We start from the raw sequence: 144179 nt of genomic DNA on the forward strand, positions 1-144179 counted from the left end.
AGCCCTTTTTAGGTTTTTCTGTTTCTGTGCTTCTCTAATCATATGTTTTGAATTGTAGGTTTTCTGCAGTTCTCTTAGATTCCTTATAAGAAAACAACCACGAATGACTGATTTCACATTGTTTCAAAATTGTGGGAAACTGCATTGTTTTGGCATAAGGTTGAGAAGGTATTTTCTACTTTGTAGCTTTCCTTTTTACTTCTATCTTCTTAGAATTAAATTGCTCTTTAATCTTTAGTTTTCCGAAGTAAAAGATTAAAGTTATTTATTTTAGATCATGTACCTATTCTAATACATACATTTAATGCTGTATATTTATCTCTAAGCAGGGTTGAAATGAAACTAATAAAATGCAATATTTGTTTTTATTTTCAATTTTTTGAAAATATAGTTTTAAATTGCTTTTGAGTCTTCTCTGAATCATGTACCATTTACATGCATATTATTCAAACTCCAAATATTTGCAAATTTTTCAGTTATCTTTCTGTAATTGATTTATATTTTAATTTCATTTTGATCTCAGAACAAACCTTACATGATTTACATTCTTTGAAATGACATAAGGTGTGCTTTGTGTCCTAAGATGTGGCCTATCTTGAGTGAATGCTCCATGAGAAGTTGAGAAAAATGCTCATCCTACTGTTGTGGATGAAATATCTTATCCTTGGATACAGTGATTTGATAATGGCATTCAGATTTTATACCTGCTTATCCTATCAATTACTGGAAGATGTACTCAAGCTTTAAATAATGGTAATAGATTTGTCAGTTTATTCTTCTAGCCTTATCACATTTGATGCTATGTATTTTGGTATTTTGTTTCATATATAATTAAGATGTTATGTATGCTTAGAAATTGACCCTTAAATCACAGTGTCATGCCTTTTATCACTGATCATTTTTTCTTCTCTAGAATCTGCTTTATCTTAAATTAATACAGAAACTGCAGCTTTCTTTTAATTAAGTTCTACTTATATTAAGTTACACTTATATTTTTTATTTTTAGATTATCAACGATTGGTGTGTGTGTGCATGTGTGTGTGCTTAACTTTTCTTTATTCATTTCTCTGGTACTTTATAGTGTGTATTTCTGGACACCTCAAACACTAGAAAGTTTATTTTCTCTTTCTTCTTTATTTCTGGTATTCCAATTCAGTTTATTTTACAGTCTATTCTCTGTAGACTTTCCCATTGTGGGTCCTGATATCTTGGAAAAATGTTTTTGTTGTATTTTTTTAGGTTTTTGCCACATCTCACCCCTAGTACTCTCTAAAGTTTCCAGTTATTTTGGCATAATTTACACATTGCAACCTGTGCAGTCTTTTTTCTGCTTTTGATTAACTTCTAAAAACCAACTTGCTAAGACGTCCACTTCCAACATTTTCAGGGGAATGGTAAGTACCTGTGGACAATTTCTTGATTTTTCTGCCCTTGGCTAAGGATCATCAGAGCAGATTTCGCATTACCTTTACAGTTTCCTGCACAGCTGTTTATCTTGAACAACTATGTCTAGTATTCACATCTGATCCATCTATTTATATTCTAGACAAACATATGTGAAGGTAACCTTTAATTTTATTCATAATATTTTCATATTTTCCTTCTTTTTATTGAATGGTTTCTACATTGTCTATCCTTTACTCTGTCAAAGTCCATGAACAAACTTGGATGAAGGAGGTTTAAAATCAGTTTTGTAATGTTGTCATAACTAAATCTGACAACTAATTGGTTTTGTTACTTTATGTTATATTTCTGAAAATATCACTTGTAATAGTCTGGGTAGATGGTGTATACTAGATTAGTTAACACATTTTTTAATTCTTCTAAAATTTTTGTTTTGAATTAATTTCACAATTACTTTCATCACTTGGTCTTCTAGGTTTATCTACTATCAATGGTCTTCCTTTTGTAATTGATAAATATCATTGTGGTATACTTTGAGATTAAACAAATATTTTTTCTTCCTAAACTTTATCTAAGTAAATTTAACATCCACTAAAAGTGCTTGCCTGTAGTGATTATTACAGCGACCACTGCTTCCAAAGATGGTAAGTATAGTTTTTTTAGCTCTATTTGGGATTTCTTATTATTGTCATCATCATTATAATTAGACATAAAGTTTTAAATAAAAAGCTATTATATCTGCTCTAGATCTTTAGAATTTCTTCTTCTTAATTTCCTTATTTTCTTTTATACTTTTACCAAAATGACCTCCTTAAAAATTGCTGTTTCATTAAAAATATATTTACCACATGATTCCTCAACCAACCCCACTACTGTGTATACAGCCAAAGGAAAATGAAATAAGTATGTCAAGAGACACTTGCACTTCTATGCTCATTGCATCACTACTATGATACTCAAGAAGCGGAAAACAAAACAAAACAAAACAGTATCTGATCAATTGAAGGCTGGATAAAGATAATGTGCACATAGGCACAATGGAATGCTATTCGACCATAAAAAGGATGAAATCCTGTCATTTGCCACAACACAGATGAAACTGGAAATCTTTTTATTAAGTGAAAGATGCCAGGCTCAGGAAGACAAATACTTCATGATCACTCATTGCATATTCTGAACGACTTAATCTCATGTAAGTTGAGAGAAGAATGATGGTCACCACAGACTCTGAAGAGAAGAATGGGAGAGGTGGACCCAGGGGTACTAAGCTAGAGTTAGGAGTAGGAAGGTTTGGCTTGCTGCTGCACAGTACGATGACCACCAATAATAAAAATGTACAATATATTTCAAAACTCTAGAAGAAAGGAATTTGAATATTTTCACTGAAAAGAAATGATAAGTGTTTGAGGAAATAGATATATGTATGAACTAATTTAAACATTGCACAATGTATAATGTATGCATGTATCAAATTCTCACACAGTGACCCCAAAATATGTATAATTTGAAAGTTTTTATGTCAGTTTATAAAAATAAATTTTAAAAGTTTAAATACTGTTCTTTAACACTATTCACATGAATTAATATCAAATAATCTATTACTAAGGAATAATCAGTAATATGAAGGAATTTGACATCACAGAAAAATGAAATTACAGAAACCTGGTAGTCACAAAAGTAACAGGAAACAACAACAACAACAAAAAACAAGTTCTATATAACAATATTGAAAAAATATAAACAAAAAATGAAATATTTTAGGAGACACGACAGTTTAATGTTTTAATTTTGATATGAAAATAGAGTAAAATTGTTCTTCCTAATTTGTAAGTGAAAAGTCATTGGGATAAATAAGTTTTTATTCTCTCAGCTATCTCGCAGACACACATGACAATTTCATATACTAGTTGTATTCTACTGATTCCACTTGTACTAGTCACCCCCAAAAACACATATTTAAGAACACAATGCTTAAAATGTTTACCTGTACATCCTAAAATGTGCTCAGTAATCTGGGAAGAAACATCATGCTTATCATAAAGCTTTGAACAATACTGCTATATTCCTACATAGCATAAGATGTTTGGGAAATATCCATATTCAAAAATGTTCTGAGTAAATATTTTCAGAGTATAGAAATTAAGTGTTTTAAACTGATCAATACTTTTTGAGAAAAAAAGACTTCAATGTTATTCCTTTTTAGATAGTAGCATCTCTTCTTCTGGTAATTAAATTATCAATATTTTATGGCTTCTAAAACCTTCCACCTTATATACACTGATATCCTGTGATTTCTGTCATTAAAAACAATTTTACTCTCAGCAATATAGATACCTATAACCTGATAATTCATGAATGCTTGTTCTAAACTCTGAGTCTTAAAGTTATAATAATTTTAACCTTTTTTAAAAAGGTTGAGAAAATTGAAATAATTTTGAATATGGAGGACATTTCATAAACAGTATACAGCAGTGTCATGTATCCGTCACCCAGTTTCCCCCAATTGTAATATCTCACACAGCTATGATGTAACATCAAAACCAGGGAATTGATATTGGTACAATCCATAGAATATATTTGTATCTTAAGTGTTAAATACAATACATGTTACTAACACAATGAAGATATAAAACTTTTCAGTCATCAAAATGATCTTCTCTCTACTTCCTTTTATAATTATATCTGCTTCTCTTTCCTGAAATCTGGAAACTATTCATCTGCCTCTTTTTGAATTTTTATCCATATTTCCCATATCTTCATGAGAGATACTCCTCTGTAGTTCCCAGGTTTTGCACAGCAGTTGTTGAATTTTTGTATCAATGTGATACTGGATTCATAAAGTGATATGAAAAGTACTTTTTCATATTTTCTGGAATGGATTGGGTTAAGTAAGTGTTAAATATCTCCTTAATTTTGAGTAGAATTCCTGGATACAAGCATCTGTACCTGAGCATTTCTTCCAGGGAAAAGTTTTTATCTCAAAAATTTTTTTTTTTAAATATATGAGAGAAATTTTAAATGATCCACTATTTGACGACTTGTGGTTCATATTTTGTCAGAAATTAAGCATTTTCTTCTGAGTGGAAGACTTTGTGACTGCCATATTGTTCATAGTGATCCCTGTCACTTTACTATGTTGGGGACTCTACTGGTATTCCCAGTTCTGTTCCTTATAAAGGTAGTTAATTTTTTTCTTCATTTTTTGTCTTGGGAAAAGGTTGCCAACTTGTTGATCTTTTTAAAGAAACAGCTTCCTGTTTCATTGATTTTCTCTACTGATTTTCTTCTTTAATTTCATTCATTTCTGCTCCTTATTATTGTCTTCATTATTCCTTCAATGGACTTCTTTTGTTCTTCTTTTCCTAATCTCTTAAAGTAAAAGCTTAGAGTATTGACATAAAGACAACTCTACATTTATAATGTAAGCATTTAATGCTATAAATGTCCTTTTCAGCCCTGCTTTAGCTGTTTCCCAAACATTTTGATGTATTATCTTTTTAATTTCATTCACCTCAACACATATTAGATATTCTTTAATATTTATTTTTTCATCAACATATTGTTTGAAAATATGTTGATTAATTCCTGAGCGTTTGGAGTTTTTCCTTGTGATTTTCCTGTTATTTGACTCTAATATCATTCCATCAAGGTCAAAGAACAGATTTATATGATATCAATATTTTTAAACTTGTTACATTTTTGTTTTATAGCTCAGAAATGGTTTATAGATGTAAGAGGGTTTTGTAGAAAAGGAATCCTAAACACAAAAGGGACCATCTCAAACCCAAAGACGGAGAAAGCAACTGAAGAAATTTCAATGTTGAAACTTCATGGGCATGGTTGTTTATTACCTATATTTAATGTGTCGCCTGCTCTACTGCATGTTATTCCCAATTTTTATTAGCACTTAAATAGAACTTTTTGTTATTCCAAATAGCTTGACACTTAGAGTATTGAAGAATAAGATCATCTTTCTACACTTGGGGACAGGAACAGAGAAGGGACAATCACCACTTGATCCTAGGTAAGTATTGGTTGGTTGCTTAGGATTGGTACTTACATATGGTAAATGACAAGAAACTATAACCCCATACTATTGCATCAAATTCTACAGAGAGCTATTGTTATGGTGAGATTGCAATAAATCACTAAGTGAATCTTAAAGCAAGAGACAGAACCATCTTTATTATTCAGCTTGTGGCCCCCCCTGCTGGCAGGACAAGAGCAGGCTGCAAATCTACACTCCTCGACCCCCTCCTGGGGTTAGAGTTCACTTTTATAGTACCAAACTACATTAACCATAAATGGCTGTTGCTATGATACAAAACCACAAACATCTTGAGATCTAAAATTATAAGCAGAAGGGGAAATGGGTCAAAATAACCCCACTAGAGTACAAGTTGTAGAATGGTTACTAACATCTAGACAATCATTTTCTGACAGGGTACATTGCCCAAGAAATATGGAAACCAAAAAGAGAAAAATTTTACATTGTATGAGAAGAAAAGAAACATTTATGCTTCTAAGCAAGGTGTGTTAAGCATGAGGAGTATGGCAGAGGTGAGGTTTTCCCGTGGGAGAAGCATTCTTACATGACATGGAGTCTCAGGGGTAAAATGGTTCTGTTGGTCATTGCCCACATAGCCTGACCCATAACACACTATGATGCTTGTTAACACTTCATACGGCATAGACTGGGTGGAACATGAACTCCCTAAAATAATACAGGGCTTAGCAGTATCTGTGTGACATATTAATTATAAAACAAATATATTAAATTTAGTTTTGAGTTTTTATTACAACATGAAAAGTATTAATCAGGTAAACAATTTGAACACTTGGTCAGGTTTACGTTTAATTTAAAACTTGCCTTCTCTTTTATGCAGCTTCACAATATAATAAAATAAACTTCCATGCTAAAAAAGTATTTTTGGATATATGCTGTATGTTTGCATTTTAAAGCATAATGATAAATAACTTGATGTTTTAATGTGCGGACACATAGACTACACATATACAACCTGCTATCCCCCTACGAAAGAAAAAGAAAACTTATTTTAGCTATTATGTTATCAGAAAGTTATATTTCATACTGATGTGTCCTAACAGAAACCCGCTTCTAAAATGATTTTAAGAAAAACCCTAAGGCATGTTTGTTGTGATTAAAAGAAAAGGGAATACAAAAATGTGACAAGAGCTATAAAAGACTGTTGATATATTTTTGAAGTTGAAATTTCACTATTGTATTTATTCCATTTTCTACACAGTAACTTGAAAATCAGAAATATTTTACTATCAAGTAAAACTACAAAGTCATTAGAATAAAACAGAAAAAGCTTTGCTTTCTTTGTAATTCTTTTCTGCTTAAAAATAGTTTAAACTCTTCAATATGTTCATTTAAAAACTTTTACTGTTACATATTTATTACATATTTTTCAATGTTTCTTAAAAATTTTTAATTGAAATTTAAATTTGGGCAAAATATCTTTAATACATAGTATTTTCAATACTATGTGCAGTACCAAGTCATTAAATTTGAAAGAAAATGGGACATCAAAGATAAATTCAAAATAAACTCCAAAAATTATAATGCTGAGATAATAATTAATCTACATGAAAGTGAAGATTCTAACGACAGAGCATTTGCTTATAAGATGACAAGCTGAACAATGGCTTGATACAAAGTGTAAATAAAAAAGATTCTTGATGAAATACTTTAAAAAGATTAAAGTCAGCAAAAAGGCCAAATTATCTGATAGCAAACCACATTTGTTTTTTAAAAAAATAAATGTTGTCATTTTTTGTCATATTCTTTAAAGTCCTTAAACAAGCTTAAGAATGTGAAAATAAAAAATAAATGTTTATTATTCATCTTAATTTTTTTTTCATTTTCACTGAGTATAATATCTTGCTGAACTAGGATTTTCTGTGACCCAATATTTGCTACTAAACCTTACGTTAGCCACAAAAATATTGCATATATTGTTATCCTAAAAGCCACTACTTAGAACAGTAATCATCTATTCTTGTAGATTTTCAGATCAATGGAGGATCAGTTAATATAGATTGGGTTCAGCTTGGTGACTATGTCGAGCTGCTTTGCCCTCTCACATGAGCCTGGGGTCTTAGCGGGGATTAGCTAGGGTCCCACCCATCAAATGTGGGTTTGGATAGAGTACTATGATTGTGTTTGGTAAGTTTTTCTTCCTCTCCTGAGAAAAACAGAGCAGATTAGCCCCCCTTCTTTTTTTAATTTCAGATATTTTAAAATAGGTGCAATAAAACAAGTATTTTCCAACTCTGGACTTTTCCTCTGAAATGACCATTCCCTAAAATAATTGCACAGGTGAACTTTGAGTCCAGAGTGTGAAATTATGTCCTGTCCACATTGCAAGGCAGAGGATGTGAATATGTCATTCTGTTACTAAAGGAAGGTAGAACGTTAAACAATAACTCATTATACTACACCCTTCGAAACCAGAACACAAGCAGATGGTGGGCATGTTTACTTAATGTTTTAAACAGACCTACCTAGATGTTGTCATAGTCATATCTGTAGCATCTTCATTATAACACATAAAAGAAGACCTCCAAGAAGATTCCTAATGGAGATGGGAAATAATTACATAAAGGGAAGACTAGGTTGGTTCTTTGATTTACATAATGACATGGATGATTCACTTTTATTTATGTATTTATTTTTGATGATTATTTGAACAGAGATAAAGCAAATAGAAGAAGATGGCAGGAGAGGAAGAAGAGATTGTTAATCAGTCTTTATGCTGCTATTTCATAAGAATGTAATAATCACTGTAAAAGTCAAGGTAAATTATTACAAGAATCAACTACTATATGAAACGTATAGTTTCAGTAAACACATCACCTCAAATGGAAGTGGAGAAGAGATAAAGAGGTTAAGTCAGAGGAATCAGGACCTATGAAATAGGGAATCCCTTTCATGCATTTTCAATAATTAATGTAAATGTGTAACAAGAAAGCAAACATCCAAACACAAGTTGAGTGAGTTGTTATCAAGTGAGAAACATCAAATATTTTTCATATGTGTGGTTACTGAAGTCAACAAAGTTTAAGCAAATTATCCATCCTTAGACAAGTAGAAGAAAAAGTTTCAAACCCAATTCTCTCTCTCTCTCTCTCTCTCTCTCTCTCTCTCTCTCTCTCTCTCTATCTCTCTTTCCCTCTCCCTATCATATTGTTCAGAGCACCTTAGAATTTATGAGTCATTTAAATAAGGGATATACCACATACCATTCCCTATATAATGAACCCTAACTTTCTGAGAATAGTTGTACAAGACATAGGTAAAACTGAATGCCTACTACATTTGTAAAAATTTAACATTATTGCATTAAAATGATAACAATATTAAAGGTAATTCATTAATGTAACTTTTAACCCTGAATTTTAACCATAAAATTTTAACATAACAGATGAAATAGTTTTATCCTTGGTTAGCCTGAAAATAAACAGATGACCTTTTTAGCAAATAGAATTTAAAAGGCATGCTTTTGATTCCAGCCATGTGAATAATGAGGTCAATAGTATAAGACCCTCATGGTAGATTTAATGACAGCAGAACAGATACAATGTAACTGAAGGGAATCATAAATAGGAACATTTAGTCTTTATGTACTAGGTGATGCTCATTTTAATACAGAGTTATTAAGGGTGCATTACTTTCTATGGCTGAGAGAATTGTGTCTATAGAACAGCACAGGTAAATTCTAAGAGTATTTACATGGAAGATAAAAAGAAAGTCTAAATTACTTCACATTTTGGAAATATGCAAATGTTAAGCAAAATAAATTTATAAATAAAAAAACTCATCAGAATTAAAAACTAAGCAAAAATGGATTCAAGAAGATATATACAATAAGACATTCTAGACATAACTCTTTTTCAAGAGATCATAAATCAAATGCTCAGAGGATGATCAGACTGTTAGCAGAAGTACATGGCAGACTGGCTATAAATTTGGAATACATGTCAAATAAGAAATAAAAGAAAGACAATTTTACACATAGTTAGCTGTATGAAAAGGTCTGCTCCTGAGACACTATTAACTCTACACTGATGCTTATCACACTGTAAATGGATCATCCAGAAAGCAAAGGGTTTCTTTTAGACTATTGCTGGTTCTAAACTTCCAAGTAAGAAGCAGAAATTGCATTTGCAGTATTCCCCAGAGTATTTCTGACTTCTCTCACTTTGGTCTTGGCTGCACTGACAGTGCAGCTTTGCACAGTCCTTTGCTTTACAAAAAACTCAAAGAGGGTAATTGAGTACAAGGAAAGAAGAGAATCCACTTCAAAGTTATGTTCAAACTATTTAACATTAAATTCCACCAATAAGAAATCTGTTGGTCTGAAGCAAAGTTGAGCTAAGCAAAATAAATAAGCTCTTTGAAGTAAGTAGTAGAACTCTAAATTGGCATTGGAATTTCATGAAAGAATAATTGATACATATAGGCAAGTAATGGAAACTGTTCTATTTAGTCTAAACAACATTCAGTAAAAGAACTATAGCCAGAATAAGAACTCAAGGAAAGCATAGTCAAATTGACAATATGTTAGGTATAGGGGAGTGAAAGGAGGGAAAGGAGTATGGGGAAGGAATGGTAGTAAAGTGAAACATATATTATTACCTCATGTACATGTATGACTGCATGACTGATGTGATCCTGAAATATGTATAATCAGAAAAATGAGAGATTACACTCCATTTATGTCTGACCTATCAAAATGTATAAAAGCATCCTACTGTCATGTAAAACTAATTAGAAGAAATAAAATTTAAAAATTAAAAAAAAATTCAATGAACATATATATTCATAACTACCTTACCTACTAGGGTCAACTTTTGGAGTCTATTAATCATAGCTTTTAGCTAGTAAATAGAAATAAAATGGAGTAAATAGTAATCCTTATTTTAGATAATTATTGCCCTACAAGGAATGGACTACTTTTGTCAACACATGTGCCAAACTAAGAAAGAAGAAAAAAAATGATACTTAAAAGAAATTAATAAATTTTATTGCTAAAAATGTTTGAGGGCAAATGCTATACAGTTTTTCTAAACTAATCCTAGATTTTCTAAACTAATACTTAGACTTTCATAGAAATAATTTTTATACAAACTAAAGTCAATTTCCTGACAAAGTAAAAGATTTAATAACATATTCTCCTATCCTTTTTGTTTATTAAAATAATTCTGTTTTTGAAGAATCTCACTTTGTCTTAAAATCCAAATGATGACAACGTTTCAATTCATATGACCCACGATGCAAAATGTTATGTTTCTAGAGCACGAATAAACATAAATAAACCAGCCCTTAAAGGAAAAGGCAACTATCCAAATGGAACTCAACAGAATTTCACTTTTGGAGGAATGAAAAATTGACTAACAGCACAGACTGTGGAATCCTGCCAAGTAATAGATCAGGAGCAATTGTTATAAGACCTCATCAATGGGTACAAATAAAGGCAGGAAAACCTCTTAAGTACTGGAACCAAACTTAGCATATTAAAACAGTAGACCTAAAAGGATTGCTTGCTTTTTTTTTTTTTACTGAATTCCTTACAGTTGAGGCTAAAATGAGTCTGATATCTTGATTTAATAGCAACATTAAAGGGAGTGAACAAAACTAAATGAACCAACATATTAACAGCACAAATGGTCACCTGGATTCATAGTTTTGGTAGCCATGTTTTCTGATCTTGAAACATTCACATAGATCAGTGCCACATCTATGTGTTCAGCCTTTAGTGCATTCAGTGTGTTGTGTGTTGTGCAGCTTGGTCAGTCTACACCATTAATAAACTTTTAATGGCCACAGTTTGAGGCTTTTAACTATTTTTATGTAAAAATGTTAAATTCTTGAGATGAAGGCTTTATTTTCCAAATTTATTTATTTTTATTAACTCATACATTCTACATAGAATTGGTGACAATTAGTGTGATATTTCCATACATACATACAGCATGCAATAACCAAACCAAACCTTTATTTTCTACCCACCCTTTTCAATCTCTGATAATAACAATGCTACATTTGGGCTGTCTTTTATTGGTGCATTATAAGGGTACATAATGATGGGATTTGTTGTTACTTATTATACATGCACACAATGCTACAATAATTTGGTCACTTCCCAACACTTTCCCCTTCCCTTCCCATCTTCTGCACCTTGGTCCCTTTTCTCTACTGTTCTCTCTTTGATTTTCATGAGACCCCCATTCCCTCCACCCAACCCCACACCTTTCTTTTCCTTTTTCCTCTCTAGTTCCCTCATGTGAGAGAAAGCATACAACCCTTGAACTTAAGAGTTTGGCTTATTTCACTTAATATGATTTCTACTTCCACCCATTTTCCTGCAAAGGAATACTTTTACATTGTTAGTGGTATTATATGTTAGTACAACCACTATGGAAATTAATATAGAGGTTACTCAAAAGAGTAGGTGTGGCTCAACCAAATGACCCGGCTTTATTCTTGGGTATTTATTCTAAAGAATTAAAGTCACCAAACTATTGTGATCCATGCATATCCATATTTATAGCAGCACAATTCTCAAGAGTCCAATTATGGAACCAGTCTCGATGTCTAACAATGGATGAATGAATAAGGAAAATGTGGTATATATACACAATGGAGTTTTACTCAATGATAAATAAAAATGACATTATGCCATTTTCAAGAAAATGGCGATTTTTTATCTTAATTTAATTCAGCATACTTTATTGGAGTGTAAGGTGATAGTAGAAGACTAAAACAGGTTATTATAGTATCAAACTTTCAACTAGAGGATATGCTAATTTTCATACCTATAGACATTTAAAAAACATAAGAATATGATTTCAATGATTCAACTATAAGAATATAATTTTCAATTATTATTTAGTTTGCAGGGACAGGGTTTATTTTATATTAATCTAAGATGATATTCAAACTGTGAGCACAATTTGATCATGGTAGTAAGGAACTCAAAAGTAATTAAAGACTCATTAGATAGTCACTAGAGCTTTCATCTGTCCCATTTCATTTCCGTAAGAAATATAGGCTCAGTGATAGATTTATAGAAACATTATTTTAAGGTTTCTTAAAGTTTTAAGAAACTTTAAAGGTTTAAGTTTTTATAGAAACATTATTTTCATCTATATTCTTTTTAAAATTAATTTTAAAATTAATTTAATAATTTAAAATTAATAAATTTAATAATTTAATAATTTAAAATTAATTTTAAAGAGAATATAAATGAAAAAAAGAACCTTCATTTTTTTCTGTATTATTCATGAACTGATTGCTCCATTAATTATGAACCTGCACTGTTGTTTACCTCCAACAAAAAAGGGTTTGCATATACATCTTTAAAATGTAAATATATATATATGTATAATATGTGTATTTAATTTTTCTTGTACTTGGGATTGAACCCAAGGGAGTTTTACCACTGAGCCACAGTCCTAGCCCTTTTTATTTATTATTTCTTTATTCTGAGACAGGGTCTTGCTAAATTACTTAGGGCATCACTAAGTTGCTGAGCCTGGCTTTGAACTTGAAATCCTCCTGCCTCAGCCTCCTTGGGTAGCTGGGATGACAGGCCTACATCACCACACCTGGCTATGTTTCATGTTCTTAAGAAGCAAAATACAGAAAGCTCCAGAACAGTTTCAAATATCCCTGTCAGTGTTATTACTGTGTAACTGAGAAGATCTGAGGGACAAAATGAGCAAAGTAAAAAAATGACCATTGTTTATTCTCCTTTTATTCTTCCAACCATGTGGACACAACTCATCTCAGTGGCATCAGAGCTTTGTGAGAGAGTTTTTCTGATGGTCACTGAAATGAATTTTTACTACTTTTGTGATTTCTATCAAGAACGACATAGGTGGTAGTACAACTGTGAGTTCATGATAATAGCTCTGAAATTCTAGAAATAAGTACTACATGCAATTGTTAAGTAATTTAATGTAACATTTAACACTTCCTACCATCAGTCAAATGTGTTTGAAAGTCTGTAAGTGCAGTACACTGAAATATTGAATAGAATAAGAATGTATGCCATAGTGTTCCTAGATTTGCCATAAATCATGTAGGAATTGCCTGGGTTGAAAGTCCCCCTGCCAATACTTAAAGAAATGGGATACAGCAAATCTTGTTCCCAAATACCTGTGTATTCTGAGGTTATCTACCACTGTTTTCACTTCAAAAAAGTCCACAGATATCTTTCTTTTCAGAACAAAGGAAATCTAGCAAAATATTTTTTCCAACTGTTTCCAACTCAGTCAAAAAAATCCAAAATATATTATTTACTTGCAATGATTTCTCAGATATGAAGTCAAAATACCAGCTTCCGTAGAGCTCTATTCCAGTTATCCTACAATATTAAAACATAACGAAATATTTGGAACCCCATGTCATCATGTGCTAAGTGGCTATTTCTATTAGATGTGTTTGACATGCATTTTAATATTAAAACTCTTTTTTCCAAAAAGGAGTTTCATCACTTTTATGGAGGAGCAACATGGGAAAGCAATTGAATTGTGGAAGACCCAACTTCCATTGATGAGAATCTCAAAATATTGAAAGTGCCAGCTTTACATTCATAGACTGAGCATACAATCCCTAAAATAAAGCTTCCTAGTAATAAAGCAATAAAATTTTGTAATTGAAATCATGAAATAAATTCATTGTTTTCATCTCTTCTATTCTAAATGTTCTCCTTTAGCTTTTTCTTAAAGTAAGTGATTAATATCTAGAAATCTGGTTTGTTTTTTCACAAAGGATTGACATGAGGATTAACACAAAAATAAGTCTTAAAAACACAGAGTTTGTTGTTTTTATGCATTCTTTTGGGAGGGCTAAGACAAGGAAATCAACATCAAAAGTAGGAGTTTGAGTATGCCAAAGAGGAGTGAGTTCAAGTCATTAGTTAAGAACACAAAGTAAAATCTTAGTCTAATCTATAGTATTACAACAGGCATAATAAGATAGGGGTATTGAATAAATGAAGCATTACTTCATTACTATGAGAAACCTTGCTGTTGAATACAAAAATATTGAATCAATACCATAAAGCTTATACTCTTACCTTTCTTCCAACCCATAAAAATGTAAGTTTGTTTATCCTATAATATTAAAAATACAAGCTTAGCTTTCATTTCATGGAGTATTACATTCATAACATAATGTTCATGTTTCACTTTCAGTAAGGGCACATTGTGTCAAGTGCTATAAATAGACTGTTATTAAAAGAAGCAAAGGATACTGTGTCACCTTAGCAAGTGCATGTTTGTGGAAGGGTTTAGTGTTATGTGCAAGAGAGGTAAGTTGTGTTTAGACTAAATAGCATTGCAAAATTTATTATGAATCCTGGTGAATACTCACAATTTATTATGCAACAGTAAACATTTTTGTAAAGGTGGTTATTCCTTTATACATTGATTTTACAAAAGCAAAAAAAAAATTCATCTATCCTCTATGACAATCAATAAATTATTAGAAAATCCTTCCTCAGAATGTGGAGAAGCCTAAAGGGTATTATAATTGCTGTTGAGGTTCTATAAATGGTTTCTTGGGTGTTGCTGTGTTTCTAATTATACCATATCTTATTACATGCTACAGAGATTCTGAATAATTAAATGTAATCAGATATTAGACTTTAATAATTGGCATCAGAAGCTAAAATGTGTTCCACACAGAACAAAAACTGCTCAGCCATTGGAAGATGTATTAACAAAAATGGACTTTCTAATTTTACTATTGAAATTAAAACATATTTTGTCATGTAGATTTGAACATTTAACAAAGAATTTACATTTATTCTCTACTTTAAAAATGCTTATTTCCATCAATCTATAAATGTATGATGTCACAAATCACATTCAGGCAGGATGTGAAGTCTCATATTCTAATCCTAGTGTCTGGGAAAGTGAAAACAGAATTTCAAATTCAAGGCCAGCCTTGGCAACTTAGTGAGACCTTGTATCAAAATAAAAATTTGAAAGGGCCAGAAATGTAGTTCAGTGGTAAACACTTGTGGGTTCAAACCCTAGCATTTCAAATTATATATATATATATATATATATATATATATACACATATATATATAATTATATATATATTTGAAATTATATATATATATATATATATATATCACGCTCATGTCCTCAAAAGTATTATGTAAGTTGGTAGTCAGTCATTGCTCTTGATGAAATTTTCAGTGTGCCTATGCAATAGGAATTTGAAATTACCTAGTTAGAATCAAGAGATAAATCACCAACCAATTTAAATGTGATATTTTATGGGATTTTTAAAAATAACTAAACTTGTATATCACACTGTTTTCTAAGTATCAATGTTAGTGGAAATACAAACTATTGTATCATGACCCAGTAGAGGCAGAGTCACACACATTTTTTATTTTGATCTGTTTTTTACTAGCCAATAAATAATATGAGGGCTAAGGATGAAGCTCAATGGCAGATGCTTGCCATATATATACAAGGCCCTGGGTTCAGTCCCCAGTCATTCAAAAAATAAAAGTAAAAATTAATCAATAATATGGTGTACATTTCTAAATTCACAAGGGTATGATTGTTGATGTTATTTTATTATAAACAGTTTTGGAGTGCAAGGGGATTTCTGAATTAAGTATATTATCATGCTGTAATATAAAATTTATAGAACAAGATTTTGTTGAAATGCAAATCTAATTATTAATTACATAGCTAGGTGTTTTTGTGATGGAAATATTCAATGAAATTGTTTGGAACTGGGCAGATTACATAGCAATTTACTTAGATTTTCTTATATTGTATACTATAATATTAAGAATCTTAATATAACATTAGATTCTCTTTGTATCTCCAAAACTCATGTCTAACTTAGGGTTTTTCATGTTATTGCTTGCCACTATCTTTACTCTTGAGTACAGCTGGAGCTACTGTCTGCCATTCTAGATCCTTTATCTACCACACTGGTTAAAACATTATTAATTTCATTCATACCATCAGGTGGCATCTGGATTATATCTTAACAATTGTATAACAAACATTTGGCCAGATCTTGTACTCATGTCCTCTAATCTACAACCCCTGGTGAAACTAGATCTAGTTTTTGAAGTTTTCTTGACTATATAAAAGCCAAAGAATGATTAGGCATCTACTTTCCTTGCTAGGCACTGGGGCACTGGAGCTGTATCCCAGGCCTACATTTGCTGACATGAATTCTTCCGTAGAACCTGGACCAAGACCAACATATCCAACTACTGTCTGGCAGTCAGTTCCACAGAGCATGGTGTTGGAAAAAATACAACTTTCTTTCTGCCTTAGAATACAATTTGTTGCAAGCTAATGTTCTTCGGTACAAAAATTAGGCACTTAATTCTGCTGAGGTGCGAATGGTTGTATAATAGACAAGGTTGTCTTACTGTTTCATCTGTTTCCACAGTCTCCAATGAACTATTTTCTGATTTTTCCTCATTTCTTATTTATTTAAAGCAGAAGTTTAAGCAAGCAAGTCTCATGAAGATTGGCCATATACAGCATGAAATGCTTCACCTTTTCAAAAAGATTCTAATTCTTCTCTATACTACAAAATACATATTCATTTATCGGCCACACTTAGAGTACATAGGCCCTTTTTTTTGTTCTTCTAAAGATACTGGTAATAAAATATTTGTTAAATTACTGTGTGCATGAATAATAACTAGAGACAGACAGCATCTGTTATTGATTTAAACCAAATTAATTAGTTAATTTTCATTATAATTTAATACATTATATTGAAACCAGACTCTTTAGGCTAAAAAAAATAAAGATAGTCTTAAAAATGATTCATTTTGCTGGGCACTGTGGTGCATGCCTATAATCCCAGCAGCTCCAGAAGCTGAGGCAAGAGAACTGCAAGTTCAAATCCAACCTCAGCAACTTAGTGAGGCACTTAACAAGCCCTGTCTCAAATAAAATATTTTAAAAAGGGAGGGTGGTGCTGTGAATGTAGCTCAGTGGTTAAACTCCACTTGGTTCAATCCCTGGTACCAAAAAAAGAAAAAAAAATAAAATATATATATATATAAATTTATATATATATTTATATATATATTTATATATATATAATTTATATATATATATAAATTACGCACTTAATTCTGCTGAATATATATACTATATATATATTATAAAGTAAATTTGGCAATTTTAATTTGATCTTTCATGGAAATCTACTGTCAATTCTATTTCACATGTCAAGCATTTGTAATATGAATTTTTTTTATTTCTTCAGACAACTAATACACTTCTATCAATATAAAAACTGAATTTTTGACTCCTGTAAGCTGAATTTTTGATGGCATATTAGCACTATGAAAGTAGAATTTTCCTTTATATCTTAATTGTGCCTTGTCTTTCAGGACACAAATTGAACAAATCAAATCAACATAATAATCACCTAATCGTATGCTTAATTCAACTAGAAGCATATGCACACTTCTATGACTGTTATTTAAATGGGCATGTATATCTTAGCAGCTCCTCCTTCCATTCTTTTTAATTGATTCATAAATTTGCTATGTTTAATTATGTTGGAGTTTGTACTTTATGACCTCTCTACTGATGCTGTCTAAGCATCAATTTACATCTTAAGTTATGTCTTCAGATATAATTGTGTGCCTTTTGGAAGGGAAACCCTCTTTTGCCTTCCTTGTTACTAAATTAATCTCAATCACCAGGAAATCACTTAACTTTTTTCAGAACTTACAATTATCACCATATACTTATTAAGTATTATTAATGTCAAAGAGAATGATACAGAAACACTAGGGTGATATCAAAAGTGAGCTATAGATTTATGACTTTAGTTTCAGCATGTAAAAAATTTAGAAGTCATCACTCCTGTCCTTACCCCCCTCCCCCCCCACACACACAACATAAAAACTAAAAAAAAGGAAAATAACCTTTTGTACCCTTCAGAGAACTAAGGTCGCAGGACAAGCCACACCCTGAAGTATGAGGAGAAAGATGAGCCCAGAATGTCAGACTTAAAATTTGCTTAACTCAAACTAAAGATGTGAGCACTCTACTGGTAGAAACAATGAGATGGTAACTTTGGGAAATTTCTGGAGATGAAATATGGACTAACATGACAGGGCAAAATTGACTTGCCTTGGAAAGGGTACTTCTCCTACTCTAGTCCCCTTAGATAGTCTATTATTTATCCTAACAACAACCACCTCAAACCACCAAGAAATATTTAAAATGTCATTAAAATGCAGAGATTTACTAAGATTATAGCATTTCCCCTTCCTGTACAATTTACTACCACACTTACAGGACTCCAGTCTAATAAAAGGAGTTATTGCTGAATGTGCTAGAAGACAAAATCTTTAATTAATACTTAGGGAGTTACAGTTTCCATAAGGAAACAAAAAGAATATTGGAGAAATATGAAATCTCTGTCACCTACAGCAGTAGTAAGTTTTAATATAATCTAACTCAGCTAGATTAGTGTAAAAACTAAGATACTGTACCCCTTCTTTTCCAAGATCCCCAATGGATGCTTGAAACCACAGGTAATACCAAATCTTGTAAATACTATTATGTTGTATAATGTTTTTCCTATATGTATGATAAACTTTAATTTATAAATGGAACACAATAAGTGATTAATAACAATAACTAAAAATGAAATAAAATAATTATAAAAATACTGTCTTGTAATTAGATTATCAGGATCATTCTTGCTTTGGGGACTTTATTCAGATAAGGGTTATTTGAATACAAGCACTGTGACATGACAGTTGATCTGATAACAGATACTGAATAACTAAAGGGCGGGTAGCTTATACTGTGTGAATATGATTGAGAAAGAGTTGATTCAGGTCCTAAGTGGGATGGAGTGGGATGGGGCAAAATTTGATCACAATACTCAAAGTGACATGCAACTTAAAACTTATGATTTATTTATTTACGGAATTTTCCATTTAATATTTTCAGACCATGGTTGACAACAGGTAATTGAAACCCCTGATAGAGAAACTGAATAAGGGGTACTACACATAAAGATCTATCAATCTAGTTTCCTATTACTGATATGTCATCATGGGTATGAAATGGAAGCAGGTGCAATGATCAATCAAAACCAGATAAGGAAAAAATGGGGAGAACAAATGCAACAAGTTGAAAAGGTTGTAGCAAGGTAGATGATTCAAACACTTTAACAACCACTTAAATGTGAATGATTAAAATATACTAATCAAATTATACCACTTTGCACAGCAGGATAAATAAAATTCTTGTATATGTGGTCAATTTACCTTAAATATAAAAAAGCAGGTTTTCTTTTAAATGAGATGATGGAGAAAGGTATAGAATGTTAACAGTAATCAAACAAGATATTTGGAAAATCTCATATCAGGGGCATGCAGGTTAAAAATCCAATACTAATAAAAGCAAGCATACTGGACTTGTACAATTAAGCAGAGAATGGTCACTGAAAGAATTCAAAATTTTAAATTCTGGAAAGGAGGTTTATAGATCACCAAGTAGAGGAGGCTAGAATAACCCACATCATAATGGATTATAATTAGAGTTATCATTATTAAAGATTTTAAAGATACATGTGATTACCCATACACATATTTATGGATGTCCTAGTATATGTGCTTTTATTTCTTTTTGTCTGCTTTCTTTTTGCCTACTAACATGGGCTGCAAGCACTACATTTCAGTAGCAACAGGTACAGTGAAGTCAAAGTCTTAGTTTCTAACATATTTTCCAATAATAGCGTCAAAAAAATTAACATGAGCTGGAAGCATTTTATAGTGACATGAAGTAATAATAACAATGATAACAACAATAATAATAAAAGCAATAACTGGCAAACCTGTCTCAGCCAGCTGATGAAAAATATATTCAAATATATCAAATACAGGATAATGCCATGCTACTCATAGGTACCTTGGTATAATGTGATGGAAAGTTTCACAACTTTCACTTCATCTCCCAAACCTATAATCTCCATCTAATCATGAGAAAAACATCAGGCAAATCCCCCTTGCAGAAGATTCTACACAACACCTGGCAAGTACTTTTTAAAGCCATCAAGGTCATCAACTCAAGAAAAATCTGAGAAACTGTTACAACAAATATGTCCTAAGGAGTTATGACAATTAAATGCAATGTTCTATCTCAGATATTATTCCGGAGAAGAAAAAGGACATCAGGTAGAAAGTAAAAAATTTAATACCGTATGGATTAGCTTAACAATTTATCAACATTTGTTCATTACTTGTAAAAAATATATTAATATAATATATAAATATTAGAGAAAACTAAAGAATATAGGCATTTGGAAGCTTCATAATTTTTACAATTTTTTTGTAAAACTAAACTGATCTAAAATAAAAGATGTTTTTTAATTTTTTTATTTGTTGTATTTAGTTATACATGAGAGTAGAGTGCATTTATGCATTTTGATAAATCATACAAAAATGGAGTATAATTTTTCATTTTTCTGATTGTACACATTGTAGGATTATAGCAGTCTTGCAGTCATATATGTACATGAGGTAATAATGTCTGTTTCACTCTACTATCCTTCCTACCCCCATGGCCCTTCCCCTCCCTTCACCCCCCCTACCTAATCTAAAGTAACTCTATTCTTCCCTAGCCCCCACCCCCTCTTATTGTGAATTAGCATCTGCATATCAGAGAAAACATTCAGCATTTGGGTTTTTGGGTTTGGCTTATTTCACTTAGCATGATATTCTTCAACGCTATGCATTTACCAGAAAATGCCATAATTTTTAAAATGCAAACTTACACACATATACACAAAATGAAAAACAACAAAAGTGGGGGAAGAACAGAACACCAGTGCTTTTTTGATTTTGGATAGAATGCTATTCTCATCATTACACCATGACCACCAGATGAGATTTTGATGACTGAGAAGGTGAGAGTTCCTAATCTTCTGCGTTTCATGCATATGGAAAAGGACAGGTATTACACAAAAAGTATTGGTTTCTTATAGGCTACGTGAGAACCAGTGCTTTCTTCTAACATCACCAAATAACTCCCAATAGTCTTGATCTTCTAAGCTCATGACCACAAAAGAACCCTGGAATCTACAAATCACCAAAACAGAACTGCTCAATCTGAGGTATCAGCAATTTAGAACTATTTTCTTCCTAACAGAAAGCACAAAAGTTGAAGAAATCTGTAATTTTTCAGTAGTTATTTTAGCATTCCTAAAATCATTTTCATATATGTATTTAATGAATATTAAAACATAATCTACTATGTGCCAGGTTTCTTCTTTCTGGGTTTGTTCACTTTCAGTTTATTATTCAGTTTTACTGAACTTGATTAATGTACTTGACTAATTAAATGAAACAAATAAATTAAGGTGAATAAACAAGAATTTGTTCAGTTTATGTTCAGTGGGAAACAGATCACAATGGTCAATGAATTATAGTTCCCCTGAATGATAAGTACCATTAAAAATTAACAAAAGTAATAAGCCACAGTTACTTGTGGTGAGCATAGAATTTACTTGTGGCATGGAAGTGCCTTATTAAGGAAGAATATTTGAACTGAAAACGGTAATGAGTTCCACCATGTAAACATCTTGACTAAGCTATTCCAGGAAAAGAAAACTACAGGTATAAATGAATAGAGGCTGGAAGGAAAAAAAAAAAAAAAAATCAGTGTGTATGTAAAACAGAGAACTTCGGTCACATTTAGTAGCAACTATGAAACCTATGAGCAGGCATTACCAATACCTAATGGAAATATTTTATGGGTGTTAGGATGAAAAATATAAAAGAGGAAAAAATAAAAAGTTTTGACCTAGTGTAAAATAGGAAAGAATAGATGATAAATATATTATTTAATATTATAGTACGGCTTTCTTTAAAAGGTATACCATATGGCTCAGATTTTATTTTTTAATATTAGTTTTAATCATGTACAGACACAAAAGTCATACATATTTATGGGGCACCATGAGTTGTTTATATACATAGATACAATTTGTAATATTTAAATTAAAGTGCACATCTCTCCTGAAATAGCTCTCATTTCCTTTGGTAAAAACATTTAAAATTCTTTCTTCCATTTTTTTGAAATACACAGTATTATGATATTATCATTATCTATAGTTTTCATTTATATTTGTGTGCAAGTGACCATTTCAAATTAAACAATGGGAAATAATAAAAATGATGATGAAATTATAAAGTATACCAACTTCAGTTAATGGACATTTTGACCACATAAAGTTGAAAAAGTCCTAAGAAGTCTGGTTAATGGAACTCTGAGAGAGAGCACAGACCTTGGAACTATGAAGATAGCAGGCAGACCCTGAAGGGCAGAAAATTAAGTTGGAGTTCCACTGGTGGAATGCAAGCTGTTTCTCTCATGTTTCTCTGCAATCAGAGGGGTGGCCCAAAGGAAACTTCCATGGCTAATTGCCATGAACTATGTTTAATTTAATAAAGTCACAGCTGCAATGCTCGCCAATAGGGAAATCTCCTGAGTCTGCATTGCTGGAGGGGATTCATATCCATAAAACCACAGCATTCTTCTGCCTGAACACTAACTTAAAAGATAAAACATCTTGAAAAATGGAAGATTTCATGAATCTAAGTACCACATGCAGTGAGTTTGATTTTGGATTAACATTTAATGGCTATATAAGTTATGTTATTTCCTTGACTCAAGGTAAGCATATTTTAAATTTTGAAAAGAATAAAATTTCAGCATTATGGAGATAATAATGTTTATAGTATTTCAAATATTGCTACTGGAATATATGATCCACAATTTACATACTTCTGTCTCCTATTAGGGCAAAAACCATTAGTATTTCTTCGGCACCTGAAACAATGGCTATAATAGGGTAATCATGAAATTAATTAAATTTATATTAATTAAATTAATAGATTCAAGAACTAGGAAGAGATTAAATAAATGCCTGTAAAGAAATTTGTATTCATTCACAATTATGCAGTACATGTTTATTCACAGTTCACTATTAGATCACTGAGAAAGTTACTTAACCATATGCTTATATGCAACAAAAACTAAATTTTGAAAAAAACTGCAGAATAATAAAAATATTTTGGTAAATTTGCAGCATAGTGAGCAGAGGGGTTGTGAAAGAGTGGAAGGCTTAGTGTGCTGTGCTTATGTGTTTTGGATTCTTTACCTAAGTGAGATTACATTCTTTTCCTTTTAACTTTGGTAAAATTGGTCAAGAAAATATGAATAGTAGATAATTTACAAAACAGACTTCATTGGAAAAAAGAAATTTGGTAGAGATTTCTATTCATTTTAAACATCACATTCTCATTAGCTGTAGTAAAAAGTGTTGTTTTCCAGAATCACATAAGATTCCAAATCAGTTATTGTCCTTTTAATCATTGGTTCCATTAGACAGAAAAGAAGCATGTGACATTTTAGTATGGAACTACTAAAAGCTAAAAGCTTGGAAGTAGAAAAATACTGTTAAGTGCACAGGAAAAAATACTAATTTAAATGACTTGCAGTTATCCATATGAAGGGTAACTGCGGGAAGACTTTATGTATGAGACAGGATAAACACTAAGGGAGTAGGTAGAGAGGATTATGGGTAATTTGTTAGTGAGTTAAAGTTTACAAGAAGAGGCCAGTCATGGCCAGTTCTGTGTTTCATCCTATGAGAAGGAGGAACAGGCACAACTAAGTTTGTATTAGTCTTTTCAGTGAGCTAACAAATCTCTAGAATATAATTTTTACCTACAAATAATGCAATCTTATTCAAGAGCTTACTTGCAATTTTTTTTTTGCAAAGAATCAAAATCATTACTAAAAACATCACCAGTGAAAAACTAAGTAGTTAAGTATGATGTAACTTTATTGTCTTTTCACCTGGTTTGGGCACACCTTGTGCAGTATTACATACTATTGACAGTGTAGCCAATGTAGAACTGTAAAAACTTAAGCAGATACCTTTTGTTTCCGGGGTTTTTTTTTTTTTTTTTCTTTGTCTTTTTGTTTTTTTTTTAAGCAGATACCTTTTAGAACACGTTTCAATTATGTCTTTTGGCCTCAGTTTGAGAAGGCATCTATTTCTTTCATAAAGGTAAGTTGCTGACAATTTTCAGTGTTGAGTAAGTCAAGGGTGCCAAGGTATCTTATTGAATGTTATTTCTGGGTGTGTCTCTGAAGCTGTTTCCAGAACAGATCAGCATTTCAATTGGTGAGCAGTAGTCCTGGCTCTCCCCAGGGTGGGTAGACATCCTCCAGTCCACTAAGGGCCTGAACAGAACTAAAAGGTAGACAAAGGTTCAATTCTTTTCGTGGTGCACTGATTGAACTGCACAAGTTCTTCTGTGCTAGTGAATCTACGCCATTGGCTCTCTGACTCTCAGGACTTTGAACTATACAACTAAGTTTTTGGGTCTCTAGCTTGAAGATGGCAAATAATCACATAAGTCATTATATTATATTATATTATATTATATTATATTATATTATATTATATTATTAGTTTTATTGGTTCTGTTTCTCTGGAGAACCCTTACTAATAATCTCAAAGAATAACAATTATTACCAGAGCTTTCTAAAATACTAATATTAATAGTAAAAATTTGTCATCCATTTTATGTTTGCTCAATGTTTTGTTCATTTTGTGTAGAATTTCAATTACTTTATCAATGAGTTCATATTAGTAGTAATTTTTCTGTATTAATAAATAGTTACTACTCCCCAAGTATCTAGAAATAAGGAAGGCAGAGGACTTGGCAAAAATCATGTTTACATATTTCCATGGTTTGGTTTTAGTTTTTGATTTCTGTAATCCTTGTGTCTCTAATTGAACTTCTGAGGCCATAGTTTATTATTATTATTGTTGTTATCTTTCTCAAGATGCTGGGGATTGAACACAGGGCCTTTCACAAGATAGATAAGCTCAATTATTTTTTTCTACCAATAAAAACAAGAACAATTACAAGTCAGTTGTCAAAATACAATAAATATCTAAAATTTTGTGGCTCAATGAACGACCTTACAGAACAAAGTGTGAAAAAAAAAATATCTGCAATGATATTAAAGTAAAAGAAAAAAAACTATAGGAATTTTTCGGAACTTAAGAAGAAAGTAGAAATTTGTTCAGAATAATCACACATTTCTAGTAATGACTTTTGTATGTGGGGGAGGGAAGTGGTTTAGAAATTTAACTATGATTCAGGTTTTTCTTAAGTTTATCCATACTGCTTTAGCATTTCACAGCAAAAATTTGTATAGAATAAATATTCATATTATAAGCTTTTCTTCCTCTTCTATATCTTTAGAATGTTTTCAGAACCCAAAGCCCAGGCAAATATAATCTATATACATCATTCTGACTTTATCTATCTGTGATAGTACTATATGAGCGTATGTGAAAAAATTCCATTGTATTAACAGGTAAAGTCATATATTTTCATTGCTATAATTCTTCTGAAACATTTAATATCATTTTTAGTCATAAAATATCTCAACAAAGATTTCCTTTATTATTATTAAAATGTATGAGCTAAAAAATTATAATTTATTGAAACATTAATACTCATTAACATATAAATGGATAAACTGAATCTTTTTGAAAAATATCATTGTATATTTCAAAAATTAATCTTTAAAATATTTAAATGATAATCACTTGGTGAGTTTTATCAATTCTATTACCATAAGTATAAGGGAATGTTTATACGTGCAAATGACACACACTTTTTGTCTTACTTTTTATGAATAAATTTTATTTGGATTGCTTTTACCTCTTAAGTACAGAAATCATAAGTATATAATGTGTATCTTTATAAATATATCCAGTTTACTTTCCAATGTTAACCCATATATTTATACATCCTTAGATATCTCAGACATGAATAAATAGGATTTTTTTTAAACATTTTAAATCCTTTAATGTCTCTCTAGCTATAATCATCAAGCATTTGTATATCAAATAAAGTTATAGCAATAGAAATCATATAAATACATTGCAATTTTAATATAGATAATGCCCTTTAAAAGCACTCATCGAAAATTTAAATATTTTCAAATTTAATCAACAGTGCCACCAGGTGGTTACATTAATGCAGAAAAATAGCATTGTTCAGTGATTTAATACTTTGAAAAGGTTGTTGGGGCTCATATTTTAAAAAAATTATATGATTGACTGTGAGTATTTGTATTTAATGGAAAGAATTTTAAAACTTACTTTATCTGACTGCTCTTTCTTTATTTGAAGTTATTATTAACTACCTATGTTCTGAAGATGTGGTAAACCATGTTAAATTAATTTGTTGCATACAATCCCTTTCCATTGGTAAGCACAAATATTTTCCCCAATTCTGACAGTTTAATTAATTCATAGAAGACAACAATTCAAAAAAAAGCAAAATAAGAAGTGCACAGAACATGTCAATAATGATATAATTTGTCCTTTCTCCTGAGATTTTTCCAAAAGAATTTAATACTCATGATCCTTTCATTTAGATAGTGTTCCTGTTTCTTCAAAATCAGTAGCTACTTTATTATAGTTTTACCAGTTCTCGTAGTCGTTTATTAGCCATGTTGATGGTGACCTTTGTCTTATATTTCCTCTCTGGTGCTGCTACAGCCTTAAGCTGGTAACTCTCCATTATCCCACCAACCACTGGCCCAGCTAATCACTGAGCTTGGAAGGAATAAAAAACTGAACTGCATATGTATTTCTTTTCTGACTGTGTCTGTCTTAGTTGAGGAGATTCTGTCTCTTTAACTTCTTTCAGCCATGAGAATTCTTGTATATATTAGTTTATAATTTTATAGAACTGCTGGTGACTAGATCATCAAGATTTCCCATTTCTAGAAAAACATGAAACACACCAGACAAAAACACAAGCTACACTGCTAGAATATATGGTGTTCATATTTTCAGTAGCAATGAGGATATTTTTATGTATCTCTCTTTACAGTTTCACTTATTTTTAATGGGCTCGTTCCTTAAGTGAGAAAGATACACTTGTATTTAATGAATGTAAATGAGTAAACTAGAGTGCTGCCTTAAAAATGATACCAGATGTAACTGGAGAATATCATGCTAAGTGAAATAAGCCAGTCCCCCAAAACCAAAAGTTGAATGTTCTCTCTGATATGTGGATACTAACCCATAAAGAGGGAGGGTGGAGAGGGGTATAGAAGTTCATTGGATTAGACAAAGGGAAATGAAGGGAAGAAAAGAGGAATGGGGATAGGAAAGATGGTAGAATGAATCATGAATTAAACATACCTTTCCTATGCTCATATATGAATACATGACCGGTGTAACTCTCCATCATGTTCAACCAGAGGATGGGATCAAAATTGTAATGGGTTGCACCCCATGAATATATAATATATCAAAATACACCCTACTGTCATGTATATCTAAAAAAAAAAAGGAATAGTCTAAGTAGTCTAAGTCAACAAGTGGGTTATCCCTCCCCAGAAACTGAAGTAAATATTTGTTAAATCACTAAGTTTTCTGATACTTTATGACCAATAACAAATGCACTGTGTATACTGTGTACTGATGACTGACCATGACAGTCCTTCATGTCTACAGACATTCCTGATGAACTGATTAAGTTTCTGCCTTCTTCCTCTTGCAGTGACTTGGAGGGTCCAGCAACCACAAGTCAGAATCCCCCAGGTGATAATGATGATGTGGCCAGCTCTAAGCAGTGAGAGGAAGGAGAAAAGGAGGATCAGTATGTAAGTATTCCACAGTTTGTTCTAATTCTCCTGCATTCAAAAGGGAGATTCCAAGAAGTGACAGCTGGACAAGAATTATCTCCAGAAGTCCCCAAGGCAGAGCAGTAAGTTTTGTTTTTGAGAACTGTGTCCAGCTTAGTTATGCACCTTCTGGGATTTTCTCTCTTCTTACAGCTTTTCTCTGTTTCTCCATACCAGCTTCCCTGACATTACACTCACTCAAAACGTGTAACCCAGCTTTTGCCTCAGTGGCTCTTTCACAATAAACCTTTCTGTAAGGAATATATTCCTCGTGTGCTTTAATAAAAGTTAATATGGAAATCCACCAAAACCTAATTTTAATTACCTTCAGGCTTGCTGCAAAATTATATTTCACTCATATGTATTTAATTTATTTTAATCACACACATAAAAAATAAGAAATATGACAATTTAGATTCCTCTCATACAATATTTGGGTAGATAGTTCTGGAAACTTACTTTTATTACACTCTTGGTATGCAGATATCATGAATTTTATCATAATAATTTTTGAAGTAGAAGCAATATAGTATAAATATTGATGTTCAATGTTTAAAAATATCACATACCAGATGGATACCTATATTTATGTAATGGGTTAAGTTATGTACTGAGATTTTTGAGAATGAGGTATTTAAGACATAATGTGCCAGGTTCTAGATTTAAGGTTGAAAATGAGTAAGAGTTGGAAGTACCTCTGATAAATAACATGTTATAATGACAAGGATGTATATCATTGCTTTGCCTTTATTTCCATACATACACTTTATAGGATGCACTTACCTTAAAAAAAAGTTGCTATATAATGTAAAAATTTATATCAAAAAAGAATTTCAGTAACAAAAACCACTGAAATATTAACTTTCAGATGAAAGATATTTAATTTCTCCTTGGCAGCCTCTGAATCATGAAAATACATTGGCTATATACAAACTAGAAAAGAGTCAAAGGACAAGAGAAAGGACAGCCTGAAAATGTAAAATTGTTTCAGATCCAGCACAGAGCATGTGAAATATCTATGGTCTTGATCTTAAGGTGACTGGAAGATTTGGCAAGTAATAAATTGTACCTAACAGGAACTATTTGTAAGAAAACTCAGAAAAATGAATTCAAGTAAATTAACATTGGGAATATGTGAATGATTCATAGGAGGCAGTGATAAAGAGATTATTATACTAAAATGCATCTTGATTTTAACAACAGAAGGCAGCATTATATCCACATATTAATGTAAATAATAACCTTTGAGAACATATTCTCAAATTGATCTTCAAAGTGTCTAATCAAATATTGTTGATGAATGTAAAAAAATCCTGAGTATTTAAGAACAAATATTACAATCTACAATTTACCATTGATAATCATTCCTAGAACAATGGTTTACAAACTTTTATCAGTGCAGCTGTATAAGCAATATTAGATATTTATGAAAATCTAAATATACAAATTTATTGTTTTAGAATATGTTTTTAAAATTTTCTTCTTACATAGAATCTCCTACTTTGTATAACATAACTGTTCTTTCATTGATTCTTTGATGTATATAATTCTTCAATTTAAAGTCTTATCAAGAATATTATCTACTGATTTAAATAATAATTGAATTTATTTTTGAAACTTTGTTAACCAACTTCAAATTAGAGTTGTATCACATCAATGTTCTATTAAATAGTTTAATTCATAGGCTCTTTATTCATGTAATGTGAGCCATTGGTAAAAATAATAACCCCGCTGACTTCATAAAATTAAAGGGTTCCAAATCATTAACATACAAAATTAATAATAAACCATTTAACATAGGCCCTTGAGGGAGTCCAGATGTTCCTGCCTAATTAGAGAAGACCTGACCCTAGATGACAGTAAATTTCAATCACTTTTTTAAATAAGCATAGAGCCAACTTACAGAGCTTTACACAGTCCATAGTGACACAGAATTGAGGAAGCCTCAATGTAATGTTGAAAAACTGAAAAGGGGAAAAACGTTCCCATAAACATAGAAACTCATCTCTCTTTTTGTCCTTAAGGAAATATCATGTTTAGTTTTTATGTTGCAGTTATTGTTGAGTGGCAAAACACTTGAGCAAAGGAACTAGGGATGCAATGTGGAAGAGGACCATGAGAAGAGATGAAAGTGGACAGGGGGAGGGAGGAGAGGAGGACAGACAGGCACTGGAAAATTAAATCGATCATATTATTGTTTATGTGTGTAAAAATGCACATCAATGAAATCTATTTTCTTGTGTAATTAATAAAAAAGTTAAAATATTATCTAATATTAAATGTGTATTTTTGAATATTAAAATCTAACAATAAAAATAAAATAACAATTTTTAAAATTACATGTTGAAAACATTAATTAGGAATGTTATCAAACCAAATGCTAATCTTGTTAAAAAATGATTAACCTAGAAAAATTTCTGTGAAGCTTAATTACAAAAATTGGGGAAGATACCTACTCAAGTATAGATAAAAGAAAGAGAGTCAGAGATGAAAGAGATGTAATAGTAGTTTGAAAAGTCTAGCAGGAATTTGGCAAACTATGACCCAATGTTCAATCCAGCTCTCCATCTATTTATTGTTTTTATTATTAATAGTATTACAGTTTCTTAGAGCCAGGTCATGGTTTACAACTTGTCTAAGATATAGAGCTAGAAAGACAGAGTTAACTAACTGTGACTCCCTTACAGAACAAAAATTGCTAAACTCTGAAATTTACAATTTTTCAAAGAAAAAATAATAGAAAATGTACTGAGTATACTAGCTGCTATAAAAGAAATTTAATAATCATAAATAAGTAGAATTTTGGACAGTTTAACATTTTTTGTGAAAAAGTCAAGAAAAACAGCATATTGTAAAAAAATTTGAGATAATTGGAAAAGAAAGAACTTACTTAATCCCTTGTTTAAAATTATATACATTATGTTAATATATTATACATATAAAGGGTGTTCGAATATATATATTTAAATATATTTTATATATATTAATTTATATATTTTTAATAAATTTATATATATATATATATATATATAGTGTTGGAAAGCTAAACTGCCAAGTCACCTTACTTTTAATCACAAACAACAACTACATGAAACTCCATAAACTAAATCTGATTATATCTAAAACATTGGTTATGAACAAATAAAGCATATCACAAGAAAAAAATCATTTAATATTAATTCATCATCATAAAAGAGTCTAGCAAAAACAAAGTCCTATGCATCAGGGATCATCAAGTAATTATATTGTACACTTGGGTAGTAGTAACTATTTTTAGTTATGTAGCCAGTAGTTGTTTTATTTTTTTCAAATGACAGGATCTACAATTTCATCCCAAATGTCATAATATTCACAAAGGGGTGACCAAAACACATTTCTTGACTGAATAGATATCAAATATTTTATATACTTACTTCTTGGGATAGTAGGTAAAGAAGATTATCATTTTTATTATCATATTTTCGCAAAGCTAATATGTAAGAATATTTTTCATATAAAAAAGGAAATGCTATGAAAAAAGGGATTATAAACATAATTTGCTGGGAAAATGTGATGATTTTTTGTATATCATAAAAATGAGAGAAATAGAGTTAAGGTATATGAAATTATACAAATAAGTTAATAATCCAGACAAAAATATATTAATTAAAAGTGAGAGGAAAAAATCCCAGCACATAGAAAAGTACTACCTTTTCTTAATATTTCAAAAGTTTCCTTCAGATATTATAACATCCACGTTTAACTTTCCAAGTAATACTACCTTCCTTTGGTCTTCTGAAAAATAGTTGGATAATATTCTTGAGAAAAGGATTGATACATATGAACATTAGCCTGTTCGTATTTACTGTTTCAGCTTATACTATATGTTTCCATGTTGGGTTTTTATGCCACTTTTCTCAGAATTATTTAAGTGATGAAATAATGCAACAAAATTCTGTCCTTGGATAGATAGCTAGAAGACCATATGTTTTCTTCAAATACTGAAAGTTTTATTAACTATTCTGAAAAGCATTGCTATCATCAGACTCAATTTTACAAATAATACGGTAATCTGCAACAAGATTGTAAAAGTCTCTAAGGTAATTCAAATTGCAATAAAATCATAGAAATGAAAAGTCTATTCTAAACCAGAAGCACAAATCAGTACAGAAGCAACAAATGTAAAGGCATTACAGTCTATTTTAGTGTCAAGAGTTTGTAGACAACAAATGTTTCATAGCTTCGACTCACAACAAAAACAATGGTTCTAAAGAAGAAACAATAATTGAGGGCAGTGCAAAATTACAGTTAGATAATTGAGTAGAAATCTATTTTTTTTTTTTTTTTTTTACTTCTTTAACCAAAGAAAACAAATTTTATCCCTATATGGTTAGGTCAAATTTAATAAAGTCATTTTCTGTGGGATTTTTACAATTGATAATACGGTGAGTGAGGTGATAAAGGCAGGCATACTGCATTTGACTGATTAGACGACAGGTTTGCTTTAATACAAACAACTACATCTATAAGACAAAATTTACTTTTAAATTGAAAAGCATTTTCCTAAAGCTGAATGAATAGTAATTCTCCCAAAGATGTCAAAACAGGAAGAGTAGGTGTATATATATCAATCCTGCTATGAGCATGTATATTAGATTTGTGATCTATTTTAATGCAATATTAATAATTTTATTTTAAAATTATATTTGATGATCGTATGCTAGTTATCTGTTGTCTCCTTAATTTGAAACAGGTCTACAGTAATTTGAAACTCTCTTGAGGCTGTAATCTCTGCTTCTGAGGTGGCTCAGTGACATGGCTTTTGGATGAAGGTCTCAGGCCCTTGCCATGCAGTCCTCCATGATAAGTGTCTTTATGACATGGCAGCTGAATTCCTCTAGAATGAGTTACACCAGGAAGTGAGGAAGAGTAAAACCCCCTGATGTCTTCTATGACCTATGCTATGGTTTGAACATGAGTGTCCTCCCCAAACTCCTTTGTTAATGCAGGAAGAGTCTGAGGTAAAATGATTGGATTTTGAGCATTGTAATCCTGGATGCCAGAGATGGAGTAGTGCTCCTCTGCCACATGGCTCCACAGTGATGTGCTGCCTCATTTTGGGTCCAGAGCAATGGAGTTCATGGACAAAGGACTGAACCTCTGAAACCATGATTGAGAATAATATTTTCCTCCTCCAAGTTGTTCCTGTCAGGTATTTTGATCACAGGAACCAAATCCTAACACAACCTCTCTTGGATCATACCATTATGACCTGTTTTATCATGTGTCAATATTTCTGGCTTAGTGTTACAAATAAGTGAATGGATAAGTATAGATCACAATGAAAGGGAAATTAGGTTATAGGTTTTAAGGAAGAAGTGTTGAAGAATGAGTGACATACTTTAAGATTCGGACAGAGAACATAGTGAAATGTAATGTACATACAAATGCATACAGAGCCTAAGCATGGCATTGAGAAGCAGAAGAGATTTTCTTGAGTGATCATAAATGATTGCTTCTAAGAGAAATGTGGTAGGCCATGATAACTGGTAGTCTCTTGTTTAGCTGAATAATAGTATTTAAATAAAGATCAAAGTTGAACTGTTGTGAAAAATAAAAGAGATTGTACAAGGGATAGGGAAAATATTTGTCTTTAGATGTCAGGAACCAAGGCAGAATTTTGTGATAAAAATCAAGATGTCTAAAAGTGGAGGTTTGCTGATTAATGAATAATAGAAACCCATTAAACTATTTTGCTTTATGACATTTTACATAATGCATACATAGATTTATACACATATATACACATATATACATATTTATTAATTCAATAAAAATATATGGTAAGGGATTTTTTTTGTGCCTGTATGATTAGCTATATGTGGGTTATTGATAGATTCAGGGGGTATCTACCCATGTCAGTCCTTTGCATTCAAGTTATATTAAACTAATTTATTGAGGTTATAAAATTTAGTGTAATTAAATCATATAAAATTTAGTGTACTTAGGAAAAGAAGCTATCAGTCAAAATCCATGATTGCTAGTCAAATATACATTGTTCTTTGTGTAATTCATGATGTGCTCCTGTTAGTAAAATATCAATGAAACAATAGATTTTCTAAAATGCTAATAACTAAACAAAATATAGACTAATTTTTGGACAAGAAATTGTTGAACCTGTACTCTAATACTAAGGTACAATCAAATTAATAAGGTAATATAAATTGTGCACATTCTAGGATGAGCACTAGGCTGTATTAGACCTTCAATACAAAGTGGTTACATGAGATGAAAATTCATTCCATATCACAGAACAACATAGCTGATCCACGCTACTAGCGGGGAAGCTCTGTTTCATAGACTCTTTAGAGAACTCAAGTTCTTATTATTTTACTGTACCCAAAGATTTGTTCATATATGAATGTGGAAACAGTAGTCAATGCCTCTTCTGTATTCCAACATGAGGCGTGGGAGAAAAAGGCAAGAAATTTTGGGCAAATGTTTGAGGATGACTTGAAATTTGCTCACTTTCACTTCAATTCACAAGTGTTAGCATGAACTTAGCAACACAGTCTTTTTCTCATTTCTGTGACCAAAATACCTGACGAAAACAACGTGAAGGAGTAAAGTATATTTTGTCCCTGGGTTTCAGAGGTTTCCTTCCATGGCAGGCCACTCAGAACTTTGGGCACAAGGTGAGGCAGAATAACATGGTGGAAGAGCATAGCAGATGAAGCAGCTCAGGACGCTGTAAACAGGTAACACAGAGAAAGATCAGGTAACCAGGAATAAAATACAAACTCCTAAGGTAGGCCCCCAGTGATCTACCTCTTTCAGTCATATCCTACCTGCCTACAGTCACCCAGTTAATCTGTATCAGTGGATTAATCCACTGATGAAATTATAACTTTCATAATCTAAACATTTCACCTCTGAAAATTTTTCCATTGGGCTTTTACCTCATAGCTAAACCATAGCACTATCACACCCAGCCGGGAGAATGGCTGGCAACATAAATAGAGCGAGGTGTCTCGTTCAAACGCAGGAGATTTCCACTACTACTTGGAAAACGAAGGTAATAGATGATGGAAAGCTTAGAATCTTAGTATCTACAATAGTAACAAAATGGAAGAGCTGGTCTTTGAAAATAAAGACCTGAGATGATTTAGCCAGAAATAGCCATGATTGGGCATTTTGATATTTAAAACAATAAATATCATAAACAAACAAAATAAATTTTTTTCTTCTTAAAAATCCCTCCTTTCCAAATCATGATGAGCTCTGGCCTCTGAAATGGAACAAAGTTCAATTTCTCACTCAATGCCTTACTCCTGGGCATTAACCCCGTCTCTATAGACATGTGTCAGCCTTTACTAAACTCTCTCTATTTATGCTGCTCTGTCTTGGTAAATTTTCACAGTCCTCCTACAGTAAAAGAAATAACAGAATTGAGTTTATTAAGTCATTACTTTGAAGCTTAGAGCTTAAGAAGAACTTAATAATTTAAGAATTTAGAACTTAAGAATTTATATCCAAACTTTAATAGTCCAGGATGTGAATGTGAGTGTGCACACACTTACATATATATGTACGTGTACACATGCATATGCATGTATCCATACATACATTATACCTCAATGTACCTAAACAAATGTAGTTGTACTTATAGCAAATTCATAAAGGAAATATTATGTTCTCTAATAAGGGGCTAAAACAAATAATGGGTGCATATAAATTTTCAGCAAAGTTTTGTTGATAATTTGAGCTGTCAACAATACTTATGAAGAAAAATGTGTCTCAGATACAAAATACTCAGTATTGAATATTCAATATTGAGTATTGAATGATCAATACTGGTTGCGTATGTTTTCCTTCCTGGTACTATAACTAAGACATCTGTAAGTCATTCTATGAAAGACCACTATCCTCTGTAGGATAAACAATATTTTGACAGTAAGGATGAACTGTGTCTTGATCAGAAACAATGCTACGTGAATACTGTGGAAATCTAAACAGCATTAAGGAAGACCATGCACTAATGTGATGAAGTCTGAAAACCAGTTTTTTAAAAACCCAAATTCAAAAAAAAAAAAAAAAAAAACCCAAATTCAAATTACATTTACCCAGTGAAAACAACTTGATTCCATTTCTACAGGGAAAATTTTCTATACAACAAAGCTCCTTTTCTCACTAGTTTCTACTGATGGAACATTATACTTGCATCAATATGGCAGTAATGAATAAAACATTCATGTAGTGCCACTCAATGCCTTTGTTAACTAGCCTACTGATTAACCATGGAAGTGAAGAGGTAGGGTGGATGGATGGCAAAGAGAATGTTTAAATGGATATGACATATCATTTTGAGCATTTCACTATTAAGAGACCAGCAGTAGTTTCTGGTGAGCATTCATACGAGAGAAAACAGTCTCATGCTCTAGGACTAGAACTCTTCAGAAGAAATTATCCACACAACTCTTCTCCAAACCTCCCTGTAATGAAATCCCTGGTTATGCTCTTTAATTTGAGTAATTGATTGTTCAGTCATGCTGTTAGCTATTGCTGCAAATAAGTATAAATCAATATCAGTCTATTTATTTTTCTGAACAACATAGTAAAATGCTTAAATTCTATGCTTTGTATTTTCTTTTCTCCATTTTGGAAGAAATTAAATAAAATCAGTTAATTGAATTATTAAAACAATATCTTCTTTAATGAATAAGAAAAATACAATGTTATGTAGATACATTTTTTTTTTCTCAGACTCAGACTATGACTTGCATCCTGGTGTACCACAGTTTATAAGTCCTACCATTTTTGTAGCTGATTTTCTTTTTACCCACAGATCAACAGCATGACCTGCTTCAGCATAATGTCCTTAGGGCAGCAATTAAAGCTTTTTCAAAGAAACTGCTCTTTCCCAGTACCCACCCTTATGTGCAAAGACTAATTCCACAAACAGCACACTGTGGAAGCATATCCTTTCCCTGGGAACTCAAATTCATCAGTACCAAGGTTCTTTATGTGCATAATGTAGTTATTACCTTGTAGTAACAGGTGTAATTGCTACATCTCTTGGATTTTCTATATACTTATCATTTCTGAATAAATTTTTGTCTTTTCAAATTGACAAATTTTTTATTTAGCATTTTAATGCTAAGGCCAAAAGACCTGACAAGAGCAATTTTAGAGGACTAAAAGTTTTTTTGATGCTCATGGTTTCAGGAGTCTCAGTCTTTAGACAACTGACGCCATTGCTCTGGACCAGCAGTGAGGAAAATCATCATGGCAGAAGGGAATGGCAGAGGAAAACAGTTCAGGACACTGCTTCAGGAAGCTGAAACTGAGAGTTCCCCTCACCCCTGACAAAATATAAAACCCAAAAGCACACCTTCAGTGACCCACCTCCTCCAACCACACCTACCTATACATAGTTACTGCACAGATAATGGGGGTATTAAAGCACTGTTTAGGTTAAGTCTTTCATAACTCAATCATTTCACCTATGCACTCTCTTATCTCAACACATGAGCTTTTTGGGGATACCTCATATCTAAAACATAACAATAAGTAATAATAAGTATGTATCATTGTTCAAATTTTAAAAATTCCTTTTGCTTTTGAGAATTAGAAGTATTGTATGGTATATAAACACTGGTTTCTCACATCAAACCTCTAGAACATTTTGGGAATGAGAGTTTCATTTATGGCATGATTCTGATTGTCATTTTCTTATATTATTATGGAGTTCCTATTTTTAATGCAATCTGATGTAGACTGCAATGAGAAAATGTAAAACTAACAATATTCTATAAGGTATGATGCTTATTTAGCCCTCTTTCACAACAAAAATGTTGAAACCATGACTGAAGAGCCACTACACTCTGACAAATATGTGGAGGGATACATATATATTTTTCCCCCTAAACTCTATGAATATACATGGACATATGGGATGGTTCCGTATGTCAATTTACACATTAAGGTTGCCAAATATCTGGTAAAATATTATGTCTGGTGTGTCTGTGAGATATTTATTGAAGAGATTAATGTCTAAGTTAATAGTTTTAAGCAAAGAAGATATAGCTTCATCAGGGTAGATGAACATCCTGAATATGTTTTAGGTCTGAATAAAAGAAAAAGGTAGAGGAAGAGAAAATTTGTTTCCTTGCTGGATTGTTTTAGCTGAGACAATGATCTCTTGTCTTCAGAGTAGGCTTTACACAATCATATCTCCTCATTCTCAGGTCTTTGAAATAGTAAAGAAACTACATCACTGACTTTCCTGGGTCTTCAGCTTGAGATATCAGTTCATGAGTTTTCTCTGTTACCATAATTGCATGAGCCAATTCTTCATAGTAAATTTTATTCATTTATCATTCGATTGGTTTAGATGATAGAGATATGTTTATCCTATATGTTTGACTCATTTAGATGATAGAGATATATTTCTGTAGAGAGTCCTAATTAGTACCAAAATGTAAAAATTAATTCACAAAGATTCTACTTGAATTTTCAATTATTTTTGCTTGTTTATGTTTGTGTGTATTATGGCTTATGCGATTCATTTTGTCTAATGCATATATATATATATATATATATATATATACCTACTTTGAAGTTCATTGTAATTATGTATAACACATTGTAAAAGCATATAATTAATAAATGATCAGGTTGTTTAAGTCTTAATGCAATTGTTGGAAATGCTATAATATATTTTACTATGCATATATATTAAATGATTCATATGTCAATTTAAGTTTTTTCATCTAAAAATGTGAATATCATCTGATCATTGAAATAGTTGGGTAAGTGTTCGTGATGGCATAAAACAATATTTTTAAAAAAATTAATAACTTGTAAAATATTAACAATATAGTACTGAAGATAAGAAAGGACACAAAAAATAAACCAGTATAGAAATTCACACAAAAGACACATTCTGACATATTAATATTGTTTTTTCCCAACTGGAAAATGGGATATGGGAGCTGTAACTTGTGACCATTAGAATGAATTAATTAGGAAAAAAATACATCAGCTTCCATTTTTAACACTATGTATGTATATAAAGTAGTTTGAGTCTCTGTCATAAACAATATAATAATTTCAGACTTATCATTTTCTTTAAAATCACCTATCATTCCACTTGTGTGAGCAAGAAAAAGTAGCATTATAAAACACCATGACTCCAAAACATCCTAAACAATACAGGAACAAAAAGTAAATACAAGCACAACATTATGGAGGATCAAATTCTTTATAAGAGTTGTGTAATCAGACAGTTGGAAGGTGGTAGAACTTTCCAAATTTCATCTTTCCCTCTCTCATCTTTTCTTTTTTTTAATTATTATTTTTAAAATTTTTTACAGACTGCGTTTTGATTCATTAGGGAGTTAGGAAAAAAGTATTTTGATTATTTTACAAAATATCCTAAGAGAAGATAACTTTTCTTGGAATTTAAGTTTAAAGGGAATATATTTATTGGCCTTAGATTTGAAGATATATTTGTTTTCCTTTTTTTATAGATGGGCTAGGAGATCTATTTATCCCTATGGACACTGGGGTGTGGATGTGACTAACACTTCACCTGGGGCCAGTTAAATAATAAATGCAGAAGAAAAGCAACTCCCTGCCTCCTCCCTTTCCATTTTCCTCTTGGATGTTCAAATCTCCAGTCTGAATTTTTTGCTCAGCTACTTTTTCTTTGATTCATGGCAAATTCAATACTGGAAACTTTATCATAGCAAAATCATCAGCCAAATGACATTATTCACTAAATAGTGCCTTCACAGAGGTATTGTGAATGAAAGAGCTGAAACATTCAGAAAAAGAAAAAGAACGAACTAATGAAAAAGTCTTATGAATACTGGGCTAATCATTGAGTAAAATCCTAAAAACATGACCTCTACTAATTCCAAAATGTGCAAGTTAAAAATGTCTTCTTTTAATATTTAAAGAATATTCTTTCTTGAATTTTTAGTTTAGAATTTTAAGGTTTGGGGAAGGGAGAAGTAGTGCTGATAATTAGGTAAATGGTCATAGTATTTTAGCATTTGTTGAAAGTATTCCGAGAAGGAAGTTGAGTTTGCTGAGAATACAAATTTTCATCAAACACTAAGAGGTGATTAATTCACTAATTCAGCACATAATTATTGAATACATGATTATTTTAAGAGGTTGAGAGTGTAACAGGGAAGGGAATAAAGTATTCCAGCACTCATGAAATTAACACCTTATGGATGGACTTGGGTGCTAGTGTTATGGGGCACAACATAAGAACAGACTGATCACCACTGAGAAGTCCAAATTCGAGAGTGTTTATTAGCTGGTCAGCTGACTGTCTCACACAACGTTCCAAAAATGGTATTGGGAGAACAGGCCCGACCAACAATTGTAGGGTTTTTATACCATAAGTCAGTCCATCAATCATGTATGTCTGTTGCTATGATTTAAAATTACAAATTAACATCATGAGTTCTAAAATTATTAGCAGAATGGAAGTGAGTCAAAATGACCTCACTTAGGTACAAATTGACAATCACTGTTGACATGGTACATTGTTTAGGAAAATAGGAATGAAAAAGGGAACAATTTTTCATTATACAAGAATTGCCATTTTGTGTTTCCAAACATGTCATGCTAAGCAACTGATGATGGGTACAGAGGCCAGGTGTTCCCAGGGGAGAAGCATTTCCTACATAACATGGAGTCTCAGCATAAAATGGGGTCTGTTTTGTCATTGCCTATATAGCCTGGCCTATAACATTTCCATGGAGTCAAATATGTCAAACTGTCCCACTAGTTGTATCATTGAGATGATTGCGGGTTTAAAGTCACTGTCTTCTCTTAACATTTACTGAGGGCTCTCACATTATGTGATATAGAATTGTCCTTGTCATTTTATTATTGTATTTTTGCTGATTCACACATACATACAATATATGAGTGACACCCAATGTACCAAATAGTATTATGTTTTATCCTTATTTTTGAAGGCAATGTAATGGTTAGTACATCATCAGTACTTAAGTTTTTTTGTTGAGAATTGATAGAGGAAAAAAAAAAAGCAGGGGTCCATTAATCACAATTACTTAAGATTATTTTGCATAGTATTTCCTCTACATTTTTGTTTAAGATTTATTCTGGTTCAGGCTTAAAAGAGCAGATGAGTGTGTCAGCACTGTTCAATTCCAAGGAAATCACGGCCAGAGCACCAAGTGAGCTGAGACAGATGTAATGGGTCGTGGCCTTGAGAAAGCAGATGCATGCGGAAGAGTTCAATGTGATGAGAATCTGCAGACCGAAAAGTTAGCAAGTTAGCGACAGGCATTGGATACAAGCTGTGAGAAATGAGGAGCCGGTAACGACGCCGAAAGAATACCATCTTCAAAGTACTTTTGTGACAGCTTCTATATTGATTTAAATTAAACCTTGAATGGTGTGTCCTTTAAAGGGGCTGATTACGAGCAATTTTGTCTGTTGACCTTTATTCTTAAGAATCACTTCTCCCTGAAATTCTTACGGATGTGTTCTTTCCATGGAAGTTATAAAACTACTGTTGTGATTTGTCTTTTATTTCCAGCTAGCCTCCAGAATTTATTCTGTAAATATTAAATGATAGAAGAACTTAGACAATTATTCATTAAGTATACATATTTCAACAGTTTCCATAGGACAAAAGGAAAATAACTTATTTTCAGAATGATTCACATTTCCTCTCCTTTTTATTGAAACTGTTATAATTCTTATTGTGGCTTATACTGTGAATAGAATTTAAAATTTTCTTTCATAAAATTAAGTCTTTAAAAATTATTAATTTGGAATTATTTCTCTCTTAGATCAACTTTCTAAATACTAGCCACAAAACAATCCATAATTATGTAAAATAATGTATTAGAGTTTTTCTTTGTGCATAATGTTAAACACAACTTATTTTTAAGAACCTGGAATCAAAAATGCTATTGAATTCTTACAACAAAGAAAAAAAATTGGTTTTCATTTTATTTCTTCAAACTGTAAAGAATAAAGGGTAAAGTAGATACGTGGAGATGGAAGGCTAGTTAATGAAAGTATACGGGAAACCAAAAAAGCAAACTGAACACTTGAACAGAAATAAAGATTAATGTAAACACACACACACACACACACACACACACACACACACACACACACACATGAATTTAAACAATGAAAAAAGGTAAGAGAAGGAAAATCCTTTCTACAATTTTTTGGGGGGTCAGTACTGAGAATTGAGCTCACGGGCACTAGACTTCTGAGCCACATTGCCAGCCCCTTTTTAAATTTTATTTAACTTTGTTAAGTTGTGTTTAACATTATGCACAAAGAAAAACTCTAATACATTATCTTACATAATTATGGATTGTTTTTGTGGCTAGTATTCTGGGTTTCACTGAGTTCCTTAGCACCTTGCTTTTGCTAAGACTGGCCTTAAGGTCTCCATCCTCCTGCCTCAGCTTCCTGAGCTGCTAGATTACAGCATGAGCCACTCCGCCCACTTTATAATTTTTACTGGGATCTGTCATATTTGGTATTAATGACTTGAAACTGCTATTTAGTTATGGATAATTCCATTAAAACTTTAGATTTGCTTGTCTAACACAAAAATAGACATGAATTACTGAAAAAAAAAAACATTTCTCTCTCTTTGTCAATTCCTATTCATCCCTTGGCCCCATCAAGTTAGTTTTCCTCAATTATCTTTTTCTTTTGTAGCCTGCATATCTTCTGGGTATTATCATCCTGGCCTTTCATTACAAGTCAGTTCAGTGGCAATTTCTAAATTCAGGTCTGCAGCTCTGACATAACAAAAACAGTTCTTAGTGGACATTATTTAAATAGCATGCATACATCCAGTTTAAACCCAGGACACATATTTCCATAGCTGCCATTTCAGTTCACATGCTGTTATTCTTGTTTAGAATCCATTCATGTGACTCACCTGATTCTAATATTTTTCCAACTAAATATTACTTTTAAATCGTTTAAATCCATCTTCCAAACTCTTTTAACCTTTTTCTATATCTCCATTTTTTCCAAAATCAACTGAAATTTTCTTAACATTGTATATAAAAGTTCCAAGAACTCTTTGACTTCTTAGCTAACTTTACTCTTCTAATTTCTCATATCATTCTCCTTTTTTCACCCTTAATACTTTTCAAATCAGTTACAGGTCTCTGAGAAAAAAAAAAATCCTGATGCTCATTGACAAGTAGGATGTTCACTTCTTTTTAAGTTCCACATGGTAGTTTATGTACCCATCAATGTTCAACAATTTGTCATTTTAAGAACTAAATTAATTAAATCTTATGTTTTGGACCTACTTAATGATTCAGACACTAATTAAAAAGTACACTTAGAAAGCAATCATGTGTACCAGAGGAATTAAGTAAATTTGTATGACTCTGTTAACATGTCAGTGATAAAATTTATTTCCTTTTATCGGGGACTGTAGAGGACACAAATCATAATTTTTCTTTCAAGATTTATTCTGGTTCTGTCATTAATATTTTAAAACACAAATTAAAAATGAAAACTGCTTATTTAACTAAAAAGAACCCTCACAGTGCTATATGCAAAATTTTAATCTCAAAATATTCTATATTTTATAATTGTTTAAGTACGGAATAATATTTACAATAGTTGTTCCGTGCTAAAGAGATTACTGTTTATCCACTACTTTACTAATAAGAATATCCATTAAAATGTATATGAAAACTGGTATATGAAAACTTGCTTTAGTTTTTAATTGACTGTATATCCAAGATTTGATGATGAAATTGAATTACTCAGAAGAGTTTGTGAAAAAATGTATTTTTATCTCTCAAATGCATTCATTGCTCTTTTGCACGAAAATGAAAATATCATGAACTGCTTAAATAAACTATGGTAGAGGATAATTATATAGAAATATGGCTTACCTCACACAGAGACTAACTTGCTGAAAAGTTTTGCTTTTAATAATCCAGTGTTTGTGCTACTTATTTCTTTCTATATTGAGTGTTTTAAAATGTTTTATATTCTTAAATGATTTTTGCAATTAACTTGTCATTTACTAAGCTTAAATGCCCTGGTCTTCTCTTCTTTGCATTTATATACATGTGGAATGAGATCCATTTTCTAATATCCCTGGATAAAGTAAAATAGAAGGAACTTGTATCACTTATAAAATCCAAATGATCCATGATTTCTAGCAAATGTAATTTTTCCTTTTGTCCTTCTTTCTTTTCTTTTTTTCTAATGCCAACTCCTAGGAAATCTGCAGAAAACAATATTTATGACATATAAAAAACTTTCAAGAATTGCCTTTCAGAACACAGAGAATGCTAACTATTTTAAGGACAGACCCGTAACAGCCATAATCTTGGGCATATTTGAAGAGTTCTTCACTTTCAAATGTAAAATGTGCATTAATTTGAAACACAAGAATATGATTGGAAGTTCAATGTGGCATTCATCTTCCATTTGAAGATATCTCTGACCTATTAAATTCTGCAGACTGATTATGTTTATACTCAAACTAGTAATTTTTTTTGAACAAAGCACTATTTGTCTTCCTAGCTAAAAAGAATCCTGAAAAGAATTTGATTTTTAAAAATAATTGTAAATGTGGAACTATGCTATTATTGAATATCTTGTAATCAAAATAATAGAAACCTAATGTTCTAAGAGGATAAATTAATATAACCATATGGATGAGTGACATATAAGTAAGGACTTAAATTTATCACTACATATAGTGTTTGAATTCCATAGAAAAGCTGCAAGTCATAATAAAGATATGCAGTAATGAGAATTTTCTGTAAAAAAGACTTCTAAATTTTAATTTTCATTTAACAAATTATAGAAGAAAAAACTATAAAATCAAGTATTTTTAATAATAAAAATATTTAAATACATTTGGAATATTTGATGTATATTTGAAATTAATATTATTTATTTATTTTTATATTATAATATAGGGTTGTTAGTAATCACTAGAGATTTATTTATTTATGTTTGAGACTGTATTATTTATTTTAGTTTGTTTTTAATGATACAATAAATATAAACAAGCATTGAGTTGTTACTAAGTTTCTTGAAAAATAGCTTTCTGAAAATATTTTTCATGCTTTAAAATAGTTTTGTAAAGAATAAAAGTGTTAGATTATAGATAAAAAGAGGATATTTTAGAATTATAGTATTATGAATAATGAAAAATTTGTAATGCTAAAATTTTGAAGTTATTTATTTGTTTAACTATTATGTTTATTAATTCAGATGTTGATTCTTTAATTTTTCCAGATTTGGCAAGTGCATACTTCTTTCAGCTGGTTCTTGTGTTTTTATAATACAAACATTTCTTGTAGTTGAAAACTTTCTTCTTGAAACAAGAAGTTCCAAGCTCAGTATATAATGTCCAGGTCCCAGAATAGGAACCAGCTCTGTCTCCAAGAAGCCCTCCTTTATTTTACAATGGAAAAATAAATAAAAACCATATTCTGTCCATTATGTGCACTTGCTCATTGTTCATTCAGAGGACAAGCAAGTGGTAAAATTACACAGGTATATATGCAGGTACACGTACATTTGTCAACAAAGGTTTGGAATAAGAAAGTAAGGTGATACATGAAACTTCAGAAATGAAGATTTTTATCAGCATTTTCCAGTGTATGCACTACTTAAAATTTTACAAGGTAAACACATATTTTGCATCCTCATTTAAACGTAAGTAAGCCCAAGGAAGAGCTGTAATTCATTTTTTCAGGTATGCTGTACTTCATAAACAACTCACAATCGCCTTTAAATATTATGTGACTCCAGTTCAAAAGTGAAATAAAGTGGAACCCATATGTATCCTAAAACATTTTATAAGAGTCTGATTCATAGCTAACCTTGAATTCATAGTTTAACATTTATTGCTTATGATTGAATTAGTTAAGTCTCTGATACTAGACCCCAAATTAATAATATATGATAAAGTTAAAATTTCTAAGGAAACTTATGAAGATAGGAGAAATACTCAAGCACATACATGTACCAAATTGTCCTAAGTACTTGCATATATCACCTCATTTGTGATTGTAAGCATTTCAGCTACTAAGTGTTTTCCCATTTTATAAATGAAGAAATAGAAGTGTTCAGCAGATTAAACTAATTGAAAATCTGACACTAGATTGAAGGAATTAGAGGTCACATAAATTTTTAGTAAGCTCCATGTTATTTCTCAATATGTACCAAATTTTAAGAACAAATGATTTTGAAAGTCATGCTGCTCCTAAGTTATATATGATGAAAATTTTTGCAGTTAAATGTTCCAATGCATTACAAGAATAAATAAGCTTTTTGTGAAATTAAATTTTTCACATTATAATTTATATGAAATACACAATAGCTTTTGTTTATTTTCATGGTAAATATTACACTCAGTGTAAATAACAATATTGAAATTATAATTTATTTATCAAAATCTTTTTATAAGTTTATTTCTGACAAACAACAGCAAGCTAGGTACCAGTAAAGCAGATATCAGAGCCCAGTTCAGCTCTCTGATTATGATGTATATTTTCATGGATCTATCTAAGTTCACAAAATGAGCTAGACATAGATGTGTGCATGGGGAAAAGAGCAACATAAAGATGGATGCTGTCCTAGATTTAAGAAATATACATTTTAGTTGGAAAAAATGGTAAATCACAAATAAATGTATTAGCAAGACAATTTTGAAGTGCAATGAATTATATCTATGAAGGAAGTTAATATGATGATTCAATTAAATGAGTGTTAGATATTTAGTTTTACAAAATGTCAGTGGAGATGGAGAAAGACTAACTGATTAGAATTAGGTATTAAATATTATGTATTTGATGTGGAGGAAGGAAGTCTCATATAGTTTTTTGATTTGTGAGTTTGCAGGAATGTGGTGTCATTTTATATTCTGCAACAGAGAAGATGGGGAGGAGTTCTGATTGAGTAGTTTTAACATGAAAATGCCCATTAAAATTCAAATGAAGTTATCATGAAGGAAGTTGGCAGTAAGTCTAGTTCAGATGCACTGAATATAAACATTTAAGTCTTCAGCCAACATATAAATATGTATACTCGATTCATGAACTTCCTGTCATACATCCTTTTCTCCAAACAGCACTAATGCATAAACAAAAAGAAAGAAAATAAATAAAGAATCATGGGAAGCCTTTAAACAACACACAGCCACACACACGCGTGCACACACACACACACACACACACACACACACATATACACATATATATTATGTTCTAAAAGTTTTATAGAAACATACAGTTGTGGTGGTTATGATCAAGGAAGGTTAGCTGGTGCTAGATCACACTCCCTAAAGCAAGGAACTAATAAAGGAAAACAAATGATATCCAGAGGAACAAATTGTCTAAACCCATATTATGAACTGAAGATTTTCTTATCTTGAAAAGTGGCTGAAGAAGAGTTGTTGCCAAACTCCCTAAGGATCAAGGGATGGGCTATTTATGCACAAGCTTAAAAAGAGGAATTTAGTCAAAGCATCTGCTGGATGTAAGCTTAGATATACAAAAATAAATAAACAAATAAATAAAATCTTGCACACACAAAATGGAATGGCAAAACAGAAGCAAGCCAATATAATTCATAACTGGGATATGAATATATTTCAAATAAAATTTACTCTAAGTTCTAGTAAAGACTTTTTAAAAATTTTTAGTTATTTTGAATCTTGCAGACTGCATTTGATTCGTAGTATACAAATGGGGTACAGCTTCTCATTTCTATTGTTGTACACAATCTGATAAAGACTTCAAATAAGTGATTGCAATGCGTTTGAATGATAAATGAGGAGCCTCAGAAGCTGCACTGGGAAGGGAAAATGTACCAGACAAGAAGGGAAAAGAGTAGACAAGTGGGTGAAAGGTTATAGCTGAAAGAAATATTCATAATAATTTTCCAGAATTCTTAAAATGAACTGTCATATTAAAAAATACTATTTATAAATTGAATACAGGAATAGAAAACTGCAGTGCAGCAAATTCTGTCAAATAAAAACTATATTGAATGAATTAAATAAGCTAGGAGAAGACTTTATTCAAGACTCTTGCAATAGGGTCAAAATTATTGCAATACAAGAGAAAGACTGACTTTAACTTGGGAGAAACAAAAGTCAGGATGTAAGACCCCCAAAAAGGAGACCCTAACTCTGTCCCACGGATCGACGGCAACCCCAATCAACCACAGGAGGCGTCACTTGATGCAAACCGCAAGAGGCTTTTATTCCAGCGCGCTGGGACCCAACTCGTGACTCACACAGGAGTTGAGGAGTCGAGTCCCTAGCAGAAAATCTTACAATTTTATAAAGGCAGAAACCACACATCGGGAGGGGTCGCACACGGAAGGGGAAAAGGGAAACAAAGCCGCCAGGAAATTCCAAAGGGGGTCTGGGTTTGCTGATAACATACAACATGTTTCGCAATGTTTTACAACAGGGCGTAGATTCTGGTCAACAGTTTCTGGTAATCTTATATCCTATATATCTTAACTGTCTGAGCACTATCTTGCTCAATTTACCCTTTTACTCTCTGTTTGGGGCTGTTTCCTGGAACAGCTTTAAGGGCTTTATTCCCATCACTGGGAGGGAGACCTTAGGGAGTTCAGATAAAACAGCTTAAAAAAATGTCCATTCTTTCACAATCATTGTAAACCAATGATTAATTAATTTATTAAACAACATCAAATAGACTATAGAAGTGAACAAGATTTCAGTATTATAATGTTATTTTTTTTTTCCTGTGGAAAAATAATGTGAAAAAATACATATTTTAAAAGAAGGATGCATATTATCATCTTATAGATTATAAATAAATATATTTCACATAAGAAAAAAAAGTATAATAACAAAAACTTAATAATCTTAATAGTTTTTTAATGAAAGTGCAGCAAAATAAAAGAATAAGTAGAAAAACATGTAGTTTAAAACATTTTGGATACAGTTTATTCCTTGAACATTCTCAAGTATACCCCCACTATACTCTCAGAGGAATAATAGAACTCCAGCCCAAACCTCTTCCTCTTTCTCTTTTACTCCTGCCCATGTGAAACTTGCCTCTTTATTGATATTTTGTTATAGTAGTATAAAGCCAACTAACATGTGGCTAACATCTGCCTTATTCAAAAGTGAAGTTCTAAAGCATATCAATGTAATAAAGACAGTTATCTAAAAAAAAAAAATAAGAGAAAGATTAACTAATTAAAAATGCAAAGTCCTTGAGAAATCAAGTATGATAGAATGTTGTCAAGGGAAAAAGACTGCATTTCAAAGGACGTTCTGATTTATCTGTAACAACAATAAGGGCAGAGAAATTATAAAAAAATGAGCAAATTATTAATAAGCACCTACAGGCAGACATCTCAGTGATCAGCTATCCACATGTAGTATACATTAGACAATAAACCAGTGAATTCATCAGAGAGAAATCTTTTGAAGAGATCAGTTCTAGGGAAATCATGATTATCACCTCTGAGGAATAGATGAGAACAAAAGTTTTGAATGACACAAAGAACTGACGGAGCTACTATATGAGTGAAGGTCACCAAAGTGGGGAATAGATGGAACTGAAAATCAAGGAAATGAAGCCATGAAAGTCATCCGCCTCTGGAAGTTGGAGACTGCCACTGGAAGAATGGAATGTCAAAGATCTCCCCCATTGATTACCAAATTTACCTGCCTTTATCAAGGACTGAAAGCATGGAGCTGCTAATTAATGCCCCTGGGCCCTTATCTGCCTGAATCACCTTGGCCCTCCCCCTGCCCACGGCTTCTCACTTTATGCAAAACCAGGCCTAGTCAGTAGGAGGGAAGGAGAGATAAGGGGGGAGAGAACTGGAGATCAAAAGAGACTTTAACCTATAAAAGACGTAAAGACGTAGGGTGCGCTCACTTCTTGGGACTTTAGAACATCAGCCATGGCCCCCTTCTTCCTGCTGGGAGAAGTCTGTATTACCTTTAAATAAAATCTGCTTAATATGCTTGCCTTGGCGTGCTTCTCTAGTGTTCAATCTTCAACATTAGAAGGAGCAGAACTTGTCACCGGTAAAAGGCGGTATCAATAGAACACATATTAGCAAGTTTGAGACAGGAAAGATTGTGTGGGCTTTAGCAAGTGGACAATGAACAAACTGATGAGCTTGGAATGGTGGACTGAAGGGAGAAACCTTCTAGAGCATTCTTGGGCTTGCAGGCCCTGCAGCAATAAGCCAAGCAAGATTTTCACTTTAAAAGTCACATGATCTTTTTACATTTTTTGTTGTTAAATATTTAAGGAACCAATACTGTGTGTCATGATTCAAGATATATTTCAAAAATAGTTCTGTAACTTGTTGATTAGTGGGTTTTAGAAAGGCAATACTAGAAACAGGCAAAAGGGTTCATTCAAACGTTTGTTGTGCAATTGCTATGAGCTACCCTGATCAAGACATCAGGAATGCATCAGACACAAACCCCAATAGTCCAACACCTGCTTCCTGTTTTTATTGTATCCCTAAGAGCAGTAAAACACATGGATAAAATTAATGTCAAGAAGCAATTAACAGTGAAAATTAATTCAAATGACATGTAAATATAAACAGAAGGAGGAGGAGAAGAACAACCGAAGCACAAGAGAAGGATGGGAAGGAGACGGACATGGAAGAAGGAAGCAGGAAAATGGGAGAGAACAAGTCTAGGATGAAAAGGATTTCAAAAACCAGGTAAGAAAAACATGGGTACTGCTTTTCATTTGGTGTGGATGTTGCCAAAACTTCCTCCCAGACCTCTTCTGCTATTCTCCTTATTTGTTTTAGCTGTTCACTCACCTTAACTTAGCCCTTGGTAACATTCTTGTCTTCACTCTCCCAAGAAGGTATTCTATTTTTGCCTACCCACAATCTTGGGAGTGTCTATGAATAGCTAGGAGGACCATGGCATTTGACTGAAAAAGTTGCATAATTTTGTCCCTTTTTAAATAGGAAAATATCATAAAACTAAAGAAATCCCCAAAATGACTAATTAATAGAAATATGCACATTAATAGAAATGTTTTAACAGTAATATGTAATTAAGTGTGAATTCAAGTGTTATTCCCTCACATTGAAATCTCATTTATTTATGTGAGTGTTACGTGAAGATCTTTTCTGTACACATTTCTTATTTGCAGGTTTTGTCTTTGTATTATTGAGAAGGCTTTTCATCATCCCTTACTAAGTATGAACATTTCTGTTCTTGGATTACTATGTCTGCAAAGTTGAGGTGGACAGTACATGATTCTAGAATTAGTTTCCATTCTGTAAAATTCTGTTGTTATGATAAAAGTTGTATATACCTTCTGAAATATTAATATCGAATTGTAAGAGAGTTCTGTTTGATAAGAAGGAAAAAAGATGCAGAAGATGACATGTAACTCATTAAAATGGATATTATTTAAGGTGATACAGTGGATGTTTGTCACACAGATTTTGAAATGTTAACACTGGTTTTACAATTAAGATTAATGTTTTGAAACATTTGCTTCTTCATTTTCCTTTTCTAGTTACAAAAACATAGAATATCTATACTCATTTCAAAATTGGTTATTTTCTAGGTTAGTATCTCATCAGCTGCATGTATCATCTCCGTTCTTTTTAAATAAATAACTCTTTTAAGTGAATGATTCAATAGTATAAAGCAGGGATAAATGCACAAATGATCTTGATTAGAATTGTGCTTATTATAACCATTTTCTAAGGGCATGTTAAGGCACTGTTGATATAAAATCTACTCTTCATTAAAATTGGTCTTTGAAATATTATTGCATTGGATCCAGTTTGATAGTCACAAATGAAAGAATTGTTCCTTTTTAAAAGTGAGTCAATGGTATATTAGAATTAGATATTTCTCAAATGTACTCTAGTGACCTTAAATGCTCACTGAAAAATATGAGCAATTTAATCATTTGTAAGAGAATGTCCATTACAAAACCAGTATAGAAGCCACAAAGAACTTTATGTGAGGATAATGCATGTCTTAAATTGAACATGAACATCCTGAAAGTAAGTACAGTCAATGGAGCGATTATGTAATGTTCTCAGTTGGAATGATAATCAGGTTTCCATTTACAATCTCTAACAGCCAGCATAAAATATGCACAGTATTTACCAGTGTCCTTAATTGGTCCTAAGAACTCTCTTGGTAGTCTTCCTCCAACTGGGATGACTCGTTTTTAAGCAGATACCTTCCTTAGTTTATTGCAATATTATCATTTAATATATCTATAAATAGGAGAAAAATCTTTCATTGATAATTCTATGGTGTGTTTTTCTAAATATATAAGTGTTTAATCCTGTTATTCTCTCCAAGGAATAGAAATTATCTAAGATTACTTACATCAATTTTTTAGACATCTTATGCACTTTTAAATAAAATGTAACCTCATTTTTATAATGTAAATAATGTGGATATTATCCTAACAATCACCAAGGAAGCAATCTCTTCTTTCTAGCTGGAAATCTCCTTTTCAACAATTGAAAAGAATGAGGACTTTTGTCTCTTTATTCACATGTTTACATCAGTGTCTGAAAGCTGGCTTGGACATACCAATCAATAAGTATTTAAGCAATGAATAATAAACTTTTATTTAGATGGAAAGACCCAATTCAACTTAGATTGTGAACAAATTTCGGCATATAATAATATATTGTCAAGTAAAAAATAAGTATTTCTCATTCACCATACACATACACAAACTTATAGGCTATAGGAATTAATAGTCTATCTAAAAATCAGTATTTTCAGAAAGAGGGCCCTATTCTTCAAATGATAGGTCTTATATTTTTCATTTTGTGGTAGACTTTTCTGATAAGATATGAAAATATAATAGAAAAGTAACTTATATAAATTATTTTTAGCTATATTGAATGTACTTTCCAAAATGAACAAAAACGCAGAATTATAGCATTTTGTCCTTCAGCATTATTTAAAGACAACTATCTCAATTCTTAATATTAACATTGCTTAAACATGTAAACAATCACAACTAAGATTTGTATTGCTTCTCATTCTCAATTTCCATTTACTACCTCCTTCATAGGACTATTTTATATCTTTTCCTCTGAACAATAGTCATTTTCATACTCTCAGAGAACATTTACCTCCTAATTTGTAAGAAAGATCAAGACCAGTTAATCTTAGGACTCTCAACTGCATTATTCTCTGATAAATTCTTAGAGAAAAGATCTTCTTTAAGACTCAATTGGAAATACAACTTTCCTGTTTAAGAAAATAAGGGAAACCATATATCTGCACCATAGCTTCTTATAAAGATTAAATGACATAATAAACACACAAGCTCTTAATCGAATTATTCTTTTAGACAAAGAAGTTTTTCAAACTTTTCACTCTTATTATCACATTTTCCCACAAAAATCTAATCTTGGTTTCAACCTATTGTTATGGAAGTAAAATAAGCAGAATCTATCATTCTCAAAAGGGCTCCTGTTGGCATGATAAATGAACAAATAAATATAAACTTCAAGCTAACGGGAATTATTTATTTTTTTCCCAACATCTAGTTTTTTTCTCATTAAACAATTCCACATCTGTTTTATATTCCATTTTTGTATATCCCTACTTCTCTCTAGACCATATATTCTATTTAATAGGTTCACTGTTCATTTTGCATCAATATTTCACTGTTGATAATAAGAAGCTTATCATATATCTGCAATCAAATATTCTCAAAATATTCTTGGCTATTACTCTCTTTGTTTTTCCAAATGAATTTTCAAATTAACTTTGCAAGCTTCACCTGTGACATTTTGACCAAAATTTCAAATTTTATTAAATTAAATTTCAGAAAAAGTACATCTTCTCTCCATGAATATATTATTTAGAATTATAATGGTATTTAAGAATCTATAACTAAATTTTTATGATTTCTCAAAATTGTTCTTCTACAATTTAGTTAGATGGACTGCTGGATATATTATAGTTTCCATTTATCCTATGAAAGCTACTCTGTAAAATTTTTATTTTCTAATTGCTTCTGGCATATGAAAATGAAATTGCCTTTTGCCTATTGATGTTACATGCAGTCAAATTAATAATCTCCCTTATTGATTCCAACACTTAAATTGTAGATTACATTGAATTATCTAAGTAGAGATTCACATTATCTATGAATAATGAGTTTTGCTTTATCTTTTGAATTATCAATACTTTATTGCTTTTGAACTTTTGAATAAGGACACCACAGTGGAATAGAAGTGGTGATTTTTTCCCAGTATTTTGAAGAGAATTTTATTGTTTGAACACTCAGAATCAGAATGGTGTAGGATTTGGTGACAGCATTTATCCATTGCAGAAGTTAACCTTCATTTATAGTTTTGTAAGAGATTTTATTATGCATTATAATTTTTTCAAATATACTTTCTCTGCATCTAATACTTTTTAATCTAGTATACTTTTGCAATATTAAAAACATTTCTTAGGACATGCTGACTTTTTAATAATTTTTCATAATTTGACCAACATTCTTATCATGAAACTGAAGCTTTCAGACAGAAACTGAAAATAATCTAAGATATTACTCATCTTGCAATATGTATAACCTTTAAGGTAGATCATATCTTCAAGCTCTCAGCAATAACTGCATCCACAGAAATATTCTAATGATGTTTTCTCATACCCAGTAGAGCACATAGTGACACCTACCAATCCAGTGGAATAACACCACAAGGATTGAAAATCTGAAATTATGAACCTAAGAATTTATGCAGACATTTAAACATCTGCTCTTCTCATCATCTGAAACAAAAGAGAACTTGTGTTTTACTCTGGAAGGTAAGAAAATTCATTTTGGGTGAAGGGAAAGTTGTCCCTACCCCCAAACATGAGAATTTGGCATTTGGAAAGATGTGAGAGTTGCATAACCTTTAAATGAGATAATATAAAAATGATATTTTTGTAACATTAAAATCTTTTCATAGGGTACAGAGAGTTTGAATAGGTTACTGATACTCTGTAGGAACACCAAAATAAATTGAAGAAGAAACACCTTCTATCAGAAATCTGCCTCTTAGAGGCAGAAACCAGATCCTATAGTTGAGGCACAGGAGTGTGACATAAGCTCAGCCAATCAGAGTCATCTGTGGTGGGCGAAACCGGGGCCCAGGGTTACCCCACGGTGCATCCAAAGATGGCAACTGGCAGAGAGCAAATGGCTTCTGAATATGCATGGAGAAAGGCAGAACCTGTTTACAATTGGCTGTATGATAATCAATTCAGCCGCCTAGCACGTGGACAGATATACTTTACATGTATGCTCGAGCTCGTGATCTCTTGACCTTTAACAGGATTGGATAGACATATCTGGTTACAATTGCTTATGCATGAGACTGCTTATATATTGAGGGTGTTATTTGAATAAATGGGAAGCTGCTTGATGAACTTCTGAAGAGTACGTGTCTTTTGTCATGCTGGTCCAGCCAAAAGTGCGGGAAGCGCTTTCCATAAGCAGAGCCACTTAGAGCCATGGGGCAAAGAAGCGGCCTTTCATAAGAGCCGCAGAGCCGCTTGAAGCAGCCGGTAGGCAAACAATAGCGGTTTCCCACAGTCATCTTCATGATATTTTATTTGGAAGAAAAACATGAAAAATTAGATGCTACGTATAATCAATTCTTGGCATAGCTGTTGGAGCATCCAACTTTTGGAGGCTAACTCTAGGTGCAAACTTCTTACTGTTATAGGCCCATGATCAGTATACATGGGAGCAGGTGGGTTTATTCTCCAGATAAATTTTCTTGCTTTCGCTTTCAGATTCGGTGGCCTACTCACTGCACTTTGGAAAGGTAACTAGATGTAAAATTTTACCTATGTGCAAAAGTTAACTGAGTACAAGTTGTAAATTTTAAATCCTAAATAATCCCTATTCTTACTATTTTTTTTCTTCATATATTCCTGACTAAGCAAATGTGTTGAAATATCTAAGAGAAATAGTGAATTTTTCATTCTAAAGTGCAAATTGGTATTTTTCCTTATATTTTAAAATTATCTTTGGGATTTCATTATTAGATTCAAAATTGTTTAAACTATGCATTTTTAATAAATTGGTCTTCTATAGTAATCTTTATTTTTATAAAATTTTTGAAGTGTGTCCACTGTCTGATATTTATTGTTAGTTTTAACAGATTTACATTAACTTGCTTGCCCTTTTTTATTATTTTCCAATAAAACTTGCTGTGGCTCTGTATGATTTTTATTTCTTGATCATCAACTTTTGTTCTTATGAACTGGCTCTTCAACTTATTTATTGCTGTTTTATGGATAATGCCTTTTTATCTCTGATGACTTTTGAGAACCTTTTTCTCATTAGGGTCTTAAAAGGTTACTAATAAATATCTAGATGTTGTTTTTTTTTTTTTATTGTAAACAAATGGGATACATGTTGTTTCTCTGTTTGTACATGGCGTAAAGGCATACCATTTGTGTAATCATAAATTTACATAGAGCAATGTTGTTTGATTCATTCTGTTATTTTTTCCCTTCCCCCCACCCCTCCCACCCCTCTTTACCCTCTATACAGTAGTTCCTTCCTCCATACTTGCCCCCCTCCCTAATCCTAACTCTAACCCTTCCCTCCCCCCCATTATGTGTCATCCTCCACTTATCAGCGATATCATTCGTCCTTTGGCTTTTTGAGATCGGCCTATCTCACTTAGCATGATATTCTCCAATTTCATCCATTTGCCTGCAAATGCCATAATTTTATCATTCTTTATGGCTGAGTAATATTCCATTGTATATATATACCACAGTTTCTTTATCCACTCATCAATTGAAGGGCATCTAGGTTGGTTCCACAGTCTGGCTATTGTGAATTGAGCAGCTATGAACATTGATGTGGCTGTATCTCTGTAGTATGCTGATTTTAAGTCCTTTGGGTATAGGCCAAGGAGTGGGATAGCTGGGTCAAATGGTGGTTCCATTCCAAGTTTTCTAAGGAATCTCCACACTGCTTTCCAGAGTGGCTGCACTAATTTGCAGCCCCACCAGCAGTGTATGAGTGTACCTTTCTCCCCACATCCTCGCCAACACCTGTTGTTGCTCGTATTCTTGATAATCGCCATTCTAATTGGGGTGAGATGGAATCTTAGGGTGGTTTTGATTTGCATTTCTCTTATTACTAGAGATGTTGAACATTTTTCCATATGTTTGTTGATTGCTTGTAGATCTTCTTCTGTGAAGTGTCTATTCATTTCCTTAGCCCATTTGTTGACTGGACTATTTGAATTCTTGGAGTAGAGTTTTTTGAGTTCTTTATAGATTCTGGAAATTAGCACTCTATCTGAAGTATGAGTGGCAAAGATATTCTCCCACTCTGTAGGCTCTTTCTTCGCATTGCTGATAGTTTCCTTTGCTGAGAGAAAGCTTTTTAGTTTGAATCTATCCCAGTGGTTGATTCTAGCTTTTATTTCTTGTGCTATGGGAGTCCTGTTAAGGAAGTCTAGTCCTAGACCAACAAGGTGAAGATTTGGACCTACTTTTTCTTCTATAATCTGCAGGGTCTCTGGTCTGATTCCGAGGTCCTTAATCCATTTTGAGTTTAGTTTCGTGCATGGTGAGAGATATGGGTTTAGTTTCATTCTGTTGCATATAGATTTCCAATTCTCCCAGCACCATTTGTTGAAGAGGCTATCTTTTCTCCATTGCATATTTTTGGCACCTTTGTCTAGTATGAGAAAATTGTATTTATTTGGGTTTGTGTCCGTGTCCTCTATTCTGTACCATTGATCTACCTTTCTATTTTGGTACCAATACCATGCCGTTTTTGTTACTATTGCTTTGTAGTAGAGTTGAAGATCTGGTATTGCAATACCCCCTGTTTCACTCTTCCTGCTAAGGATTGCTTTAGCTATTCTGGGTTTCTTATTCTTCCAGATGAATTTCATAATTGCTTGCTCTATTTCTGTAAGGTACACAATTGGGATTTTAATTGGAATTGCATTGAATTTGTATAGCACTTTAGGTAGTATGGCCATTTTGACAATATTAATTCTTCCTATCCAAGAACATGGAAGATCTTTCCATCTTCTAAGGTGTTCTTTAATTTCTTTCTTTAGTGTTGTATAGTTCTCATTGTAGAGGTCTTTCACCTCTTTTGTGAGATTGATTTCCAAGTATTTTATTTTTTTCGAGGCTATTGTGAATGGGGTAGTTTTCCTAATTTCTCTTTCTGAAGATTCATCACTTATGTATAAAAATGCATTGGATTTATGGGCATTGATCTTGTAACCTGCTACTTTACTGAAATCACTTATGAGTTCTAAGAGTTTTCTGGTGGAATTTCCTGGTTCCTCTAAATATATAATCATGTCATCAGCGAACAGGGATAGTTTGAGTTCTTCTTTTCCAATTTGTATCCCTTTAATTTCTTTGGTTTGTCTAATTGCTCTGGCCAGAGTCACAAGAACGATGTTGAATAGAAGTGGTGAAAGAGGGCATCCCTGCCTTGTTCCAGTTTTTAGGGGGAATGCTTTCAGTTTTTCACCATTTAGAATGCTATTAGCCATGGGCTTAGCATAAATGGCCTTTACAATGTTAAGGAATGTTCCCACTATCCCTATTTTTTCTAGTGTTTTGAGCATGAAGGGGTGCTGTATTTTATCAAATGCTTTTTCTGCATCGATTGAAATAATCATGTGATTCTTGACTTTAAGTCTATTAATATGGTGAATTACGTTTATTGATTTCCTGATGTTGAACCAACCTTGCATCCCTGGGATGAAACCCACTTGATCATGGTGCACTATCTTTTTAATATGTTTTTGTATGCGATTTGCTAAAATTTTGTTGAGAATTTTTGCGTCGATGTTCATTAAGGATATTGGTCTGAAATTTTCTTTCCTTGATGAGTCTCTGTCTGGTTTAGGTATCAGTGTGATATTGGCTTCATAGAATGAGTTTGGGAGGGTTCCCTCCTCTTCTATTTTATGGAATACTTTGAGAAGTATTGGAATGAGCTCTTCCTTAAAGGTTTTGTAGAACTCGGCTGAGAACCCATCTGGTCCCGGACTTTTCTTTGTTGGTAGGCTTTTGATGACTTCTTCTATTTCAGTACTTGAAATTGGTCTATTTAAATTGTTTATGTCCTCCTCCTTCAGTTTAGGCAATTCATATGTCTCTAGAAACCTGTTGATGTCTTCGAAATTTTCTATTTTGTTGGAGTATAGATTTTCAAAATAGCTTCTAATTATGTTTTGTATTTCCATCCTGTCTGTTGTGATATTTCCTTGTTCATTCCGAATTTTAGTGATTTGGGTTTTCTCTCGTCTTCTCTTTATTAGTGTGGCTAAAGGTTTATCAATTTTGTTTATTTTTTCGAAGAACCAACTATTTATTTTGTCAATTTTTTGTATTGTTTCTTTTGTTTCAATTTCATTGATTTCAGCTCTGAGTTTAACTATTTCCTGTCTTCTACTACTTTTGGTGCTGTTCTGTTCTTCTTTTTCTAGGGCTTTGAGCTGTAGTGTTAGGTTGTTTATTTGTTGAGTTTTACTTCTTTTATTAAATGCGCTCCATGAAATAAATTTCCCTCTAAGTACTGCTTTCATAGTGTCCCAGAGATTTTGATATGATGTTTCTTTGTTCTCATTTACCTCTAAGAATTTTTAAATTTCCTTAATAATATCTTCTGTTATCCATTCATCATATAATAGCATATTGTTTAATCTCCAGATGTTGGAATAGTTTCTGTGTTTTACTCTTTCATTTATTTCTAACTTCAATCCATTATGATCTGATAGAATACATGCTAGTGTCTCTATCTTCTTGTATTTGCTAACATTAGCTTTGTGGCATAATATATGGTCTATTTTAGAGAAGGATCCATGTGATGCTGAGAAGAAAGTGTATTCACTCTTGGTTGGATGGTATATTCTATAAATGTCCGTTAAGTCTAAATTATTGATTGTGTTATTCAGATCTATGGTTTCTTTGTTCAATTTTTGTCTGTAAGATCTGTCCAGTGGTGAGAGCGGCGTGTTAAAATCACCTAGTATTATTGTGTTGTGGTCTATTTGGTTTCTGAAATTGAGAAGGATTTGTTTGACATACATAGATGAGCCACTGTTTGGGGCATAGATGTTTATGATTGTTATATCTTGCTGATTTATGCTTCCCTTCAGCAGTATGAAATGACCTTCTTTATCCCTTCTGACTAACTTTGGCTTGAAGTCCACATTATCGGAAATGAGGATGGATACTCCAGCTTTTTTGCTGAGTCCATGTGCATGGTATGTTTTTCCCCATCCTTTCACCTTTAATCTATGGGTATCTTTTTCTATGAGGTGAGTCTCTCGCAGGCTTCATATTGTTGGATCTTTCTTTTTAATCCAGTCTGCCAGTCTATGTCTTTTGATTGATGAATGCAGGCCATTAACATTCAGGGTTATTATAGAGAAATGATTTGGTTTCCCGGTCATTTGGTTCATTTTTAAAATTTTGTTTATTTATTTGTTTGACACAACTTGTTTCCTCCTTTATTTGACAATTCCTTTAGGATAATTCCTCCCTTTGCTGGTTTGCTTCTTTGTTTTTCATCTCTTCCTCATGGAATATTTTGTTGAGAATGTTCTGTAATGCTGGCTTTCTTTTTGTAAATTCTTTTAGCTTTTGTTTATCATGGAAGGATTTTATTTCATCGTCAAATTTGAAGGTAAGTTTTGCTGGGTATAAGATTCTTGGTTGGCATCCATTTTCTTTCAGGGCTTGAAAAATGTTGTTCCAGGCCCTTCTAGCTTTTAGGGTCTGGATTGAAAAGTCTGCTGATATCCGTACTGGTTTCCACCTGAATGTAATTTGGTTCTTTTCTCTCACAGCCTTTAAAATTCTGTCTTTATTTTGTATGTTCGGTATTTTCATTATAATGTGCCTTGGTGTGGGTCTGTTGTAATTCTGTATATTTGGAGTCCTATAAGCCTCTTGAACTTGATTTTCCATTTCATTCTTCAGATTTGGGAAATTTTCTGATATTATTTCATTGAATAAATTGTTCATTCCTTTGGCTTGTTTCTCTAGGCCTTCCTCAATCCCAATAATTCTTAAATTTGGCCTTTTCATGATATCCCATAGTTCTTGTAGATTCTGTTCATGATTTCTTACCATCTTCTCTGTTTGTTCAACTTTGTTTTCAAGGTTAAATATTTTGTCTTCAATGTCTGAGGTTCTGTCTTCCAGGTGTTCTATCCTATTGGATATGCTTTCTATGGAGTTCTTAATTTGGTTTATTGTTTCCTTCATGTCAAGGATTTCTGTTTGGTTTTTTTTCAATATCTCTAACTCTTTATTGAAATGATCTTTTGCTTCCTGTATTTGCTCTTTTAACTGTCGATTGGTGCGATCATTCAATGCTTGCATTTGCTCTTTCATCTCATCGTTTGCTTCTCTGATCATTTTAATTATGTACATTCTGAACTCCTTTTCTGTCATTTCTTCTGCCATGCTGTCATTGGGTTTTATTGATGTAACATCTAGATTTGTTTGCAGCATTTTCTTTCCTTGTTTTCTCATATTGTTCAGGTATCAGTGGACCGCTGAGATATTGCAGATTTCCTCTGTTGATTTACAATGTCTCTGAAGATTTCTATATATATCCCCTCTTAGCCTTCAGTAGGCTGAAGTCTTGGAGGAAGTTGATAATGCGGTGCTTCACAAGGAAGCTGCCTCTCTAGGAGTGGTGGCCTTCAGGTGGGGTATATTCCCTGCTAGTGGGCAGAGGTGCCTCCACTTGTTGACCAATGGTCATCCAAAGGGGACCTAGGCTGTGGGCTGAGGCAAGGCCTGTTTGGGCCTGTGTCTCTGGTTTTACCGTCCTTGTGGGGAAACCTCACCAGGCAGGGAAGACTCACCCAGTGGGGAGGTCTCGCTGGTCAGTTTCCTCCTTGAGGTTCCCCTCAATTTACAGCTACTGCCTGGGCTGGGCTGCCTTCCTCTGCAAAGTTCTCAGGGGCCCGGCCCTACCTCCTGGGCCTGGGAGCCTCACCCTTCGCAGATGAATCTCCTTAGGCTACCCCTCCTCAGAGAATTTGCCCACAGGCCTGGAACCTTCGCTCCGCCCTAAGCCTGTCTCTGTGCGGCTCTTCCACCCAGAAGCCTCCTAGATCCTGGGACCCTGCTCTGCACCTAATCGCCTGGCTGCGTGGCCCCTCCTCTGAGCAGCCACCTGTGGCCCCGAACAATCTCTCTGAGTCCCAGAGACCCGCCACAGGCCTCTTCCTCCAGACAGCCGCCCAGTATGCCGGTGCGGTCACTAGGAGTCCAAGAAACTCACTTCGTGCCTCCTCCTCCCACCAACCACCTGTAGCCCGGGGCAATCAATCACTCCGAGTCGAAGTGACCCTCCCCGTTCCTCCTCCTTCTCCAGATAACCCCCCGGGTGTTCAGGAGCAGTCCCTCTGAGTGGCTCTGAATCCACGTGACCCGCTGCACGGGTCCTCTGGGCACCGCCCGGAGCTCAGGTGCGGCCACTCAAGACCAAGCGACCCACCACGCTTCTCCTCCAGGCAGCCCCTCTGTGTTCAGGAGCTGTCACTTTAAGACCAAACAACTCACCACTCGCCTTCTCCTCTGAGCAGCCGCCTGGAGCGCTAATGCAGTCACTGCGAGTCCAAAGGACCCGCCGCGCTCCTCCTCCTCCTTCTCCTACTCCTCCGGGCAGGCCCCGGGGTTCAGAAGTGGTCTGAGTCCAAACAGCTCGCCACGCAGCCCCTTCTCTGGCAACCGCCTGTAGCTCTGGTGTAGTCACCCGAATCCAAGCGGCCGCGCTCCTCTTCCTCCTCCTCGTCCTCAGGGCAGGCCCCGGTGTTCAGAAGCGTCGTTCTGATTCCAAACAGCTCGCCGCGCAGCTTCTCCTCTGGCAACCGCCTGTAGCTCTGGTGCAGTCTCTCCAAATCCAAGTGGCCACGCTCCTCTCCTCCTCCTCAGGGCAGGCCCCGGTGTCCTGAGTCCACACAGTTCTCCTCGCCACTCTTCCCCTGGGCAGCCGCCGGAGCCCCAGTGGCTGCTCCGAGTCCCAGCGCTGTGCCGAGCGGCCTCCTTTACGGCGCTCCCAGCTGTCCGAGTTCACTGCTCCAGCGGGGGTAGGGGCGTCTCGCCGGCAGCTCTACTTCACAAAGTTTCCTGCATTCCGGGACCCCCGTCCCATCCGGGATGCCCCCCCAGGGGGTGAGAGTCACCCGGCTGCTTTGAGTTGGTCCCAAGCGTCTCAATATCTCCTCTTTTGAATCCTGAGTCCTGGAGCAACATGAAATGCAGCCACCCTCTAGGCCGCCATCTTGAAAACCTCTAGATGTTGTTTTAATGTGGAGAGGTCTGATTGTTTTAATTATTCTTCAATTTTTGTGCTTAAAATATAAGAATCCATGACTTTTACACATATAATAATATTCTAAGGGATTATAGTTTGAAATATTGCCTCTAATATGGTTTGTTTTTCCTCTTTTTAATGTTGTATTTGGACAAATGATAGAACACATGTTTCTAGCCTTCATGTTTCTCAGCTTGTTTTCCATTTGTATTTTCTTTAACTACTTTGAAATTCAAAAACAATTTTTCAATGATATTTAATTTTTCTGGAATTCTGAGTATTTACTAATACCACATTTTCAATTTCAGTCCTATTTTTATTTGTTCTAATTAGTTACAATTGGCAATAGAATGCATTTTGACACATCATACAGAAATGTAGTTTAACTTCTCATTCTTCCGGTTGTACGTGATATAGAATCACATTGATCTTGTAATTATACATGTACATAGGGTAATAAATTCCAAAACATTCTTCTTCCTTCCCCCATTCTCCCCTCCCTTGACTCTCTTCTGTGTAAATCAAAGTACCTCTATTTTCCCTAGTGCCCCCTCTTAGTGTGAATTAGCATCCCCATATCAAAGAAAACATTCGGCCTTTGTGATTTTGGGATTGACTTATTTTGCTTAGCACGATATTCTCCAACTCCATCCATTCGCCTGCAAATGCCATAATTTCATTTTTCTTTAAGGCTGAGTAATAGTTCATTGTGTATATACATCATAGTTTTTTATCCATTCATCTGTAAAGGTCATTTAGATTGGTTCCATAGTTTAGATATTATGAATTGAGCTGCTATAAACATTGATGTGGCTGAGTCACTGAACTATACTAATTTTAAGTCCTTTGGATATAAACCAAGGAGTGGGATAGCTGGGTTAAATGGGGGTTCCAATCCAAGTTTTCTGTGGAATCTCCCTACTGCTTTTCATAATGGTTGTACCAATTTGCAATACCACCAGCAATGAATGAGTGTACCTTTTTTCCCTAATCCTTGCCGACAGTTATCGTTGCTTGTATTCTTGATAATTGCCATTCTGACTATAGTGAGATGAAATCTTAGAGTAGTTTTGATTTGTGTTTCTCTAAATTCTAGAGATGTTGAACATTTTTTCATAGATTTGTTAATCAACTGTATTTCTTCTGCTGTGAAGTGTCTGTTTACTTCCTGAGCCAATTTATTGATTGGGTTACTTGTTTTTTTGGTGTTAAGTTGTTCGAGTTCTTTATATATCCTGGAGATTAATGCTCTATCTGAGGTGTGTGTGGTAATGATTTTCCCCCATTGTGCAGGTGTTCCCTTAGTATTATTGTTTCCTTTGCTGAGAAAAAAACTTTAATTTGAATCAATACCATTTATTGATTCTTGATTTCATCTCTTGTGCTTTAGGAGTCTTGCTAAGGAAGTAAGTTCCTAAACTGACATGGTGAAGATTTGGGCCTACTTTCTCTTCTGAAATGCAGAAGATAATTAGAAGCTATTCTGAAAATTTATGCTCCAATAATAGAAAATCTTGAAGATATCAAAAGATTTCCAGAGACATATGATCTACCCAAACTGAAGCAGAAGGACATACACAATTTAAACATATCAATTTCAAGCAATAAAGTGAGAGACACTATCAAAAGCCTACCAACCAAGAAAAGCCCAGGACCAGAAAGATTCTCACCTGAGTTCTACAAGACTTCAAGACCTTCAAAGAAGAATTAACACCAATACATCTCAAGCTATTCCATTATGTAGAAAAGTAGGGAACCCTTTCAAATTTATTCTATGAGGCTAGTATCACCCTGATAACAAAAGCAGACAAAGACACATCAAGGAAAAGAAATCTTTAGACCAATATCCCTGATGAACATAGTAGCAAAAATTCTCAATAAAATTCTGACAAATCACATACAAAAACATATTAAAAAGATAGTGAACCATAATCAAATGGGGTCGATTTCAGGGATGCAAGGTTGGTTCAACATAAATAAATGTAATTCATCACATTAATAGACTTAAAGACAAGAATCAAATGACCATCTCAATAGATGTAGCAAAAGCATTTGACAAAACACAGCACAGCTTCCTGTGCAAAATACTAGAAAAGCGAGAGATAGTAGGAATATATCTCAACATTGTAAAAGCTATCTATGATAAATCCAAGGCCAAAGTCATGAGGAAAATTGAAAGCATTCCCTCTAAAAACTGGAACAACACAGGGACGCCCTCTATTACCACTTCTATTCAGCATAGTTCGAGAAACTCTAGCCAGAGCAATTAGACAGATGAAAGACAATAAGGAAAAGAAGAACTCAAACTATCAGATTTGCTGAGGACATGATTCTATATTTAGAAGATCCAAAAATAATTCCACCAGAAAAAGTAGAGAACTAATAAATGAATTCAGAAAACTAGTAATTCATACCCATAAATCAAACACATTCTTATACATCAATAATAAGAATCCACTGAAAGAGAAATTAGGAAAAATACCCCATTAAAATAGCCTCAAAAAATAAAATAAAATACTTGGGAATCAATTGAACAAAAGAGATGAAAGACCTCTACAGTGAAAACTACAGAACAAGAAGGAAATTGAAGAAGAACTTAGAAGATAGAAAGATCACCCATAATCCTGGGTAGGCAAAATTAAATAAAATTCTGATAAATCACATACAAAAACATATTAAAAAGATAGTGTACCACAATCAAATGGGGTTCATTCCAGGGATGCAAGGCTGACAAAATGGTGTTAATACCAAAAATGTTATGCAGATTTAATGCAATTCCTATTAAAATCCCAGTGACATTCTGAAAAGAACTAGAAAAAGGCAATTATGAAAATCATTTGGAAAAATAAGAGGTCCATAAGAGCCAAAGCAATCCTTAGCAAGAAAAGTGAAACAGGAGATATCACAATACCAGACCTTAAATTATACTACAGAGCCATAGTAACAAGAACAGCATGGTGTTGGCACTAAAACAGACACATATAACAATGGTACAGAATAGAAGACACAGAAAAACTCACAAAAATACAGTTATCTCATACTAGACAAAGGCTCCAATAACATTCAGTGGAGAAAAGATAGCCTTTTCAATAAATGGTACTGAGAAAACTGGAAATCCATATGTAACATAATGAAATTAAACCCCTCTCTCTCACCCTGCAAGAATTTCATCTCAAAGTGGATTATAGACTTAGGCACTAGAACAGAGACCCTGTGCCTAATAGAGGAAAAAACAGTTGTATTTTTTTTTTTTTTTTTAAGAATTCTGCTTTTCTTTTTTAAACTGTACTCATACTTGGTCATATTCTTATTTTTTCTGTAATAACTATGCTTATTTAAGATATATGTTATTTTTCTTACTAAAGTCTTTGTTTACATTTCTATTGCTCATGGTTTTCTTCTTATTGTTAGTTATAGTGAGTTGTTTCATGTTTCATTGTGTTTAAAATTAAAGTTTGTGTAACTGCACTTGTGAGAATGTTTGACCTTTTATTATGAGTGTGTCTTTAAAAAAATGTTCTGCTTTTACTGATTCCAGATAATGCAGGAGACTTGCTGTATTAATATAAAGAACTAAGCTTGATTGTTTTCATCTATAAAGACATGAAAATTTGAAATCCATTCCTGGCTTATGGTGAGCAAAGTTAATGGATTACATAGGGTCTATTGTTATTTTTGTTGTAGAATTTTTTGTTTTCCTTTGGTAAAGTTTAGTCAAGTTTGAAAGAGTGATGCTTATGAATTCTCTATACTCACTAGTGGGTGGAATTCTTCTTGCCACTGTTTCCTTCATAACATTTAGTCCTGCTTTTATCCAGGAGTATTGATTTTTGCCCTTCATTTTGGAGAACCTAAGGTGTCATGTCACACATAATTGAAACACAAGCCTCTTGTTCTGAATATATTTATAGTGGGTAAAGCTTACCATTCTGTGTTTCAAGTTTCTTTTCCCTGTAAGTCCCTGAATAATATATTTCTTTTCTTGTTTTTAAAGATTCCTAAGTGGAATAATATAGTCAACATTCATTATTTGCAATAACTATGTTCTATAAAGTTTTCTGAAACACTGAATTCACAATTATAAACCATTGCTCCTAAGTTAAATAAGTAATGATGTTGTTATAATGTTCTTGTCAGCTCTAGAAATCTTCTTGTGAAGTTTTTTTCTTTGGGTGGTGTCTATATATATATATAATCATGTCATCAGCCCAAAGAGATAATTTGACTTCTTTTCCTGTTTATAGCTCTATGATTTCCTTTTCTTGCTTGATTGCTCTGGCTACAGTTTCAATAACTATATTGAATAGGAGTGTCAAAAGTGATTTATTTCTGACTTTGGAGGAAATGCTTTTAGTTTTTCTCTGTTCTGTATAATGTTGACCTAATTTGTTGTTTATAACCTTTACAATGTTGAAGTAACTTCTTTCTATGCCTAGTTTCTCTAGTATTTTTAACATGATTAGATGCTGGGTTTTGTCTAAGGTTTTTTTTGCATCTACTTAGATGATCATGTGATACTTATTATTAATTCTACTTATGTGGTGAATTATATTTATCGATTTGCATATGTGTTGAACCTACCTTGTATCTCTGGGATGAAACACAACTGATCACTGTGGGTTTCATACCATATATTTAAAAAAATATATTTTATTTACATCTATGTTCATAGGAGATATGGATCAAGAGTTTTTTCCTAGATCTGTCTTTACTTTTGGTATCAAGGTTAATGTGGGCTTCATAAAATGAATTTGGCTTTTATGTCACTTTCTATTTTGTGGGAAATATTTGAAGAGGATTGTCATTATCACTGAGCTACATCCCCAGCTTTTTAAAAATTTTCTTTGATTCATTGTACCCAAATGGGGCACAACTTTTCATTTCTCTGATTGTACACAAAGTAGAGTCATACTGTTTCTGTAATCATGTATGTACATAGGATAATAATGTTTGTCTTATTTCATTAGCTTTCTTCTCTATGCACCCTCCTCACTCTGCAAATTCCTTTACACAAGCCATTCTTCCTCCATTCTTCCCTTACCCCCTCCCCCTTCCCTTTATGTGTCAGCATCCACTCATCAGAGAAATCATTTGACCTTAGCTTTTTGGGATTGTCTTATCTCACTTAGCATGACATGCTCCATCCATTTACCTGCAAATGCCATAATTTTATTCTTTATGACTGAATAATATTCCATTGTGTATATATATCACAGTTTCTTTATCCATTCATCTACTGAAGGGCATCTAGCTTGGTTCCACAATCTAGCTATTTACTATAAACATTGATGTGGCTAAGTCACTGTAGTATGCTGATTTTAAGTGCTTTGGGAATAGGCTAAGAAGTGGGATGGCTGGTTCAAATGATGGCTGCATTCCAAGTTTTCTAAGAAATTTCCATACTGCTTTCCAGAGTGGCTGCACCAATTTGCAATCCCACCAGCAACATATGAGTGTACCATTTTTCCCACGTCTTTGCCAACACATATTGTTGCTTGTTTTCTTGATAATAATCGTTCTTATTGGGGTGAGATTTAATCTTATTTGAGTCAGGGTATCACCGTTACTTATAGTCTCATTAAACTGCTGAGGCTGGCCTTAAACTTGCTATCCTCCTATCTCAGCTGCCCAAGCAGTCGGGATTATAGGCATGTGTCACAATATCTGGTGACATTAGTTCTTATTTAAAGATCAGGCAGAACTCAGCTGAGAATACATTTGGCTCTGGGTTTTCTTTGTTGGATGGTTTTTAATTGCTTCTTCTCCTCATTGCTTTATATTGATCTGTTTAGGTTTCTTCAATGTGGGTAGATCAGATTTGTCTAGAAATTTATGAATATCTTCTAGATTCTTCAGTTTATTGGAATATATATTTACGAGATATTTTCTGATGATCCTCTGAATTTAAGATGTGTCTGTGGTGATATCTCCTTATTAATCTCTAATAATCTTGATTTGGATGTCTCTCACTTTTGATTAGTTTGTCTAAGGGTATATCAATCATATTTATCTCTTCAAAGAATCAACTCTTTGTTGCATTGATCCTGTGTATTTTTTTATTCTCAATTTCATTACTTTTAGTTCTGATCTTAGTTATTTCCTATCTTCTACTGATTTTGGAATTAGTTTAGATTATTTTTATGTATAACTTTAAAATTTTTTCTTTGTTTTATTTTTATTTAAAATAGTGGTAAAATTATTTCCTGAAGAATACAGAATCATAAGTCAAAACATTAAACTCATTTCAACATACCAGTAATTAAAATTAGTTTATGGAAATGACAATTTTGCACATTAATTTATTAAGACTGCTAACTTTAGTAAAATAATAATTTGTGAAATATCCACACACACTTGATTACTAGAGTGGGTGAATGCTTCCCTGTCATTGTATTTTCTTATTTTTTTTAATAAATTCTAATATGAAATGCTTTGAGAATTTGCAGGTCAGCCTTGCAGAGGGGCCATGATAATCTCAGCATTATTTCAAAATTAGTGTATATACTGCCAAAGTGATCACTTCCCTGCATTTTAATCAATCACATATTTTATGTAAAAAAGATATTACTGGTATTTGTGACACCTAACTCAAAATGGTTTATTCATTTTTGTCATATTTAAAAAAATTTTTGTTTATTAAAATTTTTTTATTTTTACAGACTGCATTTTGATTCATTGTACACAAATGGGGTAGAACTTTTCATTTCTATGGTTGTACACATGTAGATTCACACCATTCATGTAATCATACACGTACATAGGGTAATACTGTTTTATTCTACTATCTTTCCGTCCCCCACCCCCTCCCACCCCATTTTTCTCTGTACTATCTGTTGGCATCAGATCTGCTATTTTGCTGCTGCCATTATTCTGTTCCCCGACACCACCTTACAAACCAGATTGTTATCCCACAAACTTCCTAGCCAGTAATTGGTCCAGATTGTTAGCCCACGAACCTCCTGGCCAACCATTGGTCTGTTGTTTTTAGCCCATGAAATTCCACTGCTTAAGAATGACTCCCCTGCCATTTTCTCTCTCTCTCTCCTCCCCCCTTTAGTGCTCTCTCCTCCTGGCTTTCTCTCTCTTTGTGCACTCTCTCTCTCACCCTGCAGGGAGACACTCTGTCTGCTTAATAAACTCTCTTGCGTGAGTTCCCACCTCAGGAGTGATTTCTGGGTGTTTTCAATATCCAAAGTTCCTTCATTCTTCTCTTCTCCCTAGTCAATTCCCCCTCATTATATATCATCATCCACTTATCAGAGAAAACACTCAGCCTTTGGTTTTTTGGGCTTGGCCTATTTCACTTAGCATATTATCCAACTTCATCCATTTACCAGTAAATGCCATAATTTTATTCTTCTTTATGACTTTATGGCTGAGTAAAGAAATGACAGTTTCTTTATCCATTCATCAGTTGAAGGGAATCTGGGTTGGTTCCATAATCTAGCTATTGTGAATTGAGCTGTTATGAATATTGATGTGGCTGCATCACTGCAGTATGCTGATTTTAAGTCCTTTGGGTATAAACCAAGGAGTAGAATAACTAAGTCAAATTGTGGGTAAATTCCAAGTTTTCTGAGGAATCTCTATACTGCTTTCCAGAGTGACTACACCAAGTTGCAACTCCTCTAGCAATGTATGAATGTGCCTTTCCCCCACATCCACGCCAACACTTATTATTGCTTGTCATTTTTGTCATTTTTTTAGTAAAATAGTGTCTTGTAGTAAAATGCCTCAATCCCAGATCTTCATATCTACTTCTTGAGCTTATTATTTGATCTGTTTTTAAGCTTAGGCTATTTCTTTCTTGAATTTTTTTTTTTTTTAAATTAAGTGACTTTTAGGTAGGAACACTACTAATTTATAATTACGATTTTATGGATATACTACTGTTTTACCAATCTATCTGTAACTTGGAATATTGCCACTTATATCTTGGCTGGAAAGCACTACAGTTGAAAAAATGTCATAAATAGAAAATGTTTATTCATTCTATATTCTATGTACAAAGCATTATGACTTGAGCTGTCTGAGTCTTTCTTACCATTTCTTCAGCTGTCAATTAAAATATGTTTTATTATAAATTATATTTAAGATATAATAAGATATTAAAGAATTAACATAATATTTTCCATGAAATGTTTTCTTTGTCTTGCCATATCAATTATGCTATGGCACAAATTTTATGTCATCAGCTACCCTAAAGTTTCCACATGATTTTCCAATCTCTCCTGGGGTTATGAAAACTGTAAGCTGGGTTAACTTTTTATGGCATTGTTGATCATATGAGGAATTTCAGATGAATCTTGCTGTGCATAACACTGTACAGTCATTTAGCTTTGCCAAAGACTAACTGTTGTATAGGAACATGGAGGTCAGGTGACTGATACAATGGTTTCCAGAAAGCACTTGATGCCGCCTTAACCTTATTCATCTTGACCTTGCATGAAAACTTAAGGAGTTTGAAGGAATCAGTTATAGAGATAAGGAAGTTAAGTGTGTGTTTGTTTTTAAAGAAATTATTTAACAATACTTTATTTTTATGTGGTACTGAGGATCAAACTCAGTACCTCCAATGTGCTATGCAAGCACTCTATCACTAAGCAATAGCCCCAGTGTGCTAAGTGTTTTGTGGAGAGGTACATCACTGTTAAATTACCTGATATTGAACTGTTTTGAGATAGAGCCACCTGGAGAAGAAAATAAATCTGTTGCATTTTCTATTCACGCATTTGACTACAAAGAAATAGAACATGTGGATTCTGAAATTTTATGCAATTAAAAGTAGTAATATTAACAGACCCTAGAATCCTACAAATACCTACTGATAACTTGATTTGTTAAGTAAATCAAAGGAGAGAGCTATTTTGAGCTCTATAACTTATGGCAAGTGAAAAAGAAATGTGTGGCAATTGCAAAAGAAATGTCTTGTTGAACCTTCATGAACAAAAGCTATTAAAACCTTGTATTCCTACTTCAGCTCTAACATTCTAGCTACAAATGTAATTGGCTTTTCAGTGATTCTTTTTACCTTGTAAATAAAAGGTAGATTCTTATATAGAAATGTCAGAATTCAAAGGATCGATGAAATACACAAAGTAGAACTAATATCAGGGATTCTTCACAATGCAATGTTTATCATCACCACCAGCCTTTTCCCTTGAGGAAAATATTTCCTATTTCTGATAAAGTTTTGCTGATTTTTAACACTGTTCCTAATTGATCTATCTTTACATCTCATATCAACTGTTGTCAGACTCTTCTAGTTATTGGGAGATTTGTCTTTCCAAATCGTTGAGCATTTTGTTTATGACTTATGCTTCCACCATTCTATAACCTTGTTCCTGTTTCCTACAACATGCATCCAGACAATAATGGCGTTTGAGTGGTTTTCTTGTCAGTACAGTAATGTCTTCTGAAAGTGCCTATTGAATTTCTGATGGAGTTAATATGAAAGCTTTCCCTTATTATGTAATATGAGAACAACACGAAGTTGAATACTATCTGAAATAGTTTTTCATTCCATAAAAGTCTTTTACTATTGCCACTTCCCGTGGCGTGCTATTAAATATTATTTCTAACGCTTGCATTCTATTGTTAAATCTGACCACTTGTAGTTTCTTCAGTGACGTGCTGCCTTTCCCTTTACAAACGTTGATCACTGAAGCTTAGTGACTGGAAATGTTTTGGCAAGTCATGGGGCATTTGCTTGGAAAGGCCTCCACCAAGCTCAGAACACCGTACCTGCCATTCCTGGGCACTCTATATGTTATTCAATCTAACTGGTTTATGTGTTGCTCAGCCAGATGATGAAAAATCACTTTCAAGAGATTTTTAAAGGGAAAATTGTAGAATATAAAATCATGTCCTATGTTCCCACTTTAATGAAACAGTAGTTGTGTTTCTTTAACATTGAATGGTTACAAGACAATTGTAGGTTTAGTTCATAATAACCAAAAGGAAAAAAAAAAAAAAAGAGTGAGATCAGTACAAAATTTGCCTTACAGTAACTTGAACATGCTTTTTCCCATTAATTTCACCAAATTCTGGATTTATTCACACATGACTAAAAAGTCACATTCTAGATTATTCTGCAATCTTTATAATTTTTTTTTTTAATTCAAGTAAACTTATTCTGTGTCCATTATGTAATTCTGAAAAGCTGCTCTTGGGTATTTGTTCTCTGTTGCAGAATTTTAGGTCTATTTGTTAAGATTTCTTAGTCTTTAAGTTTGTACATTCCCAGATTCCAATGTGCAGAAGTTATCATGTGTTCCCTAAAAAATATTTGCACTTGTTGGAGTCACAGTTAGAATTGTGCTTTCCAACTTACTAACCAACAGGGTTATCTACAAAGTTCTTCACCCTGTTTCTGAATTGATGTAAATCTGGGTGCCTAAGAATGTATTGGATCAAAATAGCAAAACCCGGATCTCTAAATTATTGATCCAAAACTCTCATTTGGACTTGATGTGAATGAGCCACTGTGACATTTTATAATTTACATTTTCAGCTATGAAAGTTATATACCTAGCAGGGAAATTTGATCCAAGACTGTATCTATGCTGAAAAATTTTTCCTAAACTATGGAACTTTTTCATTATAACAGAGAAAAAATGATAATGAATTTTTAGTTCCATGGTAAGTTATTTGGTATAGAGAAACTGCATTATTTTTAAATCTGTTCCTTTTTAGGAAGATGTTATATGGGAGAAATAATTTGAAGACACAAAGTCTAGTTTCTTGGAAGAAATGAGATGGGTATAAAAAACCCCCACACATTTTTAGCAATGAATTCTTGCAAAGAAGGAACACTTTCAAATATCAAACTATAAGAGAGGAACTCTGAAAGAGAACTTGAGAAAGAAAAGTACCATTAAAACATATTAATCTGATTAAGATCAGATTAATCCAGTACCTCTGCATACTTCTAAGTTGATATCATTGGTGGCCTTAGGTTAGCTGTCATTAAAATGAAAGACTATGAGGTAAGTTTAAGAAATAGATCAGACTTGATAAACTTGTGTATGACAAATTGTAAATATATAACTAAAATCTGGAACTAATTGGAAGAAAAGAAAAACAGAATCATAAAGAAAAGTACATGTTCAAAATTTATAAGCAAATTGAAACTGCAAATGCTTTTATCTGTCTTACGAGAATTCTTATGCCCTCGAATACCCACTAAAGATGCATCAAGAATGAATTTAAAAAAAAAAAAAAAAAAAAAAAGCGCATAATCTACTAGTGAAAAGCCATCACTAGGATTTTATTAAAACAACAGTGAGAGGAAAGTCCAAGAAGTTTACACTGCAGGGAGCAAGGTATGTAAAGAATCTATAAATTAGATTGGAAAGGTTAGATATAACCAGTTTTGTTTCAAGAATTTCTCACTATTCATTCTTGGCAGATGTGAGGTATTTAAGTTGCATTAGACCTGGAGTAGGACAGGAACGGCAAGACTGGGATTATAGAGAGTTATAGCAGATATTAGTTAATTTTAATGTAACCAGAATAATGGGAAAGAACCATTGTGAGGGTCAGTAGAAAAATTTCAGTCCTTCAGCCTATTCAAAAGCATATTTGGTTATCAGAATTGTAGATTGTGCTCAGGTGCAATGTGTTCATATCCAATCCTATTACTTCTTCTTTATAGAAACAGACCTATACCAGAGTTCTAACTTCTCTCACTTATGTAAAGATATGGAGCAGCCTCAAGCGCTGAGCTCCTTCTCAAGGTCTAGCACATGAAAAGCTCCCCTAGCAAGACTCCTTACTACTTCCCTCCCAGCTTGCTGCAGGTAAGCAGGGAGTATTAAAATCCATAGTTAAAGACAGTGGAACAAAATGGTGAGAAAAGGTGGGAGGACCTAATTTACTGCTTAAAGAAGTATTTCCTGCCCATCAAGTATACCTACTTTTTAAAAGTCCTCTTGCTGTATAGAGAGGAGCAGGATAACTGGGTCTAAAGGACTTAAAAAGAGCATGCTTCAGTGACATAGCCACAACAATGTTTGTGGCCGCTCAATTCACAATAGCTAAACTATGGAACCAACCTAGATGTCCTTTGACAGATGAATGGATAAAGAAAATGTGGAATATGTACCCGATGGAATATTACTCATCCATACAGAAGAATGAAATTATGGCATTTGTTGGTAAATGGATGGAACTGGATGCACTCAGGCTAAGTGAAATATAATATAAGCCAATCCCAAAAAAACAAAGGTTGAATATTCTCCCTGATTCACAGATGCTAACCCAAATCAAGGGAGGGTGGAAAGGAGCATAATAGAAATCTATTGAACTAGACAAAGGGAAGCTAAGGGAAGGGAGCAGGAGGGGAATAGGAAAGACAGAATTCATCAGTCATAACTTTCCTAGCCTTGTATTTGTATAAACAACCAGGGTAATTCCACATCATGTGCAACCACAAGAGTGGGACCCTAAATAAGTTATACTCTACGTATGTATATTCTGCCAAAATACATTCTAATATTATGTATAACTAAAAATAACAAATCAATTTTTTTTTTAAAGAGATACTTTTATTTCATGTGCAAAAACAATCTAAACCTGTGTTGGTTAAACCACTGAGATTTTGTAGATTATGTCCTTCAACTGACAGCTACTGAAAGATGCCTAACATCTGTGCTTTGTTCTATCTAAGTAATCTGATTGGTCCCCTATCCCTGCTTCTGGTATTCTAAACTTCTGTTCTGCACCTGTTGCCTGATCGACTGTAGCTTATGAAATTGTTGAATCACATTGTTTGGGGAAGAAAAGGAACTTCACAAGTGAAAGATTTGGGACAAAGCATTTACTTACCCTCATCCCAAAGAATCTTGATACTACTTTACCTGAATTCTTATCCTCCCTCCAACATACTTATATGTTGAAATGGGATAATTAGTATGATGGTATTAGGAGGTGGGGCCTTTGGAAAGGTATTAGTTTATCAGGGTAAAGCACTCATGAATAGAGTTAGCACCCTTTATAAAAGACCAAGAGGTCACTTTATTAGTCCAAGTACAATCATCACACTTGGAAGGAGTCCCAATAAAATTTCCTTGTGTCTCAATGACTCTACTTGGATCATTTGGGCAGCCCTAAACTAATCTCTGAAGCAAGGAAATGCAATGTAGTGCTAGCTTTTTATGAGAACACATCCATTCAATAGCTATAATCTTGGAGGGAGTGGCAGGTTCCAAAGCAAATCATGGTACTATTATTTAAAATAAAGCAATGATTTACAAACATTCAAATCCTTATTTGTAGGGATTACCTCTCTCTGAAAGAAAGAAGTATATTTTGTGAAAATATGAAAAACAAAGTAATTCATGCGTATCCCTCCCTCATCTTGAAATAGGATGTGTTATATTTTTATAAGTTAGACGATCTGGGTAGGATTAGTTCCCATTAACATGTCTGCGTTCTGTGTTAAGAGTGCGGAGAATGCTATGATTTCAATGTGGCTAGAGTTTCCCAAATGTCCATATGTAAAAGTTTGGTTCCCAGGGCCAATGTAGGAGGTGTTGTGAACTTTCAAGAGGTGGGGACAATGGGGATGTCCTTAGATCACTGTAGTTCTGCCCTCCAAGGCAATTGTAAGACTTCTTGGTCTGCTGTTGTCTCTCTGTTTCCAGGCTCCAGATAATGAGCTTTCACCTCTACTCCGTGTTTCTACCATAATGTGCTGCCCTCACCAGAAGCTTCAATGCATGGGGTTGCCCAATTATAGACTTGAAGTATAAGTAAATAAACTTCTTTGCTTCTTGAGTAGCCTATGTTAGCTATTTTATTGCAGTAATGTGAGACAGACCAATGCAGAGGATCATATTGTAGAGATTAAAATATTGAAAATTAATCAAACTGTTAAAACACATGTCATACTATCTTAAATATTATGTAAAATATAAAATAATATTTGCATGAATGAGTTTTAGATGACTGAAACAGATGATGTACTTACTTTTAATATAAATATCAGGCCAATCAGTTTATTAGCCATCAGTGTTAAAAAAAAGACATGCAGGATCATAGTATATTTAATCAATTAAATTTCTTTTAACTGCTTTTGATTGTAAAAAGCAATGGTTAGGTTGTATTAGCCAATTTTTCCACATTTTATCTTTCATTGAATAATAAATTAAAATTGTAAAATAAACTGAATTCTATACATTATGCAAAATTCACATGATTTCTCAAAATATAATGTCATAAATATAAAGGCTCAAAATCTTTTAAATAACATCATTTTTCTTGCAAAATATACATAATTAAAATGAAAGGTAAAATCCCAGTTATGACACATGAATATTAAAATATAAAATAAAATAAATCTATATTTTTACAAATAAAATTATCGCAGAACATAGAACATTTATTTCTAGATACTTATGGAAAAAAATGTATCAGGCTGTAGAAGCTATTTATAGACCTATATATACAACTTTGAGTAATATGCATTTTAATGTATTGAAAATGTCCCTCACTGGCAGCATATATAAGAAGACAGTTCTTTTTGCTATCTCCAACTGAAGTATTCATCAGTGTTTTTTTTTTAAATGAAACATGCAAAATATTACAAATTCAAAAAGTAGTACCATTTTAGTGATGTCAAAATTTCTTTACATATTTTATACACTCTTGTGTTGAAAATGTTTAGAAAAGTGACATCCCTAAGTCGCCTTTAACAGGAACATGCTGGTACTCTGGCTTTACCTCAGCTTCAGTGCTTGCTGAACTTGCCAAGGTAATCGCTTTAAACTCTCATTCGGTATTGCTTACATTAAACTCTGTGGTTCGTGTTTTACTCGGATCAGTGTTTATAACAGATGCTTTTTAAAATGCCAATGCAGCTTTCAGCCGCAATCACTGAGTCAGAGTTTAAATCCAACATCTGGCACTATATGTCACCACCTGAGGTAAATAACACTCTCAGTGATGTACTTGTCTGGCCCAATAAACGTGTTCATTTGAAACTGTCATTGGTGGATGCCATGATTTATTACAACTTGCACTTTTTCAAAATACCCTACCAGTCACTGTTCAATAGAATATTTAATTCAGGAACAATGCTGGCTTTTCCAACATTGTCTTTGTTATCCAGCTACTAAAAAGACAGTCTAGAAAATAAGGAATTGAGTAATGAAGTACAGAATGTTGATAGAATGGTAGTCATTTAGTGTCAAAAAAAAAAAAATGGCAATCAAATAAGACAGCCAGTGACTACTGCCACTGCTCTTAAAACTCCTGTTAGTTTTAATGCAGACCACATCAGGGGGGTTACCTCGCTGACAGGCGTAGCAAACCAGTTTTAACACTAATACTCTGGTGAAACATACATATTTGCATTCTTACAAAAATTAATTTCCAGAAAAAAACAATTGAAATAAGAAAATAACTAGTTTTTAGTAACATGATTGATATAACGGAATGCATGTTAGTAAAAATAAAATGAAACTCACCTTCAGGAACCAAATAGAATTGCCTAATCATTAACAACATATACATATACTTCTTGATTTTGAAAGGGAAAGCACATGATATTCAAATCAATGATAAGTGATTTGCAATATTTCATTGTGTCATAATGAATAAAATGCAAAAAGATATTTTACTCAGTGTTAATGAACATTTACTCAGTGGTATAAATTTTTAAGTTCACGTACCTCAGAGGTTATTTTGTTAATAACAATACTTTTACTGCAATTAAAAATAAAACACTTGTTTGTTTTCATTTGATTGCTTCATGATTTGTATCTATAAAAATAAAATTTTTGGAAACAACTTTTTTCTTTGTTATTTCCTGTGCAATATATCTTAGAAATAACAATCTGTCTCTAGTACTATTATAACTCTGCTTCTAATTTTTAAAATGCAGGAAATTTGGCAAATATGCGGAAAAAATAGTTTCTTATATTAATTATATCCTTGTTACAAGGAGTAATGGACAGAAATATCACCTGTGATCCTTACATTGCCAGAAATTATACTAATAATTTTGTAAAATTGCTAATATGTACTTTGTGTCCTGTTAAGTGAACTAAAATGTTTTTTTTTTTTTTTTTTTTTACTTCTACATTAAATTATATGATACATGCCAAATAAGCAAAATGTTGATATGATTTCAGGAAAATACTAGGGAGTCCACATACATGTAGGCTTACATTATGTTATCAATGGAAAGCCAAGTATTGCTCTTTTATTGGCAGTATGAGTACCCAGAAAGCAAAAGATAGGCTTTTTCAGCAATAAGCTGCTTCTAACTTACTGATTTAACTACATACACTTAACTATGACTGCTTGACTTCATTTTACACATAGCTGTCATCTGATGTGAGTGTCATATGAATGTATGTGTACACGTGTGTGTTGGAAGTATGAGTGAGGGTCAGTAATTGTAAACTCAAATCTACTTTAAGAGGTATACATATAACAGGAGGAAAGGATTTTGACGGTGCTTGTTTTGATAGTAAACTAATATTTTACTACTCCCTGTTCTCAATTCCTTAAATTTAAATCATTTTATGGTCTTAAAAAGCATTTTAGGGAAGACATTTCGTTAATCACTGATTGTTCATTAAAAGCCATGAAAGTGTATTGTCAGCTCTATTTTCTTGGAGAAGGATCACTAATGTTTTGAATATAGAAAGCTGTTATAGGGTTATGGGAAGTGCCAGAGAGTCTCTTAAAGATATTGAGTAAATTTAATTCCAGAAGTCTGTAAAAAAAAAAAAAAAACCACGAGGAGTTGTTAAAGTCTTTAGTTACTCCATGATCTGATATAACTCCATCTCTGTGCAAAACAAAAACTTCCACAGGGAAAAAGGAATTTGAAATACACCTTTGGTATTGAAAACTGCCTGTTATTAACTGTGCAGTTATAAACACCAAAAAGTTAAATTTAAATTCCTTAGATTAATGCTGTCTTGTATAAACAAATTTATGAACAATAGATCATGATCGATTATTTATTATTTAAAAAAATCAATGAAAGTATTTCTGGGTCACACAGCTAAAATCAAATTGCCAACAACATTGAAAGCATAAACAATTTCTAGAGCTATTTAAAGTAAGCCTATCAAAAGTTATAAGGAGGATGCTTTTTTAAAAAAGTAACAAAATTATGGAAATGATATTTAAGGTGTTACAGTGTTTTTATTCTTTTAGCTCAGTTTTCTGTAGTAGAACTGCTGAGAAACAATTTGAAGTTAGAAACATAATATGTAGTAACTTTAGAGAACTTTAGAATCTATGTGCATGTTAAAGAATGTTCTACAAAGGAATTTGGAACATACAGTAATACCTACAAGAGATAAATTCCAAATTCCTAGTGGGTATCTGAAACTGCAGCTAGTAAGAAAGTTCATATTTGCTGTTATTTCCTATATCCCCTGAAGTATTTCACACAACACCAGAATAAATCTCTTCTTCCATTGTTTATGTCTTGGCACCTTCTTTACATGACTTCTCTTATAGTTTGGTACTTTTAATAATAAAGTAAGGTTAGAAAACAAATACTGCAATACCACAACAGTCAATATGATAACTGCGAAGGGTGTTAAGTGACTCATAGTCAGGTACTTATATAGTGTGCATGCAGTGGACAAAGAATGAACATGTTCCAGCGGGAAGGAGTGGGATGGGGACTCAAAATTTTATCATGCTACTCAGAAAATCATGCAATTTAAAATCTCTGAAATTTATTTCTGGAACTTTCCATTTAATATTTTTTGAAGGTTGTTTATGACAGGATTCTAAAATACAGAAAATAAATCTAGGGATAAGAAAGTCCTTCTGTTTGGGCACACAGACGGCCCATGGTTGTGAGAGTTCACTGATGCTGAAGTTACATGTTCAAGAGGGGGTAATGCAGATAATCAAATTACCTAAAATATTATATTACCTGAAAGATTACCAATTATAAACTACTATTTAGAGTCTATAGAAGATGTTCTACTAAAACAGCCAATGATTATTTTACATATTTTCTGTTCAAATTTTTTATTTTCACTCTTTTGCAGTACTGGGAATTTAATCCAGTAATGTTCTACCGCTGAACTACATCCTAGCTCTTTTTATTTTTATTTATTTATATATTTATGTATCTATGTATTTGTTTATTTATTTAATTATTTTTGTTTTAAAACAGTCTTACAAAGTTCTCCAGGCTCTCCTCAAACTTGTGATCCTCTTGCCTCAACCTCCCGAGTACCTGGAATTACAGGTGTGTGTTATTGCACCCATTTCTGTTCATTTTTGTCAGTTTAATAATTGGATAATTTCCCCAACATCCCCAGGGTAATTTTGTTTCTTATGTAATTTTATGTCAATTCTTCCTTCCAAATAACTGTCTTTTGGAAACCGTACAGAACTGGGTGGCAGGTAATAAAACCACTCGTGGCCTTTGGCAAGAACTGTACGACAAAGTCTAAGAGTTTGAAGCACTAGACACATTTGCAGAAGTAAAGTTAGAAACTACATCAAATGCTAACCATATCTGACAAAAAGAGAGCTGAGCAGTAATGAAGCAGTAACCAAAAAGAATGGTGGGTGGAAGGAGGGCACAGCTAGTGATGCATGTTCAAACACATGGAGAGGGGACATTTGTGGAAACCCACTGTGTTTGGAATGCCACTCCCATACATAAACCCATGTCCCTACATTGTATTCTCATTTACTCAAATAGAAGTCGGGGTTAAAAATGGCAGTTTTCTATGCACTTAGGTTGTGGATCTATGATTCAGATGCACTCACTAAAAATTCCAGTTCAGACAAGAAAAATCTGAAAGGTCATTGCTGTTTGTAATCTAGTCCTTATATGGAAAAATGTGGAGACCCAGAAGTGATAGTGATAGAAACGCTGGACACAATTTTATTTTTAGTACCACAGTGACATAGAGAGAAAAGCCCTAGAGGCAATTCTGCAAGGCCAGAAGTTTGTGTCTCCTAGAAATTCTAAAAGCTATCCAAAATTATTTAACAAATTACTTTTTGGATTATAGTAAGTTAATAAAATTGAGGTTCTCTGGTAAAAAATATTCCTCACCAAAAAAGATATACGGAAAACAATAAGTATATGAAAAGATGTTCCATGTTGAATGTCATCAGGGAAATGCTTAATGAAACAAAAAGGAGATACCACTACCTACTTATTAGAATGGCTAATATCCAAAACACTTGCTGCACCAAATGCTGATGAGCATGTGGAGCAGAAGAAACACTCATTATTTGCTGGTAGGAATGTACAATACTGTGGACACTTTGAAGAACAATTTGGCAGTTTCTTACAAAATTAAATATATTCTTACTATACAGTCCAGCAATTTCACTCCTTGGTATTCTTCCAAAAGAGTTGGAAATGACAGTTTAGAGTTGCTTTCTTCATAACTGCCAAAACGTGAAAGCAACCAAGATGTCCTTCAGTAAGTGAACAGATAATTAAACTATGGTAGAATGAACAGATAATGAAATACTATTCAGTACTAAACAATACATGTGAGACAAAACATGAAGAGATGTAGAGGGATCTTAAGTGTATATTACCAGTGAAAGAAGAAAATCTGAAAAGACTCCAAATTATTTGTTCAAACTGTATGATTATTCTAGGAAAGGTAAAACTATGTTAAATGATCAATGGTTACAAGGGACATATGGGAGAAAGGGTAATGACAGAGTAAAGATGATATTTGGGGCAGTGAAAAGAATTCTTTATAATGTTTTATTAGCAGAACATGTTACTATACATTTGTCCAAATCCATAAAATGCAAAGCACTTAGAGTGAACCCTAATATAATAATGATAATAATGATATTGACAGAGACAGAATAATGCCATTTCAATTTACCTGCATTTGTAGAAAATATTTTTACCTCTGCCTTCAGAGAGGACAGATGAAGAAGTGTTTGAATGGGAATAGATTGAGAAGATCAGAATGAACCTAATAATAATACTGACTAAATTCTGAGCATTTGAGATTTGGGTTCTTCATATTTTTCCTGACTTACCAAATATAAGAACTCAGATTTTGAAAGTGAAAAATAATGAATTTACTGGTGCCCCACTTCAGCTATGAAAGGACCAGCACCTCAAATGAAGCAGAGTGGATCATTCCTCAGTTTCCTGTTAGGATAGGGCTGAGGTGGTAGCTCAGCAGAACAATGCTTGCCTAGAACACTTATAACCCTAGGTTCAATCCTCAGCACTCCAAAAAGAAAAACAAATTGTATTAAAGTCATTCCTTTAATACAATTGTGTTCATCTGCTTCATATTTTTATAGTTTATTTGTTATTGTCTTTTAGTGGGAATTTCACTGGAGAAAATAAAAGCAAACTAAATCAAAATACATGTTATTACAGGTTCCAAGGTGAGAGAAATAGTTCACACATACATTTTCTTAGAAGTTTTTCTCAAGTTTTCCCTACTTGATTCTTCTAAATCTTTAATAAAAATTTAATCTCTAGGAAAAGATAGTTTATCTTTTCTTATTACCAAAGTTTCTTATTATGCATGTTTTTCACATTTCAATGTTTTTGAATCAGTGTGTTTTAAATCAGTAACTGTGAATAATACAGTTTGTATACTTAATATACCCATGAGTCTAGTTTCTATCTTCAGAGAAGAAAAGAAAAATTTTGGTAATATTCCATTCTCTTAATATTGATGAAAAATGATAGAATACATAAATAGTATTTATTTTTACATTATAAATTAGAAGCTTTAATTGTTAATAGTGACATTCCCATGGACTTAAATCCCCAAGTGTGCCTTCTAGCATTTTCCATGTCACAGCAAATTAAAGATGCTGCCTGCTCTTAAAACTGTAATATACTAATTGAACTTGTGGTTTTTCACTATTTGTGAAATGATTACTTTCTTAAAAATTTATTAGAAGTAGTCAATGGCCAGGGATGTGGTTCAGTGGTAAAGTGCTTGCCTAGCCCTGCATTTAATCTTTAGCAGAAAAAATAAAATAAAATAAAAAAGAAACAAAGGAAAAAAGAAAGAGGAGGAGGAAAGAGAAAAAAATGAAACAAAGGTACAACAAATAGTAAAGCTTTTTCAATACTTTCTAGCTATTTTGGGGTGGGGGTTCACACACTAAAAAGAGATTGCATGAAAAAGCTTTATATTCACTTAAAATCAATTAAAACCCATCAGTATAGTTTTCAATGTATTTGGGATGTCAGAATATATAAACAATTTTATCAGGAAAGAGTTTATTTTAGGGTGAGGAATCTAGCCAAATTTGCAATAAAAATAAAATTTCTATTAATTTTATTGCTATTTTATTGTCATTGTCATTATATGTTTAAAGTTAAATACAAAGAAACCCTCTGGCTCCTACTGTAATTTTAAGCCTCAAATGTTCATGTACTCTGTTTTATTTATGCACTATTTATTTTTCCTTTAAATAGATCCACTCATTTAATCTTTCTTAAGTACCTATTTATAATCTGGATAGGCTTTTAGTACCAATTATTTTCACATTGTTTGAATAGCATACATTTGATAAGGAATATTGATTTAGTTTTACTAGATATCACTCAGTTTTCTTGTCTGTAGGTCACTGTTTATGAGTGGTACAGAGGTGTTCCAGTCTCAGTGACATCTAAAGGGAAACACTGCTGTCCATACCGGTAGAGGAAAGTGAATAATAATCACACAACCTGCATTAGTTTCCTAAGGCTGCTGGAATAAAGAACCACACAATCTACAAGTATATGGAGAGGTCTCCAAGCTGCCTAGATCACCAGGGAGAAATTCTAGTGATCTCTGTACTGCGTTCTGGTCATTTGCTTGCAATCTTTGCCATTTGGGGCTAACATAGATATCACCTCAAAATCTGCTTTGGGATTCATTTGACATTCTTCCTTTATATATTATGTTTTATATACACACTGTTCATATTGGATTAAATCTCACGATAATGGCCTTATGAGGTCCTAACTAGTTACATCTGCAAGGGCCCTATTTCCAAAAATGCTCACATTCTGAGGTACTTGAGGTTAAAACTTTCAATTTATAAAGGACACAATTCAACCCAAAATACACCTCCAGAAAGTAATTTGAGGGGCTCTGATTCATTTTATAGATTCAAAACCATAATACTTCCAAGCATCCTTGTAAATTTTATCTGTTTAAATAATGTACAAGCTTCAATAAATTTCTAACAAGGATTTGATTTTTTTCTCTGATATGATTAACAAAATAAAAACTTGAAAATAAAAATTATTCCTAATAATATTAATTCTTTAAAGTCCTTCTTAGGCATGTTTCTTGTGCTCAAAGATAATATTAGGGACCAATATAAAAACTGTGGTTCGGGAAAAACATACATAATTGATGATGGAGTTTGAAAGTTACCTACATATGTAAAAGTACTCTCACTACTTTCATTGAAAATAAAGTTTCATTAACGAAATCTTTGTTATTGTTTAAATTTTTAGGTGTTTCTGATTATATCCTATTTTTTGTCCAACATACCTTTCTACATCTTCAAATATTTAAAACATGACTATATTTTCCATTAAAAAGAAAAAGATCCTATAATAAAAATATTGCACCCTGTAAATTTTGTTCTTTTCTCTTCCTAATTCAGACTTTATGCATTTAGAATTTATGTTATTTTTAAGTTCAAATAGGAGAACATTTTCAGCGCTCATCCAGAATGGTATTTACAATGAACTTCTACATTGCTCTCATAAAATGCAAAAATAACTGTTTAGTCATATCATACAGTATACTTTTTCTTCTGAAGGTATTTTGCCTGGAAATCCTTCTATGGGGCATTTAAATGACTACTGTTCATGTTATAGAGATTGAAAGGGTCATGCACAAGCATCTCTTTCATTACACAGCCCATTAATCAGGGAATTGCTGCCTACTTCTACTTGCAGCCTTGTGATGTTAGATCCTTTTCCCCCCCCCCTTTCTGGTTGGAAATTTTGTCCAATTTTATTTATTTATTTTTCTTTCCAGTGTCTTCAATTCTTGTTGGTCTCAACAAAATTGCCTTTGTCATTTCTAGGTGTAATTGTTGACAAGGTTGTGTTGCTGAATTATTATGTTCAATAAACTCTGAAGTTTGATCAGTGCCTGTGTGGATGAATCCATATTTATCTCTGCCATATCCATGTATCTTCAGAAGATAGTAACCGGAGAGTAAATTCATTGAAAAGCTAGCACATCATCTGTTAGGTGATTTATTTTTTTCTGAATTTAATGCCCACTATATTTGGAGAAATTACTAGTATTTTACTTTCCTGAGCCAATTTACTATTCCTTTTGTCCTGATGTTAAATTTTTTGTTTCTTAAACTACTGCTCACTTTTTAAATCTTCACCTCACTTTCTTCCCATTTCATAAATCAAGATAGGATCTTAGATGATAAACCATTCTTTTTCACAATGTCAGGGGGTACATAGAACTAATTTGAATAAAGGGAGTCTTTGTTTTTATATGTATGTGAGATAGTTGGGTGGATCATGAAGAAGACATAAATCCTACTGTGACATTTCAAGTAGAAACTGAATTTTAATTTTATAGGCTTTATTTTTGCATCTATTTCTCCTAAGTCTGGTGAAATATTATTAGCTTAATTTATTTGTCTGATTGGATACATATAAATTCTATTCAAGAATTTAATTGTACTTACTGTATTAGTACTTAGGTTGGAAAATGTTTGTAAATTGTTTATTATTGCATTTATTTCCATAATATTGGAAAAGCTAAATAAAACTCACATGCTCATACCTAATGCAATGTATGTAATTCCACATTACTTGACATGGAGTTAATGTCATATAATCTCAGGAACTGAAAGTTAGTGTGTGAATTTTATTCAGGAATTTCATTTTTTTTTTTTTCTGGTCACTTTCTGGTTAATGTATGTCATCTTTAAAAATGTTCTTTCATGCTAGCCATTGCCTTTGTTCTCTAATTTCTGTCATGTTATTTGTCTTATACCATGACAGTTTCTGAACATAAAATACGCTCTTCTACTTTTTCAAAAATTCTTATGTGTGAATAGCTAAACATGGTATAGTTACAAATTAAAACTAAAAACACTCTTGACTTTAGTTAAAATATGATAGAAATCTAAATGGCATAAAACACATACAAATAAATCTCTCTCTCTCTCTCTCACACACACACACACACACACAATCTAAGCATTTCTGTCCCCTTGAAATTCACATTGAAATCCCAGGCCCCAAGGTCATCCAAGGTGATGGTACTAAGAGGCAGGAAAGTAGGTTGTGAGTGGGGGATCCTTCTTCAGCAGGATTAATGGCCTAATAAAAAAGTCTCAAGAGAGCTCATTCATTCCTTCTGTCATGGTGCCATTGAAGTTATAGTGAGAAGACTTCTAGGAAGGAAGCTAGGTCTCACCAGACATTAGATATGGAGGGGACTTAGTATTAGAGTCCCAGCTTTCAACACTGGGAGAAGTGAATTTGTTTTCTTTTTACCTGGTGCATGTTAATTATACAGATTGGTGTTTCCCTGTGGCATACCCATGCATGCATATTACATAACTTTGTCAGTTTTAGTCCTCATTACCTCCCTTTCCCCTCCCCTCCTCCCTCCTGCCTAGCCCCTTCCTCCTCCCCTGTGTTTTCCCTTCTACTTTTCTGACATTCTATTTTCTTTCTCTAGCTTCCACATATGAGAGAAAACATACGACTTGTCTTTCTAAGTCTGCATTTCAAATTATATAAATTTCTGATTTTTAGAAGTTTCTCAAGATATTTTGATATTACTATCAGAATACACCAAGATATACATGCTTTATAAATATATCCATATCTATATATTCAATTAGAATATAAGATTCAGAATTGATAAAAAATGTCAAGAAATAAAACGTGAATAAATTGTGTCTACATTTGTCTACACTGGTGAACCTCAGCAGTCTACACAGTGTGGTTCTCTGGATCTGGGACTTGTATTTATGAGCCAGGAAGAGCTGCCCAGACTTCCAGAGGGGCTTGGTGAAGTTCATGTCAAAAGTATCAAAATAAACTAGAATTGGGTGCAGTGGCTCACACCTGTAATCCCAGCCACTCAGCAGGTTGAGACAGGAGGATCACGAGTTCAAAGTCAGCCTCAGCAACCATGAGGCGCTAAGCAACTCAGTGAGACCCTGTCTCTAAATAAAATACAAAATAGGGCTGGGGATGTGACTCAGTGGTTGAGTGCCCCTGAATTCAATCCCCAGTACCCAAGAAAATTTAAAAAATAAAATAAAATTAGAGATTAAAACCAATTGCTAGTGCCAAACTAAAGAATGGGCTGGAGATTCACTGACAGGAAGAGCCTCAAACAAGAAATAACAAATCCTTTTACTTCTGGTTGTCTCCCACTCTCCATTGTTCCTTGTAAGCATAACGAAAGGAACTAGATTCCTAAGTGGTACCTGGCAGAGAAAAACAGTTTACAAAATCCCCTTCCTGCCTTCACAAAGCAAGGTATAGATCACTAGATTTAGAGTTGAAATGGGATAACTTAACAACTGACAGACAAATAATAAGCCAAGAAGTTTATTGATGTGGCAGCCTTGACTGCCTTCTGTCTTTGTCCATGTACTTGCTTTTGTCAGGCCTGTCAATACCCCTCTGGCAGCAATGCAAGAACAACATGCTCTGGGTCTTGGCCATGGGTCTCGGTGCCTGTTCACTCCATCTCCTCTATGGCAGTGTCTTTGGCAAAGACTAATTTATGATCCAGTTCAGACTCTAAAGTCGGAGGCAATTTTTGTGAGATATTATTATTTTTGCCAAATTAATCTTTAAAATTGATGACACTTTAATAAAAATTTCAACTTGGCATATTTCTAATGGAAAAACTTATATATCTGAACAACTAACAAAAAGCTAAAAAAAAAACAATATTTGGAGAAAATGAAGAACATCTAGGTTGACCTGATGTTCAATCATTTTTATGTAGTAATATTGTTTAAAATTGACCATATATAGGTGAATAAATAAGTGAAGAAGATTACAGAGTTCAGGAGTATAGGAACTTCTTCAGTGTTGTAATGAAGGTGGAGCATATGTATGTTTCTCATTGAGTATCTCTTTATAAAATATTGAATTTATGGAAGATTTAAATGAAAAACTTTTGCCTCAAGTTTGTACATAATAGTTAACAATTTATTAATTGTCTGATTTGAAGAAATTCATATAAATGTAGAAAAGCTAGGTCTCCTCACACACCAAAAATTGGAAACTGTAACAGTGATGCAACAGGACATGACAGAACATGAATCAGACTTCACAGTGAAGGGAATATAATTATTTAAAAACATACCAATCTTTTCATTAATATGAAGAGAATTTATTAAGTAAATGACAGTGAATAGATTGATTAGGCTTCAGTTATGCTAAATAAAAACTCAGGGATTTTTCAACTCTGACTTTCTGAACTTGGCATTCTTCATCTTTTCTTTATTTCTCATTTTATTATACTTTCTTTAGCAGTTAGGTCTCATACATGTAGCCACAATCATGCAGGAAAAAAGAGAGCTCTTCTTTCCTAATGAAAAATTAAAAGTCTTAGACTATACTGTGCCTAGGCCATACTAATTCACATTCACTGTCAGAACCAATAGTCACAAGAAAGGGAATATTACAAGTGATTGACTGAAAATATCAGAGAATATATGGGTTTTCATTAGGTTTTTGTGAAGAGTGTCATTCTACTTTTATGCAATTCTCCAGGTTTTATCTAGATCTGTCTGCATCTTTTATTTTTGGTAGGTTACCCTCAAGTTAGCCAGATTTCACATTATTATATTATAACTTTGAAGGAAGAGAGAACTGATTTTCCAAAAACTGTTGGAAAGTTAAAGACTTCATTCTTATTTAATAAAGCTACTCCACCTGAAATACACGTCACTTACATTGTGAAGATAACAGAATATTTCTACTTGCTGTGGGCCAATCGCCAACCAATTCTGTAGCTGAGAACAGCATCAATGAATGTAGTTCAGTATGTGGAGAAATGGAAGCTAGAGGAATAAGCATAGTATCATTGAAAATTTGTCCACGAGTAGTGATCATAAATATGATCGTGTTAGTCAATTTTCTGTTACTGTGACAGAAATATCTGAGATAAATCAACTTTAAAAAAGGAAAGAAGAATGTTGGCTAATGGTTGAGAAGTTTTGTCCATGGTCACTTGGTCCTTTAGCTTTGGGACTGTTGTGGCACAATATGTCATGGCAGGAAGGACACACTAAGAGGGCATCTGTTCACCTTATGGAATTGGGAAGCAGAGAGACTGAAAAGGACTGAGGTACCAAAATCCCCTTCAAGGACATTCCCCCTGTGATTTAACTTCCTTCCTTCCTAAAGTTTCTAATACCTCCCAGTAGAACCTCAACCTGGCAGCCCCGCCTTCCCTATGGGTCTTTGAGGGACACTTCAGCTCCAAACCTCAAACTGTAGTAGAAATCAATTAATAGGACAAGTGTCCCAAAGAACACCAATGTAACCTCTAGCCTATCTCACATGAAAATCATTAGAGCAACACCATCAATTTTTAAAAATAAATTATACCTTTACCCAGTTTATTTAAGCAACTTTGTGCCAGAATAAAGAAAATTACATGAATTCTGTTCTCATTATGTGCTAACTAATGTGCTATGCTATTAACATAAACATTAATGAAATTCTAATAACAAGGAATCTTAATAATAATAAAAAACCCTGATAAAAACCCATATTTCCTCTGACATTTTCAGCCAGTCACTTGATAGTGAGCTTGAAATCCAGAACAAATGCTTTAAAAGGTAAGGAGAAACAGTTAAAATGAATGAACATAAATAATCCACCTGTGAGTAGAACCAAGGCAACAGATATTAGAGGAAATGTCCAATCAGGATTTCAAGTACATAGACCAACCTATTAACACTATATAGTATTAAGTAGATAGAATGTGTGGAGATTGGTCTTTAAGTACTTGAATTATCATGGAGGGGAAAGACATGGAGTTCCCAGAGAGAAGGTAGGGAAAAGGTAGGGGTTTCCTGGAAAGACTTGAACGTATTTATATGCTAAGGGAGTGTGTCTGTAAAGGGAAAAGTTAAAAGTACAGAAAAATGGGACAATAAATGATAAAGCAATTTCTCCAACAAGAATGAGGCCTTTGACTTTGTTGTGATAAATTCTTTTCTTTTTATAGATAGGTTTACACTATATTCTATGTAATTATAAATGTAAATGAATTATCAATGAGTTATATGGAAATGTCAATTGTAATATTACTATAGACCCATTGTATAAAAAATTGAGAAGTAAAAATCTTATAAAAATTACTGTCATAAATTATTATGACAGTAATAACCAGAGAGTTTCTACTCTCTGGTCACACTGCCAATTAACAAACCTAAAGTCTCAGTAGTATTTATCTACAGTCTTGTTATTTGACATGAATTAATAAAACTATCAAGTCAGCTAATAAAAATCTTCAGTCATCTGGGATTTGGTCACCTTATTAAAGAATGTTTATGGGTAATTTAGTGCTATTATAAATTAAATTTGGATATCTTCTAATGTTACACTTTAATGGATAAAGTATACATGTTTACTTAAAATCATAAATTGGAAATTTTAATGAAATAAAATTAAACTTTACCACTTGAAATATATTTAATTCTTTTGTTCAAATCTAAAAAAAATATTATATTATTTTTATGTACTATTATTTATTCATTATATATAGGAATTGTATATTCACTTAGCTCTAAATTAATGTTATTAATAATAGAAATAAACTATCACAGATGCAGTCATACTAATGTAAATGTAGAATTACGCAACTGCTTTATAATACAACATGTATTAGCAAGTTAGAATATAATAAAAGTTCCCACAATGAAACATGTATCCAATATTATATTTATTTTATCTCCTGCTTATTCTTACAGCTCTGTTTGCTATATATAATTGCTTACTTGAAAGAGCTATGAAAGATATTTTGGTTATCTAAGTGAATATCCATAGGCATATCTACCAATGATTTTCCATATTTTAATATATATTTATCTTATTAAAATCTGCAAGATGATATTACTGTTAAATTATATATGATTATAGAAAACAGACATGTAATGGTGTGTAAGTATATATAATGAACATATATGCTCAAAGATAGATAAAACTATGAAGGAACTGATTGTCAACTCTGCAGACTACTTTGAGAAATGACTAAATTTTAAACATTAATTTGATATTGGGTTTAGCTGTAACTAATATATTTGCTGAAGAGATTTCTTTTAAAAGATTTTATATTCCTATTTTTGATACTAAAAGACTTTTTGTTTCACTGTTTAATAAAGGAATATATGAATTTCTCTTTAGATTGGGTAAAGAAGAGTAATAACTAGATTAATTATGAATTATAGAGAACATGTAGTCATTATTTGATTAAGAAATCTCCTTGTAACAATAGTTGCATCAAGGCATACCTTCTAAGGCCTTCTAAGCCACATTTTATTCATATTAAAATGGTTAATTTTAATATATCGAGAGGGAAAACTAAATTGTAATAAGTAGGATCTCAATTTCCAAGTGCTAACCTGGACATACACCAAACTACATAAATTTGAGGTGATTAAGATCCTAAAGCTAACTGATTCCAAAAATCAGAAAAAAGAAAACCATTGTTTTTGGCAGGGGGTGGGGTACCAGGTATTGAACTCAGGGGCGCTAGACCACTGAGCCACATTCCCAGTCCTATTTTGTATTTTATTTAGTAACAACATCTCACTCAGTTGCTTAGTGTCTCCTTTTCTCTGAGGCTGACTTTCAACTCTCGATTCTCCTGCATCAGCCTCCCGGGCCACTGGGATTACAGGCCTGTGCCACTGAGCCCAGCAAGAAAACCATTCTTTAAGACACAGTTGCCCCTAGAACATTATGGGCCTTTTTGTTTTCTAGTGTATATTTACCTGTGAGATGGTAGAGAGCTATTTAGATCAGAATTTTTCTTCTACTGTTAGAAACAGTTATATGTGTAACATGTAATATGTTGTTTGAATGCTGCCAAATGCTTTAGCTCGCCCTTATCATTTACCACTCTGTGATTTTTCTCAATAGATTTAACTTGCAGCTGAAAACCAGGGGAAGTGTTGTGGCACATGGTGAAGAGTAGATGCACACAATATTTTCCCCAGTTTCTAGCAGCAGTGATTTGCACTGTATTGGCCTGCTTAGATTCAAATCCCAGTCTCCCTAAGGTTACAGCATATGCACCATTTGGTATTGATTCTTTTCTGTCTTCTCCTGCCACAGAAGAATAGCCTCTGTGCTTTATTTTTTTCTCCCTTATTTTCCCTTTTTTTTTTTTCTTTTTTGTTTTAGATATTGACAGTGTTAGAGTAGACATTTTTACTATGGATAGTTTGCAATTAGGCAAGTACAAACAACAGAAAATATAGCCATGCACATAAATTTTTCATATCTTACATATAATGAAAAAAATTCATAGAAATTTATAGAAAAATATATCTGTACTTGAACTTTCATTGTGATAGTTAATATTTAAAAAAATTAAAATCATGAGTTTTAGCAAATATTGGTAGCATATACACTACACTCATTGTTAGTTTTGGAACATTCTCTTAATGAAGTCCTTCTGTCTTCATTAAGTAATTTCAAATGTACATATAATTTTATACACCCAGTCACAGACATCACTCCCAGAATACATAACATTGAGAATTAGTTATCTATTTTATGTCAGTCTTGGAAAATAAAATTCCTAGATATTGGATCACAAAGACTCTGCCTTCAATTTATTTTCTTGAATGGATCAAATGATGATACAAAGAATTTTTCACTAGTGATGCTTTAGTAAGTTATAAATTCTACAGTAAATGTCTTATACTCCTGAAAGATAAGAACAATTTTTTCCTGACCAGAAAGAAAGGATAAAGTTGGAATTATTTGGCCTCTCTAGAGGTTGGCTGATTGACAAGATTGAAGAGAAGAGGTGCTCTTGAAAGAAAGAACTCTTCACAGGAAACTGAGTTCTCTGTAAAGAAGGTATGAGAAGACAAATCTCTACAAAATAATTGTGTCAGAAATAAAGAATTAAAAATAAAAATTCAAAATCATTACTTAACTGAGAGAAGAGCAATGTACCCACAACACAGTACTCCAGCATAAAAGTTTCTTCAGAGGTTTATGCTAACCCACCCAAGACACTTGATACTGTTCGATAATTCAGTATATGCTCCCTGGAAGTCTACAGGTAGAATTTGGCACATTCAGTATATAATTCACTCCCTTTCTGTAAATATAAATATAGAGTTTAAATAACCAATAATTAGATAACATAAAAAGGAGAAAAAAATGGAAAGATTCATTTCCAAATGAAAAACTAAGTGATATAATTTGACACTGAAAAATATGAAAAATATTATGTTTAAAAACATCATAGATAGACCCATGAAAGAATCTCTTTGGCAAGTAAATTCAGTCTAAATTAAAGTTAACATAAGGGTTTTTGTTATTTTGAAGTGTATATATTTGCTAATTTTCATTATTCTTTCTAATGCTGTTATCTTTCTCAAATTGCTTCATAACCTGTAAATCATAATTCTTACCATAGATGTAATTAGATTTTACTTTATTTTCCTCTTACCCCCATCCCCACCCCCATTAAGTATCATCATCCACTTATCAGGGAAAACATTTGGCCTTTGGTTTTGGGGGATTGGTTTATCTCACTTAGCATTATATTCTTCAATTTCATCTGTTTACCAGCAAACGCCATAATTTTATTCTTCATTATGGCTGAGTAATATTCCATTGTGTGTGTGTGTGTGTGTGTGTGTGTGTGTGTGTGTGTGTGTATATATATATATATATATATATATCATAGTTTCCTTATCCATTCATCTGTTAAAGGGCATCTAGCTTGGTTCCACAATCTAGCTATTATGAATTGAGCTGTTTTAAACATTGATATGGCTTTGTTACTGTAGTATGTTGATTTTAAGTCCTTTGGGTATAAACCAAGGAGTGGGATAATTGGATCAAAAGGTGGGTCCATTCCAAGTTTTCTGAGGAATCTCCACACTGTTTTTCAGAGTGACTGCACCAATTTATAAATCCACCAGCGATGTACAACAGTGCCTTTCCCCCCACATCCATGCCAATACCTATTATTGCTTTTGTTCTTGATAATAGCTTTCTAGTTGGAGTAAGATGAAATCTTAGAGTTGTTTTAATTTGCATTTCTCTAATTACTAGAGATGTTGAACACTTTTTTATATATTTGTTAATTACTTGTATGTCTTCTTCTGGAAAATGTCCAGTTCTTTGACCCATTTACTGACTGGGTTCTTTGTATTTTTGTTGTAAAGTTTTTAAAGTTCTTTATACATTTTGGAGATTAGTGCTCTACTTCAAGTGCATGTGGAAAAGATTTTCTCCCACTCTGTAGGCTCTCTTTTCACATTATTGATTGTATCCTTTGCTAAGAAAAAGCTTTTTAGTTTGAATCCATCCCATTTATTGATCCTTGTTTTTATTTCTTGCACTTTAGGAGGCTTGTTAAGAAAGTCTGGTCCTAAGCCAACACGATGAAGATGCGGGCCTAATTTTTCTTCTTTTGTTTTCATTGATAGATCAGTCATAAAATTTGAAATTTAATTTGTAGTAGAGGAATGTAAAACCCTCTTTTAACAAATTTTACACTCTGCCCTTCATATCAGAAACTACATTTTTGCAAAGATATTATTAGTTCAAAATTAGGTAAAATAGCACCAAAAATAGGTGTTTAGGCTAATTATCACATTATGATTTTCTTTTACGTATTTTTCTTTTTATGTATTTTCTATTTTTTATGTTATATAAAAACATAAATAGCCCTACCTTCTATTATATCCTTAGTTATGCATGTATCAAAAGTCCATCATTTACTTTAAGTTTAATAACATATATTTCCATATTTCTGATGATTTTGTTAATTATGAGATAGAGTAGAAGGTTAATTTCTCCATTTAGCAAACACTAAGATCCTACAGAGTTCCATACATTTTGGAGATGATCAGTTAAGAAGTTAGATGGATTCCATGTTCACACGGATTTTAAAATCTCACTGAGAAGTGAATGTATCATTAAACGTGCTGTAGAGTTGTGCCTACTATTAGGGAATCAAGATAGTCTTTCCAGAATAAACTTCTTCATGATAAGTAAAGATTTAAGAGACATAAACTGCATGTGTGAAGTGGGTGAAGAGGCAGTTGAGTGTGGAGAGGAAGTGTACTTGCCAGGGAAAGTAATAGTGAGTGTAAGAAGCAGAAGAGCATAAGATTTTTTAGGAGCTGAAAGAAACAGACAACTGGAGCATAACAAAACAACAAAACAAAACAGGAACTATGAGAGTGATAAAACTGGGAAATTAAAACAATTTATGAAGTTTCTATACAATGTAAAGTCTCACACTTCATACCAAGGAAAGAAGACAACCCTAAAATGTTTTAATTAAGAATGTGCTATAATTCTATGAGAATTTAATTTTTTTCAATTAAACAATAAAATATTAGTCATCATATTGTACTTCAAATTTGTTCTTCTTATACCTGAAAATTTGAGTACCTTGAAAAGCATCTCCCATTCTTGCTTAATTCTCAACCCCTGGCAATCACCATTCTGTTCTCTACTTATTTAAGTTCAGTTTGAATCCATTCCATTTATTGATCCTTGTTTTTATTTCTGACTCTATAAGTGAGGATATATATCGTGTGTATTGTTCTGTGCCTGACTTATTTTGCTTACCACATTCTCCTTTATGTTCATTGTTATTGTCATAAATGTCAAGATTTCCTTCTTTTTATGCTTTACTAGTAGTCTCCTGATAGACTGTTTATATGTATCAAATTTTTCCTTTTTCCATTGATGTATTGATGAGTAATTTGGTTTTGTTCATATCTTGACCAATCTGAGTAATTCTACAATAGATATGAAAGTGTTAATAACCAATTCATGTACTGATTTTGTCTCCTTTGGATATATACCCAATAGTGGGATGAGTGGGTTATATGCTAATTATTTTTAATTTTGGAGGAAGTCTTATACTTTTTTTCCATAATGAATACACCAATTTACATTTACACCAACAGTGTACAAATTGTCCCTTTTGTTCGCACCATAATAGATATTTGTTATTTCTTGTCATTTTAATAATAGCCATTCTAACTTGTTTGAATGATATCCCATTGTGGATTTGATTTGCATTTCCATGACATATGCCTGCTGCATATACCTGCTGTTTCATATACCTTTAATTTATCTTCTAGTTCAAAAATCTATTCAGTTCATTTGTCCATCAATTAAGTAGGTTATTCGTGCTGCTTTGCTATTGACTGAGTGAGTTCCTTATATGTATTGGATATAAATCCCTTATCAAAATACGTTTTGGAAAGATTTCCTTTTGTTAGTTAGATTGTCCTTTCATTTTGCTTTTTTTTTTTAATGCTGTTTAGAAGCATTCATTTGACTTAATGTCACTGTTCACTTTTGTTTTTGCAGCTTGTGTTTTGTATGTTATGTCTGAAGTGTTGTGCCACCACTGATGGTAAAGAGCTTTTTCCTTATATTTAATTCTAGGAATTTTATGATTTCAGATCTTACATCTAAGTCTTTAATATATCCAAATTAATTTTTGCATGTAAGGTGAAAGGGCTCAGTTTGACTCCCTTGCAGGTAGATAATTCAGTTTCCCAACACCATCTACTGTACACTATTCTTTTCCAACTGTGTGTTCTTAATGCCCTCACTAAAGACTAGTTGAGCAAATACACATGGGTTTACTTCTGAGCTCTCATTTCTGTTCCATAGATTTATGCATCTGTTTATATCTAGTTTCTACTGTCCAGATTACTGCAGCTCTGTAATATACAGATTTTTTTTTACCTCCTTGATTAAATTTATTCCTAGGTATTTAAATTTTTCTGATATTTTTGTAACAGGGGTTGTTTCATAAGTTTTTTGGATAGTTTGCTTTTAGTGATTAAAAATGAAACTTAATTTTGTGAATTTGTGTGTGTGTGTATATATATATATATATATATGGAACACACCTACCATGACTTCAACTAAAACTTTCTGATGGAGTACTTGGGGATATATGTGAGATATACATATATCATGAAAATTGGAAAATATCCATGATTATGATATTAAAATAAATTTTTTTTTCATTTCTCTAGGTTGCATTTCCTATTTTTCCAGTTTTTCTGGGGATGTCTGAAGCAGTGAAAAACAGCTTGCCCTTACATTTCTTACACAAATGATGAATATATTATGTTAAATATACATTAAGCTTTAGATTTAACGTTAAGAATAACTAGGGGATCTCTGTATTTTTTTTTATCTTAATAAAAAATTTTCACATATCTTCCCAAGAGCATCCTTGAAAAACCTGTTATTTACCTTGCAAATTCAGCAAAACAAGTTACTTATTTTAAAACATACGTTGAATATTGTATGAAGACTGTGATTACCTTTTAATATTCTCCTTGAAAAGTAAGCAAAGTGTAAAGGAAGAAAAAAAATTAAGATAGAAATTCGTAGGAATAAATTTTTGTTTGTTTGACTACACGTTGATTGTAAAGAGTAACTGACATAAATCCTGTTATTATTTCAATATGTCCTTCCATGTTCAGGGGTTGAAAACTTCATCTCCTATTTCATATGTTGATAGTGCTTGGAGGTAGGTTCTTTGGGAAGTCATTAGGGTTAGATGAGCTCATGTTCATGGGGCACTCCTGATGGTATTGCTTACAAAGAGGGAGACATACCTGAGCTTCCAAGCTCCGATCACGTCTTGCCATGTGATACATGTTGCATTTATGATGTAACAAGAGGGGCTTCACCTATGCTGGCACCTTGATATGTAATTCCCCATCCTTCAGAACTGCCTAGAATAAATTCATTTTTCTCAATTACCCAATATCTAGTATTCTGTTACAGCAACACAAAATGAACTGAAGACAAATCCAATAAAAGCATCTCATTGAGCCTGTAAAAGTAAGCATTCAGTAAAGGTCTCTGGACATCATCAACATCATCATCGTCATCGTTTGTTCTCCTCAACCAACTTGAGTAAGTTTGTGTAATAGACCATGATCCCTTTGTTGCTACTGACAAGGACTGCATGTGCTTCATTTCAACCAAGACACACAAAGTTAAAGCTTCTAAGGGTTGTATAATTTTGTTCCTTTCTTCCCATGTTGTTATTGTGTCCTATTGAAAGTTGTTTTATGTATGTGATCATTCATACCTAGTATTGTTATACCCTGGTTTCTGGAAGTTTGGAGTCAAGAATGTAAAATTAGGGTAAACTTATGTAACATATAAAGTAGAAAATAACAAGTCCTAATGAGAGAAAATAGATAAAATGCTAGGGGTTTGCATAAATAATGGATATCTAACCTTAGACAACTGAAGAGGTCTACATGGAAAAGTCTTTTGGCTTAATCTGAAATGATGCTTGAAAATGTGAAAAGAGTGGAAAGAAAATCTTTTTAATTTTAATGAAAGTATATTTTCAGAAGCAAGAAATCTGAAATAGCCTAATAATATTGAATAAATAGTTCAATTTGATTGGACAACATAAGACAAGAGGCAGATTAATTAAAAATAGGCTGGATCCAGCTCCTAAAATGTAACATTCAGTAATTATCTGTAGTTTATTATTTAAACAATACATTATATTTTTATTTTGAGTACATATCTAGAGTAATCAGAATAAGAAAAATATCTCTGGCTCAGTACATAGTATGGATTATGAAAGTATGGGAACAGTAGTTTGGTCCAGGGGAAGTGTAAAGCAAACTAAAAAAAAAAAAAGAAGAAGAAAAATAAGGAAATTTGTATCTCTTCAATTCTCTTGTCCTAGCAAGAAGAAGCTACTGTATCCATACCAGACTGGGACTTTCAATCTTGTTGGACATGCATACTAAATATATCCAAGGGTACATTTATAAAGACAAAGTTTGGAAAGAAGTAAAATTAAATGTCAGACCAACTGTATGAAACAGTAATCTTTTGTAATGTGATTCCATCAATTTTTCTAGATATTTCTTATTACTACAGTATTTCTAAGCCTTTGGAATAATCTAACATTTATTTAAAAAATTCTTAAATGGACATTTAGGGATGAGAGAAAGACAAACTATAGACATAAAACAATAGGACATATATTTTAATAAATAAAACAAAATTATAATTATAGATGTGAGAAAGAAAATTAAGCTATCTTACTTAAAAAAGGAAGTTATTTCAGTTGAGGTTATATGATTTCTATAAATTTTGGTGGGAGTGTGATGAAACCAGTAGAGACAGTAAGTACTCCTATCAAGGAATGATGTGAAGAGCTCTTTTACTACTGTGATTCTAGGAAGGCTTGGGCATATCTGCAATTCTATTTAAGAATCAATTCAAAGTAAAGACTCTCTACAAGCCAGTTCTTAGGTGCCTGGACCTGGGCCTAATGTCTTCTTCTGGTGAAATTTACATGGCATCTGTGGTGAATGGGAGTATCGCTCATATTAACCAGTGAGAACCACATCTCAGCAGAAAATACATCTCAGTGAAGTGGATTAAGGGTGAAGTTGAGCCACTAGATCAGAGAGTGCTACCATCTCCAGTCTAGAGAAAAAAGCCATATACCTGAAAATTAGCTAAATCATGAGAAAATATAGTTAACCATTCCTTAAGGAAAATATAATATGCTGGTTCTTTGAACTCTTGTGTGTGAAATAAAATAAACTTAATTACTTTAAAATAAGCCGAAGTTGTATATGTCTTTATTCTTATCCTCAATAATATCTGTATCTTTTCTTGGGAAAGAACATTTCTTAACACTTTTCAATATTTTGTAATTATGATGATTTTCAATTTTTTCAATAATATGGCATTTTAAAAATATTCAAATTTTAAATCCCTGCAAATATAAAGGTAAGATCTTAAAAAAAAAAAAAAAAAATTGTCCAGAAATGATTGCCTTCTTTAATTACTTTCCTGTTATCTACCTATGGTGCAATTTAGGGAGAAAAAAAAAGTAGTAATTTCATAGTGAAAATTGCATAAATTGGATACACAAGGACAAAGTTTCTAATTTTCATCAGATTTAACAGCTTTCTGTAATAAACATACTGAAAGTTGGTCCTCGGACACTTCTAAATATACTTGGTTTCCTCTTTTATTCTTTTAACATTTGCTTACTCAAAATGACTCCAGAGAAATTGAGTTCATAAAACAATATTAGTGAAGAATTTGACTTTTGTCCTAAGCAGTTCCATCAACACATACACACACCAAAAGCAGTTGAATCCCTGTACTGCTTGAATGTGAAAGAGTATCTTGCTTGACCATTCTGAAAGTGGGCCTGAGAAATTTCTCTAGAACCGAGTCTCTTTACTCAAAGAAGAGAGCAGAAGAAATGTGTGGCATTCCTGGGGCACAATGCATTTTCACTGCTCCAAAATTCTTGATTATTAAAAACAAATTCAATCAAAATTAAATTCAATTAAAATAATAATCTGAAGGCACATATTAGTTTCCAAATAATACCCTAAAATTATTTACTTTAGTTTATCTTTGGAACAGCCAAAACTGCTTACAAAATAACACACACACACAATACATACACACCTTTGAATAAATATAGGTCCTGTAATCTGAAAAAAAAGTGTACATGAGACATGAAAACTTCACTGGGGCAAAAATCTTATGGTTTTTTTTGGCAATTTTCCAATATATTTTTATAGAACCAAACATTTACTTAATGTTTTCTCATTGATTAATAACTTTACATAGTATACAATGGCTTATTAGGATATAGAAATTTTACTTCTATTGTAATTAATATTGGTTATGACTTACTAGCCATGTTTTCTTCTCCTATACAGTTAGAAAATTATAGGTATTCAATTTCTCAGTCTTTGGAATCTAAGGAGAAATAAATATCTTGGGGACATTTCCTCCCTGAGATTAAAAAAACAAGTAAGCCATAAATAAAAAGTCCCAGGGCTCTGTTTTGTTACCGACATAAGAAAATTTGATTGCAATGGCTGCTACAACCAACCAATGACTGGGAAGACTAAAGCAACAACACTGAATCGTCTACTCTCACACGTTCTTTTAAGAAAGCCAGATAATCTGTTCCTAGGTAATCTATTCCTTGTGACTGATGTAAGTTTTTTAAACATATCTTTTCCCTTTCCAGTATCAATATTTTTAAAAATTTAATCACTTAAAAAATCCTCCTCTATCCAGAATTTTAATAATAACACACATTTTCAACTTTGTCATATAACATACCTGTGTTGTGGGTACATCGCTCTTGACTCAGTTAAGTAATGATTTTGAATTTTCCTTTTTAATTATTTCTAACACAATTATTTTGTAGAGATTTGTCTTTCCTTGCCTGCTTTACAAAGAACTCAGTTTCCCATGAAGAGTTCTCCTTTCTTTTAAAAGCACTTCTTCTCTTCAGTCTTGGTTAATTGGGCAACCTTTAGAGAGACCAAAATAATTCCAAATTATCCGTTCTGGTCAGGAAACATAATTTTTCTTATCTTTCAGCAGTACAAGACTCATAATGTAGAATTAAATTCTTTGTATCATCATTTGATTCAATCAAGAAAATAAATCTAAAGAAGACTCTTGGTAATCTAGTATCTAGGAATTTTGTTTTCCAAGATTAACATCAAATAAGTAATTACTATACATTTTTTCTGGCTATTATAAAACAGTATAAAAATATAACCTTTCTAAAAATGTAGACTATTATTTCCATTTTTCATGATAACAAAAAAACATATTTTTTCCAATGGTTAAATTAAACATTGCAGGTGAAAGCTAAACCTAAGCATGTTTAGTCAAAATGATTTAAAAAAATTGCTGGAACATAGTGATTGATGAAATATGGGCAAATCATAGCAAAGAGTTGGGAAGAAAATAGAATTCTAAAAGTTTCAAGTTAGTGTAGGTTAGAAATTCTGTTGTTAATAATGGTAAAGAAAACAGGTTGGGATTATAGCACACACCTATAATCCCAGCAAAATGAGAGGATGAGATAGGAGGACAGCAAATTCAAAACCAGTCTCAGCAATTTATCAAAGCCCTAAGCGACTTAAAGACTGTATCTCAAAATATGGTTAAGTTCCCCTGAGTTCAATCCCCAGTAACACTCCCCCTCCAAAAATAAAGCAAACAAACTAACACCAAATAGAAAATGACTTTCTTCTACATACGGAAATATATTATATGTTTCTGGTTTTGCTTCGTAACCTTTTAAAAATAAAAACATGATTCCTCTAGCTTTCGGTTTTACCATAAATTATTGACTCCATCAATAAAATCTGTGAGCTCCTTTTCTGTCCGGTTATATCGTGGAATGTTAGTTACTAATATTAACAATTGCAGATTTTCTAGAAGTCATTAGTTGAACAGTATGGGTTCTTCCAACATTCTGACTTATTGACTTGCTTGCTCTTATGGATGAACTCTTAAATGCTATGTTTTCTTTGTGATATTATCTTTGATTGCTCATTCTCTGAAAAGACTTTGAAATGTAGAAATAATTTGAATAAACTTTATTCCAGTTTGAAGACATCAGAAAACCTTGCTGAAAAACTAAACAACAGCAACAAAATTCATTAAAATATCCAGTAGACAGTGGAAGAATTACTTGAGAGATAACATCATTAGCATTAAATTGCAGGGGGAATTATTCAAGATGAGAGATCACATTCTGAATGTGTATTCGCATCACAAATAAAGAAAGTAAAAGTAAGTATGTGGGGCAAAGAGAAAATGCCACTTGTGTAGATATAATTATCTTAAGCAACTTTTAAAAGGAAAAAAAAAACAAAAACAGAATGCTTTGAAATAGCAGATCGCTTAACAAACAGAATTGTCATGTTTTAAAAGACCTAAATGTACATAACTGAAAAAAGTTATGAATTGTCTTCCTTAGTCAGAATTAATGACACAATAAAGTGTCTTAAAACATACAGGAAAATAAATAGACTACTTGAATTCTCAATGACCTGCCCAAATCTATAGTTTTATGAACATTAAAAATAGTCATAATAAATAGAAAGTGTCATAAAGCAAAAAAAAATTGTGTACACACAGAAGTTAACATTTTTAGTAAAAGTAACTTCTCTTTCTAAAAATTTCATTAAAAATAATCAATTATATAGTTATGTGGAAAAAGAACTATATGAAAAAAAAGAACAATAGACTTAAAATTAATCTCCAAATAAATAACTAATATATAAAACTTGAGTTCTGTTTGAAATGCAATCTCTGAATGTATTGGACAAAAGTAAAGCAAAAATAGGCAATATATACAAGTAACATTGGAGTATAATAAACATCATCATTAGCTTGAAACATTATAAATATCTAATGAGATAAGCGAAGATGGTTGTAATAATTAGTGGAGAACCTCGATGTGTTCCATTTCCTGATCAATCAATAAGAAAACCATCCCGAACAGGAGTTGTATGACCTCTGTAAATTTTATCCTTTTAGTAATTATGCTGATGTTAATAAAGCTAGACAGTCTCCATTTAATTTGACCTCATGATGGTATTAGAATTGACTGTTAAATAAAAATTTGCAATTAGGATTCAGATAAAATGGTTTAATGTTTACTGAAATATCTTTTAAATCTATCCTATATTAACAGTCCTATCTGTAGAAAAGCTGTATTAAAGTTTATAATACACTGAACAAAAAATATGGAGAGTAATATGCAAGGAAGGAATTATTTGTAAAGAAAACAATTTTTTAATATATAAAATGTATAGTTTGATGATATGAATGTAATAATCTGTTTTGTGTTTTGGTGGAAGAATTCAACATCATGTACTTATATTTATGCATTATTGTCTTTTAGGAAGAGTATCTCTTGAAGTCAAGAACAAAATTAAAAGATTCTTTTTATAACAAGTAGCAAGTGAAATGGCATAATTAAAACATTCTTACACTTTTAAAAATATAAAGTAATAGCCAGATTATTAACAATCATTTCTCAGAACCCTTTCTGATACCAAATTAAAAATAATCACACCTCAAACATAAATAAATAGGTACTCCCACAAATCAAATTTGATGTGAAAAGAAAATAAAAAGAATCAGTCAAAATGATCATATCTGACAATACTAGCTATTGTTTCTAATGTTAGTATGATAATCTTCTTTATTTCTGCTTTGAATGGCATCGATATGATCTCCAAATATATCTTTCCCTCTTCATTTCAAATGGGTTTTTGTCCTTTGCATAGAAATATTATGACACTGTGTTCTTATGACATAGTGGAGACTATGTGTTAGGTTCAGTTCGGTTTCTGTTTTAAATTTTTTAAAATAATTTTGCAAAGAGAATGACCTAATGCTTCATGTATCGGGCTCTACTAGTAAGCATTTTTTAACATTTACCTGTTTTATTGTGACATAGGCCTTGATTGAGAACATATTGCCTAAGAGCTCTCTGGAACAGCTGCCCATGGACTGGATTGTGTCAAACACTCAGCACAATTTTTGGCACATAGTGTCAAATAACTAATTTTAAACTCTATGGTTATGGTTTAGATGTGGTTTCCCCCAAAAGCTCACAAGTAAGACAATGAAAGACAGTTTGGAGGAGAAATGATTAGGTCATCGCATTAACCTAATCAGTGGACTGATAGCTGATGGGATTAACTGAGTGATGATTGGAGGCAGGTGGGGTGTGGCTGGAGGAAATGATTCACTGTGGGCACAGCTATGGGGCATACATTTGACCATTGGAGTCTCTCTCTCTCTCTGCTCTTGATCAACATGTAAGCTGCTCCCCTCCATCTGCCATGATGTCCGGCTTCATCTCAAGCCCAGAGGAATAAAGCCAGCCTTCTAAGGACTAAGACCTCTGAACCCAAGAGTCCTCTAAAAAGCTTGTCCTCCTTTAAAATTGTTTTTGTCAGATCCTTCCGTCACAGCAACAAAATAGCTGACTAAAACATCTACTGAGAGTATTTTTCTTCTTTTCTTTGGAAGACTGGAAATACAAATTTAATTTTATGTGCCTAAGTATTATTAATAAAAGAAAATTGAAAGATGAATCAGATATTAAGAGATGACTACTCAAAGAGAAAGATATGAATATTAATGTGAATGAAATAAGTATGCAACATGATTTTAACAAGCAGAATAAATAGTTTAAATAAATAAAAATGTAATGAACAATAATATTTTAGACCACAAAATTATGGGGATTTGTATGTAGTGTAACATAAAGCTATGTTAAGAAGGAACACAATAAGAACATTAAGGTTATTTTAAGGGAAATTTTTTGTCTTATATTTATAAACACAAGAAAAACTATTACAATATAGTAATATAATATCTTCAAAACTTGTCTTTTGAGAAGAATAAATTTCATGTGCAAACTATTATGAAAAATTGAGGTGAGTTCATAATGTAAAAATAAATTCTGCTGATTTTCTTTTCTAAATTAGCAACTTAGTTTTTCTGTATGTTTTGTGTTGTTTGTTATATGCTATGCCCAATAATGTGTGATTCCTAATAGGCATTTTGGGTGCATTTCTCTATTTGATTTGGTTTTTATGTCACTTCATAATTAGTGAAAATATTATACACATATCATATTGACACATTTAAATTCATACACAGTCCACAGATCAGTATATGTTTTTTTTGGCTGAGAATCTTCTGATTTGTAGATACTTATGCAAATTAAAATTTTCAGAAAAAAAAAGTATGAAGGCCAAATAAATTAACTGATGTATCATTTTTTTTTCCTTTGAAACATACTTACAACTTGCCTGTCATTCACTATCATCCCTAAACAGGCCTTGCCAGCAGAGTGACTTCTTTGGCTCATTGTGCTTCCGTCTCCTGTATAAATTCAGAACCATGTTCACTTACAAAGAATTGATTTCCACGGGAGTGGGCAGAATCAATGGATCACTGTTACAGATTTTACTACTTGTACCCTTGACCAGACCTGTGATTTGTGTTTACAATCTGTAAGAGGTTTCAGGTCTTTTAGATCAGTCTGTACCTAACAAAAAATTTATAGTAAAGCAATACTTTTAAAACTATACTTCCACCATTAACAGCACAAACTATTCCACTGAGTATTTACTTAAAGTTCAATAATAAAAAAATGATAAATAATTTAAATGTTTGTCTATTCAAATAATATCTTCAAATTATTTCTAACCTTCTAATTATTTCTAACATAAATTATTTTGGACATTGCCACTAAAGATTCAGAGGGGAACATAGTCACACCTAAGTTTACCTGATTAAAAAGGAAAATACAACATTAAGGTATGTTTCACTATTTGCACAGGAAAAAATTAATAACATTAAAGAGTGAAGGGGTGATATGTTGATTTTAATTCTAGTAAAGTATAAAGTAGATATTAGAAAATGAATATTTATTTGAGGAAATCACCTAAATAAAGATATTCATTTAATTAAATTATCAAGACAAAAATATGAGAATGTTAGAAGAGGTTTAATTATTTTTCTTCTTTGTAAGAAATCAGGTAAAGACTTTCATTAACTTGAAAATAAGAGATTTTTTGTTCATTCTCTAAGTAATTTTGTTTTGTTCTGCTTGCTTTTCCTTTAGACACTCAATCTTGGAATTGATTACTTAAAGCCCATTGTCAGACATTACTGAGTATAGATGGTTTCTCAACTCTAGCATGAGTGTTCTAATTCAAGACACGAATTATGTGTACCAGCCAAATGTGGCTTTATCTTGTTCTGTCTTTTTTCCTTTCCTATATAGGTTCACATAAAGAACCTATGGCACACTAATTTTTTTAAAGAATCTTCCAAATTTTATCAACTTTTAGAACTGTTAGAACAGTTTTTTACTTACTAAAATATGACAAAAATAGTGTATAGAGAATTCTCATACATTTCATATCTAGTTTACACTTTTATTCATGCCTTACAAACAATATGTCAAAATTATTGAGTCAAAATTTGGAACATTATTATTTAAAGTGCATAATTTTTCTGATGTCCTTAGTTTTTGCCTAATACCTTTTTTTTTCTGTCACTGTTGCATACAGGATATTACTTTATATTTGACAACCTGAGTCCTTGGGTTCTTTTTAGCTATGAGTATTTGTCAGACTCTCCTTGCTATTTAAAATATTGACAGTGTTGAGAGTATCAGATATTTATAGAATGCCTCTCAATATGGATTTGTCTGATGATTTTTTCATAATGAGACTGGGATTATTTTTTCCTGGGAAGAAAATTACAGAAAAGAAGTCCCATTAGCATCAATCATATCATGAGCACAGACTAATTTACAACAACATAATTTATAATTGTTGATATTAATACTAAACAACTGGCTGAATTAGTGTTTATTAGATTTTTTTCTACCATTAAGTTGTTCTGTACCTCCTATACATAATGAAATTTTTGAAAGAAATTCATTTAGCAAGGTGTTGGAAGAAATTTCTATGGCATCCACAGTTGAAGAACTGGGAGTAATTCTCCATGTCTTGATTAGAGAATATCTTCATAAATAATTTAGAATTATTCTTATGGTAGATACATATTTTTCATTCAATTATTTATATATACCTGTATTTATTTATATTAGCACAGGCTAATAGGTATTCATTCTGTAGTTAGTTTATAATCCAATGCTACTTATAATATTTTTGGGATGTTTAAATATTTTTTGATTTATTAATAAAAGTGCAGAGATGAAACTGTCTTGAGTATGGCTCATTTTATGACACTTACTACTTAGTTAACCAAAGAATGTGTGTATGTCAAAGTCTACATGCTATGTAGATCAATAAAATAAAAGTAAGATCAAATTGAACCCAAGAAACTATTTTAGAAAAGATGGCTTAACCTTAAGCAGTAGCTTTTGGAGTGGTAACCAGGTAGAGACACCTCAAAGATAATTTTGTTGAATTGATAGATGCTCAGTGTGTACTGGCATGAAAATGGGAAACTCTTATACAGCCAGAGTCTTTGGATGATAAGCTATAAAGAAGATAAAAAGAGAAACCAACAACTGGTGATAAATTTTTTCAAAACATTTATCTGATAAAAACACTATCAAAAATAGACAAAGAATACCTAATAATATGAGAAACAATACAAAACTTTAAAAATGGCAATAGTTCTGAAATGACACCTCACCAAATTATACATGTAGATGAAAACTAAGTATTTGGAAGAATGCCGAATATTGTTTACCATCTAGGAACTATGAATTAAAAACAAAACTGAAACATAATGAAACTATTAACATAATGAAAATCAAAAACAAAAACAAAACAAAAAAATAGACAATAGTAAATCCTGTCAAATGTACAGAGCAATAGGAAATATCATTTTTGTTGAAAATGAAAAAATGTTATCACTTCTTTAGAAGAGAATTTATTAGTTTTCTTATGAAGTTATTAAACACTCTCAATAAAATCCAGTGAGTTTATTCCTAGGATCAATAAATTTAAAAACATTTTTTCAAAACACCTGTAAGTAAAAGTTACTATTTATTCTCTATTTATGCTTTATTTATAATTACAACAAATAGAAGCAACTCAGTTGTGCTTCAATAGTTGAATAAGTAAAAAACTGTGATACTTCCAGGCACAGAATATTATTTAATGATAACTAGTGAGATAGCAAACCATGAAAAAGTTGTTCATGAATGAATCTTTAATAGGTGGTAAGTGAGGATATAGGAGTAGTACAAAAGCCCTGATTTTAATTCTATCATTAAGGTATGATCACTCACAGATGTATAACTTTAGCCTAGATACTATTGTTTTCCCCTAAACCACAGACCTAATTGTTCAGCTTTTTATTTTACATGTTCTTTTCAATTTCCTATAGGCACTAAAATGAGCAGATGGACAATTGAATATATTCTCATAAAATATACACCTAGTAGTTCCTCCAGTTTGATCTATTGCTGCAAATGATCTTAACATTATTTCAGGTGTGCAATTTCTTGTCTAGTTTTCCAGCTGCTTCCAAAGTCAATCTTTCTGTTACTCTTTAAAGAGTACACTTTGGACTTGTTTTAGCTTTCTAAGGTGCTTACCCTCCATATGCTTTTCACTCCCTTTATATTCTTTACTAGAAACCTGCAATTTACTTCTATGAGACATATTAGACCAGTGTCAGAATTTGACTGTTTTCTAAGAACTGTGCAGAAGGTGATAATGAAGAAGGAGAGGCTGAAAGCTGTAGGAATTGAGTACAGATAAGCCAAGAGATAGGCCATGTGTACTACAACCGGAAAGGCTATAGGGGTGGACCTACACAAGTCCTTTGAAGAGAATATCACAATGCCATGTTCCCTAGAAAATGGACATGAATCTACAGGACTGAAATCCAACTGGGCAAACAAGTCCCTATAGCCTTTCCTCAGAATATGACTCCCATTACTGATGCCTGTTAATCTCAGGGTCTCCACTGAAGCTGCAACTCTCTTCTAATGCCTTTATGCATCACTCTTTCCAGGACTGCTTACAGGGATTTCAATCTTGCTAGACATTACCTTCCCTCCTGAGCTTCCTTTATTTTGGTGGAAGCCTCCATCAATCCCTAACTCCAGCATCCTTTATTCCAGCAGTACTGGCACCATAAGGTTGACACCGAAGTCTTCCACCATCTTAGTAGCAGTCCAGTCTCCAGGAACCATGACTATAGCAGCCTCTGAGTTCCTGGATGACTGAACACAGTGAAATAACTTCCTCAGTTGTCCCTTGTGCAATCAGGATGATCCCATGGGCTCTTCTCAAGAGAATTTTGACTTTAACATGCTTGAACCTGAGATGGACGTGGTCCTGACAATTTCTGAGATACCCCTGAGCCATCTTTACAATCTTCTCAGGGTAAAGTACTTAATATCTCTTCCATGACTCTAATCTCTTTAGTAAGCACACTTTCCTTAGGCCTACTTTTATTATATTTTCTGGTCAAACGACATGTTTTCAAATATTTCTCCTTTCTTCCTGTTCCTTATTACCATGTGCACATGGCTAAAATCTGCCTGCAATATCCATGACACCACTTGGATGTGGTTCTGCTTTGACATATTCTCTGCCAGTTTATTTTGCCTAGCCTATCACCTTTAAATTAAGCCTCACAGAAAGCCTCAGGGCATGTGAAAAGTTTAAAGAGCTTCCTTGTCAGAAAGTGACATGAATGGTCTCTATTCCAATTTCCAATTGAATTCTCCTTGTCTGAAGCCTCATGGATGCAGTCTTTAAGTTCCACAAGCATATTGGCATTCTTATCTTTTGAGCTCCCACAGAATCACACATTTAGCACTGTTAACAGCATTCTAAGGCTTTTCCAGGTTGCATGTCTAAACTTCAAAAATTCCTCCACCACTGCAAACTAGCCCCAAAGATTTCTGAACCAGCAACAACCCACTTTTCACTAACAAGTTCTGTTTTAGTCGGCTACTGCATTGCTGTGATGAAGAGAGCTGAGAAGAACTGAGAGGGGAAAAATTATTTTGGCTCATAGTTTCAGAGATTCCATCCATGGTTGGCCAACTCAATATCTCAGGGCTGAAGGAGAAGCAGAAAATCATGGTAGAAGGGTGTAGTGGAGGAAAGCAGCTCAGAACACAACATCCAGGAAGCAGGGAGGAAACTCCCCTCATAAGGAACAGAATATAAATCCCAAAGACATGCCCATAATTACCTTCTTCTTCCAGCCCTGCCCAACCTTCCTACAGTAAGCACCAAGCTAATGCATATCAGTTATATAATCCACTGATTAGGTTATGGACCTCATGATCTAATCGTTTCACCTCTGAGCATTCTTGCATTATTACACACGAGCCTTTGGGAAATACCCCATACCTAAGCCATAAGAAGGTGACAAAACCATGGCTGCGTGACTTGCTTGCCTTATTTTGAATTCTAATGCAGGTAAAACTGTCAGTGAAAAAATGGTGGAGGGAGATAGATCTTTTATTTTTCTACATGGCTTCTAATTAAGAAAATTCATAGAATATGATGATGATAATTAATTCCTGGAGAATATTTTAAACATTTTGGAGGAAAATTAACTTTTAAAGCAATGAACATAATTACTGCTTAGCAAATAACTGCTGATATGTAATTTATCACCAATTATCACCATTTCTTTTACTGCAAGCAAAATAGTTTTGAATATGCATTGTGTCATTCTATTTCCTATAATTATTCTTATTGCCCTCCTAATTCAATAAACTTTACCAGAATCTTTTAAAGTGTGACAAATGCTATTTCCTATATTATATTATAAAAAAAGTATGAATTTTTTAAATTATTATTTAGGTTTTTATATCATAATTATTTACAATGTTTTCATGATTTGGATTTTTTTCTCCGTTATGGTTTTTTTAGGCAACAGGGATAATTAAAGAAATACTACAAAAGTCTACCTGAAATTTAGAAGTCTATTCTTACCACCTGTCTACTCTTGACTAAAACACAAGTTGAGACAAATTATAATATATGATACACTGATATCATGTATAAAATCTTTTATGGCTATGGTATCTGCAAAATATTGCATTGTAAATTAGTTTATTGTGTAATATTTATGCATTTATTTATATTGTACTTGACAACTCTTTCTTTCCTCCTACTTTACTGGATGTCACCATCCTAAACCAATGGCTTTAAATGCTTGGTCATTACTTTAGTTATTTCTACCTTCATTTCTCATCCCCAATGTATAGAATGCTGGGCTCCACCCAAATGTTTACTTATGTAGTTTCCTCCTAAAAATATTAGTTATGGATTAAACATCTATATTTTGAACTCACATTTTAGAGTACTATAGTTGGGAGAATAAGATGTAATAGATTTTAAGACCCAGGAACCATACTATCAATTGATAAATTTACAAACAAACATGAATTCACCATTTTATTCTTGCCATTTATTTCCTGTAGGACTTACAGAAGATTCTTTAACATATCTGACCTTCCTTTTTCTCATCTGGAAGGTTGTGATTAGATAACTTATTGACTATTTTTGATTATTATTTTTTTATTTTTATATACTGAATTTTGATTCTTTGTACACAATGGGGTACAACTTTTCATTTCTATGGTTGTACATGATGTAGATTCATACCATTTGTTTAATCATACATGTACATAGGCTAATGATGTCTGGCTCATTCCACCTTCTTTCATACTCTTGACCCCTCCTCCTTCTCATTTCCCTCTACATAATCTAAAGTTCCTCCATTCTTCTCTCACCCCTGACCAACCCCCATTATATATCATCATCCACTTATCAGGAAAAACATTTGGCCTTTGTTTATTTTTGAGATTGGCTTATTTCACTTAGCATGATATTCTACAATTTCATCCATTTACCTGCAAATGCCATAATATCATTCTTCTTTATGTCTGAATAATATTCCATTGTGTATATAAACCACAGTTTCTTTACCCATTCATCTTTGAAGGGCATCTAGGTTGGTTCCACAATCTAGCTATTGTAAATTTAGCTGCTATAAACATTGGTGTGGTTTCTTTACTATAGTATGCTAATTTTAAATCCTTTGGGTATAAACTGAGGAGGAGAAATAGGATAACTGGGTCAAAAGGTGGGTCCATTCCAAGTGTTCTGAGGAATTTCCATACTTCTTTCCAGAGATATATAAAGAATTTACAAAACTTTACATCAAAAATACAAAGAACCCAAGCAATAAATGGGCCAAGGAACTGGATAGACAATTTATAGAAAAAGATATACAGGTGATTAATAAATACATGAAAAAGTGTTCAACATCTCTAGTAATTAGAGAAATGCAAATTATTGGCTATTTTTTAATTAATGCAATGTATAAAAGACATCATAATATTGTACGCAGGACATATCATTAATAAAAATTATCATTATGATTATAATTCTGTCATGACTTGGTATTTTTAATCATAATGACAATTTAATCTGTCTCATTATTGGAAATATACACATTCCAGGGATATTATTGATTTAAAGCCTATTTATTATTATTATTATTATTATTAAACACAAATTCACAGGAAGAGTTTAAGGAAAAGAAACACAACTTAAGAATTATGTGACTTTAGGATCTTTATTTTTGTTCCCTCATTTATCCATGGTGTGACAAACATGGTTCACAACATGTTTTTCAGACATCTCACCATACAGAATTTTGAAGTCCAAAGTATTCAACATATATTTATCTTATCTAAACTAAAGGTATTTGAGCTTAAACAGAGCAAGGGACTATTTTTGTGTTTCATAAATTTTTAAGCAAAATATCAGGTAAGTTCAGTGGAATACATCAATAAACAATAAATATTTAGTGCTGTGCAGGGTGGCACACACTTGGAATCCCAGCAGCTTAGCAAGACCCTAAACAACTCAGCAACACCCTGTCTCAAAATAAGAAAGGACTTGAGATGTGACTCAGTGGACTCAGTGGCTCAGCACCCCTGGGTTCAATCTTCGGTAACAAAAAAATTAAGAATTAAATAATATTTCTTCAAAAGAAGGAATAGGGTATTTTAAATGAAAATATTTCTATCACATAATTTGTAAGGAGTGGTAAATGATACATAAAAATTATCTTCAAATTATAGGTATTTTATCTCTCCTAATTAATCAAACATTACATTTTTCTGTGCAGAAATAAAGTCTATTTACTTAATATAAAAGTTATAATAGTGAACATGTATTCATATTTCAAAAAGTAAGTCCACATTTTCAGTCATACTGAGCTGAGTTTCAATCACTAGCATGTTTTTCTGCATAGTTCATATGCCAGAGTGTCTCTAAATAAACTACACTGTTTCTCATAAATGCATTTCTTCTGTTCAGCCTTTGTTCATACATGCATACTTAGAGACACAAAGAAAAAATACTTAAGACACAAAGGAAAATTTTTCTCTCCTGCATAGATCAAACTAAAGAAAGAGGGTAAGTTAATACTGGACGGAAAATTGAGCAGGAGAGATTAAGAAACACATTCCTTAAACTGATTTGTTTACCTTCTAACTGCCCACATATAAGAAGTGTATGTCTCTGTGTGCAAGTGTGTTTGAAATACATTGATATTGAGCTTTAACATACGTGATTATTTTTATTCCTTTTCCTAAGTGTGAGTGAACCAAAGGTTCAACAGTGGCATTCCATTTGGATCACAAGGAGAAGGACATTTCAAAGACAAAAGCCCATAAGAGAATACAAATGGCTTCTAAGTCTTCAAAGTTCAAATGTAATAATCATTTGCAAGAGCAGTTTAGTGGATATCAACTGCCATTGAGATTGCATTCACTTAAGGAGGACATCAAAGGCAGCCAGAGTTCTCACCACATCATGATTTATGGATCTGGCGTGAACACTTTAATTACTTCCTTAGCACTAGAGAATGAGTAGAGATGCATGAGAGACACTAACCTCTTCAATGATTTTCTTTTTTCGTTCTTTTCTTTCATTTTGTTTTTCTTTTCTGATAATTCCCAAGGCGATCATAGTAGTAAATAGGTCAAAATGTTATGTTGTGCCTCACAATGGAATGCAAACTTCACAAAGAAGGCTATTAGTATGTTTTCCAGTACCAATAAGATGTATGTAGCTAAATGCCCTCTAGTAACATTTTTTGAAAACTGTGTTTATGGAATTCATGATTCTACTGGGAACTTTGACTCTGAAAAAATGAGTGAAGTATATGTAAATAAAATTAATTAATTTTAAAAAATTCTGAGAAATGTTGAACTCTCATAATATTATTATCAAATGATCTTACCAAATACTGGGATCCTCCCCACTCCTTGGAACATCCAGTAACAACACCTGAGAACAGATAGAGTAATAAGCATTCATTCAGGGTCAGTGAAGGGGAGAAGTGTTTATATCTTCTCTCAAAGTATAACTCTTCCACTCCCCCACTGCAGCAAGAGAAAGGATTAAGATTATATATATTTACAATGTTGGAGGGATCAATGGACAGGTGAACAGGCAAATATTTATGATCTTTTCAGACAGGAGAGAATTTTTCTCTAAAAAGAAATTGTCTGCCTTTGCCCCATGTCTTGAGATTTTTTAAGGTGGTTGAATTTAAAGGTGATGGACTATTTTATCTGGTAGAGGAAATTTCAAGGCAGCAGAACAGTCACTACCATGAATATTTCTGGCACCTTTTACAAGGTTTGCTGTGAAACTCAGGAGCAGAATGCATAGCTGACGAATTCTAAAAACTAGCAGATTGTCCACAAAACTGCTTGTAAACCTGGAGCCAAAAAAGTTGTATTGTTGAAGAGATTACAACCCCTTAGGATAAGCTTAATATTTTGCAGAGAGACAAAAGGAGAGATGCCTTGAGGCCAACTCAGTTGTTTGCAAGACCATACCCACTGCAGGTTTAAGGATGTAGAAGGGAAATTTTCTCTGAAAGAAGATTATGGGAGTGCCCTGCTTGCAAAGGGGGGCCTAAAGAGTTATTTCACTATATTTAGCTACCCAGGCACTCAGGAGCCACAGAAAGTATGATTGCAGGAAGCTCAGCTACTGCATATGCTGACAGCAGACCTTGGTGCCTTCCACATGGAGCAGGTCCTATAGAAATGCAGGACACTGGATTTGAGGGGAGTCATGGAGGCTTCCAGGAAGATTTCCAAGAAAAGCTTGGGAGGCCAGGAAAAGAATAGCTCTCAGAGTGCCTAAAGCTGCCCCCAACCAGGTGATGGGTGATGTTATGAAGGTGATGGTAAAACTGGAATGAAGTCCCCGGGAATTAAGAGATAGCAGTAACTTGATCAGTCTGCAGAGAAAAACTGGGTTGCAAAAAGAGCCAGGCTAAAAGAGAGTCCAAGATGGGCATGGTGGATGCATGCCTGTAATCTCAGTAGCTCCAGAGGCTGAGGCAGGAGGATCATGAGTTCGAAGTCAGCCTCAACAACTTAATGAAGCCCTAAGCAACTCAACAAGACCCTGTCACTAAATAAAATATAAAAAGGGCTGCAGATGTGACTCAGAAGTTAAGCGCTCCTGGGTTCAATCCCCAGTGGCAAAGAAATAATAAATAAAAGAGACTCCATATGCACTGCAAGGGGCGAGGCTGTCCAAGCTCTTTGGAGAATATATCAAGTGCCTAGATGAGGTATGTGAAATTAGGGGACCTGTTTTCCATGCTACATTGCACTCTACTTTTGATCCCATCCTTTCTTATGGTGCCCTTATGCCTTCCTTTTGGAATGAGAATGTTTACACTATGTCACTATATATTGGATATATGTAACTTGCTTTTGAGTTTTAAAGGGACGTTTAGCCAAGCATTCACCTTTAGTCTCGGATGAAACTTTGGATTGAGACTTTTGGGAAATGCCAGAACTGTTAAAACTAAGATATTTCTGGAGATGAAATAAATGCACTTTGCATTGTGAGATCAACATAGGTTTTGGGGGCGAGCAATATATAATGGCAATTAGCCATTAACTATTAGTGTTTTGTGAGCCTCCTAAACCCCAGTGAAGAGACAGGGTGCTAGAGAGACAAAGTTGGTTGAACTGTTCCTATACAAAGATACAAATATAATTATTATTTAAATTGATGCAGCCTGATAGATACAAAATTAATTAGTAAATCAGCATAGAAATTAATAATGTTTCCCAGTACAGCTACCTAAATCTTTTCTTTGAGGAAACTGAGACAGAAAGAAAATAAACACATTATTTCATATCATATAGTTAGTAGAACATATACTACATTTTAAATTTTCTGATTCCACATGAGCATTCTATCTTTGAATAAATACATTATCATATCTCCAAATAAATAAGACATTACCATAATGAGGAAGTGCTCTGGACTCTGACATCTTGGCTTAAAACTTGTTCTGAAAGACAGTTGGTGATATCTTTAGCTTCTGTACCTCATTTTTCTAATTTGTAAAATGTACAATCTACCTGTCTTGAACCTTTACAATTATTATTAAAAGAGAAAGTTTGAAAGTATGTATGTGTATGTGTATTGCACTTATTTTGATGAGTTTCCCCTAAAAATCCAAATGTAAAGTCTTGGTCCAGCGTGGTAGTATTGGAAAGCGCTGTGGACTTTTAAGGAGTCTCCCACCCTTACCAAAGGTCCAAACCCATGGGGCCACCAAATCTTGGATTTGAACTACCAAATTATGAAGTAAATAAATCTTTTCTCTTCATAAATTCATTGCTTTCGTATTGTGGTGAGGAAAAGATGACTAATATAGAACATGCCAATACTGACAGGGAAAACTCACTTTTGTTTTTGCTAGGACAGAAATGTTAAGAATACAACCAAATATTTTTGAAGCATAAATAATCAAAAGGAAATGTTTATGTTGATTATTTTATAAATTCAATTCTCTTGGCATTTCAAATAATATTGCACTATTTACAGAGATTAAGCAGAGCTGAGTTATTTATATGGATAATACCTCCCTGACTAATCATTGTGAATGCATCCAATTATAGCAATGGGATATATTATAATTGAATTGGACTTAAATGTTTATATTTAACATAGTCCTGCATAGTTAGGTCCACGGAGAAATATGTATCTTAATACCTACGTTACTTCTTGGAACAGAGTTTTCTTAATAAAATCTTTATGAACTTCACATAATTATTAGTTGGAAAATTATGAATTTTCTAATGACTTTTCAGCTACAGCTTCAAGTGGTAGAAATATGACGCTGAAATGAATGTAGTGTCAGTGCACATTCTTATGACTCTGTTACTTCCCTGAGATTATGACACTGATGGTTTTTAATCATTTAGTTAAAAGCAAGAAAAAAGAAAGTCTTCGTTTTTCACCTTGACAATGAAAGTATGATTAAAAACTGATTATATAACTATGACCACAGAATCAATCATTTCTTAGTACACACTTTCAGAAGAAATTAAATTAACGTTGAAAATAGTCTGATGGCAACTGACAGATGGGAGAGATCTGGAGACCATGTCAAGATTTTCACAATAGAGCCTTATGTGTTGACCCTTGGTGCTAGACTACCCATGGTGCAGATATTGATCAATAGAGTAACACTTGTCTGTTAGGGTAATCTTTGCTTCTGAAACAAATAACATAAGATCTCTGGCTATTTCTTGCTCAGTCAACAGATTGTTTCAGATGTGTTTCCCAGAGAGTTTCCCTCAAAGTGTAACTTCCTGAACTAGTGATTTTTCTCAATTGTGTGGTTGTGACATTAACTCAATCTCCCTTAAGCCTAGAAGATTGAAGAGAAGTAGAGAGCCCATGATTTTTAAGCGGACTTTAGGAATTAAAGTCTAGATTTAACTGGAATTAAAATAGCAATATCCACCCTCATACAAATAACTGATAAAATCTGCCTCAAACTTCCCTTTAAAAGAGATGGAAAATGTATTTTCCTATATTTCCTATGAGACCTTCCTGTTAGTACAAGTAGAAGAAATAGGATTGGTGGAGATCTTACTAATCTTGACTTTATTGTAAAAAGAAATTTAGTGCCAAAATATATTTTATCATTTATTATGCAGGCTTTTAAGTTATATTTGAAAATATGACTGTCACTATGAAGTCTTATATTCTCCTATCAATATATTTTATTTTTCTTAAGTTTTAATATAAGTGAAGTTATTAAAAATTTAAAATTTTGGCCAGACATGGTGGTGCATGCCTGTAATCACAGCAATTCAGGAGGCTGAGGCAGGAGGATTGTAAGTTCAAGGCCAGTCTTAGCAACTTAGTGAGGTCCTAAGCAACTTAGACCTGTCTCAAAATAAAAACTGAAAAGTGGGGGGATGTGTGTCGTCCTGAAGCACCCCTGGATTCAATCCTGGGTACCAAAAAAGAGGAACTTACACTCTTGCAAAATCCTATTTGTTCCTGGCTCAGGCCTTAAATTTGCTTGTATGACTAGTGTGATCTTAGCTACTAATAATAACTTTTATTTTTTTTATAAACTTCAATAATTTTCTGATTCCATCTAACTTCAATAATGTTTTGCTTTGTAACTTCTAAAAAAAAAAAAAAAAAACTGGTCCGTCTTAGTCACTTTTATGATAGCAGTTTTGAAAGATTTAATGTTCCTTTTTTTAAAAAAAGTTACCATTAGAATCTTCTTTAATAATTAAACTCTAAATTGAGTAAGGTAAAAATACTTTAACTTTCCGTTTTCCCTCAATTTATTTGTTCTCTTAAAGAAATTTCAAATTTCTGTTATCCAACAGTCTTAGTTGAAAAATATTTTATTAGTTATTTCAACAGTAATTTTCATAAAGTTTATAAAATGGATCATATATATTGTCATTTAAAACATTTCTCTACAAGCAAATTTCAATCTGAGATTTTGACAGGATGTTATTAGATAACAATTACTTTTCAAGAAACTTCACCCTGATTAATTGTACTTCAAATAATGAATTTGCTGAAAACAGTGTTTTTATGAAAGAGGCTTAAAATTGCATTTCACGGTTCAAAAAGACCACTTGGCATGAACATGTAGAAACCAAGAATTTCATCCTTTCTTTCCTATAATGAATCTTTAAAGAACTCTTAAAGTTTTTATCAAATCTAATATTAACAGTAGCCAGGAGGATAGTTTTATAAACTCAATATAAAATTGTTCTGTTTCTTAGTAAATGCTTTCTTTTCAATATACATAAAATGTATTTTCATATTTCTCTTCTATTGTTAAATAATTTATCATTTTCACCAAGGAAGACAAATTTTAGGGATTTTATGTATATGCATTTGTATATGTGTATGTGTGTTAATTGCATTTGTTATTTCTTTATGTAGCTATAATTATTTAACTCATTTCTTAGCATCTCTCCCTGAAGTTTTGAAAGCGATTTTTTCCTTAATTTACAATGATTCCAGTTCTTCCATATTCACTTAATACATTAACATTAAGATAATTGAAATAAAATGGTTCTCATCTGAAATTCCAAACGATAAACGTATTCTTCATGGAAAAGTAATAACTGACCTAATTGCAAGTAGATCTGTCAGGCTCAATCCTCAGGAACTTCAGAGTAGAGTTCAATTTCTTTTGAAATATAGAATTGGGTATTTGGGGTGAAGATCTATGAAGCATGACACATTTCAACCTTATATTCAGTCAGCAAACATCAAACTCCTCATGCAGCAAAGCTCAAAGAACAGTGCATTCTGCTGGGAATTTCATCCTTAAGAAGCACACTGATACTTAGAAACAGCTCACCCTCAGAGTTTAACCTGGAGGGCTAAGTTCAAATTATAGGTAGAAAAAAAGCATAAAAGAAATCATTGAAAATATATAAACTTTTGCAGAAAAGAAAAGGAGACAGTAGCATCCAAAATGTGGAATTCCAATGGGAAATTTAAAATAGAAAGTGATTTTTAATGGGATTGTACAAATATCATCCTGTAGTAGCTGATGAATGTTTTATAGTGTCAGATTTTGAAATCATTCCTCATTCAAGGTGGCCAGAAGAACTAGAAAATTTTGCAAGATTCTTGGATACACCAAAATCTATGTTCATCACATATATTTCCTCTGCTCATTTTTCATCAGTAGCTGGAAGTAAAATAGTCAAATTAGCAGTGTCTGTGTCTTAGTTTGGAGATTAAGTCTCTGAGCAACTGAAAACTAGCTTAAGATATATGACACATAGACTTAAACAGGATATGATGTTTGTCAAAATATTTCAAAGAAGTTGACAAAATGTAGATGTTTGGAAATTAGTAACTCAACCATGAGAGACCAAAGAATTCTGAAATTAGGAATTTCCTCCAGGTTTGAGGACATGAGAAAGAGCCTATGATGGAAGTTTAGGTAGCTTAAGAGTCAACTTCCCATCCATCCAGGTTTATTATATATCTATTCTATACCCAAGAGCATAGTAGATAAGGCCAAACTAAAAAGGATTCCTAGTCTTAAGGAACCCATGGTCAAAAAGAAAAGACACATTTGTAAATAAATGAATGCAGTAAAATATTGTTGATAGGATGACATAGAATGAGCACACCAGAGGCTCTCTTTTAAAAGAGAGAATGAGTATTTCTACATAGGGAGATCAATAGAAACAAAATTCTGTAAAGGTTGTAATGCTATTCCTGAAGCATTTTTCTTCATTTTGGGGGGGAGTTGGCAAACGGAATTTTAGAAAGAAAAGCATACTCATTTGAATGTTCAGGGTGTCTGCTCCTCAATGTTTTCTGTGCGTCTACTTTGTGTCTATCATTATACATGTATATCAGGTTTTGGAAATTATTAAAACATGTTTCCTGACTTCAATTGTTCATGGTTTTGAAAGAAAAGGCAATATAGTGCAAGTTTTAGTAGCAAGTAATAATACATCTTAATTTAAAGACTTTCCATTTTGAGTAGTTCTCTTATACAACCTACAAGAAGCCCTAAAATTGAGAATACACAGTTGGAGTATCCTGAGTTTATGATTCACAGGGTCTATGACCTTGGAGAGAGAAATCCAGAGCTGGAAATGGGCAAAGTGTTTGAGGGTATTCTCAAACTGTTGTAAAAGTGGAAGAAACAAAAGAGGACACTAATGCACTGCCAGTAAATTCAATTTTGTTTTCTTTCTTTCTTTTTATTACAGTATTATTGTTATAGTTAATAGTTGGGTTCATTTTGATAAAAATCAAACATGCAAAAATTCAGCTTACTCCATCAGTCCCTGGTAGCCCTTACTTTCCCTCCAGTATTCCCCTTCCTTTACTACCCTACTGGTCTTTGTTTTTTATTTTATTTTTTTATTTGTACTTTATACATATAAATAAAGGTGGAATTCACGTAGTATATTTATACATGCACATAGCATGATTTTGTTAAATTCATTCCTCATTTTCTCATCCCTTCTCCCTCCTTGTTGATTTCCTTCTTTTACTCCACTTGATCATCCCTATTACCTTTATGACATAAGGTCCCATTCCCCTTTCTTCCCCTTATTTTGCTCTGGCTTCCACATATAATAGTTAAACATGGATGTCTTTGCTAGTATCCCTCCAAAGGAAAATACATACAACTTCTTAGTTATCATAATGCAATTGTTACCTACTAGCTACAGGAAAGGACTTAATAGATTTCTCCATTTATTTTGCTTATTTGTTAATAAGTGAGACAACACAAAACTAGAACTAATTAGTCATTAGATAAAAAGTATCTAAGCTGAGAAATTTCAAACAATTTTATACAGTACATCTTCAATTGCATGCATTTCCAAATATAATAGTGTAGAGTCTGTACAACTTGCTGTGTAGCAGTTCTGCTTACTGTTCACAGGAATGCTATTTTAAGGAGATGTTAAGTCTATGGCATATGTTCTTATTTAAATACATTTTGTGTATACTTAAGTGACAGTTAAGCAACTATGTTTATGTGGGAAGGATATAGCATATGTTATCTACAATGTGGAAATACTACCTGTAGGCTGCCTCCAAAAAAACAAAAATGACAATTATTAAGTAAATTTCTACATAATGATTAGAATGAAAGTTAATGATACTGTCATGTATAAATGAACATCTAATGCCATCGTGAAAAGCAAGTATATAATAACCAAATTAATAGTTTTGAAACAAAATAAAGTTAGGCATCCTGAGATAGATGTATATGAATGCATTTAAAATATTGAACTTGATGTTTATTCTTCTAATGCATAAGGGGACAGTTTAGATGTAAATTTAAATTGAAATAATATTTGTTTCTTCAACTTATTTAGTCTAACTTAAAGAATTCTAACTTATTTATTAAACATGGCAAAAGAAAAAATAATCAAACTGTCAAAATCCTGAAAAATCAAAACATATGCCATTTGACTTGTCTTACTGTCTTAGCTCCCAAGAGGTAAGTAAATTTGCAAAATATGTCTGTTATTATATACTGGGTTAATAATGTCTGGTTACATAGGTTGATTGCATTTCCTATACCAATAAAATTTGAAATATGATTTTGCAATATCTCCTATTAAAAGGTGGACTTTTATCCCAGTCCTTAGATCTATATGAACTTTGTCTCATTATGTGTTTGTGAATATGTTTCCAAAGAGATTAGAATTAAAATCAATAGACTGAATAAAAAAAGAACCACTGTCAGCAAATGACTGCACATTATCCAGCCCCTCAAGAACCTGAGTGGAAGTAGAAGGGAACATTCTCTCCTTTCCCAGACTTAAGCTGAAATGTCCAAGTACTCTGCTCTCAGACATCAGAGCTCTTGGTTCCCAGAGACTTTGAACTTACAGACTAACATCATTGGTTCCCTTGGGTTTCATGTCTTTGAACTGAAACAGAATTTCGTCACTGGCTTTCTGGTTCTCCAGCATACAAAGGAAGATGGTCGAGTTCTCAATCTTCATGATTATATAAGGTGACTTCCATAATAAAACTCTCTGTTTTTCTAGTTAATTCTGTTTCTCTGGAGAACCCTAATATGAAATATACAAACATGTACTAAAGCCATTGGAGACAAACATCACATTTTAAAATAAAATGAAAATTTAATCTTAGTTTTATATTTATGGTATGATATTTTGAAATCAAACTATTTGAGGTTACTCGTGACTTCCCATTTTACAAAGACATGACAAGAACAAAGAACAATCTAGGAGGAAGAGCACATGAGGTATTCAAGAATTCACTACACAATGTTTCAGTCTCCAGACATCACCCTGGGGAGCAGACACTTTCTTTTGCTTGCTAATGATATTTTCCTGTCATTAAGCACCAACATCTCCACATTTTGGTTTCTACTGCCCAGAGCCAAATGAATAATTCTAATTGTCCTTCTATATCTGTTTAACTCTTGAGCCTTTTGCCAACAGTCTAACAATGGCAATGACTCATTTTATGGTGTTATACCTAAGGGTAATATGATAACAAAGAAGTCATTTTCCCTAAGTGTTTTTGGGTGTTTATTTAATCAACAAGTGTTTATATTTAGTTCCTGCAGTATATACCATGCCATTCATTGGAGATATAAGGGGCTTATATTGTTCAAGTTACAATTCTAAAGTGTCTTAATGGAAGTAAGTTAGTCCTGGCAATAGACTGTGAAGTGCAAATTATTAAGATACGAAGTCATGGAGACATTGAAATGATTGGCCCAGTGTTGATACAGAGGTACTAAGTATCACAGTTAAGATGTGAACCACATTTTTGTTATTCCAAAGCCAATGACTTCAATATTAATTGGGATATGCTATGTAGAAAGTTAAATAATGAATTAAACTCTTTCCTAAAGGTGTCAGAGACTACCAAAACATTTCTATTAACACTCTAATACTTTGTAATGTTATTGATAATAAGTTACAAAGATTTAAGACTTGAGAAAGAAAAGAATTGAGGAAAGTTGTCTGGAGGAGATGACATATAAGCTAACCCGCATGCAGTGTTGTTAAGGCAGGGGTCCAGTTGAGTGCTCCAAGGTACAGAAGCACAGGAGCATGAGTGTGGTTGAGGCACAAGAGCTGATGTTCATGATGAGGTTAGACAGGTCTGCAGAAGCCACTTCATAAAACTGCATGTACTCTGCTGAAGACTTGGCTTATTTGCATCAGACTGAATTTTACTTTTATAAAGAAAAAGAATAGCTATATAACTAGAGAGGACAAGAGTTTATGTATTTTAAATTTTAAATTTTTTTTTCAGTACTAGCAACTTGAACCCAGTACTCATGCATGATAGGCAAGAGTTTCACTATTGAGTTAGATTCCCCCAGTCCAAGCAGTTTGGTTTTTGCAATAAATGATATAAGAAAAGATGAGGATCAGTAAGTAGTAGATGCAGAAGTTGCAAAGCTGATATTAAGTGTATGTAAGTGGGACTTGGTGCCTGGTTGAAAGTGGAAGAATATGCCAGGATGTGCCCTTATATTTCTAGCTTGGACGTTTCTGAATAGCACGTGCCCTTTCAGCATTTGTAAAAAAGGAAATAAACACCACAGTATAATATATATGTTACTTCAGGTCCAGATTTTAATTAACTGTGTGAATTTAGGCTTGTTTCTAATTTTTATGAGCTACAGTTTTATAATATTTAAAATTGGATTATTAATAGTACTTTACTTACAATGTTGTTGTGAACATTAAATGAAATAATGTATACAATCAGTCTAGTTGTGTAAGATATAGGCAAGAACCAAATGTCCTTTGGAATTGGGACAGAGTAGTTTGACAGAGTCAACAGGCTTCACAGCTTGAAACATGCAGTTTCATAGGGCCCTGCTCAGAGAAGATTTGGCATAATGCTTAGTTGGTTTATTGTTGTGCTGTGGCAATTTAGAAAGTTTTAGTAATTTTATCTTTAAATATGTGTTTTATGAGTGAAGTTTATGAGTTTCATTAGGAATTCTACAATACAATACCAGAAAATTGGTGGCTTAAGTAGCAGAATTTCATTTTTTTCACTTTGCTTGAAACTAGAAATCCAAGAAGATGATCATAGGTTTGGTTTCTCTTGTGACCTTTCTTCTTTGAAGATAGTCACCTTCCAGCTGTGTGTTCAAATGGTCCTTCCTCTGTGCAAGTGCCTGCCCCTGATGTCTCTTCATATGTCCAATTTGCTTTTTTTTTTTTTTTTTTTTTCATTTACAAGGACCCTGATCTTTTTCAGTTAGGCCACACCCATATGAATTCATTTTACTTAATGACATGTAAAGGCTTTATCTCCAAATACTGTCACATTCTGAGCAACTGGCAGTTAAGGCTTTAATATATGAGCTTTGGAGGAAGATAATGTAGCCCATAACATGAAGTATGATGGACAAATGGAGGACGTATGTGCACACTCAATATCAGTATCAATGTGCACACTGCTAGGAGGCAGTGTATACATGATCCAGTTGAGGCTGAAAAACCAGCAGGGTAGGTGAATATATAACTGTCCTGGAGGCATGTACACAGCACATACAGGTCCATGGCTTCTAGGACATCACTCAAACCCCGACTGGCAGCAACATCTGTGGGAGGTAACAGAATCTCTGCAGGTGAGACCTAGGGTCCCTGCTGCTGAAATCCATCTTTATTATGACTACACAAATATTAACTCTGGCCTGAGTTCAAAGACAGGCACTGCTATGCTCAAGTTAATATAAAATAAGAGCATTGGTTAGAATTATTAGACTTTTTTCCAACAAATGTACAATCTCTGGTTTTAAAAACTGCTCAAACATTACAAAGTAAATGTCTACAGGATTAGAGATGGAAATTAAATTTAAAGATCAAGTTAAACACAAAAGAACACTATTTTATATGTGGAGGAACAAATAGCTTAAGAAGAGAGGTTTAAAATTAATTCTTCCTGTGATTAGAAGTACAGCGAGGAAACATATTAACTGGCATTTTTAAACGTACACAGGAAGACACTTCTGGTTCTTGTACAATCTCCACAGGTTACAAGAAAAGAAATATGTGTGCATATATATATATAAATATATATATACATATACATATATATATATGAATAACTATATATATATATATATAAAAATATTTTTTTCAAATGACAAATAGCTTGGTACTCTCCCAAGAATGGAGGCCTCCTGGGGGAGGGGGTTTGAGAGAAAGATACTTAATAAGAAGAAACTGCTAAACCTTCTTCTTACATCCCACCTCCCACTTCCCCCTCTAGAGCTTAAAATAGCTGAGTAGAAGGGTAGTAAAAATCAACCCTTTAAACTTTGACCTGGCAGATATCAATAATCACATAAAATAAAATAAAATAAAATAAAATAAATTAATTGAAAATGTCTAAAAATGGATGAAATTATGGATCATTGGTTGATCGTGAAAAGATAAAAATGAGAAAATATGAGATAATTAATGAAATTAGAGAAAATGGAGATGTCAAGGGACTGGAGTTTTCATAAAGTCAGAAATTAAGACAAGTGAGAATACAGAAAGTACAAAACCACAGCAATACTTACAGACCAGAAGTGCATCATCTCCTTTCAGAAATTCACAGTCAAGACAGACCTCAGACATTATAAGATTTGATCAAGAGTAAGAAGTAAAGAGTAAAATAGAGGGGAAAAACTGAATTTTCATATGCAATAACTTTAGATAAATTGCAAAGCAATATGTAACTATATTTATTTACTTGAATAAGTCTGAAATTCCCTCAATTCAACAGTGACTTTATTTCTCATTTATTTTCACTGTTCCTACACTAATTTGTTACAACATCCTCCTACAAAAGATTAAAACTTCTTAATATGTTTGAATACATCAGATTATCTGTGTGGTTGACCTTTCCTTGCCAATAATAATAATAATAATAATAATAATAATAATAAATTATCAAGAAACTAAGTTCATCAGAAGAACCAGAAAATTTTAAAGTGATACAACTATTGTAGTGACACAAAAGAAAGGTCTCTACCGTTATGGTAAATATTTGAGAAATTTTTGGAACTTATAGTTCAAACTTGATAATTTCTTGGAATTGTTAAACCCTGGAATTTTGAATCAAATGAAAATTAAATTGTTAAGGATGCATCAAGAAAGAGAGAAAAAAAAAAAGCAAGCACCGTATAGGTATTGGATTACATTATCCAACTCAGGAAGGTGGTAGACAGGATTTATTCGAATAAGGAGTTTGATGGCAGCAACAGAGATCAGTTTCCAAAAATTTTTTTGAAAACATCTTAAGAGTGTAAGAAGTGGGAATATGAAGAAAACAACGAATTCAGGTTTACTAATAATTTGATGCTATTTAAATATAAGTTCTAGAAAATTTTTAAATTACATAAAATTGACCAAAGAATGAAAAAGAGGTTAACCTGGTATAGAATAAGCTAAGCTTTCCTGAAAGATAGAAATAGAATATTGAAGTAACATCCTACTACTGGGGAAAAGGGAAGAATATTTTACTCCGAATATCTATTTTATCCAGAAGCTGAGTAATCCTTGAGGAGCACATAGCAAAGTAATTGGTTCTCATTAGGTTGTTAGGCTTTGAATCAATGGCAGCTTCAGTTCAAGAATTTTCTGTCTCTGATTCTGTGGCTGAAACGAATATGGGGCAAAAGGCAAAACCTTCCCTTCCAAGCAATTTTTTCAGACCCTAATCAACCTAACAGCAAGAAGTAGCCACTGTGTCCCAGAACACAATAAATAAGCTCTAGATCACAATAAATAAGTAAAGCCATATCACCAGGCAGAACCTACTATCAACATGTAACAAGGCAGCTATAAATAGGAGCTCAAAGAGGAGCGGGAATGAAAAGCTTCTGAGAATTTGGGATGGAAGAAGAAAGTTTCTGCAAGAAGTTCTCTTAGTGGAATGATCTATCCTCCGAATTTTGAAAAATTTCAGAAAGTAGAAATATTGAAAATGTCATTTTGGGTGAAGAGACACAATGAAAAACCCTTCACATACCTGTCAAAGTAATTATATGAATGAAAATTTTGACTTATTGATGGGGAACAGGTTTCAATTTAAGTGAACTCTGGTCATTAGCATAGACTGAATTCTTGCAAGCTCAAAACCAGTACTTCCTTTTTATACTGTTTTTGCTCAGATAAAATTTTATCTCTGCTTTGATTTTTTTTTTTTTTTTTCAATAGGTAAAATGACTTTAGGGACCAGGATTTTTTTCCCTGCTAGAAACTTGTTTTAAGTCCTGGATATTGGCTTACTTTCTAAATCTGGAGGTTTCAGGTCTAACTCTCTGATAATCTATTGCATCTAATTTATTCAAATTTTAAACAGTAGACAAATGACAGACATGTCATGAAATCCCAAGGTCTTAAAAGAACCATTCTTGTGTTTGTGGAAGACACACAGCTGCTAATGAAACCAACAGACATCAGTCATACAGTAGCTGAGTCTGAGTGGAAGAGGTAGGGAAGATCCACCCAGTTTTTTGTTTTGTTTGTTTTTAATGAAGTCAAGAATTCGATTTTAGCCTTAGACATTGTATAGCTTTGTATGTTAACTTGCCAGTAAATTTAATCTATGGATTTAATGTTTCCATAGAAATCTGTAGTGAGAAGAGGTTTCTGTCTAATTGGTGACATCTCAGTGTGTGTTTTTTAAAGTGTTATTTTATCTTTTTGCACAATTTCATAAGGACATGTTGTTCAATATGTCTGGACAAAATTTTTAGTATGAGATGCAACATGTAATAAACTTCTGAATTAATATTAATGTATGGATGTATTTCTGTTGAATGACAGAACCTTCTACTTCCAAAAGATATGCTGACCATTTGTGGTTTCAGGTGGACACCTAAAGGAACAGTTGGAGACTTTTTTCCATGTAAGATACATGCTAGCATGTCCATTCTTGCATATATTTTGCTCTTTGTTCTCTAATTCAAGATAACAAGAATCACACAGTCTGATTTGGAAGGATAAATTGGGGAGCTCACCTTAGTTCCTTTTCTCCTCTTCCCCTTGAAAGAAGTTTCATGCAAGGAACATCGAATTTTCTGTTTTGTTCCTTCATGCCAAAAATACTTTTGATTAAGCTTAGTTCCACTGGGATTAGATCAACTGTCATGCCATTGCAAGGCAGATTTGATTCCCAGAAACAGAGTTTATTGCCTGTGTAATGGGAGTGATTTCTTCCCCAGTGATGGCTTTCCTAAACCTCTGGGGTGCAGCTCCTGGCAGTTTGCTATGTGCTCTGTTCTCGGGGCCCTGACCATCTGGGTTCCGGCAAAAGCATCCCTAGATGCTAGAACACAGTATCTAGAACCGTGTTCCCTACTGTGCAGCCTCAATGGGACACCTCCACTCTGCATCTTGGTTTTCTTCATCTGCGTGCAGAGGCTCATGATGTTTTCCTCACACTATGATGAGGATTAAAGAAGAGAATGTGTTTGATTTTTCTGTTGGTTCTTTTCAGCTATATATGACAACATAATTATAAAGGAGGAGTTGCCATCAGGTTATTTTCAATGTGTTTAAAAGATCTAGCACAGTGGGTACCACAGAGCCAGAGCCATGTAGGTTCTCTGGGGCTACAGGGCTCAGCTGCACCCCACCCCCCATCTTTCAACTACATTCATTCTCATTGGGAAGGGGAGGGAAAGGGAGCATTATCGACATTCTTGGGAGAGGAAATTCAGGTGGGAAAATGTTATAGCTAATCGCTAACTGGAGGGTTTGGGATTTTCTCTGAATTTTAATTAATTTTACTACTTAATTAACTTTCTAAGGCCATGGGTAGTTGGAAGTGGCTCTGTGCATCCTGTAGGTTAACTCATCCAGGTCAGCTCCCTTTCTCTTCTGCTTCTCTATCTTTAGAGAAGGTTCTTAAGTTTCTACAAAAGATGCTAGGAAGAAATCCTTAGAAACCTGAAATTCCCATTAAAACAAAACAAAACAAAAACCTCACTTGGGGCTGAGGGTATTGCACAATGGTAGAATACTTGCTTAGTATGCCCAAGTCCCTGAATTTGATCCACAGCACAATAAATAGGGGCTATTTTAACACAGTGCTTGTGTTCAAAGTGTTTTTGTTTTGTTTTTTTTTTTTTTTTTATGTCCCAAAGTGCATAGTAGCAATGGTGATGATTCTGAAATTCTGAAATGTCAAAGAGCAACCAGATGTAAAATGTTTCTTTTAAGTGAAAAATTACATGCTGACATTGCTAATACCTAGAGCAAATTATTGTTGTTAATCTCTTACTATGCCTAATCAATAAATTAAACTTTATCACGGGTGGCTGCAAAGGAAAAAGAAAAACATACTATATACAGGCTTGAGTACTATCAGTAGTTTTGTGCATTCACTGGGAATCTTGGAAGGCAGGTAGGGAGCTACTGTACAGACTTCAACCTATGCATGAGATTATTGCCTAAACTCGCTAACCTGTTGTCCCTAATTTCAGAACCTCTAGGCTTTGTTGTTTTAGAAATGAATTTTTAATCTTTTTCCTGTTTAGGAGTGTGTAAGTGGGTGGAGGGAAGAAACTACCTCTTCTTCCTCCCTGTTCATTCTGCTTCAATGTGTTCAGCTCCTATTCTGCTCCACTTGTTTTCAACTTTCCCTGGTGGATTTTTCCTTCAGTTCTTAAGCATTTCAAGACTGCAAGTAATGGCCTGCTCGCTTCCTATTGGCTTCCCACACTCAGGAAATTGTTTTTGTTTGTTTGTTTGTTTGTTCTGCCATGTGAAATACTAGACAACTGACTTCTATTTTTAAAAATAGCCAACATATGAGTCTGCTCCACTCTTCTTTCTTGGTTATTTTTTTTGGTCCTTGTATCACATTTTAATGTATATAAAATATATATTTTAAAAAGGAATGGAGAAAAATACATGTGTTTCACAAGATCTCAAATTTCCCTTGTTTATTAATAAATACTTCCAAAATAAATAAGGTAATTTCTAACTTGCAAATATCCACTTACTCACATATGGGAGATCTATAGGTAACAGAAAGTTAAGAAATACTCTACCATTGTTATCAACTCCCAGATTGGAAAATAAATCTATTTTTGGAAATTGTTCCCAAATGGGAAACTTTTTTGTAGTACATAGTTCTGTATAAGATTTGGAAAAAATGTTTAACATTCCTACCAAACTAACTTATCTACTCACATAGAACTTATTACTTTACTTGTCCTTGTCATGATAATCATCTCAAACACTGTTAGAAAAAACTTGTTTTTCTCGATTATAAATTTCTAAGAGGATAATATGCTTATCTACTTTGACCTCGGCATTTAACCTAAGTATTATGGTTTGGATATGGTGTGTGCCCCCAAATGCTCTTGCTAATACATTCATTAAATGCGTTAGATAAAATGCTAGGTTCATTAAATTCATTATATTATGAGAACCCCAACCTAATTAGTCCATCCTCATTTAAATCAACTAACTGGGTGGTAAATGTGAAAAGGCTATGTGTAGCTAGAAAAGGTCTGGATCATTAGGGGTGTGTCCTAGAAGTGTTCACCTTCCATTTGGCCATTTCTGCTCTTTCTCTGCTTTCCTGCTGCTGTGAATGAAACAGTGCTACTCTACCACATCTTTCTGCCATGATGTTTTGCCTCACCCTGGGCCCAGAGCAATGGAGTAGGCCAACCATGAAATGAACTTCTGACACTGTGAGCCAAAACAAACTTTTCCTTCTCTAAGTTGTTCTTGTCAGGTATTTTGGTCACAGAGATGAAAAACTGACTCACACACTGAGTAACCTGGCAAGCAGCACATAATAATTATTTGTTGAATAGTTTATGTTTCTTCCATCAATTTAGTAATTCATTTATCATGCCAATTCTTTTTTTTAATCCTATTTTAAAGATGATTGGGAGGGTTAATTCTCTTCTCAATTCATCAACTTTAATCAGATTATGCTACTTCAACTGACATTTGCTTGGTTTTCATACTAAAGAGGGATTAAAGAAGTTAATCTACAAAATTTAGATAAAATTTCTTCTGCATTCATACTTTTCTTCTTATGCTCTGCTAGATATTGTTGTCATCTGTCTTTTGGAAAGAGTGAGCTCAAGAAAAACAAGATGAAGTCAGAAATAACTAAGATTTGAAGCAACTCTGCTTGCAAAGGAATTTAGCTTGCTTGCATCTGGACTCCAGCAACAAGTATACTCCTGTAATTCATGTTAACCTTGTTTTGGCATGATATATTAAGCACACTTCTAGTGTCTACAGAAATTTAGACAAGTCTTTCCTTTTTTTTTTAGAGGATATGCTCACAACTTTACTCTTAACTACAGGATGACTTTTGAATACTCATTGACTCCCCCACCCCAAAATTTAGCTGATGTCATCACTTTTACTTAATTTGGCACTCCCTAGATGTTTTAAAAATGGCTTAGAAGTGATAAAAAGTACAAAACTCCACATATTATATGATTCCATTTGTATGATGGATCAGAAAGAGGCAAATACACTGAGACAGAAAGAAGATTTGTGCTTGCCTACATTTTGGAGGAACAGCAGAGATGTGGAGTGACTGCTAAAGTGTGTGAGTTTTTCCTGGGGATAATTATTATAATCTAAAATTAGATTGTAGTGATACTTGCACAAACCTGTGACTAGACTAAAATTATTGAAGTGTACTCTACAAATGAGTAACTTTATGGTATATGACTTGTATCCCAATAAAGATGTTTAAAAAATTGTGACACATGGTTGAAATTTATAATTGTATTACTATACATTTATGTCTCCATTAATGTGAAGAATAATTGCTATATGGTTTGTCGCTCCTTTTCACATTGATCTGATGTTACTATTAATTGAAATAAATTCTGTAATGTATAATACTGTCAAGTATGTAATTGCTACTTGTAAACATCCAATTGTTCTTAAAATATGAATAAATCAATTTATTCTAAATTTCATTTAAATTTTTTCAAATTAAAATTGATTATGTGAAATAATTTTATTTGCTCTATTTCTTTAACATTATAGTTTCTAAATTTTCATTTTCTCTGCCTAATAGAAAAATGATAAAACATGTGCTCAATACATACCATCTATCACATATTATCAATATAGTATCTTAGCTTACCAAAATGCCAACTCCTTAAGACAGAACTTTAACTTTGTCCATTTTTATATTGTCAGCACATAAAAGTTCTAAATATATATTCACTATTTACTGACAATTTTATTCTTTATATCAAGTATTGAATTGGTTACCTTCCAAACAACTGGAGGAGAAATGGATATATTTTATTTGAATTGCCCAAGATATTTTATACTTAAGGAACTTTTGAAATTAGCTTAATTAACGTCAAGGTTTACTGTTGAGAGGTAGATGTCGTTTTCTAATTAAGTCATGTTTGAAATGCTTCATCTGTTTTAGGAAGATCACAAACAAGGACTAACATTTACACTCAGAGCTATGTAAGTAAAACACAAGAAATATTAATCTATGTTCCCCAACCCCTGATACAGGATGAGAGTAATACTGGCACCTCTGTTTCTGATACCTCCATCTTTCACATTCTATTCGGGTATACAAAGAAGGGAGAGTATAAAAACAAAGGATAGTTATTTAAGGGAAAAAGAAGAAATGACAAGTCTCCCATTCTCTGGTGTATTTTTGACACTGAAGTAAAACGTGGTGACAGTACAGCTTGACACTGGGTATAAGCAGGGAAAAGGGTTGACTTTGCCGTGTTGGCATACCAGGCAATCATAGGCAGAGTACAAAATATTTTCTCAATCAGGGGTCTGCAACTACAAAGTTCAAGCATATTTCTGTTTCCTTTATGTATCATCCTTTGAGATTTTATAATAAAGCAAGTACTGGAGTTGCCGAAAGTTAAAAGACCTCTGTTCCTCACATCTTAATCATCAAAGGTGTGGTACAATTTTGCTCAGTGTCTGCATCTTTTTTATGCCTGAAAAGCATGGCACCAGTGAATTAGATGCTCATGGTGAAGGAGAAGCCGGTTATCATTTTGAAATGGCTTGTTTTATTTGTTAATGTTCCATTAGTGAGTCTTCGATATTAATTTTTCTTATTTTTCTTTATGTATGATTGGATATAGTTCATATCCTTATTATAAGTTCCGTAAATAGCATTACTCCTTACATGCAGTAAGCAAGGAGAAGGAATGCAGAGTTAGAGGAGTGTTTTCACATACATTCCCTGTCAAACTTTCTCATCTTTGTTACACAAATTCTGGCGACCTACAGATGCAGTAAATATTACACTTTTTCTTTCATTTTACAGGTTTAAAACTTTCTCTATTTTATTTCTATAATGTTCCCATAATATTGTTGCTATAAAATGGACCTGGAATATGCAAGAGGAATGGAGTGTAGATAAGGGTTTGTCTTTTAATGATGCTGAGGGATAAACGGTAAACTTGAAGCAAGCCACCTAAATGAGTCTTGGCTTCTGGTTCACTTTTCTAGGCAGAAGGCAGACGGTAAAGGATAAAACAACTTGTACAGGTATAAACAGAAGTGAGTAGAAACATAATTGAGCCATCTGTCTCCTTAAAATGGATTGTAAAATTCACTGACATATTGGTGAGAAGTTGCTTTCTCCCTGATCTCCTTCCTGTTCCACCTCTATCTTCAACTTAGCTTCTGTAAGAAAAAGACTAAATATTCTGGAGAACTTCGGGGAAAAGAAAGTTCACACTTGTTTGACATTGTGGATATGGATACCAAAGTCACCATTCCATGACCTCATCTATTAGACTCCTAGGACAAATGAACATACTATTTTTTATCTTTCTATACCTAAATGTGTAGCACAAAGCTATAAGGAAAGGGTTTGAAATTTTTCATCCCATAATAGTCAGAGAATAAACCTGATTAGAGAGACACATTGAGCAGTCGGGGAGGGGATGGTGGATAGTTTCCTTGTCCTTTGCTAACAGTGGATGGTTTCAGATCTAACCCAAGGGTATCCTCCCAATGACAACTGATGCATTGATTATATAGATGATGTTCCCAGCAGATAAGTTAGAAGTTGCAGTCTTAACTCTCCTGCCTGCAATGCTCTCATACCTCTGTCACATCATGGATGGCTGATAAAACGTACCAAAATTTAGGAGCCGAGTACTTGTGGTCTGTGTGAGCAAATTCATGATTATTTCTATCAGCATTCAAGGAAAACTGATGCCTTTTTAGAACCAAGCTGAAAAAAAGGAGGCCAGAACATTGTTCACCATTCTGGATGTAGAGACAGAACAAGTCTCTGTGACTAATGATTTTGTTGACCAGAATATTCGGCAAAGGGAAGTAGCCTCAACCCAGATTTGTGGCTTCCCTCACTTAGTTACCAGGCACACCTCCTTTGTAAAGTAGTTGCTGCTGCACAATTTTTGGAAACAAATGCCTAGTTTATAAAGACAATACAACATTATGGCTTGATTCTTCCATTTTGTAGTGAGTATACTAAGACTCTACTGTTATCAAGATATGATAACCTCTAAAACAGAAGGGGTTTGTTCAGGAACAGACCTACCTGGGCCTGTTAGCATCTTGGTTTTACATTAAAACATTGAATGCTATTCCTTGGTGTTTCTTGGGGACTTTATGTTCCATGACATGTACCAAAGCTGCCTGGTCACTGGGGTGCATGTTTCATAGTGGTTTCCCTCAATTCCTTGACCAGGCACTCATCAACCATTTACGAAGCAGACTTTAGATGTCTACCAGGATATTGTAGCTGTTTGACTGCTTTTCCTCTTCTGCAAAACCAAAGAAGGAAGAGTGCACTCTGTTCAGAAGGCAAAATTCTTACTCTTGTTCTTTTGGCAATGACCTAGGTATTTTGTCTGTTATATGGGAAACTAAACATTGCTAGATACTTATGACCATTTGGAGGAGAAATCTCCTGGGGGCAACCAAGTCCTTATGAGAATGGAAACGAGCTAATGACATCTTGTGAAAACAGCCATAGTTTCAAGAAACTCTTAACTATTCTCTAGGGTAGAGGCAGTTTATTGAAAATGGCAACATGTCCACATGCTTTCTGGGAACTACAAACAATGAAGCTGTGTAAGCTGGAGGTTAATATCCAGCAATCTAGAATATTAAACTAGAATCATTTCGCAGTAGGCCCGAAGTGCCATCACCCAGCAGGAAATACAGGTTGTAATACATAGGAAGATCATAATCACATTAGTAATGTTAGTTATTATTGCAGCTCTGTGAAAACCTGAGTCATTTAAAGAATAATTTAACAAGTTTATAATAAAAGTGCTTTATTTCAAAACATAATTGAAGCCATGTATTTTAGCTTCAAGTGCACACTCTACTTATCTATTTTTTTCAGAGTTAAAATATCTTTGACCGGTTTCTACATAGCATCATCTATAAAAGATATGCTATTAAAGAATTTTTTAAAAAAATTTATATTTCATTTTCAGCCCAAGTAACAGGAATTGGATTTTTTTTCCCACCTAAAACAAATAAAAAATCAGTCAAAATATACAAATTAATGGTTTTAAAGATGTTGGACATCAGGCAATAAAAGTTAATGATCCCTGAGAGAAAAGAAACAAATGAAGTGAGTCTTGCAATTAGCCCAACTTAATGTCTGGAGAATTTCTAGGCCACAGTGCCAGGGAACATAATCCATTTGGAAAGTCTGGAAGTCTTCCTTCATAGTGGAACTGGAGATAGGAGTCTGGGAAGGACACAGAGGTTATAAGTTGCAGGAAAGAATACTAGATGCATATAGTTGACTTGAAGGATAGTAATAGAAGTCTCCAGAATGCCCTCCACAATTTTCCTGAGTACTTATGGGGGAATACAGCTGAGGAAATGTCTGAAGTCCAAAGAAGGAACCACCTGAAATATTCAGAAAGAATAATGTGAAGAACCTAAACCAATTGAAAAATCTTGTGCTTCAGGGGCCATCAGATAATCCTCAGAAGATTGCCATCTTCAGAAGATTCAAATATTTCCAATTAGTTTAACTTTCCCCAGAACAAGCTCAAGAATATTTTCAAAAATTCAAAAGTATTTTTTTTTTTTTTATCCAGCAAAATAAAATCAGCATTTGGCATCTGAAAAAAAAAAAAAAAAAAAAAAAAAAAAAAAAAAAAAAAAAAAAAACCTGGCCATGCAAAGAAGCAGAACAACATGATCCACAATAGGAAGAAAATCAGCTTAAACAAACCCATAAATGCCATTGATGCTTAAAACATATCAAAGGTTCATATAGCAGTGTACCCAATATTCAAGAAGACAGACTAATGATCTACAGAGACACAGGAGATATCAAAATGATTCAGATTGAAATATGAAAATGAAAATTAGACTAGGTAGATTTAACAACAGATTATATTATTATAACAATTACAAAACTTAAAGAAATATCAATAGAAATTATTTTTAAAAAATCGGAAAGAAAATAATACTAAAAATCAACATGGCAATGAAGAGTTTGAAACAATTTCATGTGGACTAATCTAAAGATAATTTGAATTATTGAAAAACAGAAAAGCACAGAGAAAAATATGGATTAGCAATGGCTAAATATTTTTATTATGATGAAAATAATAAATCCTTTTATATGAGTTGAATAAATTCAAAGCTAAAGAAACATGAAATAAACTCATTAAGGCATATTAAAAATATTAAACAAATTGCTAAATCCATGTTAGAGAAACTTAAAATGGAGAAAAATAAACCATGTTATTATGAATGGGGGAAGAATAACAATCATTTTCTCAATGGACCAATACAGACAGAAAATTTTGGGTGGACATAGTTTAAGCACCAAAAGAAAACAATCAGTTCAGAGTTATATAACCAATAAAGAGATTTGTCAATATTGAAACCAAAATAAGTTCTTTTCAAAACATAGAACAATTGAGTTTATGAACAAAATGCTAATAAGGGTGCTAAAGACATAAAGTTAGAACTCAATAACTCTGCAGAAGAATGTAGATCACTGGGCATGATAGGAATATAAATAAATATCAAACAATCTTATTAATTACATCTCCCTGAATGATAATCAAGAGTTGAAGGCAAAAATGAAAGGTGAAGTTTATAAAATAGGAAGAAAATGTAAAATAGCAATACCATTAATACTTGAAAATGAGAATTAGAAGATCAGAAGATTTTATATTATATCAGGAGTGCTATCATATTAATTGAAAACTGATAGATTTGCTAAAATGCAAACTTCAGACAACTTAAATTTATTGGAGTTTATTTGAGCAAAGACTGATTTATAAATCAGGCAGTGCTCAGAATCAACAGAGGTTCAGAAAGCTCAACAACTCAGCAACTTCAGCTGTCAATATTTATAGACCAAAAAAAAAAAATTGGTTACCATTTGGTATTTGATTATTTGGGTATGCAGTGATGAAGCATTCATTAGCGTTCTCTAGAGGAAATGAACTAATAAAACAAATATGTTATTTATACATATATATGTATTTATGTATTTGTGTATATATATATATATATATATACCTATTTATATATAGAAGGCTATGGGGTGGAGAAGAGATATGTCCCCCAAAATTCCAGTGTACCTGGATCAATACAGGAATGTTCAAAGGTAAAAGGATTGGATTCTGAGATCTGTAGCTTAACCAGTCCATCCTGTTTTGAATGCAATAACTGGATAATAACTGTAGGCAGATGGGTCATGGCTGCAGGGGTGAGTCAGTGGAGGTATGTCCTGAAAGGGTTTATCTTCCCCGTGGTCCCTTCCCCTTTCTCTTTCTTTCTCCTTTCAGCTTGTCACGATGTTCTGCTTCACCATAGGCCCAGAGCAATGTAGTCACCCCACTGTGGACTAAACCTTTGAAATTGTGAGTCAAAATAAATGTTTCCTCCTCTAAGGAATTCTTGTTAGGTATTTTGGTCCCATCTACATAGATCTGACTAACACAATGAATACACAGAATGAATATACACACATACACATTCACACACAAAACACACACACAAACTCACACACATAATTACATAAGGGGATTTACTATACTGGCTGACATCCTCCAATAGCTGTCTGCAAATGAGAGCAGGAGAAACCAGGCCAAGGAGGTAGAGGCCTCAGAATAAGAAGTACCGATGGTGCATTCAAATAATCCATCCCTAGAAGTTCCATGGAGTTACTAGTGTGAATTCACAATGAAAAGCTAAAGAAACTAGAGTGAAATGCCCAAGGTCAAAGGCAACGGCAAAAAGCAAATCCACTCGGGGAGAGTGAAGATTGCATGTGCTGGTGTGCTTTTTCCTTCCTCTGCTGTTTTATCCTTCCAAGAACTCCGTGTATTGAATCGGGCCACCATGTTTAGGGTGGTTCTTTGTCTCTCAGATTGCTGACCAACATTCCAATCTGGAAACTAGACAAACCTATTGTGGTCCTTGTAGGAATTTTCTAGATGTCTCTCAATCCAATCAAGTTGACGTTCAAGATTGACCTCATAAGATATTTACCTTATTTAGACATGACAAAATCAAATGATGGTCTGTGATTGATTGAGCCTCAGCTGCTTTGAGAAGAATTGACTTAAATTAAGTTGCAGTTTTTTCACATAGGAGATTAGCTTGCAGCTTGCTACAGAGGAACTCAAAGTGGATGCAGCCTCAGGCCAAATTAGTTTAATTGAACATTATAAAGGTGTTTATTGTATAAATACCAAAGCAGTAATTAATATCAAAAGTGTGTAACTAATAAACTATCAAAAGAGATAAAAATGGAGTAAATTTTCAATAAATCTAAAAGAAAAGGGAGAAAGAAAATAATGGAACAAATAATAAATGGGATAAATAAAAAATAAATATCAAGATGATGAATTTAAATGTGATCATACCAATAATTACATTAGAAGTAAATTGTTTAAACTACTTATCTATAGCTCATTTCCAAAATGACTTACAGACTGAATTACTCTTTCTTTTACACCTGTCCTATGCTTGTGTCTGCTGTACAAGTAAGACTTTAATTCATTTTTAACTCATTACAGGGTCCCAGCATTCTATCTGATTCAACTGTATGTTTCACAGAGCATCATACTGATACTAAGGTATCAATAATCATATATTATGTTAGATATCTGAAGTATTGTGAAACATTAGCAAAGACACAGGAAAGTCATTTGAATCTCTGAAGGTTATAGGTGAATGGACAAGTCAATATTGAAACAGATTCCAAAGTACCTGGTAATTCGAGAGCATAATGTGAAAATAAAGCTAAAGTAAATTTAAAAAGAGAAAGTGATATAAACATGCAACATTACCATAAGTAAAAGAGGGTTCCACTCAAGGGTGATGACCAATGACTTGGAGTAAATGGGAAGTAGGTGAATGAATCCTACTGAACATGAACTTTAGAGATAAAGAACTTCCCATGAAGATCACTGCAGAGACGCAGGAAGTGAAATATTACAGAAATGAAATATGTATCTTTTTTAATTTATCTTTTAATTTTTTACAGACTACCTTTTAATTCATTGTACACAAATGGGGTACATCATTTCATTTCTATGGTTGTACACAATGTAGATTTGTACCATTCATTTAATCATACATGTACATAGGGTAATAATGTCTGTTTCATTCACCATTTTCATACCCCCCTCCCTCTCATTAGCCTCATTTCCTTGTACATAATCTAAAGTTCCTACATTCTTCTCTCACTCTCCACACCCACACCCCCATTATATATCACTCTCCACCTATCAGGGAAAATATTTGGCCTTTGGTTTTTTGGGATTGGCTTATTTCACTTAGCATGATATTCTTCAGTTCCATCCATTTATTTGCAAATGCCATAATATTGTTCTTCTTTATGGCTGAATAATATTCCATTGAGTAAATATACCATAGTTTCTTTATCCATTCATCTGTTGAAGGGCATCTAGGTTGGTTCCACAATCTAGCTATTGTGAACTAAGCTGCTATAAACATTGATGTGGCTGTGTTACTGTAGTATGCTAATTTTAAGTCCTTTGGGTATAAACCAAGGAGTAGGATAACTGGGTCAAAAGGTGGGTCCATTCCAAGTTTTCTGAGGATTCTCCACACTGCTTTTCATAGTGGCTGCACCAATTTGCAGCTCCACCAGCAAAGTAAAAGCGTGCCTTTTCCCCACAATCACGCCAACATCTATTATTGTTTGTGTTCTTGATAATAGTCATTCTAATTGGAGTAAGATGAAATCTTAGAGTTGTTTTAATTTGCATTTCTCTAATTACTAGAGATGTTGAACACTTTTTCATATGTCTATTAATCACCTGTGTGTCTTCTGCTGTTAAGTGTCTGTCCAGTTCCTTGGCCCATTTATTGATTGGGTTCTTTGTATTTTTGGTGTAAAGTTTTGTTAGTTCTTTATAAATTTTGGAGATACATGCTCTATCTGAAGTGCGTGTGGAAAAGATTTTCTCCCACTCTGTAGGCTCTCTTTTCACATTCTTGATTGTATCCTTTGCTGAGAAAAAGCTTTTTAGTTTGAGTCCATCCCATTTATTGATTCTTGCTTTGATTTCTTGTGCTTTGGGAATCTTGTTGAGGAAGTCTGATCCTAAGCCAACATGATGAAGATTCAGGCCTACTTTGTCTTCTTTTAGGTGCAGGGTTTCTGGTCTAATTCCTATGTCCTTGATCCATTGTGAGTTGAGTTTTGGGCAGGATGAGAGATACAGGTTTAATTTCATTTTACGGCATATGGATTTCCAGTTTTGCCAGCACCATTTGTTGAACGGGCTATCTTTTCTGCATTGTATTTTTGGGCTCCTTTGTCTAGTATGAGATAACTGTATTTATGTAGTTTTGTCTCTGTGTGTTCTATTCTGTACCTTTGGTCTGCCTGTCTATTTTGGTGCCAATACTATGCTGTTTTTGTTACTATTGCTGTGTAGTATAGTTTAATGTCTGGTATTGTGATACCTCCTGTTTCACTTTTTCTATTCAGGATTGTTTTGACTATTCGAGGTCTCTTGTTCTTCCAGATGAAGTTCATGATTGCTTCCTCTATTTCTATGAGGAATATCCTTGGGATTTTAATTGGAATTGCATTGAATCTGTATAGCGCCTTTGGTATAATAGCCATTTTGATAATGTTAATTCTGCCATCCAAGAACATGAAATATGTATCTTGAGCTAAGATATCAAACTTCAGTATTTAATTTCTTTATTA

The sequence above is a fragment of the Sciurus vulgaris genome (assembly GCF_902686455.1).
Source record: "Sciurus vulgaris genome assembly, chromosome: 10".
In the NCBI taxonomy this organism is placed as follows: domain Eukaryota; kingdom Metazoa; phylum Chordata; class Mammalia; order Rodentia; family Sciuridae; genus Sciurus; species Sciurus vulgaris.